At 39.4% G+C, this 140,721-nt stretch overlaps 11 protein-coding genes and 3 long non-coding RNA genes across 28 annotated transcripts; 6 read left to right on the top strand and 8 right to left on the bottom strand.

Annotated features, from left to right (window-relative positions):
* Positions 1-12,678: 12,678 nt before the first annotated feature.
* Positions 12,679-15,989, bottom strand: LOC112165226. 2 transcript variants are annotated; one of them, XM_024301714.2, is made up of 8 exons: positions 15,830-15,989; positions 15,663-15,743; positions 14,933-15,189; positions 14,765-14,852; positions 13,471-13,547; positions 13,301-13,369; positions 13,078-13,154; positions 12,679-12,973 (listed from the first exon to the last, which is right to left on the bottom strand). In XM_024301714.2, exons 1-8 carry the CDS (start codon positions 15,905-15,907, stop codon positions 12,873-12,875), a joined length of 828 nt encoding a protein of 275 aa, XP_024157482.1. In that variant the 5' UTR covers positions 15,908-15,989; the 3' UTR covers positions 12,679-12,872. The 2 variants fall into 2 exon arrangements, with proteins under 2 accessions (XP_024157482.1, XP_024157539.1); XM_024301771.2 differs by having other exon boundaries at positions 12,682-12,973; positions 14,765-14,834.
* Positions 15,990-19,695: 3,706 nt separating this feature from the next.
* Positions 19,696-22,953, top strand: LOC121050005 (probable AMP deaminase). The gene is made up of 8 exons (XM_040508584.1): positions 19,696-19,795; positions 20,051-20,138; positions 20,263-20,354; positions 20,762-20,836; positions 21,303-21,364; positions 21,719-21,832; positions 22,259-22,344; positions 22,612-22,953. Exons 4-8 carry the CDS (start codon positions 20,806-20,808, stop codon positions 22,655-22,657), a joined length of 339 nt encoding a protein of 112 aa, XP_040364518.1. The 5' UTR covers positions 19,696-19,795; positions 20,051-20,138; positions 20,263-20,354; positions 20,762-20,805; the 3' UTR covers positions 22,658-22,953.
* Positions 22,954-53,604: 30,651 nt separating this feature from the next.
* On the bottom strand, positions 53,605-55,678 carry LOC112194118. Of its 2 annotated transcripts, none has more exons than XM_024334375.2 (8): positions 55,453-55,678; positions 55,284-55,364; positions 54,953-55,209; positions 54,783-54,852; positions 54,435-54,520; positions 54,278-54,346; positions 54,028-54,104; positions 53,605-53,933 (listed from the first exon to the last, which is right to left on the bottom strand). In XM_024334375.2, exons 1-8 carry the CDS (start codon positions 55,528-55,530, stop codon positions 53,833-53,835), a joined length of 819 nt encoding a protein of 272 aa, XP_024190143.1. In that variant the 5' UTR covers positions 55,531-55,678; the 3' UTR covers positions 53,605-53,832. The 2 variants fall into 2 exon arrangements, with proteins under 2 accessions (XP_024190143.1, XP_024190149.1); XM_024334381.2 differs by having other exon boundaries at positions 54,435-54,514; positions 55,453-55,671.
* Positions 55,679-56,733: 1,055 nt separating this feature from the next.
* On the top strand, positions 56,734-60,001 carry LOC112181619 (ATG8-interacting protein 2). Its single transcript, XM_024319994.2, has 3 exons — positions 56,734-56,890; positions 57,485-58,344; positions 59,496-60,001. Exons 2-3 carry the CDS (start codon positions 57,505-57,507, stop codon positions 59,598-59,600), a joined length of 945 nt encoding a protein of 314 aa, XP_024175762.1. The 5' UTR covers positions 56,734-56,890; positions 57,485-57,504; the 3' UTR covers positions 59,601-60,001.
* A 2,359-nt stretch (positions 60,002-62,360) lies between these two features.
* On the bottom strand, positions 62,361-65,644 carry LOC112168501 (probable LRR receptor-like serine/threonine-protein kinase At3g47570). Of its 2 annotated transcripts, XM_040512595.1 has the most exons (3): positions 63,358-65,644; positions 62,931-63,273; positions 62,361-62,822 (listed from the first exon to the last, which is right to left on the bottom strand). In XM_040512595.1, exons 1-3 carry the CDS (start codon positions 65,629-65,631, stop codon positions 62,443-62,445), a joined length of 2,997 nt encoding a protein of 998 aa, XP_040368529.1. In that variant the 5' UTR covers positions 65,632-65,644; the 3' UTR covers positions 62,361-62,442. The 2 variants fall into 2 exon arrangements, with proteins under 2 accessions (XP_040368529.1, XP_024161383.2); XM_024305615.2 differs by having other exon boundaries at positions 62,931-65,644.
* A 12,456-nt stretch (positions 65,645-78,100) lies between these two features.
* On the bottom strand, positions 78,101-79,572 carry LOC112187116. Its single transcript, XR_002930991.2, has 3 exons — positions 79,450-79,572; positions 78,262-78,344; positions 78,101-78,161 (listed from the first exon to the last, which is right to left on the bottom strand). It is a non-coding gene; the product is annotated as an uncharacterized LOC112187116 (long non-coding RNA).
* Positions 79,573-85,583: 6,011 nt separating this feature from the next.
* On the top strand, positions 85,584-90,811 carry LOC112188498 (origin of replication complex subunit 5). Of its 6 annotated transcripts, none has more exons than XM_040513071.1 (8): positions 85,584-85,694; positions 85,802-85,963; positions 86,701-86,826; positions 87,181-88,025; positions 88,111-88,527; positions 88,966-89,281; positions 89,391-89,505; positions 90,538-90,811. In XM_040513071.1, the coding sequence occupies exons 3-7, from the start codon at positions 86,710-86,712 to the stop codon at positions 89,439-89,441; spliced, it is 1,746 nt and encodes a 581-aa protein (XP_040369005.1). In that variant the 5' UTR covers positions 85,584-85,694; positions 85,802-85,963; positions 86,701-86,709; the 3' UTR covers positions 89,442-89,505; positions 90,538-90,811. The 6 variants fall into 6 exon arrangements, with proteins under 6 accessions (XP_040369005.1, XP_024183391.1, XP_040369006.1 ...); XM_024327623.2 differs by having other exon boundaries at positions 89,391-89,515; XM_040513072.1 differs by having other exon boundaries at positions 89,391-89,519.
* Positions 90,812-93,779: 2,968 nt separating this feature from the next.
* LOC112181614 (cytochrome P450 86A8) lies at positions 93,780-96,390 on the top strand. Its single transcript, XM_024319990.2, has one exon. It carries the CDS (start codon positions 94,390-94,392, stop codon positions 96,046-96,048), a length of 1,659 nt encoding a protein of 552 aa, XP_024175758.1. The 5' UTR covers positions 93,780-94,389; the 3' UTR covers positions 96,049-96,390.
* Positions 96,391-96,872: 482 nt separating this feature from the next.
* On the bottom strand, positions 96,873-102,271 carry LOC112181613 (ascorbate transporter, chloroplastic). 2 transcript variants are annotated; one of them, XM_024319988.2, is made up of 11 exons: positions 101,933-102,271; positions 100,716-101,287; positions 100,404-100,511; positions 99,979-100,134; positions 99,333-99,548; positions 98,638-98,847; positions 98,235-98,372; positions 98,027-98,128; positions 97,862-97,927; positions 97,465-97,549; positions 96,873-97,314 (listed from the first exon to the last, which is right to left on the bottom strand). In XM_024319988.2, exons 1-11 carry the CDS (start codon positions 101,985-101,987, stop codon positions 97,217-97,219), a joined length of 1,806 nt encoding a protein of 601 aa, XP_024175756.1. In that variant the 5' UTR covers positions 101,988-102,271; the 3' UTR covers positions 96,873-97,216. The 2 variants fall into 2 exon arrangements, with proteins under 2 accessions (XP_024175756.1, XP_040372569.1); XM_040516635.1 differs by lacking the exon at positions 101,933-102,271 and having other exon boundaries at positions 100,718-100,857.
* Positions 102,272-104,424: 2,153 nt separating this feature from the next.
* Positions 104,425-106,561, bottom strand: LOC112196870. 2 transcript variants are annotated; one of them, XM_024337335.2, is made up of 5 exons: positions 106,175-106,553; positions 105,883-106,088; positions 105,676-105,774; positions 105,520-105,593; positions 104,425-104,812 (listed from the first exon to the last, which is right to left on the bottom strand). In XM_024337335.2, the coding sequence occupies exons 1-5, from the start codon at positions 106,467-106,469 to the stop codon at positions 104,587-104,589; spliced, it is 900 nt and encodes a 299-aa protein (XP_024193103.1). In that variant the 5' UTR covers positions 106,470-106,553; the 3' UTR covers positions 104,425-104,586. The 2 variants fall into 2 exon arrangements, with proteins under 2 accessions (XP_024193103.1, XP_024193110.1); XM_024337342.2 differs by lacking the exon at positions 104,425-104,812 and adding an exon at positions 104,850-104,928 and having other exon boundaries at positions 106,175-106,561.
* Positions 106,562-108,505: 1,944 nt separating this feature from the next.
* Positions 108,506-111,899, bottom strand: LOC112180404 (receptor-like protein EIX2). Of its 2 annotated transcripts, none has more exons than XM_024318957.2 (2): positions 108,915-111,899; positions 108,506-108,830 (listed from the first exon to the last, which is right to left on the bottom strand). In XM_024318957.2, the coding sequence occupies exon 1, from the start codon at positions 111,839-111,841 to the stop codon at positions 109,310-109,312; it is 2,532 nt and encodes an 843-aa protein (XP_024174725.1). In that variant the 5' UTR covers positions 111,842-111,899; the 3' UTR covers positions 108,506-108,830; positions 108,915-109,309. The 2 variants fall into 2 exon arrangements, with proteins under 2 accessions (XP_024174725.1, XP_024174731.1); XM_024318963.2 differs by having other exon boundaries at positions 108,922-111,899.
* A 2,237-nt stretch (positions 111,900-114,136) lies between these two features.
* On the top strand, positions 114,137-116,196 carry LOC112182165. Of its 4 annotated transcripts, none has more exons than XR_005805402.1 (4): positions 114,137-114,244; positions 114,423-114,511; positions 114,950-115,018; positions 115,867-116,196. It is a non-coding gene; the product is annotated as an uncharacterized LOC112182165 (long non-coding RNA). The 4 variants fall into 4 exon arrangements; XR_002929301.2 differs by having other exon boundaries at positions 114,817-115,018; XR_002929300.2 differs by lacking the exon at positions 114,423-114,511 and having other exon boundaries at positions 114,155-114,244; positions 114,817-115,018.
* Positions 116,197-135,282: 19,086 nt separating this feature from the next.
* LOC121052347 lies at positions 135,283-136,565 on the top strand. Its single transcript, XR_005808775.1, has 2 exons — positions 135,283-135,472; positions 136,306-136,565. It is a non-coding gene; the product is annotated as an uncharacterized LOC121052347 (long non-coding RNA).
* A 184-nt stretch (positions 136,566-136,749) lies between these two features.
* On the bottom strand, positions 136,750-139,414 carry LOC112181609 (probable glycerol-3-phosphate acyltransferase 8). Its single transcript, XM_024319983.2, has 3 exons — positions 139,011-139,414; positions 138,605-138,917; positions 136,750-137,892 (listed from the first exon to the last, which is right to left on the bottom strand). Exons 1-3 carry the CDS (start codon positions 139,328-139,330, stop codon positions 137,017-137,019), a joined length of 1,509 nt encoding a protein of 502 aa, XP_024175751.1. The 5' UTR covers positions 139,331-139,414; the 3' UTR covers positions 136,750-137,016.
* Positions 139,415-140,721: the final 1,307 nt, after the last annotated feature.

Raw genomic sequence — 140,721 nt, 5'->3', positions numbered from 1 at the left:
CAAGTTCAGGATCGTCCTTGTTGGGCACATAGTGAAATGATTTTGTTTTGCTCTTGATATCCCCAAAATAGACGCTCAACTTAACCCTACAAGATGTAGTCGTTAGCAATATAGAGTAAGCAGGGATAGTTCAAGCTGGGGATTGAGGGTAACTATAGTAATCACACAAAAGAAAAGAAAACAAAACAAAACTAACACTAAAGAAATCGTCGCACACTAGAAAAGAAGAAAGAAAGATGGAGGGTCAGAGAGGGGATAGAAGAGGGCACTGCAATCCTAAAAACGAATTGAATTAAGGGTTGTGGTTTTTTTTTTTAAATAAACAGAAAATAAAGAAAAGAAAAACGATTTTGAGTTTAGGTTTGAAAGATATGGATGAAGATGTTAGGAAGTCGGAAATCCACCACCAAAACATGCTTGAGACAAATTTATCATCCTAGTTTCAATTACTAAGTCGTGAAAAAGGTTTCAATCAAGAACAAACCATGAACGCATGCATAAGTTCTTATTACTTCCTTAAATTACTTAAGCAAGATGAACGCACCATTACTAAGCCTTTAGAATAAACAATCAAGGTATAGAACGCTATCCTATCAACAATTTATTCTAAGCATTAATCAACAATTTATTCTAAGCATTAATCACATGTGGAAGTTCGATCGAAACAAGTATGAAAAACTAGTGTGGAACGCCTACCTAGCATGCAATCCTTTTTATTTGGTTTCACCTATTGTCCTATAGGTTTTACTACCATTGAAATAAGCATTATTAACCGTTTAGGAGATTAAAATACCTATTTCTAGCCCCACTTACAAGTTCATAATGTTCTATGCACGCGTTCATGAACAAAAACAAGTAAGAGTTATCCATAAACCAAAACCAAATAAACAATTTCACAACAAAGCAACCACAAAACTAGGAATCAAAATATTGTCAAAAGCTGACAGTTTCTGCCTTATCGGGAAGCCTACTTTGACTTTGATTTCCTCCTGTCTCGTTAACATTTCTGACCAGTTATTTGGCTCTTGTTGAAGTATAACATCATGTATTTAAGGTTCGCTGGCTCTTTCTTCAAAGGTGCAGCTAGAATAATGCAAGAATTACTCCTCAAAACTGTTCCCAGAAAGCTGATTCTAAAACTGTAGTTCTCTGCTTTGCAGCAACTGTTTTGCACAACTTTTTCCGTGGACTTCCCTTGTAATTTCCAGCCAAAAGGTTGATCAATCTTGGTCCTTTGCAACAGCACTTCATGGTTCATGGCTTCCTTACTCCCTTTAAGCTCCTATTTCTCTTGAATCACTCCACGAACTACCTAAAAAGAAAACAAAGTTAAAACCGACTTTTTAAAGAAAATAGCTAAGGAAAGTGTAAAGGTTGCACATTATATTTGTCGCATTTTATGCTCCTATCAGCTCTTATGGTCCTTCCAAAGCAAATTACAATACTGATTTATAACCTTCAGGGACTTCCACCAAGTTTCTCTACAATTAACATAACATTAGTACCATACAGGAAATTCACACATGTAACAAGTATTAGTATTGATTTTCACCTACCTTATCCTCTTCCCAAATTTCTTCCTTCACATCATTACCAACTTTATTCCAGTCAAGAATATTTAGCGGTACCCTATGGCCATTTCGTATTATTTGACCCAATTGTGACTTAAGCTGACCTGCCCTTTCCCCCACCGGCTAGAAATTGATTCCATTAAATTGAACATGTACTTTAACACCTGTATTCCATTCCGGAATGCCTTTGCTATGTCCTCGTGCGGCTTTACTTGTTGGCGTATTGGCTTGCTCTTCTACTACTGAAATATTACATTAATAAAATATAATGTTATGAGGAGGAAGCACATTAATTTTTGGTTAATTTAACAAGAACCTTGGGGTATACTTGCTGGTACTGGAGGAGGCAGCTGTGCTGATTCATTTGCGCTGCGACCTGTGCTTCCAAAACGTGATGAAGTTACTTCCAACAGTTGAGACATGGTACGAGGTTGACCTGCTTGTCTTGTTCTCTTCATGGTAATAACCTGTACTTAGACATGAAACAAACCATGAACATAAAAGTAATATAAACTAGCTACAGAACATAAAGTAGCACCTATCAGTCTGATAATGGCACCAAAAGATGTATAAACAGACCATGTTAATATTAATTAGTGGATATTATATTACATCAAAAGTGGCAAATTGTTTTCCATTCATTTACACAAAAGCAAAGAAAAAAGAAATGATCTAATTCGATCATTTCTGTATCATCCAAAGCTGCTGAATTCTCTTCAACTTCTAGCAACGTATAGGGGTCAGCTTCAGGGTAACTATCAGCATCACATAACTCTATTGCAGGGGATATGACAACACTTAACCAATCTTTCTCCAATGGATCAGGAACATAATAAACTTTATGTGCTTGAGATGCCAAAATGAAAGGTTCATTACCCACTCGATCATGTTTGTACAACAAATGCTTAAAGTTGACCAAAGTGTACTCAAAACAGTCTTGTTTTGTCCCTGATGCAGTATTAATCCAATCACACTTAAACAAGTCAAATTTTAAATCTTCTGAGTAATTGATTTTGACAATATCAATCAATTGCCCATAGTAAGCCAAAGGATCAACATAAGGATACTTGTCATTCCGACTAGCAACACTCATGGTATCTGCCTTCAAAGTTACACCACTATTCTGTGTTTCCTTTTTATCATCAAGCTCTTTAACACGAAAGTTGTATCTGTTCACTTTATATGAATTAAACTTCACTGCTTGATCACTAGGTCCTTTTGCTAAAACACTGATTTCTAAAGGCACAGCTGTAGCACTTATGTTTTCCAAGTTTTTGACCTGTTTCATGAACAATACTATTTAATAAATAAAAATAAGAATGCAAGTCTGAACTCATAAGTATTTAAGAAAATTTTTAACATACATGATCGCCAAGCCATGTATGGAAGTTGTCAAAATGGATACGTTGAATTTGATGGTCATCAGCTTGAGAGTTCTGGCTTCTAAGGACAGCAATATGTTTTCTGTTTAAGTTAGAAACTAGCAAGTTAGAATCAGATGTAAGTAAGAGTAAACAATGTTTCTAAGCAAAGGGATATTTTGTTGTCAAGTGAGTTGGACCACATACCTTAAGTAAGGTGTGACAACATCCGTATGGAACAAGATCCATCTATGAGCCTGTACCCATTCAATGTCTGTAAGCTTGAATTTAATCCCATGTCTCTCCCCATCACCATCTTTGTTCCTCTTTGGTCGATTTGACTTGGTTTCCACATCATTTAGATAAAGAGAACAGAAATGCATACACTCTGCCATCAAGTAGCCTTCGGCAATTGAAGCTTCTGGATGAGCTCGGTTACGCACATATTCTTTCAAAGTAAAGAGGTACCTTTCAATAGGGTACATCCACCGAAACTGAACAGCACCACCAATAAGTGCTTCCTCCGCCAAATGGATAGGTAAATGCTCCATTATATCAAAGAACGAGGGTGGAAATATCTTTTCCAGCTTACAAATTGTTAACACAATTCCCTCTTGTGCTTTTTCTAAGTCTGCTGCACAGTTTGTTTTTTAGTACAATTGTTTAAAATATCTGCCCAAATCAATCAATACTTCAACCACATTTTTGGGCAAGGATTTTCTTATAGCTAATGGGATCAACTCTTGAACAAGAATGTGACAATCATGGCTGTTTAAACCTCCCAAGGTTCTATCTTGCAAACGCACACGACGCGAAATGTTAGAGACACGCCCATCTGGTGCTCTATACTCATGAATTACATTTAGGAATAAGTCTTTGCCATTGTTTTTCATCTCAAACTCTGCATCAGGTGCCTTGGGTTTACCAGATTCATCAATCTTCAAGTGCAAATGATTTTTAATATTCATTTCTTCAAGATCTCGTCGAGAATTCAAGCTGTCCTTACTTTTTGCATCTCCTAATATGGTCCACAAAACATTGTCACAAACATTCTTCTCTATATGCATTACATCAAGATTGTGACGTATCAAATTGTGCTTCCAATAAGGCAACTCAAAGAAGATGCTTTTTTTTCTTCCAATTATGTGGTTTTCGTTTTTTTTTTTTCCATGAGCATCTACTTCTACAGTTGCTGGTTTTCTTTTCCTTGTTAGGAGATCCTCCCTTTTGTATTTGGTGACAATACCTTCAGACTCTATTTGTCTCAACAAATCAACTCCAGAAAATGTGTTAGGCTTTGCTCTAAATTCAAGTTTAGCATTAAAATTCTTCCCATCCTTTGAAACCTATGGCCATTCGGCAGCCACCGACGATGACCCCTATAAGAATGCTTCTTACAATTACTTAACCAACAAGAGTCATTTTCTGAGTTGCAACATGGACAAGCATACTGACCCTTCGTACTCCACCGGGACAGATTTGTATAAGCCGGGAAATCATTAATAGTCCACAATAAGGAAGCATGCAATGTAAACATTTCATTGCTTGATGCATCCCATGTTTCTACACCTTTCTCCCATAATTCCAGCAACTCTTCTATCAATGGTTGCATATAAACATCAGTCTTGTCACCTGGTCCTTTAGGACCATCAATCAGCAGTGACAAAAAAAGAAATGGCTGCTTCATGCATAATGAAGGAGGTAAGTTATAGGGAAACACAATCATCGGCCAAGTGCTATGGACTATATTCATTGTCCTAAATGGGTTGAACCTATCAGATGCTAACCCAAGCCTCACATTTCGAATCTCATCAGAAAAGTTAGAATTCTTAACATCAAAGTCTTTCCAAGCCATAGAGTAGGCAGGATGCCTAAAAACACCATCATTTTTTCTCTCTTCTGCATGCCATTTCATCAGTTTTGCTGTTTTTGATGACATAAACAGTCTTTTCAACCTTGGTTTCAAAGGAAAGTATCTAACTTGTTTGACTGCTTTTTTTTTTTTTTTAATTTGCTAGATCCAACATCAGCTGTAGAGTCTTTTTTGTCTTCCCATCTATACTTCTTGCATACTTTACATTCATCAAGGTTTATGTCATCATTTCAGAACAACATGCAGTTGTTCCTACACGCATCCCAAGTTTCGTACGTGAAACCTAAATCTTTTGTTATTTTTCTAGCCTCATAGTAGGACTTGGGAAGTAACACGTCCTCCGGGAAAGCACTAGCCAAGTCCTTGAGTAACCTCGTGAATGATTTATCTGACCACCCATGTAAAACTTTATTATGCATCATTCGAACAATGAATGATAATGTAGTAAAGCGTTTACAGCCCGGATATAGTGGAAGTTGTGCACCTTCCAACAGCTTTAAAAAGTGAGAAGTAGTTTGGTTTGGCCCAACTTGGGGATCATCTGATAGAGGATCATCAGTTTCACCCATATTTGGAATGCCCATAGCTTCATGCAGCATTTCAAACATATCATCTTGGACATTTAAATCAACTTCAATTTCAATTTCAGAGTTGGCATGGTTAGTAGCAACTGGAGGTTCTCCATGGTAAATCCAATTCCTATATTTTCTCAAGAACCCATTATCTTTGAGATGTTTTTGCACAGTTTCTTTGGGCAAATAAATGGGCCGATTGCAGCATTTTCTACAGGACAGCTTATTAGTTCACTTTCATTCTTATTGTTGTATGCAAACTTCAAAAAGTCTTCATAACCATCAATAACCCTCTTTGACCATCTGTTGCCTAAGTTTATCCAACTCTTATCCATTGTGAGATGCAAGTTTTCTAGATCAATCAAACAAACATTGAGTCAAGATTATGTATGTCAAAGGCTAAAGGTTTATCAAAGCTACATGTTTGTGTTAATTGAGTTTTCCATTAGTTAGAAGTTTGTCTTGGTTTCATTAAGCTACATCAGAATATGTATGTCTTGTGCAAGTTATATTTTACGTAAATTATATAATGTTATTTTATTTAAAATAAACAAGTGGAGACTCTAAAAGACTAATGTACATCAAAAATAAAAAAAAATAAAAAATCACAGCCATAACATTGCCACAGACAAACTTAGTACTTCTTCCATAATAAATGAAAACAACATAAATATAAAAATGGGGAAGAAGTACTAACCCGGTAATATCAAGCTCTTGGCTTTGGATTTCCAAAATTAACTCCAAATCCGTCACTGCTGACTTGAAGATGAGCGACCTTTTCAAATAATGGATGGTGTTCTCTGCAGCAAAAACTAAAATATGCGTGTTTCTTGTGATTAGAGAAGCACAATGAACAAAAAGCTACTACCCATACGGTTAAACTTGACCTATTGATTAAAATCCAATAATGTAAAAATGTATCTATGAGATTGTTGAGGCAAACATAACAAAGAAGGAGAGTCACAGTAGTATTACAATGATATAACCTACCGAATAGAAAACTTGAAAGGGTCCAGGTATTGAAGTTAGAGATGGGAAGCGATTCCCAGTAATGGAAAAAGAAACTGATTTCAAACTAGAAACGCTGCTGCTGCGTGCCTATCAACATTGAACCATAAGAACTAAATGTCAGGTACAACATAAGACTATTGAAACAAATAACTAATATATGAACAGAATGTCAGAACAACAAAAATGCATCTTAGATTGAATGTATAAATGAAGTTGCGAATGCAACGAAATCTATGATCTCATCAATATATATCTAGTTTGGTCAGAGAAGGTATCTCTATAACAATTACATTCATATTAGCTTTCATCATGCACCCAAACTAAGATACAAGTCCAACCCCAGCTTTGTCACCTTGCATAAAGGCTGCTAGAGCTTCACAGAACAATACCCAGTAAGAGAAAAAAGTAGTAAAGCTCAAATCTTTGAAACTGAAATCATTCCAAGAATCACTTGACTCGAATATTTGACTCGAACAAAACCCAGGAGTTGCTGGAAATTAATTCAGTTTCAGCAACTCCTGCTCCAATCATTTGACTCGAACAAAACCCAAGAATATATAGAAACAATAAAACTTCATACTCTAAGCTAACAATCAGCCAAGTATCCCCAACCTAACGAAATCGAGCAATCATCAGAACCAAATCGAGCCATAAACCCCATCCTAACTCCAATAAAATCTATAATTAATAGCAAAATAAAATGATGAAATCAAGTTAAACTACCTTGGATATTACTCAATAGGAGGAGTAGCCCAATTGTTCTGTTCCAGTTCGAGGAGCTGCAAAGCATACACAATCAAAAACCAAGATCCACAACCCGACCAGCTACCTCCTCAAGCTACTGTAATTTGCAATCAAAAAAAAAAAACCTTAGGGTTTAGTTGTTGTTGTATCGCAATCAACACACTAGATCTTCTTCCCAATCAAGTTTTTGAATTGAAATTCAACCTTCAAATTTGCTTCATCAAAGTAAAACACAGAAACAATGTTGACTGAAACTGAAGCTGTGGCCGAGTCTAGTATGCACTTGCTTCCCTAAAAATCCAAAAAGCACAGTCAGTCACTCGTGTATCACAAATTTCAGCAGCAAAAATGCATAAGATCTTATTCGAATATAGTGAAAGATCATGTGTATTCAAGTATCTAACCAAACCCCTCGTGCAAAAAAAAAAAAACTTAATTACCTTTTACATTTAACAGAGGATGAGAAATAACGATTTCCGAGTTGTAGATACACGAAGAAAACTCAAAGTCTGAAACTTTATAGGTTTTGGGAGTCCTCCGATTTCAAAGTTAGAATCTGTGGGGGTTTTTATTCGAATTCGTTTTAGGAGCTCCTCCCTCCTCAAGCTACCTCCTCAAGTTTTTGTTCTATCCCATACAGACCCAAAATCAGAACATGAATACAACCAAGACCCAAATTACATAGAAAGCTGAAAATCAAAGAGTCACCTGTAAGCTGATGGCGAGAAGAAGATTCGGCCATCGAAATGTTCATAACGGCGGGAACGGTGAGGTTCCAAAGCTGAGAAATTTCCAGTTTGGGACTTTGGGCAAAAGAGAGAATGGTGAGGTACTGGGAAAGAGAGAGAAAGAGAGAGAGCGGTTGTGTTTGGGACTTTGGGAAAAAGAATTAAGGCTATTTGGTTAGGGCGATTTTACAATCAGCAATCACTATTTGGAAAAAGAGGGAAATTTTGCCCAAAAAAACATGGGGAAGATTATTTGGATTAGCGCCAAGAGTAATACGACGTTTATGTGTTGCCAAGTCTTCTTTCCTCTTTTTTTTTTTTTTGGTAAAGTAAACATACAAATGTATTTTACGACAGCAAGATAAAAATCCGTCGCAATTGATTACAAAGTTATTAAGGCAAATATTTTCCGTCGCAAATAACTAGGCTTAATCGCGACGGAACATTTTCCGTAGCAATATGGTCTCTATTGCGACGGCAATTGTTGCCCAAGTAAAAAACCGAAGCAATTGCAATTCTTTTTAGTAGTGATAGGAATGTGTTTAGTCCTTGAACAAAAAGAAGGGTTCTTTGCAAAGTGAATTGCACTTTGACTATCACTGTGCAATGCACAATTCTCTTGCTTTTTACCCAATTCCTCTAACAGACCCTTTAGCCACACCATCTCCTTACCAGCCTTTGAGACTGCTACATACTCGAACTCCTTTGTAGACAGGGCCACTTGCCCTTGCAAATTTGAGACCCAAGATATGGCAGCACCTCCCACAGTATACACATAACTAGTAGTACTCTGACAAGTATCATGATCTCTTGCCAAGTCTGCATCAACATATCCTTGTAGTTCAGCACTACCTCTTTTGAAACAAAGAGACATATCAGTAGTACCCCGAAGATACCTCATGATCCACTTCACAGCCTCCCGATGTTGCTTTCCTGGATTACTCGTGTACCTAGTCACAACTCCAACTGCATGAGCAATATCGGGTCTAGTACACACCATAGAATACATTAACTATCCAACTGCCGATGCATAAGGTACATTCTTCATATGTTCTTTCTTTTTTTGCTCTTGGGTGACTGTTCCTTGGACAATGTAAAGTGAGCCGCCAACAGTGTTCCCACAGTCTTCGATTCATCTATATTGAATCGGTTAGGCACCTTCTCAACATAGTCTGCTTGTGAAAGCTTAAGCGTACCAGCCACTTTATCACGGATAATCGTTATACCTAAGATTTTCTTTGCTTCACCCAAATCCTTCATCGCGAACTGGTTTGACATCTCTCTCTTCAACTTCTCAATCTCATTGAAGTCTTCCCCAACTATCAACATATCATCCACATATAGAAAAAGAATGATATAAGATTTGTCAAACCTCTTGAAGTAACAACAGTGATCTGATTGACATCTTGTGTAGCAACTCCCACACATGAAAGCATCAAACTTCTTACACCATAATCTTGGGGCTTGTTTCAAGCCATAAATGGTCTTTTGCAGTTTGCATACCAAGTCCTTCTTACCAGGTGCTATAAAACCTTGTGGTTGCTTCATGTATATGACCTCCTTCAAATCACCATAAAGAAAAGTAGTCTTGACGTCTAGCTGCTCCAAATATAGACCTTCAGCTTCCACTAAACCAAGCACCAGCCGAATTGTGTATGTTTCACAACCGGCGAAAATATCTCATCAAAATCAATTCCCTCCCTTTGCTGAAAACCTTTCATAACCAACCTTGCCTTGTAATGTTTGCTGCCATCAACTTCTTGCTTAATCTTGTAAATCCATTTGTTAAGCAATGCTTTCTTGCCTGTTGGTAACATAGCTAACTCCCAAGTACTGTTGGACATGAGAGAGTCCATCTCATCTTGCATGGCACCCTTCCACTTAGCAGAATCTTTGTGTTGCATTGCCTCATCATAACTCACGGGTTCACCACAGTCAGTTAACAGCCAATAGTTAGCACAAGGCGAGTATTTATCAGCTAGTATTCCTTTAGTACTTATTGACAATACTCTTGGCACAAAAGGAGGTGTCACTGGCTCATAACTAGGAACTTGTTCTTCAGGTTGTGCGACCTCAGGAGCTTCTTGTTGTTGTCATTCCTCCCCATGATTTCCCTTAGACACATCTTCATTAGACAATTCTTCCAACCTTGCAAACTGCCGATCTTTTCTTGCAGGACTTTTAGGCTCTGCTGCTTGCCTATTCTTGTACATCACCTCTTCATTAAAGATGACATTCCTGCTCCTTACAACTTTCTTATTCTGCATATCCCAAAACCTATAGCCAAGCTCGTCACCGCCATAGCCTATGAATATGCACTTTTGAGACTTGGGATCCAACTTGCTTCTCGCATCGAACTCAATGTCAACATATGCCACGCAATCAAACACTCTTAAATGCAATAGGCCTATGTCTTTTCCACTCAATTTTTCCTCAGGTAGGAGATGATTCAATGGTACTGATGGTCCACGGTTAATTAAATAAGCAGCAGTATTAACCGCATCAGCCCAAAACATGTCTGGTAATCCTGCGTGTATCCTCATACTCCTTGTGTGCATCATTCAGAGTCCTATTCATGCATTCAACCACTCCATTCTGCTGTGGAGTTCCGGGAATTGTCTTTTCCATCCTAATCCCATTCTCTACACAATACTCTTTGAAATCACTACCACAGTATTCACCTCCATTATCCGACCTCAGACATTTGATCTTCAACTCGGTCTCATTCTCTACAATCCCCTTCCACTTCTCGAAAGTATCAAATACTTCCCATTTATTTTTCAAGAAATAAACCCATACTTTCCTTGTGGAGTCATCAATATAAGTCACATAGTACTTTGAGCCACCTAACGAAAGCTTCGGTGCAAGTCCCCACACGTCAGTATGAACCAACTTTAGTTTTGTATCTTTTGGTGCCTTGCCACCCTTTGAGAAACTAACAAACTTTTGCTTCCCAAATATGCAGTCTTCACAAAGCCCAATCTTCACGGAGTCCACACCATGTAGTTTACCCTTCGACTGAAGTATGCCCATACCTTTCTCAATAATATGCCCAAGTCTACGACGCCATAAGTATGCATCTTCATTTTTCTCAATGATCACAGTGCCTTCATTGTTCTCAACAATAGCAACAATATTCAAGGTCGTATAAAGTGTCCCTATCTTGATTCCACGAGCTAACACCATAGCTCATTTGCACACCTTCCACGTACCTTTCTCAAAGGTAGTGCGACATCCTTCATCATCCAACTGACCCACAGAGATCATTCTTCTTCAACCGCGGTATGTGTCTAACATTGGTCAAGGTCCATGTTCCACCATTTGTCAGCGAAATCTTCACATCACCCTTCCCACAATCTCGAAGGCTCCACCATCAGCAAGAAACACTTTGCCAAAATTACCACGTCGGTAATTCACCATGAGCTCTTGTTGTGAAGTTGAGTGAAATGACGCTCCAGAGTCTATGATCCAAGGCTCCAATGGTGCTTCAGTAACGCTTAGTACAAGTGCATCCGAATCAAACTCAGTTGTGTTTGCCATCTTCATTGTCTTCTTCCACTGGTTACAGTCTCTCTTAACATGTCCAGATTTCCCACAATGCCAACACTCATCGGACCACTTTCCTGACTTAGACATGCTTTGGCTTTTCCAGGTGCCCCAGACTTGGACCTTCCACGATTGTTGTTTGAGTTCTTGTTTAACGTTCTACCTCTATTTTCTATAGAGAGCGCAGAACTTGAAGGATCTTCAAGGTTATTTTGTCTTCGCTTCTCTTCATTCAGAAGAATGTCATGCACATCATTAAACTTCAGCTTCTTCGTAGTCCCAGCTCCACTACAAATCGAGTTCACAGTCACATCCAAATCCGAAGGCATGGAGGTCAACAACACCAAAGCTTTGATGTGTTCGTCGAATTTAACATCCACCGATGCTAGTTGCTCGATAATATCACCAACTATCCCAACTTGCTGGCGAACAGATATACGCTTACCCATCTTCAAAGTGAACAGCCGCCTCATCAAGTACAACTATTGAACGGCATTTGGATTCTCATACATGTTGGACAAACTATCCATCATCCCCTTCAACGTAGTCTCCGTGATAACAAATCGCCTTACATTATTTGAAAGCGATAGTCGAATGGCTCCAAGGGCCATCCTATCCATCTCAACAAATTCTTCCTCCTTCATATCTTTTGGGAGCTTGCCCTCTAAAATCTTAGCAAGCTTCTTCATATTCAAGTAGTCCTCGATTTGTGACCTCCATAGGCTAAAGTCATTATCGTCGAACTTATCGACCCTCTTCTCAATGTCTTCTATGCTCATTGTTTCCACTCTAGAACCTAAGCTCTGATACCACTTTGTTAGGAATTTGACCTAAAATTCCTCTTGTGGAAGCAGACAAGTGCAAAACAATATTGATAAACGATCGAGAAAACAAATACAAACTTGTTAACGAGGTTCAGCAAAGAACTTTGCCTACGTCCCCGGGCTGCTTGGGTTTCACTATAGAAGAAGAAGAATACACGAACAAGAATACAAGAAGTTCTCACCAACTCTCAAGACCTCACTTGCTCTCTCTGTTTAATGCTTCAAAGACTTGATCTACTACTACAACCTATGCCCCTATTTATAGATATCTAACTAGACCCTATAAGACATTGGAAACCTATTCCCAATAGACATAGAAACCAGTACCAAGTAGGATTATGTAAGCAGGTAGGAAACAATCAAAATTCCTCTTTGATCAAGGATTAACAAATCCTTATCCTATGAGGAATCGGATCCACACCCAACAAGGTGGACATACCTTTAAACATCAGTATTAATCAAGCTCTTTTATCATATGAACTGAAATTTATTTTTTTCAACAGTTTTAAATAGATATAATACATATAATTCTGAATTTAACATTCAAAAAGATACAAATATACTGTAATTTGCAATAATCATGAATCACAACATCCCTCAAATGAAGAGTAAACTTGAGTGATTTGAATGTACGAACAGGAGCTACTTCAGCTTGGTATTGAAGTCAGAAAGTTGAAGAATCTGAATCCTAGGAATTGTAGCAGCTTCGTCTTTCTCTTTCTGTGTATTGTACCCCCAACCACCTAATCAAAAGTCGAATTAGTAACAAAATCCATTGAGTACCACTACAAAGCACATACGGCAATGATAACAAAGCAAGCTTAAGATTGTTTAAGAGGAATTTTACTTAGATACAAATTCCATCCATCCAATTCAGGTTCTGTGATAGCTTCCTTCAGAGTTGCGAGTCTATCCTCCACAAAGCTGGTCAGAGTTGCATTAATAATGTCAATCGATCAGAGAAACCAGGTCAGAGTATTAAACAGAAGGATGTCTAGCATAGAAATGCAAAAGTTTGTCAAAATCATCACATTAGAACATGTCAAATACTGAGCAGAGAAATATCTTACTGCAGCTTCAGCCCTTGATGTTCTGCTTTCTCTTGAAGCTGCTTCAGTATTTCTATCTTGTGGCTGCACCTGGAATTATAAGTGAGCAAAATTAACATATTATGGAAAGTAATCCATAGATTTTAGTTAAATATACCAAACACAAGCTAGCATCAAGTTAATGCACTAACCTAGCAACACCAAATATTCTTTCAGGCGGTATTGTATCTTTTGCAAATTCTTGTAGTATTACCTCAGCAAATGGGCTCTGCATGTAAAAGTAGAGAAAGTGAGGTTGCCGAACAATGACAATGTTGAAATAAGCTGTCAATATTACCTAATTAATTAGGATTATCAATATTTTGTAATCTATTAGGATATATTCTGTTTCTTATTATAATTAGATGTCATGTAGGTATGTATTTGTACCGAATTCATTACTTTCCTTCTTGTACAAAAGATGTATCTCTATATATACCTCCACAAGGAGAAGAATAAAACATGACAGTAATAATGTGATAGTTTTGTCAGACAAAGGGAAAAACTATAATCTAAAAAGAGACTCAAACAACTGCTCCTTCATTATGAATAAGTGAATGACAGAATACAGAACAAACAAAAATTTCTTTCCACAATCTCCACCTTTCAAAGTCTCAAGTTAAAACATATCAAAATCATTTTTACCTCTTTTGTTATCCTCTTTTATGAGGAAAAGTAAAACCACTAAAACAAAAAGCTTAATTGTTAAAATACCACTAAATTGTCAATTTATACTTTGAAATTGCAATTGCGAAAGTTAGCCTCCTAAATTTAATGAAAATTATCAATTTACACTCTGTTAATTCTAACGTTTTCCATCCAAATGTGAGGGATGTGCCCTGCACATGAGAGGTAATATGGTCATTTCATAATTGTTTTTTTTTTTTTAATTAAGAGCAATACATAAAAATGAAAAGTAATTTTTTTAGAGTGGAAATTTATGGCTTCCACCTTTTAATTAATTAAATTACATTATATGATTCCATTAAGAATAAAAAAATAAAAATTATCGAATTGATGTTGTCATTCACCAAGAAGATACTAATTTAATTAAAAAAGGGAGTTGAGATAATTTCAACATCAATCCAATTAAGTGCTAATTTTTAATATAACTATTTTATTAGGATAATATAATGTAATTTCATTGCAAATAAATTGCAAAGTGTGTGGGTTAATAATAGGTGGAAGGCCATAAATCTCCACATTAAATTTTTTCCATGTATATTTAATATCAATTAAAATAAATGTGTTGGGGCTCATCCCTCATATTTGAATGGAATATGTTAGAATTAACAAAGGGGGTGTAAATTGATAGTTTTCGCCAAGTTCAAGAGGTTAATTTTTGCAATTAGACGTTTGAAGTGTAGATTGACAATTATAATCAAGTTTCGGAAATATTTTGGAAATTATGCCAAAACAAAATGAATGCTTGTGTAAGATCCACACCTGTTTCCCAGTGACAATGTAAATGATTGAGGTTGCCGATTTAAGAGCATCAGCAACACCTGGATACAATCTGCAACCAAAGCCACTCCTACTCGATTATGCATGACAATAAACCAAAAGTATGCTAACCAAAAACCAATCCAACAAGACTTTGAATTTCCCTCTCACCTATTTGTACCAATCCAAGTTTTCAAGTCCTGAACCTTCCACTCATCCCTGACCTGGAAATATAATTTTACAAGAGCATCCTTATCCTCACCCCATTCCTTCAAAATCAGATTGCTCAACCCTGACCAATTCTCCACTATCCCTTCCACCGTGAGCCCTTCTGCAACTGATGACTTCCTTATAGAAGGAAGCCTCATTTCCAAAAGTAACCTCACAAGTAGAAGATTGTCATACCAGTTTTGCAGCACAGGTCGCACCTAATTCATCATTCATTGTTCCACATCAGATTCGTTAATAACATAGCAACATGGGTTTTTGTGTGACCAACATATCGAAAGTCATGAAAATATCGATAATTCGGGAAAAAAAATTTCGATAAAATATAAGATATTTTACCAAAATTGTGGATATACTTTTTGTTTTTCTAATCAAAGGACGTCAAATTTCAATGATGAAGACTAGGTATTACAAAAGAATTCATCAAATATTGGAGGGACATGCCCACTCCATGATACTTGCAACCGTGAAACTACTTATGAGCTATTGGAATCCCTATAAGGCTATAAACATGGGAAAAGAAAGAACTTGACACATAAGAAATTGTCATAGAGATGTCATCAATAAAAGTTGTATAATCAACTAAAAATCAAAAGATGTGATAAGTAATATTGGTGTTCGTCAAAAACAGAAATGTCAAGAAATTAAGGAGAATATTTTAGTCCTTGCTTACGATGCGGATTTGATCAACAACCCAATCCTCTAAACTTGAATCCACATCGTTGAATAGCGTTGGCCATATCACTTTAGCAGCCTACACATGCATTACCGTTCAATCAAATTAACCATCTTTCAAGTAAAAAACTTCGAACATTGGAATAATATAAACAGCAACACTACCTTGGCAGCAGTGGCATAGCTCTCTCCGCAGCTATCGCACAGAACTCCGTCGAAATCCAAAGCGTACAAATCCCCCATTTCTGCTCTGGTCTCTAGTCTCTGCTCTCTCTAATTAACTTCTATTTTCGACGTAGGCCTTTCAGTCAAGTCTAGGCACTTATTTATTCATGTGGAGGCCCCAATTGGATTTCGAGGAAGTTTAGTTGCAACTCGCAAGGACGCGTTTTGTGGAAAACATCACCTAGACGAGGACAAAGAAGAGGGTCAAGTGTAACAGTGACTGCCACTAGAGTGATCGAGAGTATAGTGGGGGGTTTGATCAGTGAAGTAAAATGCCACAATTTTTTGGATCGATGAATTTACTGGCAATAGTTTAAATATATTTAACGATCAGTAGATCACATTAAACTTTCTACATTTTGATTTTGCAAATTGCAAGCAGATTTCTTTGGTTTTATTTTTGTGCGCAACTTTTGGTGAAAGTTGTGGGGGGTTTGGTCAATGAAGTAAAATGCCAGAATTTTTTGGATGAATTTACTGGAAATAGTTTTAATATATTTAACGATCAGTAGATCACATTAAACTTTCTACATTTTGATTTTGCAAATTGCAAGCAGATTTCTTTGGTTTTATTTTTGTGCGCAACTTCTTGTGAAAATTGTGGGGGGTTTGGTCAATGAAGTAAAATGCCAGAATTTTTTGGATAAATTTACTGGCAATAGTTTTAATATATTCAACGATCAGAAGATCACATTAAATTTCTACATTTTGATTTTGCAAACTGGAAGAAGATTTTTATTTTATTTTATTTTATTTTTGTGCTTAATTTCTGGTGTAAATTGTTCTTCAAATCTTAATTGTTTCGGTATCATTTCAAACTTTATTCATGATAGAGTTTACATGAGTAAAACTTTATCTCGATTCATCAAGATGTTTATCATTAAATGTACTCATCATTGAAAAAACTTCAAGGCTACGTTTGGTTCACGGAAAGTAAGCATCAGGAAATGAAACCGTTCTTTTCTTGCGTTTGAGATACAAAAGCAAATGAAATACTTTTCTTAAGGAAGAGAAGATTAGGGGGAAAGTGGTTCCTTCCAAACACCAAAGGAATCACTTTTCCTCATTTTTTCCTTATATTTATTACTCACAACATATTATTTTATTCCATTAGTTACTAAATTTTCAACAACTTTCCTGATAGCTTTCTTAATATTACCAAACATCGGAATAGAAACTTCTTGGAAAATTTCATTTTCCTTCCGTTAGGAAAGATAAAAGAATGAGTTTTTTTTTTCGGTGAACAGGAAAAACTTTCTATCGTACGATCGAACCATGTCAGCTTGCCACATGGTCTGACGCCCCAATAAAAAATTGCCAAGTAGAAGTTTTTTTCACTACAAAAAAGAATTCAATTAGCTTCATCAGTTAGCGTCGGCATTAGAATGTCGTCGCCATTGATCAAAAATTTGCTACGGCAAAAGTGGCGTCGCAAAGAGAAAAATGATTTGCCACGGCATAGCGTCGCCGTCGCATAAATGTGCCTTAAATTGCTACGGCATATTCTTTCCGTCGCTAAATTTTTCTACTTTTAACTACGGTAGAACATGCCGTCGCGTAGTTTCATTTTATACTTTTTTTTTTTTGACTTTTGGGTGGGATATAGGCGGGATCTTGGTGCCAAAATTGAACATGTCGGGAAAGCTTTTTAGGTTTTTAGGGTCATAAACATGGTTCTCGTTCCCGCTTCCGCCATCTGCTATTTCCCGCTCACTCCATCCAATCCGGACAACGAAGTCAACCATAGCAATCTGCGAAGTCGACATCTACTAGTTCAGCTCCACCTCCTTCCTATTTTTATTCCTCTTTCTGCACATTTAATCCGTCGCTCAGACCCTAAACTCTAATGCCCAGAAATCAATCAGATCTGTCCCTCTCTCGCTTTGTGGACTGCATCTTGTCGATCTCCACTCTCAAAACAGGTCAGAAGCTCAAAGCTCACTTCTTTTCATGTTTTGGGAGCTAATCAAAACCAAGATTCGATTTGGCTTGGGTTTACTCCAGGGAATTGGTCTTTTATTTCAACAAATCAAATGGGATATTTGCTTTTCTGGGCTTTGCGCACTAACACAAATAGCGTATATGTATCTTTGGTTTGCATTGGAATATTTGGATATATAATCTAGATGATGCTGATATTTGCAGAGATTGTTCACTGTTGAAGAATTGGCTTTGTACAATGGGACTGATCAAAGTTTGCCCTCTTGTTAGGAATTCTGGGGTACCCTTTTGCTTTCTCTCTGTTCAGATGTGTATATGATTACTAATTGTCTGTGAACTTAGACTTGGTGATTCCTAGAAACTAATTCATGTTTTTTTATCAGAGTTGAAACATTGAGGTACAAAAGAGGGGACGGCGAATCAATCTGTGTTTGTTTTGGAAAAGGTATATAAAAGATTCTTGATCGATTTATAGCACCGATTAGAACGAGCTGAATCTCTTTACCTGGATAATGATTGATTGCTGAAATTTGAAATTGGTCAAAACGGAAGCTTCTGTTGTTTCTCTCTTTTGTTAATTCCTTATTCCCCCAAATTAATTCGATGAGTTTTCTCCTTTCTTTATGTTTCTCGTTCAACACATTCACAAAGAAAGGAAAAAAAAAAGGATTAAATTTCAGAGCCAATTTGGTGTCTCACCACATGTACACACACTTGATGGATATTGGCTTCTGTTCTTGGATAGTACAAAGCTTTGAATACTGATAAACTTGGCCTTTGTTGAGATTGTGATTTGTAAATGCGTGTGCTCTCATGTACTCACTTTGATTTCTATGGCTATTACATCTCTAATGCTAATCTGTTTATCACCAAAAAAACATGGAACATTTGAATTCTTTTTGGGCTTGGTTCCATAAAGAAGACATTTAAATTTTATCACATGGATTTTATCCATGATGAAAACTGTGGAGTTTATCAATTGTGTCTGGTTTGTAATTGAAACTATAGTACAGGAGGAGTGCATAGTTATTTCCATTATCAAAATTCTTTTAATTGCTGAAGTTTTCTTATTTAATGTCATGTGGTTGATAGAATTCCTTTTCCTCACAGGGCTTCTGCTATATTTGTTGGTGTATATGAACCTACAAAGCAGAAATTGTTGGTGTCACTCCCAGAAAATTTCAGTGCTTTAGTTCATTTGGTATGTTACCTAATTTTCCATATATGATTTTGTGTCATCATATTTGAGGAAGGTTTATTAGATAGCTACAATATCCATCAGACACGTATTATTAATTTTTTGTTTGTATAGTAATAATAGTAATAATAATTGCTTAAGTAGACTGATGGTTTGGTAGTAGAACTATCTTGCGTCACTTTACATCCACTTCTGATTGTAATAGTGATGGGTAATAGTAGGGAATAGTATAACTTTCAGTGTACAAGATCAGGCCATTGTTATTTTAACAGGTATTCAGACATCAATCAGACTGCAGGTGCTATTGGAGGTGCTGCTTCTTCTATTGTACGAGTGCCAACAGAGGTAGTTAATCTGACTTCTTTTTTTATTTTTATTTTTTATTTTAATATCGTCTGTTATTTATTTTTGGTGATTATTCAATATTTGGAGGTCTAACAGATCCATGTTATATTACTGATTTAGAGATCAATTTTCCATCTGGTAGAGAGGTCAAATTGCTATCTTTAAATTCTATTTGACAGTTGATTAATTCATAGCCAATTGAGAAACTGGACTGATTGCTTTGGGATAGAACCTCTTACTTCAACAAATATTTAGTATTTACTGAATGAAGTAACAGAGGAGAAGCATTAGTTTGTTGGATTTTTATCTGGTTGATAAAGATTAATTTTTGACAGTCCAACATGAGAATCTTGGTTACTGGAGGAGCTGGATTCATTGGTTCTCACCTGGTTGACAGATTAATGGAAAATGAAAAGAATGAGGTCAGTATTTGGTTTTTTTTTTCTTTCTTGTTTTTTTCTAAAATGCTTAGTATTAGTTTTCAGCTGATAGTGTTGAAGACCTTTTTGCAATTGTATATATATACTAGGGCAACTTCTTATAACAATAAGTACATAGATAAATTAAAATGGCTAGACCCCTCTTAACAATCAAAAATAAACTGACACTTGGTATGAAGCATGCATAGGATAAGTTTCTGAAGTCATGATATAACATTGTCTCCAATTTCTACTCAGGTTATTGTTGTTGATAACTACTTCACTGGCTCCAAGGACAATCTTAAAAAATGGATTGGTCATCCCAGATTTGAGCTTATTCGTCATGGTACATACACTTTGGTTTATTCATAATGTTCTTTCAAGTAGTTTTAGTTTACTTGTCAAGAGTCTTTGCAAAAGCATGTCTTGATTGGAATCATGATGTTGAATGCTTATTTTCCTTGTTATAGATGTCACTGAAACATTGTTGGTTGAGGTTGATCGGATATACCATCTTGCATGCCCAGCTTCTCCAATTTTCTACAAAAATAATCCTGTAAAGGTATGTATGTAGATGATTTAGATCATTAAACATCAAGATCTTACTATTAAAATAGACCAGCCATGTATCATCTTCCTGTCAAAGGTGATTCATATTGCCTATACCAAATACAGTTTGACGTTTTCATGAGTAAGATACATTTTTCCTTTAATCAGCAGTAATATTCAATTAACCGTGGCTTTTGTCAGTCATGTGATTGGAAATTTGCCATCCTTATCCCTGCAAAAGCTGTTTGATCATTTCACAATCTATTATATATGGTTTTCATGTATAAATATGTCATTGTTACTCTCCTTTTTCTCTTTTTCCTGTGCAATCATGTAAGTTCTTTCTTTACCTCCAACATAAAACTATCTGAAGTTTATGGTAAATCTCCAGACATCTAACATTTGCACTTTTTCCAACAGACAATAAAAACAAATGTGAGGGCAAGCGTGTTGCTGAGACCTTGATGTTTGACTATCATCGGCAACATGGGATAGGTATAATCTCATTTCTCTTTTCCTATTTCCTCCGACTAACTTTTGGTGTTTTTCTTTTCAATGGTGAAGTCGGTAAATGTTTTTCTCTTTATTGCTTGATGGATTTAATTGACTTTCTCTTTGACTTCCATTAATTGACTTTCTCTTTGACTTCCATTCACTGTGTGCTGTTTTTCTACAAAATGCATTATATAACTATGTTCATTCAAGTAACTATGTTGCATTTTTGCAATTGCTTTTTGCTTTAGCTTCTGGGCACAGTTTTTACTGCCTATGCTTTCTGTTTTCAAAAAAGGCTCAGGGAGATTTTCCTTAAGCAGGATAATCTTATCCAAGGTATAATTGTTTATTGGCTTACTTGCTCTTTTCATAGTTAAGTATTGGATTCTCAAGCCATGGCTTTTGAGATGTTATTTCTGTCAAGTCTTAGAGGCATTAATTTTCATGATTATCTTTTGTTGAATAGGCCGTTTCCTTGCTGAGCTGACAAAGCAAGTGTTTTCTGATCTTTCTGCCAGTAAATATCAGGTGCTTTCATGCTCTGCTACTTTTGTATAGGTTTTAGTGGTTTTATTTCCCTTTTTTTTAATCATCAATTATGAAGACTGATAGACTGCTAGTGTGGATTAACGCTCCAACTATTAATTAATTCATACATACTTTAATTTCCCAATCTGTTGGATGTAAATACTAGTGTTTATAATAATTTAGATATCTGGATCAAGTTTAGGTTTCTGAATGATCCTTCCTTGCCTCTCTGAATGTTCATTGATATGGAACAAATGACCACTCCCTCTCCATTCCTTCTTGTTTGTTTGTCTTTCGTATTTCTCTGCATGTCCAGATTGGCTCCTTGCCTGATGCTCTGTTTTTATACTGCAGATGGCTGAGCAAAGAATAACAAAATATGGCAAGAAGCAAAGTGAGTGGGACCAAATGGCTAGTTGGATAGTGAACAATGAATTGTACAGTGAGAATGTTGTATGGTTGATACAGGTAAATGCAAGATTACCTTTCAGAAATAGGTCATATGAATTTGGGGGTTCTAGTAACAATGTTAGATTCACGTCACTGTATTTGAACTGTGGTTATTATAGTACAACTGCTGTATGTACGATGCCTTTTATATTTCTCAATTGTACTTGTGTAATCTCTTATGTTAGACATCTTACCTGTCAGATTGTCAAACTAGCTAGTTAATTAAGTGCTCAATCTAAAGATTGTCTACTTATGTATATTCCAAGTTCGAAAACATATCTTTTTTCTTGTCTGGACATTATTCCGCCATTTTAAAAGAAAAACCTTAGTTATGACTCTTCATCACATCTTGGTGTTTTTGATTTTGATGAAGATACTTAACCAATTTGGTTTTTCCATACATATGACTTTGCCTAAATTATTTTTTATTGTTTTTGGTTACAGGTTCTTTGCATTATAATCTCTGTGTTCGATCTGTGGCATTTGTCTTCCTCTTACCATAAGCTCTATCTACTGTGTTTTGATTCCAGGTAAGGCTCCTTTTTTCATTATATTGTTGTCAATGACAATATTTGGTTGTAAATGTAGTGGAAAGTTATGCCCTTGATCTTTCTCTGTTGATATAAAATCTATGACAGGAATTCTATAATTCTTATTATTATTTTTATTACTCAATGTCTTCTCCAAAGTAATGAGGCTCCCTTATTGTGCATGTGTTTTATGAATTTGCATATACCTGTGCACATTGGATTAATTAGATGTTAATCTAATATACATACTGTATCATTATGTGATAGGTTCAAGATGCATCCAGTGGCCATGAAATTAGAAGGGAGTCCATAGGAGGAGGAGTTCATCCAGATTCAACTAGTGATCAAGAAATTGAGCACGCTCCAGTACTCACCAAGCCCTCTAGTTAATGATAAATAGTATTGTGGTCAAGTCTGCTTTTGAACAATATTAAGCTTGGGAATGTTTCTTCCAGAGTTTCAGTTATCTAGTATGGTAGATTCTTAGTAGATTCTTATAATTATGAAAGACTCTGGTTTGTTTGGTTAATTTCAATTTGTACTTGGTAATGAAATATAACTTGGCACTTATCAGTTGTGAGATAGCTATGAATGAAAGGATTATTTTGGTGCTTTATATTGTTTTACTATATCTTTTGATTGTGTGTAAAATGGCAGAAAAAATTGGGTGTTCAATTGGTTGTCGCTAAAGCTTCATATGGACAATATTTGAGGTGGCGACGGCAATGACGCCGTCGCAATTAATTTCACTTGGGGTGGAGGGAAAATTTCATTAAAAAAAAAAATTAGTTTATTGCAAGCGATGGCATCTGCTGTAGCAAATAGGTTACTTGCGACGGCGTTTTCAGTCGCTACATGCCGTTGCCAAATAAGCGACCAAATCATTGCTACGCTTGTTGCCGTCGCTAAATACGGTTGCGACGGCATTTTGCCGTAGCCATGAGCAATGGCGACGCCACCAACGACAACGGCGTAATTGCCGTCGCCTAGCCGTCGCCATTGGTCTTTTGCGACGGCAAACATACTTTCCACGACGGCACAAAGCCGTGGCCAAATGAATTTTTTTTTGTAGTGTTTACAGCTCAAACTATCTATTTCTATTGCAGTTAACCGATGCAAACCTTAGGTGGTGTTCGGCAACATTTTCATGTCTGTGTTTTCATTTTTGAAAATGTAAATATGGTGAAAATGCGTTCGGCGACCTATTTCTCAAAACATGAAAAATATAATTTTTTTTTTCAACTTTTGCTCGGAGAAACTAAAAAAAAAAACACACAATTCTGCATTTTCACTTTTTTCTTCACCTAGTAGAAAATATGGACAATTTTTTTTTTTTTTGCAATAAACTACCAAACACATTTTCAAATTTGAAAAATACAATCTTGTTTATTTCATTTTGTTTTTAAAAATCATTTTTAGAAATTATTTTTGAAAACGTTACTGAACATGCCCTTAAAGTTTTCAACTTTCTTCAAGTTTCGGTGTCTTTTTACCCTAAACACGTGAAAGTTCCAAACTTTTGTTGAAATTTTTTTTTCCTTTGTACTTAATCACTGTAAGTGTACTTTTCCATCATTTGTTCAAATTTTTGTTTCCTTTTTCCTTGAAGACTTAGCTTTGTTCAAAGTCTTTCCTTGCAGACTTAGCTTTGTTCAAAGTCTTATTTCCTTGATCTGCCTTTATATTTTGGCTAATTTGTTGTTGCCATTTGTTATTTTCAATAGCCAGATCAAGTGGGATCCTACTGTGCAACCAGTATTCTACTTAATCAATCAAGTAAAGAAAAAGGTAAATCTTTGTTAACCTCTACATACATGTTTAGAATTCAGATGCTGCATGTCAAATAAAGATGCTAATAGTTATGAGCTTACCTAAATGTATCGATCGAATCACGCTTAGTGTCCTCTTAAATATAACTTAGATCCTTATCAACATCTCCATCATCATCAAAAATAGTCTGCTGCCAATAAATATAACACGAACAATTCTTAGGTTCACCCTTAGGGTGAATGAGCATATTCACCCTCATTGTCGATTAATGCATAATAACTTTATAATTTTCTAATCCAATCATTCATGTTGTATAACGTAATACAAAGATTAGCTTTGTAAAAAATCAATCAAATTGAAGACCTTTCAGTTATTCATTTCTATGAAATACATGGATGGTTCATCATAATAGTAGTAGGTGTTGTTAGAACCATCCATTTGTTTGATTCAGTCAGATAATTAAACGATTTCTGATTCGATTGATTTTTTACAGAGATGATCTTTAAAGGCTAATTTAAGATATGGACCATTGGATTATAAATTTATTAAATAAAAATATGTTAACCGACAATAAGGGTGAATATGCTCATTCACCCTAGGGCTGAACCTAAGAATTGTTCATATAACACTACTCCATATAGCTAGTAACTTTTTTTAATTTCTTTAGCCGGAGATGTTTTGCTGAGACTATTGCTATTTTGGATGCTCTTTTTTATCATCACCTTTCTTCATCTCCTTTGTGTTTGTTCTTCTAAGGTGAAAACCAGTGGCGGAGCCAGAAATTTAAATTTACTAGGGCACGAAAAGAAAGTAATAATTTAAAAATAAAAAATCCTTTAAAATAACTCTAATGAGCTGTTTATACTAGATGATTTCACAACATGATTAATTTTCTCTTCAAGTATTTTAACATTTTTGTTAAAAAAAAAAAATTTAAAATTGACAAAAGAATTAGCTGGGAATTGTTATTGATGTTAATAAAATATATATTTTTTAATAATTTTGGTATTGGACATAACAATTTATATGTAAAAAGAAAAATTAATATATGTTTGATGTCAAGAGTGTTTATAATATTATTAGATTATCAAAAGTTCAAAACTTGGGTCCAAAAGGGACAACTGGTCTGCACTTCTTTCTTTCGTTTGAAAGAAAAAGAAGAAACCCATGAACCATGGGAATGGAACCCACAACCACAAATTTCAGAGCTTTCTGCTCTACCAACTGAACTGTACCTTTATTCATTTGCTTATCTAGTTAATATATAACATGTACGTTTTGAAAATCAAAACTGGGGCACGTGACCCAGTGTGCCCCTATCTCCCTCCGCCTTTGGTGAATACAATTGAGCATTTATTGTTTACATGTCCGTAGGTTGTTTGTGCTTGTTTTGCACATCCGATGAGTTATAGGGTGACTTTACAATCCATTGCTACTTTTTTATCATCACATTTCTTCATCTCCTTCATTTCTCCTCCGTTTTAAAAAATTATATAAAAAAAAGGCGTATTTTTTGCGTACGAATACTATCGGTGTAATTGCTTGTTTACTGTAATAAAGCAGTATTTCCGAGTCTTGATTAGCTCTCTCCTACTCCTAAATCCTAAATGAGGTGTTGGAACTTGGAACTAAACTGTATGTTAAAAATGTAGTCGAAGCTTGCTGTGGTTTATGTGATCCAATAACATTTTTAAGCTATAAACTAACTATGAAGCTCTAGCTTCTAGCAGATTTCTTAATTAAGCTTAGTATAGTATTAATTTGAAGATGAAATTATTGTAGAGTTTCAAACATTTTGAATGGTTTTCTCCAGATACAATGCAAAACAAGACTCAATTTGAAAGAGGGAGGCCTAGCTAGCTCAAAGGATACTAGCACCTTGGTAATCGATCTTAATTCGAGTCTGGACTCTAGACGTATGTACTTCTGGTACGGTTAAAACAAGATGAAATTTCACATGTGAACACGAAAATCCTGCAACGAATGAAAAAATGACCAAGTGTACAAAATAAATTTTTTTTTTTTAATGAATTTGAGGCTTACAATTTCTGTCAGTATTCTTCTACAAGAGTTTCCTTTGATTCAATCTCCGACATTGTTTTGATCCAAGGGTGGTAAGAACTTGATCTTGCATCGAACGGTTGTAATTTGAACCACTACACCAAAAACCTTATCACACGACACTTTTTGCACAACGAAAAAAAAAAAAGTGTTGTGTGATGAAGGAAAGTGAATCACACAACGCGTTTACAAAACTTGCATTGTATAAGGCGGTTAAAATTTTGAACCTTTTAGGTAGAAGGTCATCACACAACAGTTACAAGAATATTCTGTTGTCTGAATGAAACAAAAAATAGCGGCAGATTTCCCTCCTAGCCTGACTCAAATTTGTCTCCAAATTGATACTCTAAAGTACAACATAATAGTTATATCTATTGTATGAGTGTAGCTTGCAAAATATCATACAATTGTTTTTTTTACTTTCTGTTGTCTGATAAAGAGAGATATATTGGGAAAGTTTGGATGTGTGTAGATTTGCCTCAAAATGGCACTTATTCCCTCCAACATTTCCCTGCATTCTCTCCTCCAAAATTCGATTCCCTCTCAGCAGGCAACAAGAGGAGGCAAAACTGAAAATTTTTATGTGGCATTCAGACAGCAGATATGTGGAAAACCATGGTCTGATGCCTGCATGATGAAATTAATGTCTTATGTGGCCATGTGTCCTAGCGCTAGACAACTACACAATAGCATCGATCTATTCAGACCAAATTATTAGAACACTTTAGAAAAAATCCATTCAGACCAAACTAATGCCCACAGCTAAACCCGACACGGCATTCACTCCACAAAATCCCACAGCTGACCCCGACTCTCTCTCTGACTCACTTTGACTCCCTTGCTGTCCGACTCTCCCTCTGACTCACTCCACAGCTGGCCAACTCACTCCACAATCCTAAATCCTAAATCCACCGCCTCCGAAGCGAAGCCTTCGAAGCCCTAAATGGGTGATTTCTCTTAGAATCCGGTAAGCCCTAAAATTTGGGGTTTCTTGTTTCTCGTCCTCTCATCATTTTGATTTCACAAATAACGCTCTTGATTTCGGGTTCTTTACTTTTGATTAACTGGAGGATTTCGGGTTCTTCAGAAATCACACTTTTGATTTGGTTTTTTTTTTTTTTTTTCCGGCTTTTGATTCCTTGAATATTGAAACTTTGAGCCATCCCTTGACTGTGTAACTTTGAAGCGTAGAGGTTTATACTTTCTGTTTGTCAAGGTGAAGTTGCTTGTAATATGGATTCAGTTCTTTTAATCTGTGGTTATGTAGATTGGGATCTTATTTTGACGTGGATTCACATCGGAGCATCCTTAGACTTGGATTCACACCAGAGCCCTACACAATTTCGTCATCTCGAACTTCGATTCACGCCTTTGATTCGATTTGTCTCGAACTTGGTAAGTTCTCGTCGTCTCCTTTACTGTTTTGATTCAATTTTGATTTGGATTTGTCAGCTTTCGCTCTTCGTTACTATTTCAATTCATTGAGATGCAAAATTTACGGTTCTGATATTCATAAGCAGATCTTAAAATTGTGCACTCTAGTCACCGGAGTTTAACAGAGACTCGGATCTCCATCTCCGACCATGGATTCCGAGCCTTTTGAGAGAGAAAAGAACGTGACTTTTCTGGGGATGATGTACCAGCTCCTCCCACACCAATACCAGATGCAAGAGATCAACCGCGTCACTCTCGCCTACTTCATCATCTCAGGCCATGACCTCCTCCATGCTCTCCACCGCGTACGTCATCCCTCCTCAATATGTTGTCGTTTAAGGAGTTCAGTTTTTTCATTCACTAATTAGAAGTTTGGATTTTCATATTAACAAGGACACAGTTGAGGATTGGGTTTTGTCACTACAAGCTCACCTCGGAGACAGCGACCAAGTCAACAATGGTATTAATTGAATTCAGGTTTTAATTCTCTTTTAGCTTAAATTTTGTAAATTCTATGGAAAAGAACGAGCCCTTGATTTGTTGCACGGCAATTCTATAAGTTTTATGGTTCCAGTTGATGAATGTGAAATGGGGCTTGTGGGATTGGAAACCTGTTACTGTTTTGATTGAGTTCTTTTTGTTAATGAAGTTCCTTTTTGAATTGAATTTGTAATTGGGTTTTGTGGAATTGAAAATATGAAAATGTTTTGGTTACTATTTACTTTGTTTTTTTAGCATTAACTATGTGATTGAGACCTGATTGTGGTGGTAGTAGTGTAATTAGGCTAGATCGATTCAATGTGCTGTTTTTCATTTTAATGTTCTGTGATAAAATCTAGAATCGGCGTGGTCCTCTTTATTCTCCTTCTTCCTAAGCCACTGGCAGCCTAGTAAGTTTTTTGTGCTTTAGTTTCTGAAATTTGTCTGATACAAGTCTGATTAAGTTTTGGTGTTTGGTATGTGATTACTTGGTTAGTATTCAAATCTGTATTGAATTTTAGATATAAAATGTTGGTTACAAGATATATTGTGATTCGTCAATAACTTGATACAAGGTAAGATTTCTTATTAATGAAGTATTAAAGTTTGTACTAAACTTTTCAGTGGCTTAATTGTTTTTGTACTTGACTCTAGCTCAACAAGTTACGGGACTCTCAAGGCTTTTGTTTTCCGGGCCCTACTTTTTCATCTATGATATTTCATGATGGTTACTCTCTTTCTTGTTTACTTTGATTTTTTTATACTTACGTACTCTTTCTAATTTCTAATGTAGGGTGTTGATATTCAACTTGGAATGGCAATTGATAGTATAAAAGAAGTAACTCTAGAAGGCTATTCTTTTTGCGGTTGACAATACTCTTGTTTGTGACGAACTTGATGAGGCTAAGCACCTAAGCTGGAGTGGTGAGAGGTTCAAAGGTAATGAGTTCTACTTTATTATGGATAAGTATTCTGTGTCGGACTTGTTTATGTTTAGCTAGATATCTAACTTTTTTTGTCTATCCCTCTTAAATTAGTTGTAACTATTGATGGAATTATGCTGTGAAAATCTGGCACAATGACTAGAGGTACCAGTGGAGGAATGGAAGCTAGCTCAAAATAATGGGATAATAAAAAAGTTGAAGGTTGGTTTTGACTTTGTTTTTTGCCTTATTTTCATTCGAATTTTTGTCGGGTTATTTTGGATGTGGTTTAACTGTTTGTTGTTTAGGACTGAAGAAGAAAAAACAGTTTGAGTTGGAGCTAGAAGAGCTTTGGTCAATTAAAGAGATGCAGCTAAAAGAGTCTGAAACAGCTGGCAGATTTAATGGAGAGCTGCATTTTTGTTTTGCTCACCAGGTGTTTGTGAAAATGCCTCAGAGAAGCTACTAGACTTTAGTCTTTGTGAACCATATGTTTATGTTTATCATTCTCTCAGACTCTCAGCGTTATTGCTGCTGCTGGAATAACGTCATAAAATGCACTCTGTGTCTGCTTCAAATCATTTTGCTTGATATTCTTTCCTCGTGATTTCAGGTTCATGCCATATTGAAGCAGTATCCCACTTTAAGAGTGGTAGATGGGAATGCGGCCTTTGAATCGCTGGATAGGATGAAAGAAGAGAGCAAGAAAGCACAAGTGAGGTAATTTAATCTAAGAATCATTTCTCTTTGTTTTAATGCTAGGAACCTAGGAGAAATTGGTTATTTAGCCTATACTTTCTGTTTGCTATTTTTAAATGCGCTTTTACATAAATAATGGTCTCTCTTGCTAGAATAAGTGTTCATGTTTATGCCTAAAGTTTGGTTGAACAAACTCACCATCTTTGCTGGGAAGCCTATAACATTTGTCATGTGTTTGTAGTCTAAAGAAAATGAAATCAAAAGAAGGGAAAAATGAAATCAAATAAACTGATGTTAAGAGTGTATAACATGCTACTTGTCAAAAGGGCTACTTCATCGTCATGTGTGTTCATCCTCTAACTTCAGGATTTAATTTATAATATGTGTTCCAGAAATATTAATATGGTTTTGAATTTAACATAACTTTCCTGGAGATTTACATTTGTTGATTTCTTTTACATTCATACATGATATTCCAGCCATCTGCATTCATCTACCTTTTCATTTGGGCTTTTACTAAAATCTTTTCTTGTTTGTGCTAGTATCTTATGTGCATGTAGGTCTATGTATTCAGGTCTGATCCTACAGAAAAGATGGTGTAGAGGGTCTGAAACCAAATGCAAGAGGGCCTGGTCTTGTCACTTTTGGGGTAAGCACAATTTTGTAATCCTTTTCTTCTGTTGTATTTCTACACATAGCTTTCACATATATTTCCCCCCAATCTTGTACCTCAGTTATGATTGGCAGCATGATTTTCATTGGTTTTCTGTTCATTTCATTTTTCACAAATGGTGTATGTGTCTCCGTACCCATAAAATTTCGTGAATTGGAAGTTCAGCTGGCATCAATTCATAATATGCTGTATAAACTTGATTAAATATGTTGCTATAATATTTATAGTCTTTGTCGCCTCGAGTTATATTGTTGGTATATAATGTTCTAGCAATTGAAAAGCTTGGTAAGTCTTTGATATCAGGTGCTCTACTGGACTTGAAAGAATGTATAATTCACAGAATAGAAACTATGGTGGCAAGGTATGCAATTTTTCCAGCAAATGTCTATATTTTTTTTGTTTCAATTTTTGTTTTTGCATTTTTGTTACATCGGAGACTATGTGCTTTACAATTTATATTTTTTTCTATCTACATAATTTTTTTTTCTTCTTTTTCATATGTGGTGGCAAGGTAAGGAATACTTCCCCAGATGAGCAAAACCGCCTCAAAATTCAAGTCTTCAACAACCCATGTACTCCATTTTCAAAAAGCAAGCTTCTTTACTGCAACAGTTGCAGATCGTGAAGAAGAATCACAAAACCCAAAGAGACCCAAGTAGATGATACATTTTCATGCATCATATTTGTGCCATGTTTTGGAAAACATAAATACACACTTTTGATGTCCCAAGTAGATGGGCATGTACTAGAATACTTTTATAGTTTAAATGTTGGCTGGGATGATTGGGAAATGCAGCCCTTTCGCTTTTGAAGTTTAAAACATTGGTTAGATTACTCATTTGATGGTTTGCAATGTTTACATCTGATGAACTACTGTTCATTTGGTAAATGGACCAAATGAATGCACAATTTAATTCAGGAATGGGATGTTCAAATGATCAAACAACAGAATAGATATAATGGCGACTGCATGAATGGCCAAAATTGGGACAAATATACTGCAATCATTCATATCACACATCGGTTTTTAACAAATTAGTGTCTTCTAATTTATACTCACACAATAGAAGCAATTGAACTTTGTTGTCCCAAAAGTTAATCAGACAACAGATATAGTCCAAGAACTGAAGTATGAAGATCAATCAGATAACACACAAAATAAAAATATGTTGTCTGACAAGCTTAACAAACAACAGCTTGAAAACAAACATTGTTGTCTGAAGGCAGCGCCGCAACTGCCGCGCAGCTGCGCTTGGCATCTGCCGAGCTATCAGACAATACTTTTAACACATACCCATTGTCTGTGTGTTTGTCAGAAAACTGTGTTCCACCGTTGTCTGAATTTTCATCAGACAACGGCTCAGTCTACAACGGTGGCTCTTCATATCACACAACGGTTTTCTTCCGTTGTCTGATAAGGTTTTTGGTGTAGTGAACTTCTTATCGTGTTGGAGATTTGTAGATGACGGTTGATCAAAAGCCGTAGAGGCTTGACCTTGATCAAATTTGGGCCAGGAGTGGTGTCACGCGGTGGGTGTTCTTCAACTTTGGTAATGGATGAATCGGCACGTGTGTAGGTATGCTTGTTGATTCTCCACGAGCTTGATGAAGAACCTTGCGGATGATTTGCTTTGTTGACGACTTGACGACAACAGTTGATCAAGGGCTGTAGAGACTTGATCTTGATCAGATTTGGGCCATGAGTGGTGTCACGTGGTGAGTGTTCTTTGGGCCATGAGCTTAATGAAGAACTTTGTATAGAGTTCGCTTTGTTGAGGACTTGAAGACGACAGTTGATCAAGGGTTGCAGAGGCTTGAACTTGATCATTAATCTAAGCAAGTTTCTATTAGCTGAACCTAAGACCTGATTTTTCTTTCGGTTAAATCCATAGTGAAGATTGCATTAATAGACAGCTAAAATCATTTCTTTTGGGTCATTTGAACAAGAGCTCCTGAGAGAAGCAACTTTGGACCCATGGAGAACTACAAGGTGAGCTTAAAAGAAACTCCTTCAATGGTTCTATGATTGTGAAAAATTTCATTTCAATCTTTAACAATTTCTCCATTGATTGTTAGGATAAGGTGAAGACACTGACGAAGGAGGAATATATACCGGTTGATGGAAGGTCCTCAGCTTTGGTGGAGTTTCTCCGGCAAGATATTGTCAATGGAAATTTGGACAGAGTGAAAGAATTTGTGGCCATAGCCGAGAATATTGGAGTAGAAGACGGCAGAGTTTCACTCATCAACGCTATTGGCCGGGAAGAAAACACACCTCTTTTCACTGCTCTAGAGTACTACATGCAAGAAGGCCAAGGAATGCTTCCATTACTTGATGGATAATGGTGTTTCTATCGTAAACTCGAGCAAAGAAGGTGACGAGTTAGCCATGGACTGTGCTTTGGATTTCAAGCGGTATATTTTCCAAACAAGATGAAATTTTGGCCATTTCTTTTGTAAATTTTCCAACTTTTGTTCAAATTTCGGTTTCCTTGGTGCTTACTCACTAAGATGGTGTTGGGTAACGTTTTCATCTCTGTGGTTTCATTTTTAGAAATATAAATATGGTGAAAATGTGTTCAACAACCTATTTCTCAAAACATGAAAAATGAAAAATAGAATTTTTTTTTTCAACTTTTACTCTGAGAAACTGAAAACAACAATTTGGCTTTTTCACCTTTTTCTTTACCTAGTAGAAAATATGGAGACTATATATATCAATATATATATATATATATTGCAATAAACTACCCAACACATTTTCAAATTTGAAAAATACAATCTCGTTTATTTCATTTTGTTTTTAAAAATCATTTTTAGAAAATTATTTTTGAAAACATTACAGAACATGCCCTTAGAGTGTGTTTGGATGAGGAAAAACATGATGGAATTTAATTGAAAGTCAGGATTTCATAATTCCTAAAAGCTAATTCCCTCGTTTGGCATTATTAGACTGTAAATTTTAAATTTCTCTATGGAAAAAAATGAAGGAATACATTATTTAAATTCTCTACTTTAATTTCCACCAAAATAAGTGTCATTTACGAATTTCTTTGCAGTATTTAATTTTCATTTCCAAAACAAGACTTTTTTTGTTTTTTTTTTTAGGGAAGAGAAATATGGGCAAACTCCTCGCCCTTATTCGAAATTTTATTAATAGAAAAAGAAGGTAAAGAAGGAAGGAGGGGACTAGGCCAAAACCCCTTCCAAGAGAACAATACAAGGAAAACTAACAAAGAACAAAATTGACAATCTTTGAGCCAAAAAGAAGGAACTAAAATCAAGAGGCACAAACTAAATCTAATAACAAAATCAAGAGAACCGATAATTAACTGATGAATTAAGATCCTGTTTGACACGAAAATCCAGTATGGGTGCAAACTGTCTTTTTTACTGATGTGATTGCGCAGGCGTGCCAGCACCGTGGGGTGCAGTCGTCGGAGAATCCCTTGACCTGACTTCTTGATCAAACGATGTGGATGATGAGAGCACCAACCTCGTCACAAGGTTCTTTTCTTGCCTTTCGGAAAAGGACTTTTCGCCTTACTGGTAAGGACTTTGGTTGTGATCTCTTGCGTTCACCGAATCGATACTTAGTGTTGTAGACTAAGCAGAGCAATCACTGGGAAGTTGGAGAAAGCACGGGTTTTGCTAAAGCGTGACTTTAGCTTCGCTGGGTTGCGAGGGCGTTACCCTTACTTCGCTGGTCGAGATAGTCTCGGTGGCAGTGGTACTAGCAGTCGGCTCCTGGGGAGACTAGGGCTGGAAGTACGGTCGCCGGGTTGGTTTGGTGGCACTGACAGTCGGCTCTTGAAGAGGCTGGGACTGGAGTGTGGTCACCGGTAAGAGAGGTTGCTCCGGGGAGACTTGGGTAATCGTAGAGATTAATTGGAGAGTTGGCTGTCTGTTCTTGTGACGTCCCGAACCCGAATTCACCGGGTTACTAGTCATTTGGACGGTAAACAACTTTTACTTTCACTTTTACTGTCGTTTCAATGCTTTTAGGGGGCCCTAAAAGTTGACTTTTTGTTCGGGTCAAAATTTGAGAAAATTTCCTTCATGAAAGTTGTAGAGGACGTTAAACCGAGCACGTGCATATGTGGTACGTAAAAATCGGAGTTCGTATGCAAAAGTTATAAGCGAAATGGTAAAGTTACTGTTCATGGTAAGTTTCTATAAATAGGACGAGTTACTGTGGTAAGTTTCCATTTTCGGAAACTTACCGAGCCCTCTCCTTTCTCTCTCCCCGACTCTCTCTTCCTCTCCGACCTCGTCACCTTCTTCCGGCCATAACTCCTCCATCCGGCGACGGATTTTGACGTGTAAGATGTCGTTGGAAAGCTCTCTTCCTTCTCTTGATTTCTGGGTTCGTTTCGTAGCTTAATATGAACTGTGGAAGGTGCAGCAACGAGAAGAAGATGACGGTCACTGTAGCATTTTTGAGGCAGCGTCGATATTTTCCGATTCCGGCCACCAACCGGCGTGCCACCGGTCACCAGAGGAGCGCCTCCTCCCTCCGAGCACCCTAGCAACCTTGGTTTTCCACGATTTGGCCGGAAAACCACGGATCGAAGGAAAAACTCCTCCGGCTGCAGTTTGAAGCTTTTGCCGATTTCCGGCGATTCCGACCACCTCCGGTCCCCATCTCGCCGTCGAAGGTTCGGTTTTCATCACTGATCATTTCCCCTATGGCCTTGTATCACGATTTGTTGTGTAGATGCCGAATCGACGAATTGAAATTCTAGGGTTCTTGAGGATTTCTGGGTTTTTGTTCATTGAATCGATTTCGGCCATTTTTAATTGTTATTTGGGAATGTTGTAGTTGAGAAGTTGAATCAGTGTGTTGAGAAGGTGCTACTACCAAATTTTGGTGGCCATCGGAGATGGTGGCGGCGGCGCCGCCACTGTGGGCGGCGGTAGCGGCGGCTAGGGTAGTTTATAAATTTCAATTTTTAGCTAGTTAAATTCTATAATTATCATAGAGCTTATATATGAAGTTTGGTGAATTTTGGAGGAGTTTGGAATTGTTTGTGAATTTTCGAAGTTTGGAGTTTTGTGGTGGAATTATGGGAAATCCGGCCGTCGGATTTCTCTCGTTTTCATTATGGAATATGTAAATTGAGGAATTAGAATTGTGGAAGAGATTTGGGTTGAATTTGAGAAGTATTGGAGATAGGGATTTTCGGATTTCGTTTAAGTTCGTAATTATTTTATCGGATTGCCGTTTACGGAAATATAATTGTGTACAGGGCAATGTCGCGAGCTACGGTTAGATGAAGGAACTCGTTTGCGTGGTTGCCAATAGTACTGTGAGTGGACATTTGTTTTTAAATTAATTCCGCATGCAGTATTATTATTATTTTCTTCCAATTGAGATTTAATTATGTTTTGAATATTTGAGATTTAGTTTATCGAGATTTATTTATGGATTACGAGATTAGTATTGAAATTCCTTCCCGAGGGCTTTTAGTAGATTTTTGAGATAGTCATTCATGAGTTATTGAGTTGGGAAATGATTTTCGGGAAGTGACTGATTCGGAAAAATATTATGAGAATTATTGTTTTCGAATATCAGTTTTTATGAAGATATACGAGTGCGAGGGATTTAGCAAATATTTGAGCATGATTGATTTATCGAGATTTATTGGGTTTTGAATTCCGCACTTATCAGACTTGGGTTAGATGGAACTTTCTTTCCGAAAGCAATTATTGAATTATAGAGTATGTGATTATGCTTTCGAGGATTTATTGAGATATCGAGGATTGAGTTAGTGAGTTATTACTGAGTTATGCTTTCGGTGAATTATTATTGATTTATTGAGGTAATATCGAGTTTCTTTCCGAAAGCAAGTGATTGAAAGAGGTTATGTTCAGTTCTTGAGGAGGCTATTCAGTTTATTAAGGAGGCCAGTTTTGGCGCATGCGTATCTTACCTAGTTGGCAGTCCCTTCTAGGTAATAGTCTGGTTGGCAGTCCCTTCCAGACTACAGCTCGGTTGGCAGTCCCATCCGATGCGTCACCTGGTTGGCAGTCCCTTCCAGATGACATGAGGTAGCTAGTCGGCAGTCCCGTCTACTACCTGTGGTTAGTCGGCAGTTCCGTCTACTACATGTGGTTAGTCGGCAGTCCCGTCTATCCACCGCCTCCTATCCCGGTTGGCAGTCCCTTCCGATGCGTCATCTGGGTGGCAGTCCCTCCTAGATGGCATGAGATGACTAGACAGCAGTCCTTTCTAGTCATCAAACGAGCCTCATGAAAAGGATGTTTTTATAAGGATTGAGGATGAGATTTTAAGAGGTTTCAAGATGTTCTTGTTATGTGATTGAGATTTCAGTAAAGAGGATGATTAAGAGTGTTTTCAAGATTGTTACTGCATGCGAGGTTTTAGAGAATAACTTGGGAAAGCATTAAGTTTTACTTATTCATTTGAAATTACTTATTTTTCGTCCACTCACTCTAACGGATTTTAAATGTTTTCCCCTGGGCCCTTCGGTTTTAAATGCCCAGTTTGCAGGCCAGTTTAGCTTGAGGTCGAGCGTACTTGGGGTTGAGGCATAGCTGTCATAGCTTCCGCATTATAAACGTATTGGTCGTTTATCTTGTATTCTACTTTCTTGTACGCCTGAGAAATAGATTGCTCTGATATTTCTTGAGATTAATATTCTTAAGTTTCAGAATTGTTTTGTGATATGAGAGATGTTGTGATATAAGGAGCAGGGTGGCTCCAGGAGAATAAGGATGGATGATTTAGAAGTGTAATTGTTTTTCTACAGGTTTTGGGTTGTCCATTTTTAGGGGAAGTTCTGTCAAATTTTTGGTAGAATTTCTTCTAAGGTGGGCCCCGCAAGGCCTCTTCGGATTTCAGGGTGAAATCCGGGGCGGGTCCTGTCAGTTCTATATCGTCTTTAGCCTCTATATATAGGCTGCTCGTAGATTTTCCGTCCTAATAGGAATGAAATACTATATTTTAGCCCACAGTTATTGGCCTTTGAATCGAATCAAAACACTTAATACTTTTGATAACTAATCCTACAATAATTAATAATTATCCTCTGTCGCCGCTAGAATATAGGCAAAGGTTAATTGCCTCTTAGGATGTAAACTCTTGGAGCGAACTGTAGGATATGCATGTATCTTAGTATATCTCCGCGAAGACTCCGTAGCATAGTGGCATGCAAGAATATATACCCCTTGTTTATTGCAATTAAGCATGATTGTAACTTACTCAAACTGCTCCACGTTCATGAAACCTTAATTGCATGGAAGACTTGCTCGCTTGCACACCATTGGTAGTGAATGATGGCCCACCATAGATAGTACTTAATTGCATGAGTACCCTTGAATATAGGTAGAGAAGCACAGCACGTTGCCATGTTTGATTGCATGGGAAACCATAATCCCTTACAGGGCCACGGATATTGTTCTCTTTTGCATAATCTTGGTAATCAAGCATACAAATCACCATTAATTATCAAATATTTGATAATTAAATAGTAAATCGAGGAATATTCAAATTTGCTTCGATATTGCTTGATCTCCAAGTAGGCCTTATTTGGCCTCTAAACAATATTTTCCGAACTTGTCGAAAATAAATAGGTTGGGCCACGGATATTGGCCTGGTTTTCTTCGAGTCCCCCTTGTCGGGAAAAAATGTTAATTTTGGATTCAAACATTGCCCCCCAGACCTTGAAGTCAAAGTTCCCCGTCTTGACTGAAGAGGTCTTGAGTCAGCATTCGTCTTGCAATAACGTCGCATTAAAGCCACTTGCATTGGCTTAAATGAAAATTGATAATTTGAAATCACTTGACTGATTAAGATAAGCCTCTGAATAGGCCATGAAGCTTGATTGTCATAAAGTCATGTTAATCTCAATAGACAAAGACTTGTGGATGATGTACTCGCCATAAGTTTTTGAATTGCTCCATTCAACTTGGATGAAAAAATTTTATTTTTAGGCTACTAGAATTGGCCTTAAAGAGCTTAAAACACATAAGTCTGGAGCAAGAATATTGGCAAAATAAATTCACCACTTGACAAAATAAAATTTTGGTAAAAACTTAAAAGCCCCAAGTGTAGGCCTTGACAATGATATCTTCTTCAAAACTTTTTTGAAGAGAAATCTCAGTAAGGAGGAAATCCCCTCAAGGAAGATCCCAATAAGGAGAAATCTCCTCGAGGAAGATAGAAATCTCCTCGAGGAAGATAGAAATCTTCTCAAGGAAGATCTAAGTGAGGAGCAAATGTCAGTAAGCTTGATTTAAATGTGCTTCGCGAACACACATTCCTCACGAAGGTTTCTCTGATATTTGCCTTGAGCTCGCGAACAAATGCAAGACCTCGCGAAGATTTGGAAGACCTCGCGAACATTGTAAGACCTCGCGAACATTTGGAAGACTATCAGCTTGCGAAAATCTCCTTAAGCTCTCCTTAAGCTTGCGAAAATCTCATTAAGGAGGATCCTAGTAAGGAGCAAATCCCCTCGAGGAAGATCTTGGTGAGGACGAAATCTAAGTGAGCCTGATGAAAGTTCTTCGCGAAATACTGTTCCTCGCGATGGTTTTTGCATATCAAAAGGTCAAACTCCTGCCTTTGCATTTGAACTCCTGTAAAGCCACGAATTGGCCTTCACGAACACTTGTTATATATCATGATTAATTGCAAGGCCATGTAATATAATAGCCACTTCAACCCTTGTTGCGAACAGCGAACACTTGAGAAATCTTCTCCAGAAATTCTTTGTGGAGAAATCTTCTTGAGGAAGATCCTTGTGAGGAGAAATCTCCTCGAGGTTGAGCGCTTTTTCCATTGAGCCAATCCTAGCATCATTTTATACTTATTTATGCCAAAGCAAAGGAACACGTATGGCTCCACCAACTAAGCAACCCAAGAATGATCATGCATGCACCTATAATGCTGCATGTACCCATGTTGGAACAATTAAGCCAATTAAACCAATGCTATCAAAGCCACCACTTCGCTGGCCCTACATCTGTAGGAACTTTGCCATCATTCAATTAAAGAGCAGGAGGTTCTGTTGAACAATCTGATGATCACGTGCATGCCTGTCCCATATGTTGCTTCCCCACGCGAAAGGAGCCTTCGTGCCATCTTAACTGAATGTCTATTTGCTTCCCTTCGCTGCCTCTTGGAATGACATGTACCGTCAAAAATCATGGCCCATGCATACTTTTGCTGCAAGTACATCTGTTGGATGGCCTCTCCACCTCTTAATTACATATATGTGAATAATGAGCACACATATATTAATCACCAGCTTTCCTTCGCGAACCATTCTTCGCGAGGCCATGTAATTAAAGCCACTTCGCTGGCTTTTATTGGCAGAAATATTGACTCGATCTGTTCCATTGCTGATACCATATTAGGCATATTAAATGCCTCTTGTATATGTGCCCAGGCCAAAACCAATGGCCTTTAAGTATATCAGAAAGTTCAAGCCACTGTTAGGCAATTATTACACGCATTTCTATGCATGTAATTGTATCTAAAACACTATAAATAAGTTAATCCTCAAGTCAATTATTATGCAATTAATCTACTTTTATTTTTTGTGTAGGAAATAAGCGGAATTAAGGAAATCAAGAGAAATTGTGGAAAATTAAGCGAAATTGGAGTTTCTGAGAAAAAGACAAAATAGTGACTCCGGTCAACCGTGGTCAATGTCAGCGAGAGAAGTGAAACCCGACTACTTCCTTGATGATTGGTGTGAAAATATATTGTGATCGTGGGGATGATCATATATATATATATATATATATATATATATATATGAGAGAAAATGAAGAAATAGAAAAAATAAAAATAAAAAGAAAGAAAGAAGGCTTGGAACACGTGTGCAACATTGGCCTATTAATTAAGCAATTGGACATTTGCTTAATTATGCTCTGCTCTGACCAATTTCAAACCATGCTCTTCCCTACGCGTTGTGCCACGTGCCCTCTTTCTTATCTCTTTTTTCTTCAGACCAGGGAAACCACCTAGGGCATTCTATCATCTCTCCCTCTCTTTCGTGAACGACCCCATTTCCTATCGGGGAGATATTCTCTCTCTAACCCCAATAGGCGCACACCTCCATTACTTCTTCTCTCTTCTTCTGCCGCAGACCACAGCTCACACCACCATCAAAACCCCAGCTCCATTACCCTCACTCTCACCCTACACCCAAAATCACCTCTCCACACCATTTCTTTCTGCTTACCAAGATTCATTCTCCTCCTCACCAAGATCCACTCCACCTTACCAAGATCCATTTTCCTCCTCACCAAGAATCTCCTCACCAAGATCCACCTTACCTCACCAAGATCCATTTTCCTCCTCACTAAGATTATTTTCCTCCTCACCAAAATTCCATCAAATCCTCATCAATTTCTTAAAGGGATTTCAAGGAGTTTCAAGGGATCTCATCTACATCAAGACTTGAGATTAGGTATAGTGGGAAGCCATAACTCAAGGCTTGTCATAATTGCTCCATAGCAATTTGTGACTCGTTCTTGTTACTTTTCTCTCTTCTTCACCTTTACCTCTTTCATTGATGAATATTGTTGTTGATTTGTGGATGGGTTGTGAGTAGTTTATTTAGGAAGCTAGGGTTTGAGCCCTAGCATGAATTTAATGTAATAAATATGTTTTGATTTAATGGTTTTCAATTTCGTGTTTGGCATATGTTCTATTCTATAATATTTGGCTTAGATGCATGCTTAGGAGCTTGATTAACTCTTGAATGTGTAGATGAACATGTCTAGAACGAATTAGGGGACCTAATCACTTCTCTAATTTATGGCTAGGACACTTGTTTGGAACATGGTTAGTTACAATACCAATTTCGATTGCCTTATTGGCTAGCTTGAGAACCTTGATTCTAGGACTCTTCACATTTTGGTGCAACTAGAGGCCCTAACAAGGCTCTAGATTGTCCCAATTGAGTTTCTACGACCCTTGATCCGGAGTAGGAATACCCTTTAAGGAATCTAATGACCCATGATCCTTGAAAAGCCTTGGGTACGGTTCTTAATACCACTATGAATTGAATGACCATTGTCGGAATATATTTGTGCATTAAATTTTCTTAGGAGGATACCCTAGTGACCTAATTTCCATTTCTTGATTAGTTTTAAATTATCTTTATTTTTTATTTTTTATTTTAATTTTCAATTGTTAATTTTATTTTCTTCACAGTTAAAAAAATCAAATTTCACAAACCGCTTTCATTGTCCATACCATTTGGTTGTGAGTTTCCGCATTTTTTGTGGTTCTCTTGACCAATTTTAGGCTTGATTGTTCCGAGCTGAGCATGTAAAGAGCTTGGTGCTATTTTTCTAGGTTTTGTTTGTTAAATTGTTGGTGACTTAGTAATCGGCATAACCAAGGATTAAAATTAACTTTTCAATCCCCGTGGTACGATAATTTCGGGTTCAAATATTTCTCATTTCTTTGATGACCGTGCATTTATTGCGCGTAAGTTGCATTCAAACACAAATCAGGCAAGAACACAATTTTTTGCATCCTCCGCGATGCACAAACTTGGAACTCTTTTTGTATTTTTTTTTTTTTTTAACTATGATAAAAGAAAGAAAGATGCAAACTAAAAATTAACAGAAAATTAAAAGCAAAGAAAGAAGCTAGCAGCAGTGCGTTTGGCTAACCTCTAGAAGGCCACGGGGGAGGCCACCTATGCTTCACTCCAAGCTCCGATGCATCAAAATTTATAGCATGAAAACCCCTCTTGTGAGGCCTTGCAGGAAAGAAACAAAGATACTTCGCGTCAAAAACTTGGAAGAAATTTGGCTCGTAGAAGGAGTAATATTGCCCCCCAAGTATCTTTGTTGGTTGACAAAGCATGATCTTCAATTGCAATTTTGGAGATGATGGTGTCCCAAGATCGGCTTTGTCGCCAACTACCATGTCATAGAACATGGTGTCTTCAGAATAAGCCACGAATTGGCTTTTATATTTGACCACTTGCTGGTCTGAATTCTTCATATCAAGAGCTTCAAAGGACTTGAACTCCTGCATATGATTTTCGGAACCAATAATTAAATTATAATCATCATCATATTCATCATATATTGGCTCCATGTTGAGATCATATTTAAAATCACTGAAAGCGCTCCATTTTCTTTCCAGGCATCATATTGAGACGCCTCTATGGACTGTTTAGTATCATAAACAAACTTCTCTTGCAAGAAATTTGAAGTTAAATAATTGTAAACAAGAGTTAACTTGTATTGATGATACTCAAACTTACAGTTGCGAAGGACAAATTGGCCACTAGAATAATTATTCTGGCCATTCTTGCAAGGTGGGTTGTAGATGTATCTCCCGTATATATCAAGGCCACTGCTTGGTCTTGAAGCATATATGAAGAAATTGAAGTAGAATTGATTAATAAAGCCACAGATTGGCTTTTCAAGATCATAACTTAATTGATAATTAAGTTGGCCATGATTGTGGCCACCTTCATCATGACGTCCAGTAGCAAGGCAAAGGCTTAATTGATGATTATAAGGTGGGCCATGCCTTAATTGATAATTAAGTGGATCATGCTCTTGACCCTTTGCATGGCCATGACGTCCAGTAGCTGAGTCATAATTAAATTGATTATGCACCTGCTGTTGGTTATCAAGGGGGTGAATCTGGGCAATATCTTGTCCCCCATGCATCTGATCAGGAGCCACATATTTGGCCTGATCAATGGAGAAATCCCATATTTGCCCTGAGATAATTATACTGTCAGAAGAACAATCTCGTGGATCATCTTCTCCATGCACAGCCTCTGTGTAAGGCTGTGACTCACCAGTGAGACCCTTGGATTGATTGCCACCTACAGGCAATTCAGTCTCAGAAATAACCTCCTCGCGTGCCGATTCTTGATTGCGCAAAGTCGTGAACTCCGATGAGGTCTGCTTGTTTTGGTTCGGGATGGCCTCCATGGCTTGCTTTTGTCGCAAACTCTGCTCATCAACGATACCTCTTGCATGAGCTCCTACCACATTCTCTGACTGTGCAATTTGTCGCTTAGTATCCTCAGCACGCTGGGCGATGCGCTGGTCTAGTTCGCGTATGAGCTGGTCTGTTTTCGCGGTTTCCCTGTTTTAAAGTCAGCAGCTACCTTCTTACGATAGTTCTCGATATTCTACATGATGATCGCGAGCTTTTTCTCTAAGGTCGCTTCCTCTGGAATAGGCTTCGGAACGAAAGCCTCTCTTGTCGTAGTGTCGCCAATGATGGCAACATTGGTCATCATTTCACTTTAGGAGTTCCTTCGGTAAAGATATTCCCCTGGCATTCCAATGATGGTGAACATAAAAGACTCTAGTGTGGTCCCACTAGACGTGCCAAAATGTTTGACACAAAAATCCAGTATGGGTGCAAACTGTCTCTTTTGCTGATGTGATTGCGCAAGCGTGCCAGCACCGTGGGGTGCAATCGTCGGAGAATCCCTTGACCTGACTTCTTGATCAAACGATATGGACGAGGAGAGCACCAACCTCGTCATAAGGTTCTTTTCTTGCCTTTCGGAAAAGGACTTTTCGCCTTACTGGTAAGGACTTTGGTTGTGATCTCTTGTGTTCACCGAATCGATACTTAGTGTTGTAGACTAAGCAGAGCAATCACTGGGAAGTTGGAGAAAGCACGGGTTTTGCTAAAGCGTGACTTTAGCTTCGCTGGGTTGCAAGGGCATTACTCTTACTTCGCTGGTCGAGATAGTCTCGGTGGCAGTGGTACTGGCAGTCGGCTCCTGGGGAGACTAGGGCTGGAAGTACGGTCGCCGGGTTGGTTTGGTGGCACTGACAGTCGGCTCTTGAAGAGGCTGGGACTGGAGTGTGGTCACCGGTAAGAGAGGTTGCTCCGGGGAGACTTGGGTAATCGTAGAGATTAATTGGAGAGTTGGTTGTCTGTTCTATATCGTCTTTAGCCTCTATATATAGGCTGCTCGTAGATTTTCCCTCCTAATAGGAATGAAATACTATATTTTAGCCCACAGTTATTGGCCTTTGAATCGAATCAAAACACTTAATACTTTTGATAACTAATCCTACAATAATTAATAATTATCCTCTGTCGCCGCTAGAATATAGGCAAAGGTTAATTGCCTCTTAGGATGTAAACTCTTGGATGCGAACTGTAGGATATGCACGTATCTTAGTATATCTCCGCGTAGACTCCGTAGCATAGTGGCATGCACGAATATATACCCCTTGTTTATTGCAATTAAGCATGATTGTAACTTACTCAAACTACTCCACCTTCATGAAACCTTAATTGCATCGAAGACTTGCTCGCTTGCACACCATTGGTAGTGAATGATGGCCCACCATAGATAGTACTTAATTGCATGAGTACCCTTGAATATAGGTAGAGAAGCACAGCACGTAGCCATGTTTGATTGCATGGGAAACCATAATCCCTTACAGGGCCACAGATATTGTTCTCTTTTGCATAATCTTGGTAATCAAGCATATAAATCACCATTAATTATCAAATATTTGATAATTAAATAGTAAATCGAGGAATATTCAGATTTGCTTCGATATTGCTTGATCTCCAAGTAGGCCTTATTTAGCCTCTAAACAATATTTTCCGAACTTGTCGAAAATAAATAGGTTGGGCCACGTATATTAGCCCGGTTTTCTTCAAGTCCCCCTTGTCGGGAAAAAATGTTAATTTTGGGTTCAAACAGATCCCTCCCATACTCTGCAGAAAAAGAACTAGGCAGTGTTCTCCACCAAACTGCTCCCTCATGCATTGCACCATATCTGGCAAGCTTGTCAGCTAAAGCATTCCCTTCCTAATAGATGTGTGAGATCCGGAAATTTAATTGAGTAATTAGATTCAGACAGTTTAACCATTGTACACGCAATCTCCATGGAATTAGACTAGGTGATCCGAAGTAAGCAAGCACTAAAACAGAGTCTGTTTCTAACCAAATATGAGTCCAACGACGGACCAAAGCAACCTGGACAGCTTCAATGACTGCTAGGACCTCTGTATCAATAGCGCTTGGAACCACAACTTTATTAGCAAAACCACCCAAAAATAAGCCCTCAGAATCTCTAAATACACCTCTAAAACCAGCTCTAGAAGGATCATTAAATGACCCATCAGTGTTCACCTTGATCCAACCTGTTGCGGGGGGATCCCAAATGACAAGTATAATGGAGCACAAGCCCGCAATGGGGAAACACGCAGCAGAGAGAAGATCGGCGCTACATTAGAAGGTCTTGAACAAGGAGTGAAATAGCAAGCAGCCGATTCTTTGAAAGTGAGAAAAAAGAATTGCTTGAATCTCAAAGAGTTAAACACCAACCCCTCAAATCTAATTTTGTTACGTTCGAACCAAATGCACCAAATTAAATTACATACCGCTAACCTCCAAAGAAGTTTGAGGCCACTGGAAGACGATCTAGAGAAAGTGGAGTGAATGGAATCCAGGTGAGTCTGCTGCAACTTGAAAGATTCAAAGAGCCAAGTCCACATCTCTAGAAGAGCAGTACACCCAATGAAGAGATGATGAATCAATTCAATCGCCGCATGACAGAAAGAACATTGAGAGCAAAGCTGGACTCCACGCTTTTGAAGAACCTCATCAACAAGTAATCTAAGGTTAAAGACCTTCCAACAAACAATACTCTTATGGGGTTGAATTGCCATATGCCAAATAACCTTGCTCCACGGTGTTGAAGCATGAGGACAAGAGAGAAATTCAAAAGCTTCCCGTGTCGTTAGTTGACCCGAAGGAGTAGATTGCCAAATAGCAGAGTCCTCCATCACCGTTTTGGGAATCGAAATTTTTAAAACCTCTCTAGTAGCCTCAGGAAAATTCATGCAGAAGCTATCTGGTAAAGCCCACTATTGATGCTCAATGAAATCGCAAACCCACTCACGTAGACACTAAAGATGCATGGATCAAGTTGCAGCAACGTAGCTATGGGGGAGCCAAACCAATTATCTAACCAAAAATTAATCTTTGTCCCATTGCCAACAAGCCACCTCATGTTGTCAATGATGGAAGGCCAAAGCTTACGTAAACATAGCCACACTGAGGAACGTTGGTGATAGGAGAACAAACTAAAGTCATCTTTTAGAAATCTGGTTTTGAGAAAAACAACTGAAGCAGAGACACCCCTGACCATCTCCCAGCAACGTTTTAAGAGGAGAGCTCTATTTAAAGTGAAAATATCCCTTAAACCCAAACGGTCACATTCTTTAGGCGTACAACAGCGCTTCCAGGAAATCAAAGTAGCACCTTTTTTCAACGGATCCCCAGACCAGAAAAAAATTCCTCATCCAGCCTTGAACCTTGGTTAGAAGAGCCCGAGGCCAAAGGTAGACCTGAAAGCTATAAATGAGCTGGCTCTAAATAACTGACGAGATAAGTTACAGACGAGCAGCCTGAGACAGTTGCAAACCTTTCCAAGCGCTTAGTTTACAACGAACCTTGTCAGCAATGGACCTAAAATGAGTTGCCTTGGGTCTTCCAAGAAAGATAGGAACACCTAAGTAATTGAATGGTAAACTCCCTTCCCTGATGCCCAAAATATGTTGAATTGTAGTGGCTCATGGTCTAGCAAATATGCCTAAATAAACTGCTGATTTAGCTTTATTTACCACTTGTCCAGAGTTTTTAGCTTACTCACCAAGAAATCTATTGAGAGCACACAGCCCTCTTGAATCACCTTGCATGAATATCATCATGTCATCAGCATAAAGAACATTAGATGGAGGATGTAGCTTCTTTGGGGCTGCAACGCATTTTATTTTGCCCCGATTAACAAGTCTTGAAATCTCGCGGCTTAAAACCTCTTTTGCCAAGCAAAAAAGAAGCGGTGACAACGGGTCTCCTTGGCGAACCCCCCGAATGCAATCGAAGAAGCCACGTGAAGTGCCATTGACCAAGACTGATATGTGAGCAGAATGGAGAACACTATGAATCCAAGTGACAAAAGTAGAGCAAAAGCCAAAAGACCGCAAAACCTGTAGCAAGAAATCCCAGTCTAATGTGTCAATATCAATCTTAATGGCAATATTACCGCCAGCACACTTTCCATCCAACAAATTCATGCATTTGAGGTAAGAATGATGGGATCAGCAATAGAACGACCCTTCATAAACCCACTTTGATTTGTTGACACAATCCTTGGAGCAATCAACCCCAAACGATTTGCCAAAATTTTAGTAATAACCTTGAAGATAAAGTTGGCCAGAGCTAGAGGCCTAAAATCAACTAAACCATCAGCTTCCTCCTTCTTTGGGATGAGGATGAGCAGATTTGAATTAAAATGAGGAGGCACAAACCCTGACATAAAGAAGCTCTGAACTGCCGCAATTACCTCCATAGAAACCACCCCCCAACTCTTTTGAAAAAAACAACCCCCAAATCCATCAGGTCCAGGGGCGCTAAAGCCATCCATGGCCATGACAGTTGTCGTGATCTCCTCTGAAGAAGGAACAGCAGTAAGCATAATATTCTTTTCCATAGTAACAAGCCTTAAGATCACCCTCTCCACCAAACCCGTGTCCCTGATGTTCTGATCTTTGGTAAAAGAGGCCTTAAAGTACTGAATAACTTGGTCGGCAATCTGCTCTTGATCTTGAATTATCTCAGCCCCAACCTTCAAAGATAGCAATGGCTTATGAAGTTTACGAGCTTTGATCATATTATGGAGAAAAGACGTATTCCGGTCCCCATCAACTAACCAACGAACTCTAGATTTGTGTAAAAGAAAAGTGTCCTGCATCGAAAGAGCCAGTAAATAAGATGTATTTGCTGCATCCTCGCGTTGAAACCTGTCTTCAGAAGGACCCAAAGAGGAAATCTCGCTCTGAATGATATCCAAATCAACTCTAGCTTCTTCCACGTGCCTGTTAATGTCCCCAAAAGAGTCCTTATTCCAGTTCTTGAGGTGTGCTTTCAGAGCTCGAAGTTTAGCTGACAGAACATACATTGGACTACCTGAAAACTGTGTTTGGCCGCAGCACTCCCGAACAAGACTGAAGAAGTCAGGATGTTGTAACCACATGCTCTGAAACCTAAAAGGCGGCTTGGGCGGCTGCAACAACTTGGAAAAGGAAATCAAAAGAGGACAATGGTCAGATGTGGCCTTAGTTAGAGTGCGACATTCAAAAAGAGGCCAAGAGTCAATCCAATGTAAATTTCCCAAGGCACGGTCTAAGCGAATATAAGTTCTCTGATTCGTCCACGTATAGGAAAGACCTATTGTTTCAATGTCAATAAGTCCACAAGCCGCACATGCTCGCTGAAAATCTGAACATGAGGTGATATTTGGCACATTCCCACCTCGTTTTTCATGTGCACCAAGAACACAATTAAAATCACCAAACACAATCCAAGGCCCCTGAATTGAATGTTCATGAATGTCAACTAGTTCAGACCAAAGCAATCGGCGGCTTGAAATTGTTGTTTTAGCATAGACTGCAGTAAGTGTGCAGTTGACCCCTTCAATAAAACCAAAGACAGTAATTTGTTGAGCTGAAGTGGAAATAATTTGAAGCCTGAAATCTGTGTGACAGAGGAACCAAATATTGGGGTCTTGTGATCCCCTATTGTTAGTAGTAAAAGGGAATAAACCCAGTGATCTCCAAAAGGTAATAGGAATGGAAGTAATAAGACAAATGGTTTTGACAGACAAACAATGGAAGGCCTGTGAGAACGTACCATTCGGCTGAATGCCCGTCTTGTGTCTTCATTTGCGAAGCCGCGGGCGTTCCAGTATAGAATTTTCATCAGAAAAATTTATGTTTTGCTCCCTTGTTCAAGAGAGCATGACCCAGAACTGATTTGCGCTGCTCAACTTTATTCGTAGGTTTACCAGATTTTTTGGACAGCTTCTTGTTCTTTTAGAAACACAGGGGTAAATTCACCCTCTTCTAAATCCTTCATAGGTTCCAAATTTGGATCCAGGGACAATGGTGTATTAGACTTAGGCTCAAATGAAATAGCGTTGGTGCTAGAAGAAGGTTCAGTAGACTCCATTTCACGCCTCTAGAAGCCAGGAGGCACACTATCAGAGGAAGAAGCCGCAGCCACCAACTGATGGCTACTACCAACCAAGTCTAACGCATTGCTAGCGTCGGTAGTGGGTTCCTTTTGGATGTCAATCCCCACATCCGTAGCACCTTCCAACTGAGGTTTCCCAACATTAGAAGTGTTGGGCATTTGTAGCCGAGGACGACGATTAGAAGTAGTACGTCTTCGCCTAGCATGCTTGGAATGCTCAGTCTTTCTGCCTCTTATGTTATCACCATGCAAACCTGGCTCAACCTAGGTCAAGTTAGGGTTTGATTTGCACGTGGAAGCAGCATGGCCAATTATACCACAACAAGAACAAAGATCAGGAATGGATTCATTTTCCACTCCTACCAGAACTTTTTCACCTCCAACTCTGTTCACACTAATGTGTGTCTGTAATGGTTTAGAAAAGTCAACATCGATTAATATGTTAGCATATAGCCCCACCGTACGGTTTCTTGTATGGGGATCAATCTTCAATGGAGTACCTACCCCATTAGTGATTTCAAAGAGAGTCTGGTCCTCCCAAAAATCAAACCCTAAATCCCAAAACTTGACCCAGACTTGAGCGAACGTGTTTTTGTACCGAGATGGGGAAAAGTTAGGCGTCCATTTGATTAGCCTAAGTAGCCCCTGTTGCAATTTCAGCGAACCCAAAGCCCAAACGCGTTGCATATCAATTAGAGTTTGGAACTGCAACATGAAAAATCCCTTCCCAAGAGGAGCCACTGTCCAGTTATTAAGAGGAGGAAGAATCCCCTTGAGCTGATGTACCAGATCATGGGCCTTCAGCGGTTTTGAGTTAGGGTAGACAAAAACACAACCAATGAGATTATTCTTACAGCGTTGAAGTCCACGAAGGTAGGACTCCTCTGAGATCTGAACTGAAACATCACCGTTTTCCACAAACGGTATTGGGAGATCATCAATTGCAAACTTAACTAGGGAATCCTCCATAAGAGCAGAGGCAAATGAGGGTTTTGGATTTGGCTGAGGAGGCGGAGACGTCTTCATCCCTAGCCCTCCCATGTAAATAGGTAAACGGTTAATTTTTTTTTTTTTTTACCTAATGACGAAGTCATGGGTTCGAGTCACCATGGGGTAGGAGTGAAATCCTTTGATCCTCTTTTATAAAAGAAGAAAAGAAGAAAGAAAAAAAATATTTGTTTTAAACTTTCTTAATTTATTACACATTTCAAATCCTAAACAGATACAACCAAACAATAGAAATTGCAATTAATGAAATTTTAGATTGATGGAGTTAAAGATTCAATTATTTATAAATTCTGGATTTCATAATTTTCTCATCCAAACGCACCCTTATAAAAAAATATATTAAAAAAATCCTGAAACTAATTTCATCCTCTCCTAAATTGTTCTTTCGTTCTACAATCATATTTGGGTGAAGACAAAGCCTAAACTGAAGTAGTCTCCAAGCTTCCTACTCCTTCTTCCTCCTTTTCTCCATTGTTGGGCTTCTTTCCCAAATCATTGTCTTCATATCTTTAACAAAGTAGCAATCATTTTCACTAATTCCATTAGCACGGTAAATCTCGCAATTAAAAGGCATGTTTCTCATCGGAGACATGGATCTCGTTCTTTGGTGCAGAGACTTGTCCCAAAGCCTCATATCTCTGCCTCAGTGTGGCCCCAACTCGAATTGGTCATCTACATCTTCCTCGTGGAAAGCTGCAAGATCTAGTAATGGCGCCTGTGGCTTTTCCAGGTGGGTGGATAGCCATGGGCGGGATCTTCCTGTTCAAGAACAGATTGTCGGTTGAACTCATCGGCCCGATTGCAATAGATCCGTTCGATTGGAATTGAGATTTTATTTGAGAATTTTTCAAGTGATTGTAGAAGGGAAAAAAAAAAAGACTAATACTTCAATTGGAATTGAGATGAATGATTATGTATAAGAATCTAACTACATGCATGTTCGATATAATCATATGTGAAGATCTTTATTAAAATATTTATGTTTTATTTACCTTGATCATGATTTTTGGTTCCATCTCTATTCATTGTTGGAGAGAGAAACTGCAATCTCTGCAGAATAATGAGAAGATGAATTAGCAGATAACAGAAAAGGATGAGTAGCTAAAGAGACATAACATGAGCTGTTCAAACTTTCACGTGGCAATTTTTTATTGGGGCGTTAGACCATGTGGCAAGCCGACATGGTTCTACCGTAAGATAGAAAAATTTCTCCCAGAGGAGCCCCAAATATGTCTTGTTTTAAAGTACTAAAGATCATATTATGGTCTTCTGTTTGCACTGCATGTGGGATTTCTCAACATCAAAGTGGAAGGTGATGCGCTCTCAGTGATTAATAGTTTTAATGATAGTTTTGATGATTTAAGTTTTGAGGGACATATTATTAATGAAGTCAAGTCTTTAGTTCAGTCTTTTATTTCCTGTATTGCACACTTTGTAAAATGGGAAGGCAATGGTATTGCTCACCGTTTAGCAAAGGAAGCCTTAAAAATTAGTCAACCTTTTCTTTGTTTGGAGTTGGGGCCTGAGAGGCTCCATCAGTGTGTCAATAGGGATTTTCAGTATGAAGTCTAGTTGGGAAGCTGTTTTGCAATCTCTACCGTCCGGTGATTAATTGCTAACGTGTTTTCCACAAATCGTTGTAATCGGTTCATTTTCAGTGATGTTCTTCTTTAGGACATGATAAATACCTTGACCCGACATAGGAACCCATCCAAAAAAAAAAAGTCTCTCTCTAGAGAAAACCCTAGAGGACGTTGTTGTGTGTGATTGTGCCTGTCCGACTACGCCTCCGAGCCAGCGACGGCCTCTGGCCTAGCCGGTGGCTGTTTGGGTGGCCAGACGGGTGTTTTGTTTCAAGGTTGTGGCTAAGTTTCGAAGGATTGGATCGGAAGGTGTAAGGTTTCTCTTATATTAGTCGAAGGGTGTGGTTGTGTTGGGGAAATGGGCGGTAATCGGAGAAAGGAAGGGAGTTTGCTGGGCTAGAACGGCGTCTTCTGGCGGTTGTTGGGCTGCTGGGATTGATGGCTGGTTCTGGCGTTCGATCTGGTTTCTGCAGATTTCCTAGATGCCGGTTTGTGGTGGGTGGACTGAGGCGCTCGATGTGGTCTTCCGATGGTTGGATTGAGACAGTTGCCTGACGCCGGTGGTGGGTGGGCGGTTGTGGTGGCGGGGCGGCGAAGATACTCCTTTGGGCCGGGCGGGCTGAATACTTTGCTAGTTTGGTCCTTTGGGCTTGGATGCAACTGATAGGCACGATCTGGGCTGGCGATGGAGCTTGGGCTTGGGCTTAGTTTTTAGGCACTGCCCTAGGTCTAAGTTTATTTTATGTTTTGTTTATTTTTGTTGGTTAGTTACTTGTCACTTTATAGTACCTCCTCTTGTGAGCGAGGGTTTGGGTGTTTCTAGGTAGGGACATTGTCGTTGGTTGGTGTCTTGGCTGTTTTGGTGTTTCTGGTCGTTTGTCGGTGCTTTCTGGTTATCAGCGTGATGGTGAATCACCCTTACACGTGGTCTAGTTGTTTTGGGACGCGGTGTCCGAACGGGTGGAAACAGTTCATTTTAATGCTGGTGGCGGGCTGTATCGTTATACATAGGTCCGGTTTTAGGTTAGATTGGGTTGGGGTTGAGCTTTTTTAGCTCATGTTTGTTCCTCTCGTTGATGGTCTGGAACATGTAACCTGTTTGGTTATTAATAGATGGTTTATTTTCTCAAAAAAAAAAATAATAATAATGTTCTTCTTTAATAAAAAATAAAAAAAAAAGATATTATGCATTACATTTTTATTCTTTAAAATAGATCATAACTTATAATTTTGATCGTGTCAGATATAAGACATCACAATGTTGCCGTTTGCTAATTGCTCGCCCTTATATGCCGTGGTGAACCATTATAATTTGAGGGTTTATAAGCATGCTTAATACAATCTCTCCAAAGTGAACAAACCAAGATGATCACAACCCGTCGAGCAAAACATTACCCACACGTCAATCACTTTAAAAATGATTATTTTCACAATTGGATTTATATCCAAAGGTAATTAAGCATAGTTTATTTAGTCAATCACTGACCAGGTGAACACCAGTGATTGAGCGTAACTTACAATTTTGATGATATTGAGAGATAAAGTAAACATTGAATTTTAGCTAAAATGGGAGCAACCCTTGTGGGTTGAAATCGTTTAATGCACAGTGTGCACATACCTTTACACTTCAGTAATAATGAAGCTCTTTTATTTACATGGACTGAAATTTATCTCTTCAACAGTTTCAAACAGATGTAATAAATATAATTCTGAATCTAAAATTCAAAAACGATACAAATATACTGTAATTTGCACTAGACATGAATCACAGCATCCCTCAAATGAAGAGTAAACTTGAGTGGTATAAAGTTATACAGAAGCTACTTCAGCTTGTTACTTAAGTCCGAAAGCTGAAGAATCTGAATCCTGGGAATTGTAGCAGCTTCGTCTCTCTCTTTCTGTGTATTGTACCCCCAACCGCCTAATCAAAAGTCCGAAGTAGCAACAAATGCCAATGAGTACCACAACAAAGCACAAACAGCAATGATAACAAGCAAGTTTAAGAGGAATTTTACCCAGATACAAATTCCAACCATCCAATTCGGGTACTTCAATAACTTTCTTCAGGGTTGCTAGTCTATCCTCCACAAAGCTGGTCAAAGTTGCATTATTGATGTCAATCAGAGAAACCAGGTCAGAGTATTAACCAGGAGGATGTCCAGCACAAAGTGCAGAAGTTTGTCAAAGCCACCAATATTGCAGTCAAGATCATCATATTAGAACATGTCCTACTATGTCAAATACTGAGCAAAGAAAATATCTTACTGCAGCTTCAGCCCTTGATGTTCTGGTTTCTCTTGAAGCTGCTTCAGTACTTCTATCTTGCGGCTGGAACTGGAATTATAAGTGAGCAAAGTTAACATATTCCAGATGCACAACTGAATATACCAAACACAGGCTAGTATCAAGTTAATGCACTAACCGAGATCCATCTCCAATTATTCTTCCAGGTGGTAGTGTAACTTCTGCAAGTTTTTCCAGTATTACCTCGGCAAATCGGCTCTGCATGTAAAACAAGAGAAACCAAGGTTTTCGGACAATGACAAAGGGAAAAACTCTAATTGAAAAGAGACTCAGACAACTGCTCCTTCATTATGAATGAGTGAACGACAGAATGCAAAGCAAACACAAATTTCTTTCCGCAATCTCAACCTTTAAAAATCTCAACTTAAAATATATTAGAATCATCTTTCCCTCTTTTGTTCTCCTCTTTTATAGGAAGAAGTAAAACCCCTAAACCAAAACGAATGCTTGTATAAGGTCAACACACCTGTTTCCCAGTGACAATGTAAATGGTAGAGGCTGCCAATGTAAGAGCATCAGCAACACCTGGATACAATCTGCAACCAAAGCCTCTCCCATAATAAACCAAAATAATGCTAACCAAAAACCAATTTAACAAGACTTTGAATTTCGGTCTCAATTGCTGATCAAGCTCACCTATTTGCAGCAGTCCAAGTTTCCAGGTCCTGGTCCTTCCACTCATCCCTGACCTTTCCAAACACCTTTATAAGAGCATCCTTATCCTCACCCCATTCCTTCAGAACCAGACTCTTCAACTCTGACCAATTCTCCACTATCCCCTCCACTGTGAGCCCTTCCGCAACTGATGACTCCCTTATAGAAGGATCCCTCATCTCCAGAAGTAGCCTCAAAAGTATCAGATTCTCATATCGAGATTGCAGCACAGGTCTCACCTAATTCATCATTCATTGTTCCACAATCAGACATATATAGCAACATGGGTTTTGTGTGATCAGGAGGGACTTACCATGCCGATCTGATCAACCATCCAATCCTTCAAGCTTGGATCCACATCACTGAATAGCTTTGGCCATCTCTCTTTAGCAGCCTACACATTGCCAATCAATGAATCAAATTAACCATCTTTGACGTAAAAAGATTCAAAACTTTGGAAGAATATAAAACACAAACAATACCTTGGCAGCAGAGGCGTAGCTCTCTCCGCAGCTATCGCACAGAACCCCATCGAAATCCAAAGCGTACAAATCCCCCATTTCTGCTCTCTCCAACTTCTACTTTCGACAGGGTTCTTTCAGTCAACTCTTAATTGGCGCTTATTTATTTTTGTAGAGACTAGAGAGGCCCCAAATGGATTTGGAGGAAGTTTGGTTGCAACGACGACGTTGCGTGGACGGTACCAGAAAGATAGAGAGTATGGTGGGCGTTTGGTCACAGTGAAGTAAAAAATGCCAGAATCTTTTTGGATGTATGCACTAGCTGTACAAAAATGACCAGCACAATTAAATTTCAAAATAGATTTTGCAAATTGGAAGCAGATTTTTTTTAATTTTATTTTTTGTGTATATTGTTCACTAAATTCTATTTTTTATCGGTATTATCTTGAATTTCAATAATTAAAATTTACAATACTGAAACTTTATTTCAATTCAATAATCTCTTTTATCTCGTGTTAGAAATCTCAACTCTATTGATAAAGTTCCAATCATATTTTATCATCATCTATTGCTGGATACACTCATGCTAAAAAATACCTAAAGCATGTCTTGTTTTAACTTACTGTAGATATTAAACTTCATATTTTTATGCTTCAAATTTTTATGCCTCAAAATGAACCATAACTTATAATTTTGATCATGTTACATACAGAGACGTCATATTTGTAGTCTGCTAGGTGCTCACCCTTATAAGATAAGTGACCATTCTAATTTGAGGGTTTATAAGTCTGCTTAATACAATGTCATCAAAGTGTACAAAATCAAAATATTTGTAGTTTCTTAAATGCTCTCCTTTATAAGGTGAGTAATCATTCTAATTTCAGGATCCATAAATTTGTTAATACAATTTCATCAAAATAAACAAAATCATGATAATCGTAGTCCATCATGGAAAACATCAACCACTCTAATGTTTTTCTTAGTTATAATTTACAAACTTTCTATACGGTTTTGCCACATCGGCATAATTCTTTTTTTTTTTATATATATATATTAAAAATATTGAATTTGGGTCGAGGTGTAAGCAACCTTGTAGATAAGCGTGGGATGACAATAAAGGCACTCGTTAAAAAACGAAACAGCCGTGTCCGCTGTAAAATTCCTCTCTCCCCCCACACGCAACCGCAACTCCCAACCCCATTACCCGGTAAACCTGGCCCCACTCTCACTGCCGTCAAAGCTTAATCCAACCCACTACTCCCGGTCACCTCACTCATCCATTCTCATCTTTACCGATACCGCCGGTTTCTTCCTTCCCTCTCTTATTGCACCAGAAGCTTCACGATATAAAACCCCACTTCTCGCTTCCCGAGACAGTTTTCGTCTTCAACCCAACACCCCCCTTATCGGAACGACGTCGTCGCGATCCCCGATCCGATCTTATCCGGTCACGCTCTCTGTGAGTACCTTCATCGCTAAATTTGTTGTGATTCGTTTTCTTAGGAAATAGTCTGATCAATTTAGGTTTTGTGTACGACTTTTTGATTCAGCTGCTTTGGATTTGGATTGTTCTTGTGGTTTTGGTTAATTTTGTTGAAAAAAACACATGGAAATGGTTTTCTTCGCTGTTCGAGGTGAAATTTGTGATTAGGTTAAGTTGTTATTTGTTGATATGGTGATTATTGTTTAATTTTGTGTTCTATGTTTGTTTTGGATTGAGGAAATAGTATGTGTCATTTTGATATTGTATCTGTGAATGATTATCTGAACTGTAAAATTTAGAGCCGTGGTGGTATTTGGTGGTTAACAGGAGATTTTGGTGTGATGTTTTAGCTGTTGCTGATCTAAAATATAATTGCTTTATCAGCTTCGAAATGAATTTTTTTTTATATATATTTTTTTGAAATGATGTTTTTAGTGCGTTTTACCGCAAGAGTCCGGTTGTTGATACTTTATTTAGAGATAGAAGATCAGAATTGGAGTTGACTTCTTCTTCTTTTACTGCATTCTGATTTCTTTTGGTTGGTTATTTTGTGTGTGAAATGTGACATAGGCAACAGTAAGTCCTTCAAGATGGCAGATAATGTGGAGGGAGAGGAGAGTAATGGTCGTGGGAATGGATGGGAAGTTGTATCACTTACTGCGTCGGCATACGCTGCTGCTCCCGGTCCGAGAGAAGTGGAATTGAGCAGTGATGATAAGAGTGGAACTTATGGAGAGCAAGCTGAAACATCTCGTGCTTTGTTCATGTCTGGTCACTTTGTTTTTCCACCCAATCAGCATGAGAATTTACCTGTGGAGCCTGACAGCAGTGAAGTTGATGATGAAAAGGTGCAGAAGGACGCAGTAGATGAGATAAGCACTGAGGAAGGGGGTAGGTCTAGGGGAAAGGAGGAAGAAAATTTGACATTAAAAGGGTTGGATGTTTCAGATGAGTTTGCAGGAATACAGTTCTTAAATGAGAAGGATAACAGGCTACCCATTGGCGGTACAGAATTTGGAGAAGGCACGGCCTTAGAAGGATTAAATTTTGATGACAAAGAGCAGGATGTATATGGTGCTGCGAAATTTGGTTTTGATGGTGAAACAGTTCTTCATGGTTCATCCACATATGGTGAGAACACAGATATTCCTGGACTTACAGAACCTTCAGAGCCAGATTTAGATTTTTCTGGGGACATCTCTCAATCCCCAAGGTCAATGAAAGATGATAAATTTGATGTTTCGGACCTCCCTTGTGGAGCTTGGTGGAAAAGAAGAGCTTCCTCCTTGTATTCTCATGCAAAGGAAGCAAATGCATATTGGTCTATTTTCGTAGCAGCAGCTGTGATGGGCCTTGTGATACTTGGGCAGCGATGGCAGAACGAAAGGTGGCTGGCTCTACAACAGAAGTGGCAATTCAGTGTTGATCAGGTTGGTTTATCGCTACTGTTTTCTGTTATGAGTCTCTTATTTTTTGTATTTTGTTTGGTTTGGTTTTCTGTTGGGGGTGTCCTGGAATCAATTCTTATACTCGGTTTGTTTTGGCCTAATCTCATGTTTGTTGGTTAAACCTATGGGATTGATTTTGCCCTTTTTAGTACATGCAAGCATCTGAATAGAGATGTGTGTTAAAGCGTATTTTTAAAAACGTTTTTCTTACTGGGTAGCTAATTACAATTTACTGTCTCTTCCATCCAAGACTTTAAATTTCAAGTACACACTGACTTGGAATTTTTTATGACTTTATCTACTTAATTCCAATTGTTAGAAGTTTGTAATTTCAGTACTTTTTTATGTCAATAATAATTTACTTCACCATTGACCAAAAGTAAGATATTATGTGACTTTTGTTAAGATCTCAAAAATGAATGTTGATTTGTTTATATAATTGAATATTTTGTTGTCTCTACCTTGTCTCTCTTCCTTTGTACACAATTTACAATTAGTTCTTGAGTGCACTGTGTAAACCCAACCCACCCCCCGGCGCTCTCTTCTCTTCTCTCTCTCCCCTCCTCCCCCTCTCCTTATTTTGAGGATCTGAGAGTTAGATTATGTATCTTGTTGTTTTGTTGTTAAGTGTTAACATATCAGCAGATTCCTGATGGAGAATTTGTACGTGTGCTATGTTGGTTGTAAGGTCTCCAATCCTTTCATGATTGCTTTCTGCTTTGATGGAAAGGAAACTGAAGTTGCTACTTACAAGTGTAACTTCTGAGATTTTTTTTGTTCTATTGTATGATCATACTATTGCATTCACAACAGTAGGATTGAATATAGTGCATACCTGATTGTAGTGTGCATGTAAATCAAACATCAAATGTGCATGGTTGGAGAATTTGTACATGTCCTAGTTGGTTGTAATGTCCCCTTCCATGATTGATTTCTGCTTTGATGGAAGGGAAACTCTAGTTGCTACTTGTAACCATAATTTCTGAGTTTCAGTTTGTTCTATTGTATGATCGTACTATTGCATTTACGAGAGTAGGATTGTATATAGTGCATATCTGCGCTAGTTGGGACCAATTTTCCCCATCTAAACCTTCTGTTTTAATGACACTGACATTATTGTTTTTTACTGACAGAAAGGAGGAAGGGTTTTAGGTCCAATATCTCGACTTAAAGATGTAATAGTTGGTGGCCAGCGACGTGGATCCTTTATTGGAGGCAGCGCCTCAAGTGAACTTTAAGATGATGACGAAAAATTCCAGACAGAAAGATGGTCGGCGGCCAGTGGCGTGGATCCAGAGGTACTGCCTCAAGTGAGTTTTCAAGATGATGGCAAAAATACTGCACAGATGATCTCTTAGTTTGTTTCCGGCTATGGTTCAGATATATAATTCTTATGGAAAGCTACTTGTTACATGCTAAAGTTTGATATTGCAGTCGTTGCTTATTGCCTTGTACAGAATTCAGGGATGTGGCATTAACTCGCGGCTCTTTTAATCTTCTTATTACTTGTTAGTTATGTTTGTTTTTGGTTAAAAGTTGTGTTTGATGATTGCTATTAGTTTTTGATTAAATTCGAATACAGTACCAAATATTGTGGAACTTCCGAAATTTGTAAATGGGGCATTAAGATTACAAATCATGTAAAGTTTTTTTTGCAGTATGCTATCACATCTTTCTGTCAAAACTTTTGTGCTGTGCATAAAACTGGTTTACGTAGAAAGTTGACTACTTGAATTCATAATCTAACTAAATAACTCGAGTCTCAGTCTCAGTGAACAGAGATACAGGGAGAAAGTTCAGACAGAAACTGAAAATCCCTGCAGAAGTTACTTTTATCAAGTTCTTGGTTCGAGTTTACAGATCGCCCACAAAACTTCCTCGTCTTGTTGCAAGTGGAAAAGCTTCCTAGAAGACGCTCTCTAATGGAATGCAAGTCTGATGTAGTTCAGGTCATCACCGATAACCCATCCGGTCTTTTGTGTCTCAGCAGAGCACACTGCCGATTTCGATGTCATACCCAAGAACTCCACTTTAGTATAGACGGTGCCTCCTGTTAACAAAATCATGCAGTTGAACTGATAAAATTGACGACAGCTCCAACTTCTGGTTTCTATAGGTGTACTTTTTTCGTTATTTTTGTTACATTAGAGGCTGGAGGCCTCAAACACACAGCTACACACTGAATACAAGATGTAGAACTAACAAGAAGACTTCAGAGGTAGCGTACGACAATTAAAAGAGATCAAAATCACTAACAAGCACACAACATTACATAAAAAGCCTCCACAAATCACTAACAATTTGATAGATTCTAGCCAAGAAGACTGTCCCGAATGCAGTGCAATTCAGATGCAACATCACTCATGTCCTTTTGGTTTGCTGGGGATTCAGCCGAACAAGCGATGCCAATTCCAAATATCAAAGTCAAGCACTCTTCTTTGTGTGCTCTCACGCCAGATTGATTGGGAGCTTCATCGACAATGTTGATGATGCCTTCTTGAAGAAGTAGTGAATCTGTAAAGTTGACATTGAATATCGAGTCGGTGGGTCTCTTCTCAATAAAACATTTCTAACAGGAGAATGCCAAATCTGTAGACATCCACATGTGAGGCACTTCCTATACAGTGGCCATACCATACTTTGCCAATCAAACAATATCAAAGGTATTAGTCACTCGACTGAACATAAAGTAAAATAAAAGAGAGAATTGTGAAGCATTTTCCTGTTTTTACCTGGACAGCAATGTAACCAACCGATCCTCTGATTCCAAGGGTGTTGGATTGATTTTCAGAAACATTTAAGAGAAACCTTTCCGGCGCAAAGTCAGAAACATGTCCAGTGAACTCATTGTCCAAAAGAATGTTATTTGGCTTGAGATCACAATGGACTATTGGTGTTTCACGACGACTGTGAAGATTTTTTTTATCGAAATTACATGGAATCCTTAAAAACTTCCTAAGCTTAGAGATTAATCCGTGCGCGAAGGCAGAAGCAATATCAATGACAATTTCGAGCTTCTGAACAACACCCAAAATCTTGGGTGCATTTATTACCTCTTCAAGTCAAGTGGATGGATGCAACCACTCCTCTAAGCTCCCATTTGTTCAATGATATATACAGATTTTCTTCTAGAATTGTATTTTCTAATTTGCATCTCAGTAATTACTAGACGAGACACAGTTCATAATCTAATATTTATTCCAAACATCTCATACCACATTAACATGGTGTGTTTTAATTTCCACGAAATTAAAATATGACAAGCAAATCAATTTGATGTCTTTTAATACATCCTATTTTAGCTGATTTTGATATATTTGATCAATTAATCTTAATCGCATGATTAATTCTATAAGCGAGACAGTTTTGAAGGAAGATGCTTGAAATTGTTCGACAAAAAGTTGTCCGGATCAGTAGACTGATTTCAGAGTTTTTTTTTTCTTTCGATGACACTGATTTCAGAGTCATGCATGGCGGTTTTATAAAACAGAGACGGGAGGAAATATGAACTCTATGTCCCATTAAAAAGTCAACAACCCAAACACGCAGTCAAACTGCTTTATTATGCTGCAAGTTGTTAAACTGATCAAGCTGACAGCTTTAACTTAATTCCCCTCTTCATTGATCGTAATGGGATATCATGTCTAAATTTAGGATAAGAGATTTATACTTTTAAGTCACGCTCTGTCATGTCTAAAGGGATCAAAATACAAGAAGGGCAAGAATTTCAAAGAATCAAAAGGGAACACAATATAGTAATAATCATATTCATTGCATTAGACTAATAACACTGTTCGTTTTTAATTATTTCCTCAGCAACAGTAGCAGAAACACTAAAATCGCACACAGCTCAATATCAATTTCATGCTCACTTGGTAAAATACAAAATCACAACACCACCCAATGAACGTCAGGTTGATGCATTACAACTGATCAAGCTGATGACAGCTCTAACTTGATTCATTGATTCAATTTAGGATTATTAAATCCAGAGACAATTCAAAAACAAAACAGATTATAGCACAAGAACCTTACAACAATTTATTAAAGCCATCATAAAACATTAATAATTTGAAAGTTCTAGCCGAGAAGATTGCGCCTAATGGATTGCAATTCAGATGCAACATCACCTATATTCTTTCTGTTTGTGGGGGATTCAACAGAACATGCAATTCCTATACCAAGTATCAAAGTCAAGCACTCTTCAATTTTTCGTGCTCTCACACTGAATTGGTTGTGCATGTTAGCTTCAGCGACACTGGTGGTGCCTTCTTGAAGAACTAGTGATTCTAAAATATCATAAACAAGTTCAGGGAGAGCTGTCTTCACATAATTATGAAGATTCAAGTTGTCACTGAACATCTGATCAGTAGATCTCTTCCCTGTAAACATTTCTAACAAGAGAATGCCAAAGCTGTAGACATCACCGTATGTGGACACCTCACTTCCCATACCATACTCTACAGTTAAACAATCACATATATTTGTCACTACATCTGTGCATAAGGCAAATAGCTCTGATGATTTTTGAAATATTTTATAGCAAAACAGGGTAAGAGAAAAATTACCTGGTGCAGCATAACCAACCGATCCTCTAAGTCCGATGGAGCTTGATTGATTTCCAGAAACACTCCTGGTTGGTTCTGAGAGAAACCTCGATAGCCCAAAATCGGAAACATGTCCAGTCAGGTCACTATCCAAAAGAATATTACTTGGCTTGAGATCACAATGAACGATTGGTGTTTCACAATGGTTATGAAGATAATCCAATGCACTAGCAACATCTATGGCAATGTCAAGCCTCTGAATAAGACTTAAAATCTTGGGAGCTTCTATTACCTCTCTAGTTCCAGTGGATGGATGCAACCACTCCTCCAAGCTCCCGTTGTCCATGAACTCGCAAACAAGAGCCTTGAAATCATTGCCGCCAAAATCAATACTTGAACATGCAGTTAAGATCTTGACCAAATTTCGAAGTCTAATATTTCGCAGTACCTCACATTCGGCCATGAAACTCTTAGATGCACCCCGATGTAACATGTTAAGCACCTTCACAGCGACAACAACTCTATCATCAGTAAGGATTCCTTTGTACACAGACCCAAAAGCACCCACACCGATCAAATTAGCTGAAGAAAAACCATCAGTAGCTCTGAGGAGTGTAGCATATGAAACTTGCAAAATAGAGTTCCCCAAAGTGCTTAAATTAGTTTCTTTCCTTTTCGTACCAAGAAGAAAAAGAGACAGCATAACAACCAGTCCCAAAAGACTGAACCCGGAGACTAAAGAGATCATTAGTTTCATTCTACGAGACAACCCTTCTCCTTTGGACTTATTAGGCTTACACAGAGGAAGTCGAAGACTAGTCATACCTCCGCAGAGTCTAGCATTTCCAGCGACTGAAGTCGCACTTGCATTCTTAAAGACACCGCCAGTTGGTACTACTCCCCAAAACTGGTTGAAGGAGAGGTTCAGGTACTCCAATTTCAGATTCTCAAGAAATTGTGGAATATCTCCTGAAAAATTGTTGCGTGAAAGGTCCAAATCGCGAATCCCTCTCAATTCCTTCATAGAGGAAGGAATAGGTCCCAAGAAGAAGTTGCCTTGCAAGAGCAAGACTTCTAAGCTTTGGCAACTACCGAGGCTACTAGGAAGTTCTCCTGATAACAAGTTGTTAGAGACGTCCAATCCACCTAAATTCGTCAATTTTCCAATCTCCATAGGAAGGGAACCAGTGAATTGGTTTCTACCCAAGTTCAAAACTGTTGATAAAGATGAGAGGCCAAAGACTTGAGGAGGTATTGTGCCATTTAGATTGTTTCCAGAAAGACCCAATTCTAGTAACCAATTGTATTTCCCTAGGCTGGAAGGGATGCTACCCTCTAGATTATTTTCTTGCAATTGGAGTAGTACTAACCATGTTAAATTTCCGAGAGAAGACGGAATGCTCTCTGATAATTCGTTGTTGTTAAGAAACAACTTTACAAGCCTCGAAAGCTTCCCAATGTCAGTGGGGATGCTACCTGTGAAGGAGTTTCCTCCCATAAAGAGTACTTGCAAGTTGATAAGATTCCCTAATCCAGCTGGGATGCTTCCATGTATTTGGTTTCTTCCAATTGCAAGAATTTGGAGATTGGTTGAGAGATTGGATATTGATGTGGGCAACGTCCCTCCAAAATTGTTAGTGTCGAACTGCAAATGTCTTAACTCTGTAGCATTGATCAGTTCTGAAACAAAACTTAAGTCACCATGTTTACCACTTCCAAGATAATTATCAGCTAAATGGAGTGTCACAAGGTTATGAAGATTTCGTAAATTTGGCACATGTCCAGTGAGTTTGTTTGATGGACATTGAAACAGCACAAGATTTGTTGCATTGGATATTGACCAAGGGATGGCCCCGGTAAATTGATTTATGAAAACGGAAAAGAATTGAAGGTTGGGAAAAGCACTAATGCCCAAGTTTAAGGGAAGACTTCCTTGAATTTGGTTCGCTGATAGCTCGAAGACAACTATATTAGAGAGGTTATAAATGCAAGGAGGGATGATACCCGATAACCTATTTGTGGTTAAAGAGAAAACTGTTATTTTTTTCAACTGGCATAGAGAATTAGGGATGCTTCCTTCTAAGTTATTATCACCTATAGAAAAGAACTCAAGAGACGATAAGTTCCCCAAAGAAAGAGGGATTTCTCTTGTTAAATTGTTAAATTTTAATTCAAGCTTTGACAAGGAACCGAGTTGTGGAGGAATTTGCCCCACTAGATTGTTTCTACCAAGGTTGAGAGTGATGAGTTTCAAGCAATTGGATATGTTGGGAGGAATGGTGCCAATAAATGAGTTATTGTTTAGAAGCAATACCTGCAATCTATGCAAATGTCCAATTTGAGGAGGGATTTGATGAGTGAAGCTATTGTTTTCGAGAACTAGCTCTCTTAAGAAGCTTAGATTTCCCATGTGTGGAGATATGGATCCCCCCAAAGCTAGAGACCTCAGCTGCAGCTTTGCCACCCTTTGGAGATGTCGTCGACTGCAGGTGACGCCGTGCCAGAGGCAAAAATGAAGGGATTCATTCCATGAGCTTGTGACCCGGTTGGGATCGTGTTGTATTTGAGCTTTAATTGCTAGCAGTGCCTGCCTATCGCTTTCATTTCCTTTCAACCCAGTGATTAAGGGTCGGCTCAAATCTTGCATGGAGAAGGAAATAATGAACTCGGCATTAGAAAGGGAGCATAGCACTAAGATCAATTTCATAACCAAAACCCCCATTTTGTGTAACAAAGAGCTAGGATGGGCATTTGTTTATTTTTAAGGATCATATAGGGGATCATATAGAGGAGCACACATGGTGACTTATTTTTCCAAAGACAGACTGACTTGGCTTATTACTAATTAATTAAGAATCGCCAAGACTAAGTTCATAAATTCATAATACATGTTGATAACATATATTAACTATGGTGTTTCTTTAATTCTTAGTTTTTTTTCTTTTTTTTGAAAAAACTTTGCTGTTTCTTAGTTTCTTGGAAGAGGGAAAACAGAATGACTCTGAAACTCGCCATTTCCTTCTTTTTTGATGAAAAAAAAATTGAAGACTTTCGAACGACCAAGATGTCAGTGCTAATTAGTTGATTTTATATTCAATGTTTTAAAAATTACTAGACAGTAGGCGGGTGGTTGGGAGGGACCTAGGCACCTAACCCTAGGTGAATGCTTATTTTATTTTAATTTATTATATAACATATAACTAAGTGCAATTAAAATTAGGGCTGCATACGGATTGGGTTAGATTATCAGTTTTGACTCTAAACCATCTCTATACTAAAGTGAGCGGTTTAAGCATTTTGGACGACCAGTTATTAAAAAGGGTTATTATCACAAATGGTACCTGAACTATACATCAATCTTATCGATGGTACCTAAACTTCAATTTTGATCACAACCAATACCCGAACTTTTCGATTTCATTTTAAATGGTACCTAGAGCCACCTCCGATCACTATTCCTTCTAAAAACTGCATGGGAGGCAATCATAGTGATGATTTCAAGGGTTACAATCATATACATGGATGATTTTTTGGTAATAGACTTACTTTGAACTTGTTTTTTTTTTTTTTTAGATTTGGCTTTTTTAGCCGGAATAGTGACCGAAGGTGGCCTTAGGTACCATTTAAAATGAAATCGAAAAGTTCGGGTACTGGTTGTGATCAAAATTGAAGTTTAGGTACCATCGATAAAATAGAAGATAAGTTCAGGTACCATTTATAATAATAACCCTATTGAAAAAAAAAAAAACTTAACCAGATCCAATCCAATCTAATTCAATCTAAATAATAAAAATTATATTAACTAAGCATAATCTAAATTTAAAATACAGTAATCAAATCCAAAACCAATATTCAAAAACCAAAATTAGAATAGATTCAAAGTGATTGACTTTTTTGATGGCTTAGCTATAAATACTAGCTTAATATGGTAGTATTAAAGGTTAGAGAATGAAAGATTGAGATATGTGATATGAGAGGATCAAATTAATCGTAGCGATTACATATTAGACTTTTAGGCCTTTGGGCATTAGATTCGATATGGTAGTATATTATTTGAGAATAAAGTTATAATTGGATATTCAGAACTTACTTATAATAATTGGACAAATGAATATATTTATATATATATATATATTTAAAACTTTTTCTAATTATATTTCAAACATATCGGTTGGTTTGGGTTCCGCGGTTTAAGCAAAAGAGAAACCAAAGCAACTCAACTCATAAATGGTTTGGTTCGGTATTGAACCAGTTTTCAATTTTTAAAGTTAAAAAATTTTAACCAAATCATATTTACCAGTCGGTTTTGACCGGTTTGTACCGTGTTTTGCACATTCCTAGTTAAAATTATATTTAGTAGTATAATTGATCAAAAATAGGGAGAATTCCACAAATAATCACTCAACTATGACTCATTCGACACTTTAGTCACTCAAGTTTCAAATATATCACTTTGGTCACTGAACTATTACACTGTCAATCACTTTAGTCACTCAAGGAGTATTTTTTCTCACTTTAATCACTTCTCCCAATCATTTTAATATATATTTCTCAATTTTTTACAATTAGTTGGATGAAAATATCATTAATATTGTGGCAAATAATTTTTTTTTAATGAAAAAAATTAACAAAATGACTAAAGTGATTGACAATGTAATAGTTGAGTAACCAAAGTGATATATTTGAAACTTCAGTTACCAAAGTGTCGAATAAGTTATAGTTGAGTGACTATTTGTGAAAATTTCTCTTAAAAATATAGAAAAAGATTAAACATGTAGTGAGATTTTCAAATATTTGACAAAAATAATATATATTTCTAACCCAACCCACTGAGGCGCTGTTTTATTTTTAACTAATCCAGCTGACTTGCCATTGCCAAACGTTTAGGGGCCGGCAAGTGGATTTTTAGAACACGATTTATACTTTAATCTCTATTGTCTTCCACTAATGTTGCTTTTTAATTATACTGGAAAGACTGAATGGAAGTCAATTAAGGTGAAGGTGAAATGTGAAGGACGTGTTTGATTTCTCAACTGCACTTTCTGCATTTATTGACCACGAATCAAAATGTTGCCAAATTTATTATTGGAAAATAATAAAAACACGAGGGAGAAGAGTCGTGGCTAGCTTTTTAAAAGACGACTATTAACTTGGCTAATATATATATATATATATATATATATATATATATATATTTTGGAAATGGAGCTAGTGTGGCTGCTCTGAACGGCTATATTATTATTAATAGAAGAGGTGTTGTTAGCCAAATGTAGATTTTCTTAAAGAGAAATAAATTTTAAAAAATCTCATAACTGTTAAAGTAAAATGACAATTGAAATTGGTCTACTCATTTCATTTCATAGTCCCTTTATATAGGGAGAGAATCACAACGGAAATATCAATTACAATGATGACATTAACTACTGATTGGTCCTTGATCCATGCTGATTGATGATGATTGCTAATTACTTGATTCCCTCTCCGTCAATCACTTTGACGAGGGCACATAATGTGTTTTTCCTTTAACACTCCCCCTTGTGCCAAGTCAAAGATGAAATGGTGCATGAGTTGTTGCCTCATTAAAAACCTTGCCAAGTAACAATAAAAACTCTGTGGGACAAAAATACACCTTGGTCGAAGGAAAAGAGCACAACGCACCTTTTACATTTGAGGATGACATGTGTTTGTTAGACTCCCCCTAACGTCTACACCTCTCCCTGATCCTTACATTAATCAAGGGAGCTTGGAAAGTCTTCACATTCCTATGCTTTTCACATGTTTCTCAAATATGGCCTTAGGCAATGATTTGGTGAACAAATCGGCCATATTCTCCTCAGACCTTACTTGATTCACTTGAATCTTGAAGAGGGCATGTTGTTGCTGATTGTAGAAAACTTTAGTGATATGTGTTTTATATTATCGCCCTTGATATGCCCTAGCTTCATCTGTTCGATGCAAGCTGCATTATCTTTATTAATGCAAGTAGGCTCTTCAGTGGTAGAACTCAAACCACTAGTCCCTCGAATATGTGTGATGATAGCTCTTAACCGTACACACTCACGAAACGCCTCATGTAGAGTAATGATCTCTGAGTGGTTCAAGGAGGTAGCCACATGGGTTTGCTTGGTTGATCTCCAAGATATCGTCGTGTTCCCACTGGTAAATACATAACCAGTTTGGGAACGTTTGGGAACGACCTTTATGTGGGTCAGAGAGATACCCAGTATCAGCAAAACCAAACAAAACGTCATTTATCGTTTCGGTGTAGGGAGTGGCGCTTTCGCCATCAACATTTCCTTTAGGGATTGCAGTTCCATCTGCGGTCCCTCTTGTCTCTCTGTAGGGAAAGAACAGTCCCAAGTCAATGGTTCCTTTTAGGTATCGGAAAATGTTCTTCATACCATTCCAATGACGCTGCGTTGGCGCTGAGCTAAATCTAGCTAACAAGTTCACTGAGAATGCAATGTCTGGTACAATAATGCGCCTATTGAACTTAGATAGGGAATTTCAGCTCCTAGCACCTCTTCGTCATCTTCCTTTGGAAGAAATGGATCTTTCCTTGTATCCAAACTTTGACCAATCATGAGAGTGCTAGCAGGATGCGCTTTGTCTATGTTAAATCACCTGACTTTTGGACATACGCAGACTGGTGGATTAGTATTCCACAAACTCGGTGTTCTAGTTCAAGGCCTAAACAGAATCGAGTTTTCCCAAGATCCATCATCTCAAATTCGGATTTCAAGTAGCTCGCGGTTTCTCTTATTTCATCAAGAGTACCTATTATGTTCATATCATCGACATATATAGCTACAGTTGCAAATTTGGAACTTGTTTTCTTTATGAATACGCAGGGGCATAATTCATCGTTCTTATATCTCTTCCCAATCAAATAGTCACTTAGACGGGTATACCACATCCACCCGGATTGTTTCAATCCGTAAAGTGAGCGTTTCAACTTAATTGCAAACGCAGTTTAGAGTCACTTGACTTAGGTAATGTAAGGCCATCAGGCACTTTCATATATATATATATATATATATATATATATATATATATATATATCTCTAAATCTAGATCCCCATAGTGAGATGTAGTAACCACATCCATGAGCTGCATTTCCAGTCCTTTGGAAATTACTAAGCTAACTAAGTAGCGGAATGTTATAACGTCCATTACTGGAGAGTATGTCACCTCGTAGTCAATTCCAGGGCGTTCTGAGAAACCTTGCGCCGCAAGGCGAGCCTTGTACCTCAGGACTTCATTCTTCTCATTACGCTTTCTGACAAAGATCCATTTATGTCCTATAGGCTTTACACTTGGTGTGGTTAGCACTACCGGACCAAATACCTGTCTCTTTGTCAGAGAATCTAATTCTGCCTGGATTGTTTCTTTCCATTTAGGCCAATCTGCTATTTATTGACATTTTGCAACAGAGCGTGGTTCGATATCGTCGTGCTCTATGATTCATTGAGCAACAGTATATATCATCAATGTGTATGGAAGATCTTTCTATCAACTCATACGCACTCTCATAATCCTCTGAGATTTCTTTATTCTCTGTAATCATTTTTAACATCGGAGCGTCCTACAGTGTTAATTCATGGACATAACTATAATCAGAGACAATCTCATGAGAGGGATTCTATACATTGATGATTGGTTTGTGCCTTACTCACGCTCTTCTTCCTTGGGTGAGTGTCCATCGAACCAAGTGGTCTCCCCCTCTTCCTTGGGGAGCCACGGCCTCAACCACACCTCCACTAAGTGCGGTTGCAGTGCCTCTACTGCGGCACCGTGTCCCTTGTTAGGGACTTCTAACCTTGCAAGCACATTTGTAGCTGGTATATGTGATCTCGTCACTTTTGCGATATCAGTAAACGCATCAGGCATCGAATCTGCTACGTTCTGAAGATCGATTATTCTTTTCACTTCACTTTCACTTTGTGAAATGTGGGGATCAAAATGAGACAGAGTGGGGACAAACCATGACAATTCCTGTCGTTCCCTTGGAAAATCCTTTTTCCTATCTTCCCCTAATGACGGGAAGACTGTCTCATCAAAGTGACAGTCCTCAAATTTAGCGGTAAAGAGATCGCCTGTCAAGGGTTCCAAATAGCGGATAATAGCAATAATATAAAGGCATGCTTAGGAATAACTATATAAAGCGTAAATAAAATTCACAAAACATGCTCAGAATTGCATAAATAATATATAACAAAATATATATGGCATGTTCAAAATAAAGTATAAACTACAGCATAATTAAAACATGCTTAAACATAATTATTTAAAACATAAATAACAAGACATGCTGTAAGAGGATCAATATTATTTAACGAAACATGCTCAATAACAAAATATAATAAAAGCATAAACAATAAAGTATAAAGCATGCTTAAAAATAGAAAAGATAAATAAAATTCACATGCTTAATTAAAATCATAAAAACAAAATAAAGAAAACATACTTGATGTCTAGAAAATAAAACGATCCTAGCGCACGCGCGTGTTGATGTTGGCGTACGTAGCGATGTTTGGACTTGAGAAAACTGGGCCACTTCCTCTTTTTCCAGCAGCGGGCCTTGGTTTTCTTTTTCGTTTCTTTGTTTTATTTATTTTTTGTTGTTTACTGGGCCGGGTCTTTTCTTTGGGCCTTATATTATTATTTTTTTTTCTTTTTTTTTTCTGGGCCGCAGGGCCTTTTTATTCTTTGGGCCGGGTCACCCTTTTTTTTTTTTTTTCTTTCTCTCTTCTTCGCGTCTACTTCTGGTTTGCAGATGGGTCGAGTTGTGCGCAGATTGGCTGGCAGCGTGCTGGGCATGCGCAAGCGGGGTGGCCAGTTTGGATCGGTGCTACAGGTGAGGCCGGTTTGGATCGGTGCAGCGATAGAATTTGGTGCAGGTGCGGGGGCCAGGGAGTAGCACCGGTGGGACTGGTGGCCGAGCTGAGTGAGGAGCGGAGTTGGAGGCCCGTGGATGGGGAAGAAGAAATCGTTTTTTTTTTTTTTTTTTTGAGTGGCGGCAGAAAAGAAGAAACAATTCTTTTTCGTCTAGGGTTTTTTTTTTTGGCTATTGGCTCTGAGCGTGCTGATAACGTGTTAAAGTAAAATGACAATTGGAATTGGTCTACTCATTTCATTTCATAGTCCCTTTATATAGGGAGAGAATTACAACGGAAATATCAATTACAATGATGATATTAACTACTGATTGGTCCTTGATCCATGCTGATTGATGGTGATTGCTAATTACTTGATTCCATCTCCGTCAATCACTTTGACGAAGGCACATAATGTGTTTTTCCTTTAACAATAACCTAATTTTCTCTATTTATTATATTTTCTCTACAATAATTCATCTCTTCCACTATCTTCTCTCCAATAACTGTGTTCTCCTACTATCTTCTCTGCAATAACTATTTTCTTCTATTATATATTCTTTTTTATTATTTCAAAAACAAAAATTTATCTTAACACGTACAAAGTATGTATAGAAAAATACTAGCTATTAATTAAGACTTGCAAATACTAAATCTCCTTCCCTGTTCTCCTATAGAAAAGTTGATTGCGTGCATTAGCTTTGGTGTTGCTTAATTTCTGGAAATTAAGATGGAAAACAAAACTAAATTTGAAGTCACCATTGTCTTCTTTTGCATGTGATGAAAAGAAAATAACCTTTGAAGGTTTTCGACTTTTACGACCAAGTTGTTAGTACTAATTGCCTAATTGGTTACGTTTATTCTTTGTGGTTTGTATTCCACTAATATTGCTTTTTCATATATACTTTACTAGTTCACTTAAGCCTTGTTTTCACTAATAATGTCGCTTTTTACTTGAAGTATACTTGTGAAGTACGTGTACGTGTACGTGTACGTGTGATAAAAATTAGTAGGTGCTTCTTTTTCTCACTGTGACCCATCATAAATCAGAACGCTGCCTTTCATATCCTGTACTTCTGTAGGCTGTAGCTGTAAGAATCGTTGACTGACTTCAGTGGATACCAAACTACGAACCACTTTAGTGATTTTTTTAATTTTTTTTATTAGGAAATGAATGGAATGACTTGTATACATATGAAAATTAACCGAAAGGTTTAAATGTTTAATTAAATAATCTTTTTTATTATTATTATTTTTTTTTTGGCAGAATTTGCTCTATCTTTTGATACATCTCTGTTAATGGCGAAATTGATCAATTACTCTTCATCGTTGAGATTTATTTAACTACTAAAAATAGTTTTGAAAGAAGAAGCTTGAAATTGTTTGAGGTATAAATTGTCTATAGGTTATTAAAGACGTTATTTCAGAGTAGAGGCTTAGATGCTGAAATAGTTTAGGGCAGTGCCTCAAGTGACCCTTCAAGATGATGGTGATACATACGCACATTGATATACTGACATAGGGTCGCTTATGGTTCAGTTGTTATTATTGTTTGATTTTTTTTTTTAACTCACAAAAACAAGTTATTAAGTAAAAAAGAGAAGAACAAAATGAGAATAGGTGGTTCTAGTTGGACATTCAACCTTACTATTTGGACCTCTTATACTTAGTACACATTTAACTTGATAACAACTTAACCACTCAGTGAGAATATAAAGCCAAAACTCATTTGAGATAGAAAAAAAAACAAAAATTTACAAAAGGCAATACCAAAACGCCTCCCTGGTACTAATATTTCCTTACCTATGGTACTAAGAACATCTTTAACAAACTCTATTTTTGCTCCTTAGCTATCTGAGAGAGTATGTTTAACTTTTTATATATTTTAGCTGCTGTCCATTATAATTTTTAGCTATCTTGCTCCTAAATATAGAGAGCGAGATGAGGCTCTCTATAATTTAAAACATTCTTTTTGAGTTATTTTAAGTAATTTATAAATATATTTAAACTATTTAATCTTCATATAAAAACTAATATAAATTCGAAACTAGATTAAATAGAGAACACTAATGCATGAAGGAGTTCTATGAAAAATGAAGAAAAGCAGAAGAATAGAGACGAAGCTGGAAAACGAAAAGGAATACAGAGGCTTCAATTGTATTGATGGATTGTCATGCAAGTATAGGTATTTATACTCAAACACACACACACACACACATATATATACAGGCCTTCTCCACTGCGGACGTCCGTAGTTTTTCATTGGTGCGGATTTCCAGTTTTGACCCACTTTCCGATCATATTTTCACATCTTAACCATTCAGTTTTTAGGTCCTAATGTATAGATCACCTCTGCAAAATTTCAGCCAAATTAGTGATCGTTAAGGCATCCAAAACTGCAATTTACAACAATGTACACGAACGGTTCCGGTTCGGCAGATTCGGTCCGTTCATGTAAATTGCAGTTTTGGATGCCTTAACGATCACCAATTTGGCTGAAATTTTGTAGAGATGATCTATACATTAGGACCTAAAAACTGAACGGCTAAAATGTGAAAATGTGATCGGAAAGTGGGGAAAAAATGGAAATCCGCACCTGAGAATGATTATATATATATATATATATATATATATATATATATATCTAACTTGAATTGGAAAATTACAGTTTTACCTTTAACACCCTCCCTCAAGCTGATGGCAGAGAAGCTACCATCATATTGTATTAGAAAAAGGCTAAAGACTTAAGCAGTACAGGAACTTGTAATATTGGTTTCAACCAGGATCAATGAGCGGCAGTGATTGACATAGCTTCAGAGGATAAGAGGCCTGCCTACAGTGTAGTTTAGTTTTATATAAAGGAGTAGATAAGAGCTGCCAAGTGCCTTTGAACAAGACTTAATATTTTTGGAGCTTCCAACACTACTTCATTCCCAATGGATGGATGCAACCACTCCTCTAAGCTTCCATTTTCCATGAGCTCATAAACAAGTGCCTTGAAATCATTTCCATGAAAATCAATACTAGAACATGCAGTTAGGACTTTAATCAGATTTCGATGCCTGATGTTTCTCAATGCCTCACATTTGGCGATGAAGCTCTTTGAAGATCCCTTGTGTAACATGTTAAATATCTTCACAGCAACAACTCTATCATCATCAAGACTTCCTTTGTACACAGACCCAAAAGCACCTAAACCAATCAAATTAATTGTAGAGAACCCATTAGTAGCTTCCAGAAGTGTAGCATATGAAACTTGCAAAAGAGAGTTGCCTCATGAAGTGCTGAATTCAGTTGCTTTCCTTTTCTTATGAAGAAGCACAATAGTCAGCACCATAGAAATTCCCAAAACAGTATACCCAGATAGTAAAGAGATCATTATTTTCATTGTACAAGACAATCCACCATTAGAGCACACTGGAAGTTGAAAATTAGCAATACCGCTGCAGAGCCTAGTGTTTCCAACAATTGAAGTCATACTTGCATTCCTAAAAATACCTTCAACTGATACTTCTCCCCAAAACTCATTGAAAGAATGGTTCAGATTCTCCAAGTTTTTAAAGCCTTTGAAAAACTGGGAAATATCTCTTGACAAGTTGTTTCGAGAAAGGTCTAAATCTCGAAGGCCTCGTAAGCGCTTCATTGATGAGGGAATGAGCCCCTCGAAAAAGTTGCCTTGCAAATGTAGGACTTCTAAACTCTCACAACCACCGAGGCTACTTGGAAGATTTACCGATAGCATGTTATCATAAATGTCAAGTACACGTAGAGTCCTCAACTTTCCTATCTCCACAGGAAGGAAACCAACGAAGTGGTTTTTCAATAAGTGGAGAGAAATTGACAAGGAGATGAGGCCAATAAGTAGTTGTTGAGGTATTCTACCATCTAGGGGAAATTATTAGGTGGTCCCGGATCATAGTACACATGGTGCTTGATGTTATTGGCTCATACGATTTGTGTTATGGGCTTGGCTCGGACCACCACATGGCAGTGCCATGTGTGGTATTCCAGGACCACATAATAATTCTCTATTTTGAGAAAGATCCAATCTCAACAACCTGTAGCAATTCCCTAGGCTTGAAGAAATGCTCCCATTAAGATTATTTGCTTGCAAATAAAGAATGGTTAACATTTAAATTTCCAAGAGAAGATGGAATGCTCCCTGATAATTCATTGTTTTCAAGATACAGTCCCTCCAGCCTTGAAAGCTTCCCAATGTCAGTGGGGATGGTACCTGTGAAGGAGTTATCTGAGATATTGAGTAATTGCAAGTTGACAAGATTGCCTAAACCAGATGGGATGCTTCCATGTAGTTGGTTTTTTTGAACATGAAGTTTTTCAAGATTGGTTGAGAAATTGGACGTTGATGTTGGCAATGTCCCTCCAAAATTGTTGTGAGCTAAACACAACCACCACTATGCCAATAACATCATCAGACGACAGACCATGACTGTCGTCTGATATGTAAAAAATCTATCATCTAGTAAGCTGATATCTGATTGACGTTCAGACGACAGGTAAAGTCCGACGTCAGAAATTCACTCAGACGACAGACACCTAGAAAAAATCTGTCATCTGAATGTGCTTAAATATGCACAAATTGTAAGTATATGTGGTTAGATATGAAATAGAACGACAGTCAAATGTTGTTGTTGTCAAACTCTAGCAACAGACTTTACAAAAAATCTATTGTCTGTTTTAATGTGAGACGACAATAAAATGTCGTCTGAATGTGTAGAATTTTAAAATTTCTTTGTTACATCTGTCGTGTGAAATGATTTTACACAACAATAATTTGTGGATTCTGGTTGTTTCAAACAACAAAATTTTGCTTGAATTCTGTTGTTGGATGTTCAGTTGTTTTCCTTTTTATGTTGTGTGATTTAGTTTACAATCACAGAATTTGGCTTCAATGTGCTGTTCTTTTCTTAATAAAGCAACATACATTCTAAAACCAGGAAACCACAGTAATGTAGCATACATTCATCAGAACCTGAAAATATAAACCAAAATATACCATTCATATAGAAAGTGGAAATCGCTTTGTACCATATATTCATAAAAAATCTGGAAACCACTAACAACATATCCATTGATAAACACTGCAAAAACTGTACTACCACTTCAAGCAGCCACCAAACTACATCAATTGTTTCAAATATTCAACAAAGTAAAATCGATCTAGCCTGAAGTAGCCTCTTTAACGAATCCATGAAGTGAATGGTTTCTTCATCCAGATTCACAACAGCCAACGTCCAATGACCACTGTTCACAATAGAAATAAGTCTAGCTCTCATTCAACTGGTTGACACAGAACATAATGATATGTCTTATGTCTTCTTCTCTGAACTTTATCATCAACACTCTGCCTTTTGAACACATGCAACAGTTCAATATGTTTATAGCTACTATAAGATTGTATAGCTACTATAAGATTGCAAGGTGAAGATACTAATAATTGCCTACTAATAATCATATATTCTAAACTTAAAAGTACTGTTAAAAGATAAAATGACCTTTTCACAATTCATCTTCCCTCAGTCCATATGAATGAGTAGAGGCAAGCCAGTAATAGGTAATTTATTACCTTCACTGCAAGCAAACAAGTGGAGAACCTTCACTGCAATAAGTACCATTGCATTAGGCATGCCAAGGTAATTTATATCAAGTTGTTTCCAAAATAAGTCTTCGATCCAATTCTGTATGCTGTAGACACAAAATCAATTATTAATCAACAAACAACATGGGACACCTAAAGCCTAAGAAAAAAATAATTGACCTTTCTGGAAGTATGAAAGGAGAAGGAGAGGCTCTTGCCTCAAATGGTCTTCTGTCCAAGATTTCAGAAACATGCTTTCAAAATCTTCAATAAATCCAATCTACAAAACCCACAAACACAATTGAATTGAAGAAAACATGACAAAACTAAATTGACCCATCAATGAGATGCTAGCAAAACCAATGAAAAATGGCCTTTCCTTTGCTACTCTTATCAACTGGAGCAGCAACCTTTCATTTTCCAACTCTCCTGAAAATAGTAGATCTCCAGGATCAGATTTTCTTATTCATAAGAAGCTCTTTGTTGTTTTTCATTTTCATCAGGAATGCATCCACAAAGGCACCATCATAAAAATGAGATGTGCACAAAATCCACCCAGTGAAAATCACAAGGTTTCCTTTTCTATTTGATCTCTCATAGCAAAAGTTAAGTGACAAAATACCCAAAAAAAACACACAAACCAAGGTGACAATATCTTCACAAATAGGAGAAAATAGAGAAACAGTGTAAAGAAACATACTCTTGCTTGACTTGGGTACTGTAACCTGCTGTACTCTGTCCACCCAGTCCCACAGTAACAGCCTTTCCTGAGTTCAGCTATATACCACATTGACCAACCAAGATTACACCGATACTGTTAGACCCATGAAGAATGTATCAAATACATAGACTAAATACATATGTACAAGATGATAACCTTAGTGGAGGATGTTGGGAGGAGTTTTTGAGCCCAACCACGGCTGAAGATTGAAATCAGACGCTTTGCCATGTCTTCTTCCTCTGTTTCATGACAATTAAAATAAAAAAAAATTCCACCATGAGAAATACATATATATGTTATAAGAGAAGAGGACTGGCAGGGGTATCAATTGATTTAAATCTGGTTTAGGCTAAATCAGACCAATGTATTGCTGGTCTCTAAGACTAAAATGTACAGTTTGATGAAACAATCCAAACAAACAAAAGAATGTAAACAGATCCAATGTTATTCAAGGATTGCACATTACCATAAATTGGCATATTCAATAATCAAATTGGGTTTTGTGGGATTTTAGCACTGTGTTAACGTCAAACAGGACCCAAATAAGGGGTTTTAACTGATCTTGGAACCCTTTTTTTCTGGACCCAAAATGAAAATCTAGAGTATCAATCTACTCAAGTAATATAACACTAATTTATTACTCGTAAAAACACCCGAAACACTTATAAGATGCACAGAAGTCACCCAAAGAAACTAAGAGAACTATATGCTTTAGTAGGCTTTTGACATATATAACAAGTGCTGCAGCTTGGTTTCAAAACCTAACAAAATGGTGCTACTTTATGCATCTTCCCCTCAATCAATACTTCTTTGTAATTGTTTCAAGACTCTTTAACTTTCTTAACCAAAATGAATACAAAGTCCCGAGACAGTGAGAACGATTAATTCACAAATAATGGAGATATACAACTTGGCAAAATCAAAAGCATCCAGTCAAATCTCATGAACCAGCAATTGCAACCACATTCAAAATATCAGAACAACTCAAAACTATAAAGCAATCAAAACAAAAGTTATACACATGCCTAGAGGACTAAAGCAGTCCATGGTTTGTGCTAGTATAACTGAATCAATTAAATTAGATTTGCAACAGTGAAACTTGCTTCAATCTTTTCAACTCCCAACTTTCAATCTTGAATTTCTCGGGTACCAACCAGAAAGACCCAGAGAAACTCCATCAACGACTAAATCACGAAGTGGGATGTAATGGGTAGTATAAAAGAGGAGTCTTTAATGCTTTTAAGTTCATGGGTTCAGCCAAAAATTCCATCTTCCACCGCACCCAAACAGAAACAAGAGCCGAAGATCAAGAAAACGTAAGCGAGAGAATTAAAAAGCTCAAACCTTGAGGTGTGCTTCTGAAAGGTGAGACTTCCCGAAATGACTGCAACTCTGAAATGGGATTTTGGTATTTAAAGTATAGATTTTCTGGCGGGTTTCTCAGCAACAACGCTTGAAACCCAGCAAAGAGGTGAGTGAAACACCAAATTGAGTGAAACCCAGCAAATGTGCACCACAAAGTTTAGATAGGTTATGACCCGAAAAGTGCAAATGCAAATGGAAATAAAATGCTAACTAACCTATCATCTCCTTCTCCGATTCACGAACACCCCCCAATTCGAATCCAGGAGGTTGGTTAAGCTCCTTCACCGATTTCAGAGACAAATCGCACCTTCGAAAAGGAAATTTGAACATAACCCAGACAAAAGATAACCTTGTATCCCCAATTCGAATATAACCGAGCAAACACAAATCAAATTTGAATAGAAATTTTCAATTAAAACCCTAAAACCCAATCCAAAAGAAACTCTAAATAAATTGATTAACAGTGAATCGAAGGGCTTACCCAACAATAGTGAAACAATAAGGATTGAAAGTGTTGAAATCTTCTTAACACCAACAAGAACTCGTGAGAGGGATTGAGATGGTTTGGCTGTATGGTTTGAAAAAGTGATTGAGATGGCCGGGTTCTGTGTTTGTTGAAGAGAGATGGGGGAGATTGAGTTTTCAGTTTTGATTAGAGGAGAGTTTAATGGGGGAGATCTGCCAAGAAATTTGTGTTGAGTTGGGGCTGCTGGGTTCTTCTGTGCCTAAGGGAGAGCGACATAGATAGGGTTTCTCAGATGTGGAATAGAAAATTTTTCAAAGGGTTAAATTTGTCGGGGAGAGAGAAATAGCTTTAAAATTTGGCATATATCCCTTCATGCTGTGCCAAAAAAACAAACAGCTATGAAAAAAAAATTATCTCCTTTTACGAGACAACAGTTATCTGTTGTCTGAACAGAACAAAAAAAAACCGGTACAACACGAACCGAAATCAAATTTATCTCCTTTGATTAGACGACAGATAAATGTTGTGTGAAGACAAACCTAATTCTCAAAGCTAACTTACCATGGTATGTTGCTATATTCAGACGACAGTTTTTACACTGTCTGTCGTTAAAATATATCAGACTACAGAAACCAACATGTCTGTCGTCTGATGAGGTTATTGGCATAGTGCACGTTAATCGTGTGGCGTTGATCAATTCTGAGACAAAACTTAAGTCACCCTGCTTACCGCTTCCGAGATTATTAGATCCCACGGAGAAATGCATGAGGTTATGAATCTTTTGCAAATTAGGCACTTGTCCTGTTAGACTGTTCTCTGCAACATAAAATGTCTCAAGGCTTGTTGCATTAGATATTGACAAAGGAATGCCCCCAGTAATTGCATTCCCATCAAGGTAAAATATCTTGATGTGAGGAAAAGCATTGTTGAAGTCTAAGGGAATACTCCCTTGGAATCTGTTCATTCCTAGATCAAAAGTAACCATAGCAGATAGGTTATAAATGGAGAGGGGTATGGTACCAGACAACATGTTTAAACCCAATGTAAAATACTTTATTCTTTTCAATTGGCCTAGAGAAGAAGGAACGCTTCCTACCAAGTTGTTACACAATGCACCTTTGGGGGGATTTGGCCCTAAACCCTAAGAGACGAGAGGTTCCCAAAGGAAGGGGGGATTTGGCCCGTCAGATTTTTACCTTGAAATTCAATTTCTTGAAGCTTAGACAAGAAACCGAGTTCGGAAGGAATATCACCGACTAGCTTGTTCTTTTCTAATGAGAGAATGGTGAGATTGAAGCAATGGAATATGTTGGTAGGAATAGGGCCTGTAAATGAGTTGTAGTCTCGATATAATACCTGCAACCTACTAAAATGCCCAATTTCTAAAGGAATTTCATGAGTGAAGCTATTGCTGAAGAGGTCTATTTCCCTTAGGAAGCTCAAATTTCCTATGTGTGGGGATATGGAGCTAGCCAAGCGTTGAGAGTAGAAGACCAGCATGGTGACTCTCTGATGATGCCTTCGACTGCAGGTGACACCGCTCCACATGCAAAAGTGAATAGAGTCATTCCATGAGCTCATGACCTGATGATTGGGATCATGTATTTGAGCTTTGATGGCTAGTAGTGCCAACCTATCGGTCTCATTTCCTTTGAACTGGGTGGTTATGGGTTGGTTCAAATGCATGGAGGAGGAGGTTAAACAGCAGAGGAATATTGCATTAGAAAGGGAGCACACTGTTATGAAGATCAGTTTCATAAGCGAAATCCCCATTTTGTATAAACTTGGTCAACAAAGAAAGATGGGTTTTTGGTTGTGAAATCTGTGAGTTCCACTTGAGACATTATAAAGCAATTTTAAGATCAAATCATGTGGGGGTGAAAAATTTGAGACTAAGATTAAGGGAGGAGTAAGAACACGTATCTCACCGAGAGAAGAAACATCTAGTCAAGGAAGGACTAGCTCCAGGAGAGATTCAGCAAGGGCGGATTCCCTCAAGGAAGGATCAACTCAAGGAGTGATTCGGTAAGGGCGGATTCCCTCAAAGGATGATTAGCCCAAGGAGAGATTCAGTAAGGGCGGATTCCCTCAAGGAAGGATCAACTCAAGGAGAGATTCAGTACGTAAGGGCGGATTCCCTCACTGGAGGATCAGCCCAAGGAGAGATTTGGTACGTAAGGACGGATTCCCTCAATGAAGGATCAACTCAAGGAGAGATTCGGTACGTAAGGGCGGATTCCCTCAAGGGAGGATCAACTCAAGGAGAGATTCGGTACTTAAGGACGGATTCCCTCAAGGAAGGATCAGCCCAAGGAGAGATTCGGTAAGAGCATCAGCAATGGGGACCTAAATTTGGGTCCAAACAAAAAATTTTAGTCCAAAGTGTAGGAACTGAGCTGCAGTGGGTCGGAAAAAATTGGACATAATACTGCCGGAGACCCAAATGTGATAGCAAATCTGATCCAATCTTGGACCCAAAAAAAATTGGACCCAAATTTGTGGGACCCGCCACTTTTTGTAGCTGATGCATGCAAGGACATGCAAGTGGGAGTGGCAAGTGGGAATGGATCAGAAAAGGAGTGGGTCCCGCAATTTAAAAAAACCAACGGCTCTTTGGTTTTGAAATCAAAGGTCATGATTGAATTATTAATTCAATCTGATGATCAGAAAATAATTGAATAAAAATTTGACCCAAATTTGAGTCTAAAAATATGGGTCCAAAAATAAGTCCTGCACCACTGCAGCACCTAATAAAAGTAAGTCCTGTTGTACACTATTCAGATGGACCCAAATCACTATTCCAGCTTATTTGGACCCAAATTTGAGTCTAAAAAATGAGTCTCCACTGCTGATGCTCTAAGGGCGGATTCCCTCAAGGGAGGATCAGCCCAAGGAGAGATTCGGTAAGGGCGGATTCCCTCAAGGAAAGATTAGCTTGAGGAGGGATTCAGTCGAGGAGAAACTTGTTCAAGGATGAGCTCAAACGAGATACGGCCTTCTCGAGGAGAATCCGTAAGGGGCTCAGTTATCTCATAGAAATCTGAGATATGTGGAGTCACTTTCCCACAATATCCCAGTAGTGACGTCGTGGATCCATGCATGCGTTACTTGCCGGGCAAGAGTGCCGTTATGCGCACCAGCTGAAGTATCTGTTGAGAATTGGTCAATATGTGAAGTCGAAAACACAAACAAACACAGCACACCAAGAGAAACAACCACAAAGATACGAGCACAAGAACACAGATTTAAGGTGGTTCAGCAAAATTTTTGCCTACGTCCACCGGGCAGAAAAACGATCTTCCACTATATTTATAATGGGTACAACCAGAAAGAATAAGAAAACAAGGACTCTCTCTTCTCTTCCTATCTCTCCCTTCTTTGCCTCTCTCACTCTCTAACTCCGAGAATGGAATACACTTTGCTCTCTGTTTTTGTGATGAAAAATCTAGAGCAGAACCCCTCCTTATATAGCCATAAGGATATCAGCTTTCTTCACCGATTAGGAAACCTATTCCTATTGATGGTAGGCAATTATGCCTTCTCCTTCTCTATAATCAACAAGGATTACAGGTAATCCTATATCAATAAGGATTTTCATTCCTCATTGGAACTCCATTCATCAGTAGGAATCTGAAATCTACTAGGTAAACAATTCTCATACTCTAAGACAATTGTCTTAGGAAAGACTCATGGGCTGGAAACCCAACAGTATCCACTCGAGGCCGCCTATAAATACCTGAATTAAAGCAAGTATTGGACAAGGAAGGAACGACATATACACCTAAGACATCGTAATCACTGCCATCCCAAAACATCAAATAGTCATCCATAGATTTTTCCCTCCAACTTTCATTTGAAGATCAAACTTGCTCCATTTCATATTCCGGTTCCGGAAGTTGGACATCAATTCCCCATAAGTGAAACTTTCGCTCCCGCCCCAGTCAAAGAAAGTAGGTGAGGAATGAATTTTTCCGCACCAACAGATCATAAGATCAGACACGAGTTGTTATTCCAAAGATGACCGACAGTGGAAGATGCTTTGTATTCCACATTTCCACTAATATTGCTCTTTTCATATATACTTTTTTGGTACAGACTCTTGTTTTCTACTAATAATGTTGATTTTTAATGATAGCACAAGGGAATGAGATCTATGATCATATCCCGCTTATAGTTTGGAAAACAACATTATTAGTTTTCTTCACACAAGTTTATATATATATATATATATATATATATATATATATATATATATATAGACACACACACACACACACACATATATAGGAGCCGTTTCAAAGAGGATGTAGACGGCGCTGCAGCAGCTCGGCTTAGGGCTCGACAGAGAGGCGGGGCTTGCCGGACGGAAGCCAGGGGTCGGACGGACCGATCTGCAGTTGGTGGAGTCGTCGGCGATGTGGTTGTAGCGCTGCCCAGAAACCTGTAGCCTCAACCTCCTCCGACCTCGATTGCTGCCCAGAAATTGTCTGGATGCCTTTAGCCTCCATCTGGCAAGCCCTGCCGCCCCGTCACGGCCTAAAAGCTGTTGCAGCAGCGCTGTCCGCACTTTAGCGAAAGTGCGGACGTCCTCTTTGGAACTTGCCTGTGTGGGTATGTGTGTGTGTGTGTATATATCAAATGACCAAAGTGATTTGCTGCAATGTATGAAAGGCAGCGTTGTGGTTCATGATGGGTCACAGTGAGCCAGAAAAGCACTAATTCTTATCACACACGTACTTCCCTTGTTTTCCACTAATAATGTTATTTTCCAAACTATAAGCGGGATATGATCTTGGATCAACCTATAAGTTTCGCTGCAAGAATGAGATCGAAAAATTATTTTGGTCACAAAACGTGTTAAAGTTTCAGTGTATAAAGCGCATGCTCAAAATTTTTATTATCAGACAATAACTAATAGACCGCTAGGAGACATAATTGTCGATTTGCTACCATAGATTTTATTGTAGCCAATTTGCTATCCTAAATTATATGATATCCAATTTGCTACCCTTTCATCAAATTTACTACTCTATGTTATTAAGATTGCCAATTTGCTTCCATAAATTTTCAAAATTAACTATTTGCTAACACCCTATATTTGAAATTCATCAATCTTTGGACGAATGAATGGACGAATTGATATGATGAAAGGATACTAAATTGGCTAATTTTGAAAACATAAGGTAGCAAATTAATAGAAATAATACATAAGGTAGCAAATTGACTAATTGTGAAAACCTAGGGTAGCAAAGTAACACTAAACTTAGGATAGCAAATTAGCTATTAGGCATTTTTTTTTTTTTTAGAGTTTCTATTCATACTTTCAAAATTGACATTTAGACCTCCCAACCTAATAGAGTTGATCAACCTCAGATTCAAAAGTTGTGTCCTGATTGATAATTTGACATGAACTGACAAAATCAGCTATTAGTTATCACTTAGAAAAATGGAGATGTTCAAATGCTAATTTTAAAAGTATTTATAAAAGGTTTATTTCTTTATTTATTTTCCCGAATCTGTCCTTCTGTCCTTTGGGCCTTTGTTCATATCGACGAGGCCAATTAACAATCGTTGGGGTACCTTTAACGCTTGTGATAAAGATCCCGCGCTCCACATAAATGGCGGGAAACTTGTATCTCTTTTTTCCTTTTTCATTTTTAACTCCCAACTGACCTTGTCTATCTACCACACGCACCCAAAAAAAAACACCGCCGCTTTGCTTTCGTTTCTTTGATCCTCCGGCGGACTCGCCGATCAGGTAATCCTCAACCTCTCTGTTTTCCCAATTACCCCATTTCAAACTAATCATTGCTTCTAATTAAAGAGGCAATCTTTTCTCAACTGGGTTTTCATGTTTCGGAATAGGTAGATGTAGAGGGGAGAGACGCGATTGAAAGAAGAAAAAAAAAGTTTGGGAATTTGTGGGTTTTTCCTGCTCTTGAAACAGAATTGTGGGAAGGCAAGGAGTTCAGAAGTGACGGGCTTTGTTTTGGTTGTTTAGAGTGTCTTTGGTTGCCTTGTCTTAAGGTGAGTGACTCCTTTAATTTACAATTTGACTTTGATTTGTTTGTTTCTCTGTTTGTTATGCTTGGTTTAAAATCATGGCTCTTTTGGTTTTGGTGTTCTGTCGTTTGGTTCTCTATGTTGTATTAATTGATGAAAAGGCCTTCAGTGAGATTGTGGTTATTAAGCTGAGTGGTGGGAAAGTGTAAATGATTCCTGTGACTCTTTCTATTTGTTTCTGGAAATTGGTTTTTATTTGACTTTCGATCAGAGAACATTAATTGGATGCTCAAACCAGTTGTTCATAGTTGAGATTGGTTGGGTTATACTTCGGTTTCTAAATGTTCTTATATCCTTCGGGATTTGACTTATGTTTGAATCAATGTGTTTTTGTGTTTACATTTCTATTTTAGTTTTTAGTAGAAGGTTCAAAATATGTTTTACCTTTTTCTGATTATTTTCTAATTAGAATCCTTTTCGACTTTCATGCTTCTTCATTATCTTCTGATTTTGCTTTTCTCCTTCTGTTATGGATGTCGTTTCCTTTATTTCTATTATTGTTGCAAGTTCTCGCGTGCAATGTCCTTGCAACATTGTTTTCGATAAGTTGATTGTCATTGAGTTTTAATGCTTTTTGGTGATGTATCCACTTTTCAGTGTTGCATTGTTGGTTTCCATTGTGATTTTTAAGGTATTAATCTCATCTTGAAAGTTTCAGTCAGCTTATTCTCATTTATTAGTTTACTGTTTCTTTTGGCCAGAATTTAGACATGGTTAAGGAAGAAAGGCCACAAATTACAAGGAGAGCAACTAGATCCTCCGCTTTGGCTAAAAGTGTAGTTGAAGAAACAGATACAAGCAGTCAACACCCAAATGATACTACTTTGGTATTCTAATGCTTCATTTCCTTGTCTAATTATTTTTCTTTTCCAGAAATTTGATTTCTATTTGATCAGAGATAAGTGATTTCCTTTTCTTTATATGATGCTCACTGAGGGGGCTTCAACTTTTATTTTGGTTCACGTTCTTTTGCATATTGTTTCCATATTTTCTATCATGTTTGCAAGTTTTTGTATGCAATATGATTGCAACTTTGTCTTTTATAAGTTGATTTTCTTTGAGGTTCAATGGTTCTTGGTCTTGTTTGTGCTTTTATTGTTGTCGTGCTGGCTTGCATTGTGATTCCTAGTTGTTGTCTTAAGATTATTCTCATTTATGATCTTAATGTTTCTTTTGGCTAGAGTTCAGACATGGTTGAAGAAGAAAGCCCACAAATCACAAGGAGAACAACCCGATCCTCTGCTTTGGCCAAATGTTCAAACAATGTAGTTGAAGAAACAAAAGCAAATAGTCAGCAGCAACTGACTTTAGATGACCTTGTGATTGGAGAAGAAGGAGAGTCCTTTAGCTTCACTGATCTGGTGTCTAGTTTTCCTGGTAGAGATAGTCAGATCAAAGAGCTTGTGCACCTTTTGGGTCCGCAGAACTCTCCCATGCTTCCTATATTTATATATGGAGGCTCTTCCACTGGAAAAACTAGTATTGTTCTACAAACATTTAGGCATCTTAAACGACCTATTGTTTACCTAAGCTGCCTTACCTGTTATAATCCTCGAATATTGTTTGAATCCATATTGAATCAATTGTTCCTTCACCAAAAGAATGCAGAAAATGGTTATTCTAGTGCAAAGCGCTGTGAAAAACCATCTGATTTTGTGAATTTTCTTCACGAAGCCTTGGTTAGCATTATTGGTAATCCTCAGGGACAAAAGTCAGGATTGAGTAGCAAAAGGTCAGGAAAGGCTAGTGGAAATATGATCTACTTGATTTTTGACAATTTGGAGCGTGTCAAAGGGTGGGACAAAGGTTCTACTGTGTTACCTTTGTTGTTTAATCTCTATGATACTCTGAAAAAGCCCGAGGTCGGTCTTATCTTCATCAGCAATAACTCACCGGATACATATGACTCAAATATGGGTTATGTTGAGCCTAACCCTCTATATCTTCCTGATTATACGGATGATGATCTTGGTCAAATCTTAATGAGAAACCAAGCAAACAAAAAGCTTTATACCTCTTTTCTCAGGTAAGATTATTAGCTTTTTTCTTTTTCGCTACTCTCATCTTTTGCTTTATGTATTATCTAATATTGAATCTGTTTTTCTCAATAGTGTTGTACTAAGGCCTTTCAGTAGAATTACCAGACGAGTGGATGAATTGTCTAGTGCCTTTTCACTATTATTCAGAAAATATTGTGAACCTGTTACTGATCTTGGGGTTGTTCCCAATGAAGAAATGAAGAGAAAGTTGTTTAGTCAATTTCAGCCCCATATTGCTCCTGCACTGAATGAGATATTTAAGGTGTCAACTCAGCCTTCCACTGAAGTTGAAGCTAGGGAGAGAAAGCCAAAGGGTAGCACAAGGAAATCCGGAGGTTATGAAGTTGTTGACCAGTTGGATTTTCACATGTCTACTTCTGCCAAGTATCTTCTTATTTCAGCATTCCTTGCTTCAAGAAATCCAGCTACCCTTGATGCATCATTGTTTGATTCTACTGGAGGTTCTAATAATCGAAAACGAAAGAGGAAGTAAGTGTTTTTCCAAAGTACCAGTATTAATATAGTTTATCTGGCTGTAGTTGTAAACTTTCAGGTTGTGACCTGCTACTGAGGTAGGATACCAAAATCTAGCTATCGTTACAATATTTACCCCTGTAATCTTTTCAATACAAGTCTGACTACTAAGCTAAAATATGTGCTTTTAAGAATGAAAATTAAGCATATCCACCTGCCTTCTACTGTTATAATGTATACCACAGTGTAAAGTTAACAGATGCTTTAGTTTTTCTTTCCATTAGGTTGTGTGCAAGAATCTTTTATAAAAATTTCTGGCATGAGTTACCATGAGTAAAAATGCTTAAGATTCTCTTTGCCATTCTGATTAAGCCAATACCTGTTTAATATCGTTATGATTTTCTTTGACCTGTAGGCGCTGATTTCTTTTGAATAATGCTTCTTCACTATCAGGGTCTCTGAGAAGTCAATGGAACAGAAGGAAACTGCAGAACAGGAATTACTCATGAAGGGCCCCGGAACATTCGCAATGGAGAGGTTACTAGCCATATTCCAGTGTATTACATCTGTGGCGGAAGATCCACTTGATGATGAGGAACAAGCGCAGGATGGGTTAGGCATTCAAGATGGGCATTGTGGGCTCATGTCTGATGTCCTCTTACAATTGACTAGTCTCTGTGGTGCAAATTTTATTGTCAAAGGAGGAAGCTGCCCACTGGAGGGCTCAACTCGCTATCGTTCTACAGTTAGTGAAGATATGGCCCTGCAGGTACCTTCTGTGCCTCTCATACAGAAGTTAAACGTTTGTATGGTATAAGATTGTGAGATAATGAACTCCTTTTGATTTGTCCGACATCTTGCATATACTTGGATTGCAGGTAGCAAGGAGCATTAAGTTTCCTCTCTCAAAGTACTTGTACAGAAGATGATTGCTTAAGGGCAATGGTATCTGCAACATTGTCGTCAACTTATTTTCAAGGATGAATTAGAAGGGTCAGATTGTGTAAGTGATACATCATTTTAAGCTTAATACTTTTATTTTCCATTATAAATTTAAAAACAGAACAAGGATATTTATATGAGACTGCCACTTTACTACTTTGAATAATGAACCTAGAGCATTACTTAAGGATGTGATCATAACCCAAAGACTGCTTAGGTTTTCAGGTCAGTTTTGCTACTGCCAGGAAATAGCTGAGGAAGCAACAATAATATGAAAGATGTGATGGGGAAATTGGGGGTAGATACCACAACTTCAATGTGGGAGGACTTTTCAATTTCTGGGGGCCTTAAATTCCATCTTAAATGCCATCTTTAGAGAAATGCCGCGTCGATGCTTTATTTCAATGAGTCCAATTGGAAGTGTTGACAAACTAGAAACAGTTGGAATGAGAGAGATCGAGAGGTTGACTCTAATAACTTTCTAGGGTCCAGAGTCCTATCCTTAGTGGTCCTTCATGGGAGGCGGATCTACAAATTTTCTTTGGCCATCAATCTCTAGTGGGAGACCTAATCTTCTTTGAAATGTGGTTTATGAACACTCTACAACAACTATGGGAGCTGTCGACAAGAATCTCAAGTACTTGGAATTTGTTATCAGAAACACAAAGATATATTGATTTTGATGCTTGAACAGCATTATTAGTTTCCTACCTTGACTTTCCCTTGTAGCTTTCTAAGCGACCATATCTAATATGATGCTGGACCTAATTAATTTCTTCTCTTGTTCAACTACTTAATTTATTTCATTACGAGTGTCTGTAGCTATCTAATTTATTAACAAATGGGGAAGTTTTGGTTTCATCTGGGATGTCTCAATCCAAGCCATTCATTTGGAAATTACAATAGGTTACTTTACGTCTTTACCTGTTTGGATAGAAAACACAGAAGCATGCAATTAGTTCACCCAGAAAAAGAAGTTCGTCAGAAGCAAATGGGTTTTGACTGAGATGATTCTTTAGATGATTTTGTATTATGAGTATTCTAATAGAAAGCACAAACTTATTTGCAGTGTTTATTTTTTAGGGAAAGCCTTGAAGGAGCTTAATTATATGATTCAGCACCAAATTACTCTATTTTACTGGAGCTCAGGGCAGAAAAGAGAAGGGACTGTTTTGACCAGAGAACTATTAAATGTGTTCTTGCAATTTTAGAGACCAGATTATGGAATGGGAAAAACATCAGTCAATTATTTTTCTCATGCAATGTGCTCAATGAGAAGATGAGAAAAAAACTAAAATAAGATGTAATTTAATTCCTTCAGCACAAACTGTCGGTGTGTATAAATTTTGGAACTATGGGCAAGCATAGTCAAAGGTTAGCTTGATTTCTTTATTACAAATTCATTCTCTCTGTCTTCTTCTGTGTCTTATAGCAAAGTGAGTGTTCATCTACCTTCATTGACCCTACACAGAAATTTTGTTTTAAAATAGTTCAAGGGTAGGATATGTTAAACATTAAGTTCTCGAAACACTATGTACAAGATAAAAATGCAGTATACATACCAAGGAAGTGACAAAGTCAACAATTTTTTTAGCACCAAAATCGAATTGGTGACTTAATCTATTATTGTGGAGAAAAATATCATTAAACTAATAGCTAGTTGGACAAAATTCAAGTACACATTAACAAGTTTAAATGTTCCTAGATGGAGTAGTAGAGCGACCCATAGTATGTCTTGCTAGATTTGTTGTTCATGATGGTAGTATCTCCTTTTGTATTGATGTAGGACTTCGATCGCTTATGTCAAATCTTGCTCAAAATATGTTCATCTCTAAAACAAGCCTAAATGAGTTCTGGTTATTGCTATACGAATAAGTCGGTCTTAACGTGATAAACGTATTGTGATTGTTTTTCTCAAGTACATCTCTAAGTTATTTCTGTTTGTTGATAGGGTATTTTATGCATTTTCTTCTCCAATTAAAATGGTCCTTTCTTGAATATAGTAGCATCTAGAAATGAACGAGTAGGTATAACCAGAGGTTGTATGATGCTTCATGTTTGGACCATTTTAGTACCATTTTAGTACTTAGTTAAGTTCAAGTCCCTCATTCAACATCTTACAAGTTTACACATATGTAGACTATGTAGTAAGGCATCTCCTTTGATACATTAATCAACCAATATATTGGTTGTAGACTACCCGATGTTATAATAAACCAATTTCTCATAGTGGTTATGCAATATTGGTTTACTAGTATAAAAAGTTGATCTACTACCGTAATGGTCTTGTCTACCATCTATACACGTACGGGAGACTTTTCCATCTAGCAGACTATAGATTCAAGATTAAGACCTCCAAGTGATAAATCTAGCTGAGATGATCAATGCAACGAAAGCTTTGATTGTACGTGATAATTCCAGTTATGATGTAAACAGAAATTACAAAGTGCCAACCTAATAAGTGAAACTTGTCAGAAGGCACATGTAGTGAAAATGTGATGGAGATGGTGCTCCCTGCTTAGCCAAGCACAGACCTAAACTGACGGTGGTGGAAAACTTCAGCGACCATGATATATGATTATATGCACTTACTTGTTCTTCATCACCACCTCAAATTTCGGTGCTGCATTTCCTCTAGAAACCTAAAGAGACTATCTAGCTTTTCCAGAATTGATATTTTGTGTTGAATTAGGTCGATGAACTAATCATATGGGTTGATATAGTCAATTGGGTCTCAATCATGTGGTTTGCTTCTTTGAAAACTTAGGAAATTTATGTGAACTATCATTAATGCTATGAAAGAACAATGAAAAGAAAAAAAAAACCGAAGTTTAGCCACTGCACTCACTTTTGATGAGTCTTCTATTGTGTTCATTTAACTAAAAAATTAGCTTATTAGATATTCTCAGAAGTTTCAATTTTTTTTTCACTATCACTTTGCATCACTAGCCTATGAGTTCTTATCTTTTCATGTTACTATCATCTAGTATCGACCCAAATTTACCCACTTTCATGTAGTCAATCGTTACTATAGTGGTCTTAAATTTTGCTAATCTGACCATCGAAGTTGAAGAGTCACAATAATGATAACCAACGAGATAGCTTATATATGTACTTGATAGTAGAGTGACATTGTAGAACCCGGAACACAGATTCAAGCTAAATGTTTAGTTAAAGAGGCACAATAGAAAATCAGTTTTTTTCACCGTCACTTTGTATCATTTGTTATGAGTTTTTATCTTTTCATGTTACTATCACCCAATATTACCCACTTTCACGTAGTGGGTCATCAGTATAGTAATCTTAACATTTGTTGCTCTGAACACCGAAGCTGAATACTCACAATAATGACAATCGACAAGATAGCTTATGTATGTACTTGATGGTAGAGTGACATTGTAAAGATTTGAACTCAAGAGGGAATTCAAGCTAAATGTTTAGTTAAAGAGACACAATAGACAATTGGGAAAGTTTAGGGGACCCGTAAACTTTAGCGAGGAAAAAAAAAAATGTACGAGGGATATGCCAAGTTTCATACATGTATTAATGTATACCCTGAATTGGGCAGTAGACTATGAATTTGTTCAAAAATTTAGGGGCATTACCTGCATTCAGGTGAGCAGTTGTGACTCGTGAGGGAGCACTATTTTATATGCATCTGTCTCTTGCACTTTGACTTTTGCTTATGCCTACTTACTGCAGACATAAGCGCGCATTTTTTGAAATCATAACAGCATTAAAAGTGAGAAGGTCAAGCCTGTGAAGAAGGAAGCAAGGAATCCCAGAATTGTTTTTACTCTAGGCCAGAAGAATTAGATACATACATAGGTCTCTGCAGAATTGAGGATAGAGATAAGAAAATTTTTGAAAAAGAAAAGAAGGGTTCAAAATTGAAGTCACACAAGCAATAAGGGTAATAAATTGTGGGTGGGTTGCTCACCCAACCCTAACCAAAAAGACACGCACATGAACCCCATTTTCATTACTTTCTTCAAGCTCTCTCTATCGATACAAAAAAAGCTAGGCTTAACTAGGGCTAAGCTACTCTTAGCCCAATTCTGTTCAACAAAACCATCAAATGATTAATCAAAACAACCCATGATCTACTTATCTGTGTGTAGTGAAATATGTGGGTGCATGTGACCCATTTTCTTCTGCCTCCCTTTTTAATTCTGTGCTCTCTTCCTAGTCTCTCTCTCTCTCTCTCTCCCCCCTTTTCTCACTTTCTCTGTCTTAGTTTCTCAACTAATCTCATTTACTTCTTCCACCATTCAATGCTCCAAAAATTAAAAGCGCTTCTTCCATTTCCAGTAAATTTAGGTGCCACAAGTGGTATTTTTATTCGCTTTTGTATGATATACAGTGTATTTGAGAGTCCACACAAGAGAAAAGAAGCCAGTGGTTTTCTATGCTTTTGATGAAAGCCATGGTTGTTTTGCGCGTTCTCAACGACCTCTGATGGCATTTATGAGCCTGTGCTGTGCTGTATGTGAAGCTTAATGTCAGTGTGGGAGAGAAAGAGAGCGCAATGTCAGGACCAGTCTGGCCTAAGTAATTGCTTCTCACCTATAAAAGACTCTCTCTATAACACTCCACTTTGTACTATATCTATCCACAACCCACCAAAACTTCTCCTTCGTCTCCACCACTCCTCCCTGCTTCCTTCTCCTCCTTCTTCTTCTCCATTCTTCTATATCTTAGATCCATCACACACCCTCTTTTCTCCTCAAAAACTACTTGTGTTTCCTAGCTTCTTTTAGTCCAGCACTTTCCTTGCTCCTAATTCCTCGAGCTTTCCCCGAAAATCGACATTTGTTTCGGGGAAATCTTTCCGAAGATAACCCAAAAGATTCTGCTCTTGTCACATTGCATGCATTGACATTTTCCATCGTTGGTTGTTTCGTGTTAGGTCGAGACTTGGTGTATAAGTTAACCATGGAGATTGGCTCTGCCTTGCTCTTATTCACGGCCATCACGGCTTATCTACTTTGGTTCACCTTCATCTCACGGTCCCTGAAGGGTCCACGTGTTTGGCCCTTACTGGGTAGCCTCCCCGGCCTGATCGAAAATTGCGACCGTTTGCATGACTGGATCTGCGATAACCTACGCGCCTGCGGCGGCACGTACCAAACCTGCATCTGCGCGGTTCCTTTTCTCGCCCAAAAGCAAGGCCTCGTGACCGTCACGTGTGACCCGAAGAATGTGGAGCACATCCTGAAGGCCCGGTTCGACAACTACCCGAAGGGCCCCACCTGGCAATCGGTGTTTCACGATCTTCTCGGCGAGGGGATATTTAACTCCGACGGCGACACGTGGCGGTTCCAGAGGAAAACTGCCGCCGTGGAGTTTACTACCAGGACGTTGCGCCAAGCCATGGCTCGGTGGGTGAGCCGAGCCATTAAGCTGAGGTTCTGCCCGATTCTCAAGGAAGCTGAGCTGAAAGGCGAGCCGGTAGATCTTCAGGACTTGCTGCTTCGGCTCACTTTTGATAATATTTGTGGCTTGGCTTTCGGGAAAGACCCGGAGACTTGCTCTGCGGGGTATCCCGACAACAGCTTCGCCTCGGCTTTCGACCGGGCCACCGAGGCGTCGCTGCAGAGGTTCATTTTGCCTGAGGTGTTGTGGAAGGTGAAGAAATGGCTGGGGCTTGGAATGGAAGTCACGCTGAGCCGGAGCCTTGTGCATATTGATGAGTATTTATCCAAAGTGATCGCTTCACGTAAGCTCGAGTTGCTGAGTCAGCAGAAGGATGGGAGCCCACATGATGATCTGCTGTCAAGGTTCATGAAGAAAAAGGAGTCCTACTCGGACACCTTCCTCCAACACGTGGCGCTCAATTTCATCCTAGCCGGACGTGACACGTCATCGGTGGCGCTCAGCTGGTTCTTTTGGTTAGTGACACTAAACCCAATTATTGAGGAGAAAATCTTGCGAGAAATCTGCACCGTTCTGATTGAGACACGTGGCGAGGATGTTGCAGCATGGTTAGAAGAGTCGTTGCATTTTGAGGAACTTGACCGATTGATATACCTCAAGGCAGCATTGTCCGAAAGTCTTAGGTTGTACCCTTCCGTACCCCAAGACTCGAAGCATGTTGTGCGGGATGATGTTTTGCCCGACGGGACATTTGTGCCGGCCGGATCATCGGTCACGTACTCAATATACGCGACGGGGAGGATGAAGTCCTCGTGGGGCGACGATTGCCTAGAGTTTCGTCCTGAGAGGTGGTTGTCTTCGGATGGTAAGAGATTCATAATGCATGACTCTAGCAAATATGTAGCATTCAATGCTGGTCCGAGAATCTGTCTAGGGAAGGACCTGGCGTACCTGCAAATGAAGTCGGTAGCTGCATCGGTACTGCTCCGCCACCGTCTCACGGTGGTGCCGGGCCACAAGGTGGAGCAAAAGATGTCACTGACATTGTTCATGAAGTATGGTCTGATGATGAATGTGCATCAAAGGGATTTAGAGGGTGTTTTGGGAAGGGCAAAGAGAGACAGGGAAGTACAGCTGAATGGACAAGACTCTGTTGCCGTCAAATGTAACGGTGTTGGTGAGAACGGTGGCGGTGAAGTGGTGGTTGGGGCTGATTAAGAGGGTGAAGAACTGGCGGTATTGAATTAGGGTTGTGGAAGATGTGTATTTATGTGGTGGAACCCCATGACAGATGAAAACACAGCACAATAGAGAGGAAATTGAGGAAGCTAAGCTCATGTGGTTCAATTAAATGTTTGCAAATGTTTTGGGCCACAGCAATTTATCTCTTCCATTGAGCTACACACGGAGGTAGTGGATTTCTCATAATTTAATTGAACATTATAGGGTATCATCTATCTTTCCCTTGTAAGCAAATTAAGCTTGCAAAATTTTATTACAATATTCTTTATGTTCATGCTTGTTCAGATTTTATAAATGACCTTTTATCAATATTATTATTCATTTGCAAGACATAGTAATTTTGTGCTTCTTACATCATGTATGTATGGTCTTTCTCAGCTGAAATGTACTTAATATTGTTATGTAGAATATGTTCAATAAAAATTTCTAAAAGTATATGAAATGCAAAAGCTGGAGAGAATTTATATGACCAGACAAGCCAACTGCTATAATATACCATCAAGCTGATGTATTGAAATGTCTGGTCCTTCTTGTAAGGCATATTCTTCAAGAGAATGTGTACAATTTGAAAATAGGAGGCCTGCAAGTAATTGTTACTATTTTCTATGAGAAAACTTCAAACTAGTTGGAAAACAATTTGCTAGAATCTAAATCACTTGCCAATCCTTAGCATTTCTCCCTAATACATCAAGGATTGAAGAGATTCTGATCCCAAACAAGTCCCATATTCGGCACAATCAATGCATGGATTCGAATGTGCAAAGTTAATGCATATGGAATCAAACTGCTGGGAAATCCAGTAAGAAAGAGCTAAGGGAAGCATGTACTATTAGCATTGTATGGGCAAAGCAAAAGGTTCACGGGTGCAACTTACCCAAAAGTTCTCTACATTAGAAGCATGTACTAAAATGAAAGAAAAGGCATTAACCTGTGAAAAAGTGGGGTCACAAGCCAACCCAGAAAGGGCCTCAGAAGTTTGTTACAAAAAGATTGATACAGGTGGTGTCGAAAAACTCTAGTTCACTAGACAGGATTTGCCCTTTCATGTGTTTAAATTTCTTCCATCTCTTTATAGTTTCATCTCTACAGTTATGTAGACTGCAGGCTCCTCCATTCCTCTGATTCTTGCATTTCTCACGTTTCTTTAGTCGAGAACTTTCTCTCCGGTGGAAAATAAGTTCCAAACTACTGTGCCTATGAGGTACAATAAAACAGCCACCTTGAATACATCATCCCAAGAACCTGCAGATATGAAAGTGTGAGAACTGAGAAGTCAATGTGGAATTGAAACCTGAATATTGAAGTTCGATAACTCACTACAGAACTGGAAACTAGAAGCTGAGTGGAAAAGAAAATGTCGAAAACAGTTATATCTGAAGCATTAAACTGTACCTCGCTGGAGTATGTACCCGGTTGCTGCTGTACCAAAGACACCAGCAAGAACTCCTGCTGTGTTAGACAGCCCCAGCAATACTCCCTGTAATTAATACTAATAAGTTTAATTCCACAGGTTCAGATAATACTACTTCAGTTCTTTGGTAAGGACCTCTTTTCTCTTTCTTATTTTTCTTTTATCTTGGGGGGCAATGTTCAAATCTTCAGTAAAGAATTCAAATATAAATTTGATCCCAGAAAATTATTCCCAAAACAAAGAGGATAAACTGTTATCTGTTTAGAATTTATGAAATATATCAAAAACAAGCAATAAGGACGATACTATTTGAGAAAGAAAAATAGCAAATGAATATCATTAACACATGAGCCATATCATAAGAAGATAGCAACTCACACTATAGCGAGGTCCAATGTCTTGGTGATTTGAATAGAGGCCAGATTGTGAGAATGCATCAGCTCCCTATCAGTAGTACAGAAAGTGAGAATAGATACGCTACCTCATCATAATCATATTTGGGAAATTTCAAGCCCAACCGTATCTGATAACATGTGCTTCTACCTGACTGCATGCCATGCATAATACTGCCATAGCAGGTGTCTTGACACGGCTCAGCTGAGTAAGGAAAAAGGCTGGTCCCAGAAACCCAATTGATTGCATGATCTGCAACATTAAATGGATTTGGAGAAGCTTATCTTCAGAAAAGAAAAACAGGAGAGAATCGGCACCTAAACCACATTTTTATATTTCAATCAGTATTAGTCCTTGCCTTACGAACTGTCGTGACAGAATAACCTCTGCTGACAAGTGTATCTGCAATCCAACCCCCTATATTTGCAAATACAGCCATGGTCAACCATGGCAAGACACAGAGGAGCCCGGATTCAGTGAGGTTGAACTTCAAAACCTAAAAAGGCAATTAAGATTAAAAGAGAATTCAAACTTTGACAGACTGTCATGAATTATAGTTAAAATTTATCGGATGCACAGACCATTGTACACCATGCGCAGGAAGGTAATAATGAGAAAAAGATTTGTGTTTTCATATTTAAATGATTTGAGTCTCACTTTCATACAAATACTACATATTAGCAGATAGGACATGCTGATAAGTTGCTAAAATCTGTGTTGTGTGCATGTCTATGCAAAACAGTTTTGGAGAAGTTCCTTACCTGATTGTAGTATGTAGGCATCCACGTCAACAGAATAAAGGTTCCCCAATTATGGCAAAAGTGGGAGACTATAAGAGCCCATACGGCTGGCTTTGATAAAATTAGTTTCCAAGGAATGACAGTAACATGTTCCTTAGATACATTGCCACCTAGGATGAGCTCTTTTTCCTCTGCACTAAGCTCTGGATCTTCTTTTGGTGTGCTATATGCCTGGTGATCCAATAAACAAGAAAGTACTTTCAAAGCTAAATATTATGGAGTAAAATAAAGTGAGCTGAGATCTGTTTATGCATTTTTTTTCTAATATCTACTAATATTTTTTTTTTTTTAGGGAATATGGGAATATGTACTATGTCTAGGACAATATAGATTTTTATGGTCCCTGAAGATCACCCAACACCAGTCAAAGCACTTGAAACAAGTCAAACCAACAAACTTTAATCACATACTATCATGATTCTGAATTACATTGTGACCTAGAATCAAATATTACCGGTCTTTTTCCTTCTTCTTTTTTTGTGTCTTTGTCAAGTGAGTGTTTCTATTAAATATTGCACGACTAAACATGAAAGCATGTTCATGCCAGTCTCTATATCTGAAAAGATTAATGTTCATCTAACTGTCTACTAACAGCAGTCAATACGGTAAATTTGAAGATTTCCAATGAACAGTAGTTGAGGGAAGCAAGACCATACTTTACTCAGCCATAATGCAAACCAGATGCTGCCAAGAGAGCCAAATGAGTAAAACACAGAGGGCCATTTAAATTTCTGGATTAGAATGGGAGAAACGGCCAACCCAGTGACAGAACCAAGATACATGCCAGTATATACTAGTGAAAGTGCTCTGCTTCTCTCTGACACTGGAATCCACTTAGAGAGTATATTATTCATAGCAGGCATAGCAACACCCTGTAAAAATAAAAAGGGAAACAAAAAATCTGTTAAGCAATGAAAGCTCTTAGTTGGACAAGCCGAAGAAAATTACTGTGTGGCAGTTAGCTAAGACACGATAAGTATCAAATGACAAAAATAAACCAATCTTAATATCTTTCCGAATAGCCAAAATAAAAGTTTCTGATGCTAAGCTACAAATTTTGTTTTTTTGACTCAGCTAGTGTCCATAGTAACTAGCCAAATGCAAATATTCCTCAGCTTTTTCAAGTATATGGAGCACTCCAACTATAATGTCTTACTTTAGGTAGTTTATCTGCTTCTATTTCATTTGTAAAGCTAGATAAGCAAATTTCAAAACAAACCGGTAAATCAGATTCATACTTATTATCTAATGGAGAGTAGTTAAGGACTGGAGATCCAAGGCTAAGCACAGGAAAAGACGAACCTCACCAATCCCCATAAAAGCACGCATAACAAGCAAGAAAGGAAGACTGATTTTTGCAGCAATAGGTGTCAAAACTGTCGCCACTGACCACCAGATCACTCCAAAACCCAATACACGCTTCCCGCCAATTTTATCTGCCCATATGCCTCCAAGAATCTATATTCAAAGAAATGATAAATTAATACAATATAAGCAGAATCTCTACGCCTTTGTGTATGAGAAAATCAAACGCATGCATATATCATATATGTAGCTTGAACACAAAAATATATGCCAGAGCCAACTGATATGAATTACCAATCTTCTAAACCATACAATGACAGGAGCAGTACTAGATTCCTATTAATGTACTCATAAGGCATTGACCATGGATAAGTAGTTTCTTTCTGAGTAATGCTAAATACTTTAGCCAGACTGAAGCAAACCTGAGTAAGTAGGTAGCCCCAGAAAAAAGAGGACTGAATCAAGCCAACTGTTGCACTATTCCAGTTAAATTCCTTGGACATCGGAAGTATTGCAATGCTCATATTCACCTATAACACGTATTTGATACTGTTAGCACAGTAAAATATATCATTTTCTTTAAATTCAATATATAAGCAGCATACTTTGTAGACATGATATAGCATCTTGAATAGGAAATTGCCATAGCAACTTGAAGCACCTTGTAACTATGTACACACAACTAACAGATGTTAAATATTAAAGACTCTATCTTAACTCAGAGAAAGACTCACACGATCCATGTTGCACAATAGAAATGCTGCAAAACAAAGGAGCACAATCACCCAACGTTTAGGAATCTCCCACCAAGCGGATACTTTAGGCACCTTTCCATCTGCCAAAACAGCTTCACCTGATCCTGTCAATGAGTCCACCTCTGTTTCGGTTATGTCAATATCCTCCGGCTTGTAATCAGCACGGATCCTGTTAACTTTAACATTCTCAGACTTCTGGTATTGCCAGTTATCAAGCTTATCCAGCTTCCTTGATTGATTGAAACTTTTGAAAGAGTGATTTGAAGAAAGAAAGCCTTCACATCTTCCTATAGTTCTTTGCTTGGTAACGATGCCCTGGCACCTTATACCAGATTGTAGAGACATTACATAACGCCGGTTGCCTTCATCATGCAACAACCGTGTGTATGCATCTGAAGAAAAACTGGCACCCAGGTAAGGGTTATATGAGTTTCTAGATATAGAACCATTGGCCCTTGGAGTACATAAAGTGTGGTAGAACATTTTCCCCTGAAGTTGTAGACTGTCTCTTTTATTATGAACAACAGCATGGTTGGTTTGAAATACTCTTCCTGCCAATATAAAAAACATGACACAAACTTTAAAAAGGGGAATCACCTCCGAACAATCAAAATTGAAGCTATCATCTTTTTTTTTTTTTTTTTGAAAAGAAAGCTATCATCTTTACACTCATGAAATTATCTAGACCCATCCTAATACATTCTGTAAGCATAGAGAACAAGAAGGCGATTATCTACTGGACATGCATAAAGCCATAGTTCACAATCAATGTGGTAACAAGAACAAATGACGCAAAGCTACACATCAAATTCATCTTGAAGTGGGAAAACCGAAAGTAATGAATGATGCAAAGCTACATACCGCTTGGTGAACTTGTTGATTTCAATATTAAACACAGAACGATTTACTCAGAAGTAAAACTGAAAAATCTCTACGGAAATTCCAACAACATAACCAGTTTATCTAAAAAAAAAAAAAAAAATAGCAAATCAAAAGCAGTAGCAGCATGCAACCAAACTAAAACTCTACATCACCTCACAAAAACAATCCAGAATATATAATAATCAAATCAAACAACATGCATGCAAATAATTTCACTGACAACATAGAATTCACAAAATGCAGCCAAAACTTAAAACAATAAATTCGTAAGAAAAAAAAAATACATACATCAGGATAAGGTCGGTAAGGTTTACCTGAGCCGATAAAAGAACCGAAATTCCGGTTCGATATGACACTGCCGATAGCCATTTCGATACAAACCAAAACAAAATAAGCACAATTGAAATATCACAGAGCTCAACGGAGCTATGAAGGCTATCACTCCATTTCAGAATTCCGAGTCCAACGAAAACCGAGAGTGTTACGACGCCGTTTCGGAGCTTTAACTATGTAACTGTGGACGTTCTTGCTCCTCCGTCGTTTTCACTCCTCTCGAGCTTAAGAGGATAACCAGAGAGAGAGAGAGAGCCTTTTCCTCACACAAACATCACTCCCAGATTTTTCTTCTCATTTTCTTTCTTCCTTTCTTTCTTTTTTCTTTTTTATTATTTAAACTCGCGGGAAAAAAAAATCCCAGTGGGCGTTATACCCGAAGAAGGACGGGTACAGAGACTGACACGTGGCCTATCATCCTCGTGAATGGAGGCGAGAAGACGGAGTTGTCCAAAACGCCCCTGCATGCGAGGGGATATTTGGCGGCTTTGGAAGGGTCAAATTAACAGATGGAGTGTGGGTGTTTTGGGGATTTTAGCAACCGAACACCCCCTCACAACCGCAAAAGTTGCTATTTGATTTTTAGAGAAAAATAAAGAATTGGAAATTTTAGAGAGTACCATTTTTTGTTTAATTTCTTGCCGCATAATTCTGGCCAACGTGGGATATTCGAATACGTAGTGATGGACTACGTGGAGGGACTATAAATCGAGTCGTATTAAACGGGACAAACTGTACTTTCAGGTTATGTGACCAATAAATCGAGTAAATCGAAGGTCAAAACAGTACTAACATTTTATAAAAATATTTAAAAAGCATTGAATTTCGATGAAAACGTCAAAATACATTGCATTTAGTATTATTTCTTATAAAAATGTATTACTTCATGATGTGGAAGTACTTAATATGTTTTTTTTTATTTTTTTTTTATCGAAATCACACGGTATTCTTAAAAGTTTTCTAGGTCAGAAGACTAATCTGTACCGAAAAGTCATGTTAAAATGTTTTCTCCTCTGATCACAAATAATATATTGAGAATTTAGACTAAATATAAATTACTTTTAATCGAAAAGAAGACTCAGGAGTCTTATCCTAAGGAAAACCCTAAGGCCGCGTACTCCGTTGTTGCAAAGTTGGTCTCATCCGGCGTCGTCCGGACGTCCGAGTGGGCTCCGGCCTTGCAGCAGTCTTGGGGTTTGCTGCCGGACGAGAGATCCATATCTACTACTCATAGGGCTCTATTGGAGAGGGTTCTCCTGGTTTTTGTCAGTTTGGTTTGGCTGGGCTGGTGGCGAAGGCAATGGTTGTGTTGTTATAGGCCCGTAATTGGTCCCTGTGAATGGTTTCTTGGACCGGCGACGCCGACATGGGTTTCGATCGATGGCAGTGCAGGGTTGTGAAGATTCGGATTGAGGATGGTGTTGTTTGGTGATGACGCAGGTCGGCGGCGTGGCTCGGGACAATTGGATCGCTGCCATGGTGATGTGGATCGCGACAAGGTGGGTTGGTGGCATGGGTCAAACCGAACTCGGCCGAAATGTGACGTACGACGAGTGTTGGGAGAAGATGGTGGACCAGGCCCGAACCAGAATGATGGGCCTGGGGGATCTTCTTGGCTTACTACCCTACTAGGCTTCAGGTTGTTGGGCTGAGGTTTCTACCGCAGTCCATTAGCTTCTAAATCTGGGCTAGGGTTTAGGCCCTTGGCCTAACCCTATGTTTTTAGTTTTTTTGTCTAATTACAATAAGTTTCCTTATATTAGGAATCTAGATCTCTAGCGCCTCTTGCGTGGTACTAAAGGAGGATCTCCGCTATCTCTACAGTTTGAAATGTATAATGAATAGGAGTAGCTCCAGATGTGGAGGTTCTTACCAACACAAAAATACTTATTATTTAGTAAAATGAAAGTATATGTAACGAAGTAGTTATCACGGACAACGCTGGACAAAGTGCTAGATTTGAATCACTTTATGTAATATGTGAAAAATCTGTTCACAATGCACTTTGGTATAATTTTCAACTTTGATATGTATAGTTTTTTTTTTTTTTTTTGCTAATAATTTCAAATGTATTGTAAAACTTTTAAAATTCTAAGAGTATGGTTGATATTTTCTACATGAGAAATGAATAATGGATAGATGACACTAAGACAATCAAACTTTGGTTAGACAATAAACTGATATTTGTGAACAACCTAATCACACTGAACATATAGCCAAGGACTAAATAAGAAGGAATGGTATATATCGGGGTCGTCTGGAAAGCAACTGTTTCTGCTAGAACCTTATTAATGTTCTAAAATGCAGAATTCAAATATGAGGTCTGGTGTATGCAGTTTCAAATGCAGTTGGATCGAAGACGGTGAATAAATTTGTGCATCATGCTAGTAAAAGAATCCATAAGAGAACATTATACTATTATTATTAACATAAAAAGTTTACAACTAGATTATACAACACGTTGCTCTATGTTGTAAGAAATAGGTTAACACGGTTTCTTCAAGTCAATTTCTCAAACATTTTCAAAAATCAGCCATTGCAGAGAAACACACAAAGCAATGGAGGAAATACGGTTACAGATGGTGATTTTCTTAAAAACAATGAGTAAGACCTATGGTGGTTTCTATGTTCAGATTCAGTACAGGTCCAATGACTCCAGTACACGACGAGCTTGGATGTGAAGGGCAGTTAGTCTTTGCTCCGGATCAAGAGTTGAGCCAAATTGACTGGCTGCCCAGATAAGGGAAGCAGATTTCTCACCCAAAAGTCGCTTTATGTCTTCATGTACAGTTGCCAAGGGTGGCCTGTCCCTCCCATTTACATGCCCTATGAGTAGCAGCAGGAACTCTCCACATTTCAACCTAATCAGAAGCAATAGGCGTTCTTCAGTGTGCTTGAATAAGATGTAAGGGCCTAGCTTAGCCAGATGGCCTCATTACTCATTACTAATCCAACTACGCGGCCTACGCCTACCTGCCTAGATTAAAGGACATGATTTTCTCAAGAGATTCATGATTTCTAGACTTAATTCATCACAAGCCAAAAGATAGCAGTACTAACAACAGTTGCATAGGGATTAGGAATAGAACACACAGAAATCATGTGGCTACCATAAAGCTATATTGGGAAAAGAAAAAAAAATTTCACAAAATATCTATCGAGCAATATTTTCATCTCAAAGAATTCACCCTTCATAAACAACAATTAGCATATAGAAGCTTCACATGATGACCAAGGACGGTGACAAAAACTCTCAACATCAAATTGCCAACAAACATCTGTACTGATGATAGATATGTGGGGATTATGAAGAGGCAAGAAGCACACACAGAAATCATGTGGTTACCATAAAGCTATTGTTGAAAAACCTCTTCACATTTTTCCCAGTATAGTCAAGAAAGAAATATCATTTTCATAGACTTTGGCCTCCCAAAACCAGTTATACGTGGATAAAGCTTCAAATCATAACTCAATTCAGTGAACCATCATCTTAGCATTAAATGCTAGATATTGTACAATGGAAGTTCGCATAAGAAAACAATCCATTAACATATAATGAACAACTAACCTGAGATTCTCATCAACTTGCTTATCTCTTATAAGCTCTGCAACTTCCTCGATACCATTAAGTGCCTCAAAGTCCTGAACATTACACCCATTAAAATCAAAGAGCAAACCACCCATCATCGTTCACACAACCAAGTAACAACGAAACTGCGCATACCATTTGATTAGCTGACGAATCCAACATAATGGCAGTCAAAGCATCCAAGCACACACCCTGCTCAGCCACTCCTCTAGTAGGCAATATATTCATCAACACCTAAACAAAACCCCAATCACAAAAACCTACTTCATCACTCAAATTCATCACCAACATAACACCAATCAATCAATTGTTCATTTCGGTATCAGCTTCCGAAATTGGTACCTGAATAGCCTTGTGCTGGTGAGCCAAGACGGCACTTTCCCGATGAAGCAAACAGCACCCTTCCAAAACCCGAAGCGCAAGCGAAATCTCCGAGTCAGTCGAAGGAGTGGTGATTTTCAGAGGCTCCACGCCGAAAATGTGATCCAAATTCCTCACGATCTCGTCCTCCGCCTCTTTCAGCGAGTGTTGAAACAGAACCGGCACCACTGGAACCCAAAGAAATGAAATCCCAACCATCAGAAAATCACGGAATTATAAAGATGTGAAATTCGAAGTGCGAAAATCGCCGGACCTTGAAGCTCCGGAATCGATTGGGTCTGGGAGAAGAGGTTGATGGTGGAGTCGGACTCGGCGACGGATCGGAGGAACTTGAGGAGCGAGCGGAGGCCGCGGACTCGGAGGAACGAGAACTCGGCGCGGACCTCCCTCAGGCCGCTTCGGAGCGCGAGGGTTACCTCACGGTAGACTCTCTGGGTGGTCAAGGAGTTGACCAGATCGCCGACGGCGGTGGTCGGTGAGTCTGATTCGGATTCCGGCGTGGGCTTGGGGGTGATTCCCTCGGTCCATTGGGGCTTCTTCAAGTACATAGCTCAGTCTCAGTGGTCACCTCAGAGAAAATTTTAGAACGAATTTAGAATAAATTCTTAAAGAAGATAGTATCTATATGTAGATTTTAGTATTTTACGTCTACAAATTATTTCTTCATATGAGTTTAGAGTAATTTAAAACCATCGAACAAATAAATATTTTTGACAATGGTTGATATTTTCATAGCCTACCGTTCATGTATTAATTTGATATGGTTAAATAATTTAACAATCTCAAAGATTGAATTAAATACAAATGATTTTTAGATGATGAATAATATGAGTGGTTTCGATCATTATATTACACTATGTACATTTTTTTCTTTAGAATGAAAAAACCTTTATTCCTTTTTTTGTTTTTTGAGAAGAGAAAAAACTTTTATTCCAAGATACTAAGATTATATAAAACGGGACTGACCAGTGATGGACATAAGTTCCCCACTCTCCTCCCTAAGAACAACCTCAGTTACGGGTTCGTCAACAACCATGACATCCATGAGCCAAATGGGCCCAACCCCTAACCAAACTAATCGCCCATTTCCTCGGGCTATATAACAATACCAATCCCGAGAGTCACGATAAAATCTCGCCGCCAATACTAAGAACAGCCATGTCATCCTCCTCCATACCGTGTCCCAAAGTATCCAGACCACGTACAAGGATAAATTGCCGCCATATTGACCACCAGAAACCATCGATAATATCACATATAGTCCTCGGAAGTAACGCCACAACAATAGCTCATCAAATAAACCAACCTAGAAGTCTCTATACCTCCTCATAACCAATCTCAAGAAGAAAAGGACTCCCTTCAACACCGTGGCCCAAAACTGCCAGACCACGTGCAGGAGCTCTTCCCCAATACCTCGACCATAAGATGATACCGAGAATAATTCCAATAGTATCTGAGAATGACACCATAATAACACAACCATACCACTAATAATCCCAAACCCTAGCTCGAGAGAGTAGGGACTCAAAAGACCTAGCCAAAAAACTAAAGACGAAAACCTAAAAAAAAAAAAAACAAGTAAAAGATAATAGGAGTCGATGCCGGCGTCAGCCTTCATCTTCCACAACCAAAGCTCCGACTCTGGCCAAGAAGAACAACACATAGTGAGGTTGGTGCCCATAATCACATAACTACAAAGCCTTGCCTTTAGGCAAGGCCGCCGCCGTAGTACGAAAAACTTTTGCACATCCCCTCCAATAGCAGACCACCACACATCGCCTGAAGATACCAGAGCAAGCCAACAGTTGTAGACCACGACGCTATACACCACCAACCACCGTGCCCACCGCTGCCAATTCCAGTATCGCCTTCGCACATTAATCCAGCCCTTGAAGATTATCCCCAATAATCCAATCCCAGATCCACCCAAAATCGTAGAGATTAACTTGATCTGACTCAGATACTGAAGAACCCTCAACCATGGTCTAGCGATCTGCCATAGAACACCAACCCACCACCACGATCTCCTTGAAGCCGCCATCGATTTCGCCTGAGAAGACAAGAAACAGAGGCGCCGTATCTTTCACCAAGAACTACGAACCAAAATCACCATAGCCCGTCCGGCTACACCCCTCTCACTCTGACTAGGCAAGGAGCCGTCGTCGTCGTGAGGGTGCCGCCGGACAAGCGCGACGAGAGACTCTGTTTTACCCAAACCCTAAACGCTCCGACTTGTGCGGATAGGAAAAAAACCCAAGATAAACCAATACGACTTCATTTTGCCAATTAATACACTATGTACATTGTACTTATAAATTTTTGGATGGATTTGTCCAAACTCATTTTGGCAAGAGTATGAATTATTATATTTTTGTCATTGATTTTCTATCACGTTAAATTTGTCTTTTGTAATTTTATCTCATTAGCACAAGTTCAAACTTCAAACAATAAATTCATCATATTTAAGCTAATTTTGATCTACTAAACCTTTTTTCTTTTTTCAGAAGCGAATAAAAGCTAACTCTTCGCTTTTATTTGAAATTTTATTGATAGAAAAAAAAGTACAAAAAGAAGGGGGGACTAGGCCAAGACCTCTTCGACGGGACATAAATAAAACAAAACCTAAATACATAATATATAGGAGTTGCAAAGTATTGATTCTAGGATATATTATACTATGGTCACGAGGCACAGGCAAATCAAATTGGGAGGAAAGCGAATATAGTTGCCAAAAAGACAAAAGCTAGAGTAAAGAAACCGCTACAATGATGCTGAAGCAGCGTATATGGTTGCCATATGCATTATTACTCCGAAACATAAGCTTGTATTGCTTCATTATTGTCGCCCGCAACTATGAACTCTTCGAGTCAAGGGAAGTATGCATCTGCTTCTAGCGCAAGCTGCAGGGCCTAAACATACACAAATCATAATTGCGATGAGTACCATAAAACAAAGCTGCTACTTTGTATTTGTATATGAGAGAGAGAGATTACCGCTTACTTATGATGATGAACTAAGCTAGTCTATTCTTTAGTTGCCTCCTGATTAAAGTTATTCTCACATAAAGCCAGTCGTTCAGAAGATTAAAGAATTTGTAGTATCCGTATCTCCATGACTTGTTGAAAATCAAACTGCCACAAACTCCCCAAAATCCAGCAAAAAATCCAAGCCCTACACTGATATAAAATCCTTGTGTGATGAGCCCGTCATCGTCTTCTTGATTCCCATGTGGACTATTTTCCTTATTTGGATAACAAGACCTCTCAAGTGGAAGTCCACAAAGCTGAGAATTTCCAACGAAAGAAGAGGGACCGTAGTTTTGGAGTTGAGAACCGATTGGAATCTTTCCGGAAAGGTTGTTGTGGGACAAGTCCAAATAACCAAGACCTTATATTTGAAAAACACTTGTTGGAATTGTGCCATGTAATAGGTTTCTTGATAAATCAAGGGACTGTAATGACTGCAACTTTCCCATCTCTCGATTTATTTGACCGGTTAAATGGTTGCTCGACAAGTTCAGAGAAACTAACCCAACGAGATGAATGATGTCACTGGGAATCTCCCCTGTCAACTTGTTGCTTGACAGATCAACGCTTTTTACAAGTCCCAAAGTACTTTTGTATCTGGACAGTGTTCCTTTCCATGAGATGGTTATTTCATCTTCATAAATATCGCCAAAAGGCGAAGTAGTGTATTCAATCTCCACACCATGGAAGTAAGGAAATGGTCCAAAAGTAGTTGTGTAAAAATGACTGATGGTTAGATCTTCTGGATTTCCTTCTCGAGCTAAAGTAGTCAAATTGTTGAGACATTTGGGTATACTTCCGAAGATGTTATTAATTGAAAAATCCAAAATACGAATACTTGTGAGATTACATAATTGTGACGGCATGCTACCATTGAAGAGATTGGATCGAAGGATAAGGATAGCCAAATTTGGAAATAGAACCCCTACCCACATAGGTATAGGTCCTGAAAATTTGTTGTCTTCCAGATCAAAAGCTTTTAAGTTTCTGCAATTCTTCAAGGAAGGAAATTCTCCCACAAATTTGTTGTTGTCTAGTTTCAGTGACTCAATGGAAATTAACTTTCCCATTGTGGCAGGAACCTTTCCGGAAAATGAATTGTTACTCAAATCAAGAAAGATTAAACTTTTGAAATGAGTCCAGCAATTAGGAAGTTCTCCAGAAAGATTGTTGCTTGAGAGATCCAGATAGGTCAAGTCACTAACCTTCGCAGCACACAAGAAAGAAGCTGGCCCTGAAAATTTGTTATTGGAGAGGTCGACATATGATGCATTTGAGAGTACTGATGAGTGGATAGGACCTTCCAATAAGTTCCAACTCAAATTAAGCCCAGGGTTAAATACAAACTCGAAACTCATATTTTCCAATGTTCCTCTAATTTGATTGCAAGAAAGGTCGATCTGTGTTGCCTTATGAGACCAATCCCAAAACCAACTTGGAAGGATATCAGAAATTCTAGCATTGAACATATAAATGTTTAAAAGTTTCTTTTGCCATTGTAGCCACCGAGGTAAAGAGGGACCCATCGTGCACCCGCTCAATACCATGCGCTCCAAGTGAAAAGGAGGAACCCAATCAGCACTGAAGTTAAAAGCTAGCGAGTTATATGATAAATCCAAAACCAATAATCTGGACAGTTGTGAGAAATGAGTTTCAGAAATGGTCCCTTCCAAAGAAGTATTAGCCATTTCGATCCCCTCCAACTTGGACATTTGCCCTATACATTCGGGTACTCTTCCAGACAATCCGGTGCTTGAGAGAGATAAATACTTGAGGGACGAAAAATTTATAAGATTAGGCAATGACCCAGAAATGTGGTGATTCCGAGAGAAGTCTAGATATTTCAATGAGTTTGGAGCACAGTTCGACAATATTTGCAGAAAATCAGAATATTGTCCACTGAGATTGTTGTACGAAAGCGACAACCATCGCAAACTAGATAAATTAGCAAAGGAATGCGGGATTCCACCTTCAAGATTGTTCCCCCAGAGATTAAGATATACAAGAGACCTCATGTTTCCAAAAACATCAGGAAGTGAACCATTTAAATTTGTGGATTCGAGGGAAAGATAAACAAGGCTGGTATTGTAGTTGCCCAACCACTTGAACATTGAAGTAGTGGCAGCGGCATTTGGATTGTTACGAAGCTCAACACTAGCAAGAGATTTGGAAGAATTTATGTGAGAAAGAGTGGAAAAGATTGGAGGAGGAAGATCACATTGTTGTAATGTTAAGTTTCTTAGATTGGGGAGCTTGTTTACTATTTCTAGCCAATCAAATACATTGCCGAGATAATTGAAACTGAGGTCCAAGTATTTTAAAGAAGAGAGATAAGGAAGCCAATTGAGGTTATTTTCTAGTTCAACACCCCAGTAGTAATTACCAGTGAGGCTGAGATATTGCAAGTGCGTAAGGTTTCCAAGCTGATATGGAAATTTGCCATCATCAAGTGGATCAAGATGAAGGTACCTTAAATTGGTAAGGGAACCAATGAACTTTGGAACTTGACTCTCATTAATGAATTGGAGGTGCAAAAATTCCAAATGCTTCAACTCAGAGAGTTTAGAACTAATCGTACCTCTCAAATACTGGTCTCCAAGATGAAGTCGTGTAACGTGGCTTGTTCCTTTGTCACAGTAGACTCCTCGCCATCTGCAGCAGTCTTGCTTTTGTGCCTCTCTCCCTCCCCATGATGACAGTAGTTCTTCGTCGCCGCCATGCCCACTGAAGCCTTTTTTAAAAGCAAGAAGTGCTTGCCTTTCGCTCTCTATGCACCTCCCATAAGTACCATCTGAATTATTGTATTCAAGGGACAGGGATGGGCTAATATAGATATGTAGCAGTAGCAAAAGTACCATAAATGCATAAACAAACTGTTTGAGCCACCCCTCCATCTCTCAATAATAAGTATTGATCAAGGTGATTGAACAAAGATTAATTGATGATCAGAATGCAAGCATGCATTCAGTACCTATATGTCTCTGCGAAACTACTTCCTAATAAAGGAAAAGGGAAGGCCAAATTTGCCACCCACTCAAATGTGCCTTGGGCCATGCGTAAGCGCGTAAGCAAATACATCTTTCAATACATGCTCTGCGTGGAGCACGTGTAAGGACATTTTCATTACTATTGTCATAGTCATATATAGTCGTGAATTACTCGGTTTTCAAAAGTGCTGCCGAATTGTGAATAGGAGGGAAGAAACAGACCGGCCATGCCAAGACCTTATTCACACATACAAGCTTATTCACACACATGCAAAGTATCGGAAAAAGTGTGAGTTGTGTGAGAGTGAAAGGAAAAAAAGTGCGCTAAGAAGAAATTTTCTTATGTGAAGTATTTAGTCTTGGGTATTCTACTAATGAAGGTGTACAAGCATTTTAAGATTTGGATTATGTGACTTAAGTGAGATATATTAGATTTACATCCAAGGGTGGAAAACAAAACACCTCAACTTAATAATAATTTTCTCTGCCTTTGGATGTAAATTTGGATGTAAATCCAAGAGTGGTTGAACATTATTTTCTTGATCAATAACTGACCAGGTAAACATTTTCGTATCTCGCATAGTTGTATTCTCATAGCAAAAAAAAAAGTCATCGCAGATATAGGCAAAAAATTACTAATAACAACATTAATAAAAAGATTAGAAAGCAAGAAAAGTAGAGATTATTAAAAAAATTTGATATTCCAACAAGAAATAGTTTTGATATCGTGCTGATCGAATCAATCACAAAAACAAATTTTTGAAATTCACATCGAATTCATCTTATAATGAAGAACAAATATCTTTTGTTGACGTAGACATGAAATTTCTAGAATATGTATAAATAAATAAAAAGAGAAAAAAGTTTAATTGTTACAAATCTTGATATTGCAACAACAAATAGTGTTGATATCGTGTTGAATCACTTTAAACAAAGTCCGAAGTTCGCACCGAATTCATCTACAGTTAGACCAACATACCGATGAGGCCATGGCCCATCTGAGCCCCTGAGAAATACCGAGGGCTTACTAAAACTCAGTAGAGCTTTCACGGTTTCACCATAGTAAAACACCCAATTGACCAAAACTTCCTCTACCTGACTCCATCAAATGATCATAACGCCCTCACATTGACGTCCATTGTGCACGGACTTCACCTTCCCGTCATTTCCTCCTAGCAGCATGTGTTTTTCGTTCTTTTGCTGAAGCTGCATGGGGGCAGTTGTAAGGGCATTTTCATATATTTTCCTCCCAGCAACATGTGTTTTTCATTCTTTTGCTGAAGCTGCATGGGGGCAGTTGTAAGGGCATTTTCATATATGCCGCTATAGTTGTCATTACTTGGTTTTCAAAGGTGCTGCCGAATTGTGAATAGGAGCTGAGGGAAGAAAAAAGGCAAGACCTTGGTCTTCAGAGGATCAAAATGTGATCCAAAGTTCTCACGATATCATCCTCTGCCTTTTTGAGCGAGTGTTGAAACAGAACCGGCACCACTGAAACAATGAAACAAAGAAATTAAATTCCAGCCTTCAGAAATCACAAAATATAAAATGAGAAATTTCAAGTGCGAAAATTGCCCGACCTTGAAGCTCCGGAATCAATTGGGTCTGGGAGAAGAGGTTGATGGTGGCACTACTAGAAATATGGCCTATAGCCACAGCCCCAATAGGGACGAGCACCCATCTGCGGCTGTATAGTTACAATTTGTCCTAATTTGGGATGGTCAACTCTTAACTGTAGCTTTAATTGATTTAGGCACACCATCCGTCGCAGGGGATGATTTTTTAAGAAAGCCAGTGACAAAACCCACCTCGTCCGTCGCAAGGCAGGACACAATTGCAGATTTTCTCACTCGCGGGTCCCATAGTTAATGAACAAAAAACATAAACATAATTAAAATTATATATTTTTCAATTTTTTGTTTAATTAAATATGTTATCTGTCCGTGGCCAATTGTTTAGTCATATATAATATAATTAAATTGTTATCTGTCCGTCGCAAGGCAGTAGTGCAGTAAATTTTCTCACTCGCAGGTCCCATAATTAATTAATAAACAAAAAACAGAAACATAATTTTTTTTGGGTTTTAATTAAATATGTTATCTGTTCGTGGCCATTTAGTTACATCCTCTTTCTCTCTCTTCCATCCATCCTATATTCAGTCTTCTCCTCCCCTCACTGCAATCGACGGGATCGCTGGCAATAGCAATCGCTGATCAACATCTTCCGATGTACGCCGCTCCACATCGCTACTTCAACTGACGATTTATTCATGTCCCAAGTTTCTGATCCAGATGACGCCGTGAAATAGAGGTAGATCTCTCTACTCGATCTATTGAAGCTTTTGTTGAATCTGTGCATATGGGGCGATCCCAAGAGACTCTAGTTTTTGTTTTTCTTTGTATCTACTTTGTTATGCTTTCTGATTATCTTAAATTTTGAATTTGGATTTGGATTTGGATTTGATTTGCTTGCATAATCACTGGTGCAGAATGAAAAACCTTTTAATTAGCTGTCAGTGTTCTATACTCGTCTACTCTACTCATCTTCATCGCTCAGTCTCAGACTCTCTATACGACTGTAAGTTCACTTTGTAGAGCTTATTATTTTCAATTGTGTGCATCTTTCTTACTTTGTAACTTATAGGAAATATGATCGATGATGGTATTAGCTATGTATTGATTCATTACTGTGTTTTACAGCAAAGAGAAGCAGAAAAACGAACTCCTGATGTCGCTCTATTTGCTTTCCCTAACTTTCTTTTGTTTGCTCTGCAGTCGGTGTCTATTTGATTTGGAAACCTAATTTATTTTCGTTAGTGCTTTCATTTTGTTTCTGGTTTCAATGGCATTTTGCTCAAAAAATATTTTGTTATATATTTGCAGCTAACAACAGTAAGATAAGAAGTTTATAAGTTGATTTTCGCTAATGAAGAAGTCAACAAGTTCGCATCGCCTAGTATGAATACTTACATCTCCGTATTTTTTATAAATTCTTTCCCTCCTTACTTTTTGCTAGCTGTTGGAGGAGGCTGAGGAGGGAATGGATCATTCTACTCTAATGTCCAAGCCTGAGATTCTTGTGCAGGTTATAATTTCCACAACTCAATTTATAAATTTTTTACAAGCAATGATAGGTTGGATATTCTGTTAAATGCTTTGGAGGGTTGAGAGCTGAATGCACTTTCTTCCTTTGGCATATGTGTATAAGTTCAGAAAAGTGTCAATAACTAATGTTGGAGGCAGTTATGAATCTGCAAGTCACCGGAACAGCGAACTTTTGAAATTTCTTGATACATTTGAACTGATTACGAGAGTTTGTATAGGATAACAGAGGAGACTCCTACTGCAATACATTTTGATATAATCAATATCTATCATGTAATAATTTTATCTCTAGCATAACTAATGTTATATATATATATATATATATATATATATATATATATATATATATATATATATAGGAACGCGTTCGAAAGAGGACGTCCGCACTTTCGTTAAAGTGCGGACGGCGCTGCTGCAGCTCGGCTCGGGGTGCGACGGAGCGGCGGAGCTTGCCGAACGGACGCCACGGGTCAGACGGACGGGTCTGCAGTCGGTGGAGTCGCCGGCGACGTGGTTGCAGCCTTGGCTAGAAACCTGCAGTTGCAGGTGAGCTCGCTGCCCAGAAACCTGCAACTCCGACCTCCTCCAACCTCGAACGCTGCCCAGAACCGTCCACCAAGCCTCAGGCCTCCGTCCGCCAAGCCCCGAGCCGCCGTCGCAGCCTGGAACGCCGCCACTGCGTCGGACGTCCGCTTCAGAACCCGCCCCTATATATATATATGTATATAAAGCTTTCATCCTCTATTGATGTCATTGTTGTATTTGGGCAAGACCAAATTTTATGGCAGACATATCCTATTAATTTGTGTTTCTTGGGTTTTTCTGTAGGATATTATTTGGGCAGAAGCACATCAGAAGAGTTTGTGTGACATTGGGCGTCTTCAGTAGAGCTGCAGGGAAAATTATTGTACTTAAATTTTTAATTTCCATTTGAGGATACTTTTACGCTTTTAAGTATAGGTATGGACTGCTAGTATTGGATTTGGTCAGCTGTACATACATTTTGGCAATGGTATAAAAACAAGTATATTTTTGCTTCAATACAAGAACTGTCGTAGAATGGGACCCACGAATAACAAACCAGAGTGGCAGATTTCTTCAAAACCAGATTCCAGAATTGGGTGGTAATCTGGCATTTAATGGTAACATTTAATAATATAAATAAAGCATAAGTCACTGTTCATTGTCAGAGAGTGCAGAGTCTAGCGCTTTTAGCAATGTACCCCGAATTGGCACGGACAGAGTTTGAGGTGGCTAATTGGTACAATTCCAAATGGAGTCTGTACAAATAGCGTCGGACACCATATTTGTAGCTAAAGACCAATAGCCACAGCTATCTGTCCTCAGTAGACTCTGTTTGACGCGAAAATCCTGTAGGGGTGCAAACTGTCTCTTTTGAGCGAGTGATTGCGCAGGCGTGCCAGCACCGCGGGGTGCAATCGTCGGGGTAGTCGCTTTACCTAACTTCTTCTTCAAGCGCTGTGGACGAGAAGAGCACCAACCTCGTCACAGGGTTCTTCTCTAGCCTTTCGGGAAAGGACTTCTGCCTTACGGATAAGAACTTTGAGTGTGATCTCTTCGCGTTCACCGTATCGATACTTAGTATTGTAGACTAAGCAGAGCAATCACTGGGAAGTTGTGAGAAAGCACGGGTTTTGCTAAAGCGTGACTTTAGCTTTGCTGGGTTGCGAGGGCGTTACCCCTGCTTCGCTGGTTGTGTCGGTGGTAGTAGTACTGACAGTCGGCTCGCGAGGAGACTAGGACTGGAAGCACAGTCGCCGGGTTTCAACGAGGTTGAAGGTTTGCTCCGGGGAGGCTTTGTAATCGCTGGGATTAGTTGATTTGAGAGAGATCCTTGTTATGTCCTCGAACCCTAGTATTTATACCTAGGTCTTCGACTGTTCCTTGCTACAGAAGGATTATTGATTGAAGTTTCCTATTCAATCTCTGCTACTTGACTCCAATAAGGTTTCGTTTTCCTTATGGATTACGGAATGGACGAAGCTGTAACCCAAACCCAAGTAGGCTTATTTTGGGCCGCAGGTATCGGCCCGCTATGCTAAATCCACCAAAGGATCTTGCCAAGATTACTTTTGGGCTCAAACATTGCCCCCCAGGCCCCGAAAGCAGGCCCACGAAGATGTAACTGCTTGAAGGGGACTAAAACGACGCGTCGGTCGCTCGAAACGATGTCATTAATGAAGGTTGCGTCCTTTCATCCGCAAAATGCCTTTCTGTCGTATCGTTTCCCTCACAAAAATCCTTATTTAAACCCACGGCCGCGAGACCTGTCACATCAGAAACCATTCTAGTCTCTTAAACCCAGAAAAATCCATTTCTTCGATATCTCTTTGCTTCCCAGAAATGGCTCCCCCGAAGAAAATAATCATCGATCAAGAAGAAGAACTGAACGAAAAGGTTGCCCATACTTGGGGAACCAATATCGGTACCCGCATTCATCTCCACACATCTATCCATCGACCCCTGCTCCTTCGATTCTCCGACCATCAAACCGGACTGGGTCCAGCACCACGAGACGCTATTCCAGACGACGCTATCGCTCTCTATGGCCTACCAGTCCGTCGACCCATTCCAGTCCTCCGAAGGACCCCTGGAGATTTCAGTAGCTGGGGCGCCCAGAACCATAGGGCATTGGCCGTCCTCCATTAGTGCAGCAGAGACTTCTTGGTATCGCGCATCACGAGCGCGGGATCTGGCTCGCTGGAACGCAGCAGGTATCACGCATACTATCGACCTATGTTTCAAACTTCCTCGCGGTGGCAATCGCTCGCCACTCGCTGCTTTCCTTTGTTTCTGGAATACCGCCACCAACACATTTGACTTCAGATTTGGTCAAATGATTACTTTGTTGGATATTCTCGCCATCACTGGCCTACCCATCGATGGCGAGCCCTATCTACATGGTCAATTTGATTCTGTCAACTTCACTTCGACCATGGCCCAACACGGTTGAAGCGCCCACAGCAGCTCCTACCCGCGATGGTTAGCGTATTACAGCCGGGAACATAATGCGACCGGCGGAATCGCTTTTCTGGAGTATTGGCTCTGCAAGTTTATATTCTGCACCTCTTCCTGCAAACCCACTGGTACTTGGACTCTTCTGGCGACGGCCCTCTACAACGGCCGCAACATCGGGCTTGGGCAACCAGTATTAGGAGCCCTCTACCGCATGTTATACCAGGCCACCATGCACCCATTTGAGACTAGCATGTCTGGCCCCTTTTGGATTTTGGATTTCTAGATCCAAACTTACTTTCCATTCTTCCGTCGCGATGACATCCCGCTACTTCCACCGGCAGACCAACTCTTGGGTCAGTGGTTCAGCCGCGAGGGAAGGTACTCATCCCCCCTTACTCCGAGTGTTTTTCTTACCTGTACCTTTTAAGCGAGATGCCATACTGCGACATAATTTTGGGTAGAAGATTCCCCTCTTTACTTGAATATGGCTTTCTTCCTGGCGATCCTCGCTACACTGATCACACACGCTTGGCTTTTCGTCGCACGATCTCCTGCTCAGACATCAGGATCGCTGCCGAGGAACTCAGCTACTAGCTTTACGCTCCTAATCATTTTGCTCGCCAATTCGGCCTTGTCCAATTGGTGCCATTCCCTCTATACGACGCTTGGAACTACAACACTTCATAGCATAGATTCGGGTCCCCTCTCAGACCTGTACCGGCGCAAAGTATGCTCGCGCTGGTTGACCTTCCTGATTGGGCTCAGAATATCGACGCCGTGGACGGGACTGAAGAAGGATACGAGACATGGTGGGAATAGGTCTCCGTCAATTGCTGGACTCAGCAGGACGACGAACTTTTTGCAGCACTCTTTGGAGAACTGAAAAACCCCTACCCTGTCGATGTTGAAGTGCTCGCTCGCTTCCCTGAGGGTGCGACATGATCCCAGCCTCTTCCCGGTGACATAACAGACGCGAGCTCCTCGCCCGGCCCAGGCTGGTATTGTAATCCGCGAACCCCCTCCGGAGGTAAGTATCTGAGCTTTATCCTCTATATTTTTCCTTTTACTTTCTTTCTACTCACCCTTCGCTGTGTCAGGGAACTGCGCCACCTTCTGGCGCTCCCACAATACGTGCTTCCCCGGCCGCTGGTCAGCCTGGAAAGCAGAAAGCGGTGCTCGCAGAGCCTGAAGTTGAAGATTCTTCCTCTGACGACGATAGTCCACAAACTGTAAGGACCTTTTATTCTTAGGATTATGCCTCTCTGCGAGTTCAGTCTAACTTTGTGATTTTGGCAGGTCGCCGCTACTTTGGCTCGCAAGCGCAATCGCTCAGACCCTCGCACTGACCCATGGGAAGAAGATGAACCACTCACTGATCGATTGGTAAGAGATAAGAAAATCACACCTACAAATATCCGTCTTTTCGCCCAATTCCTATAACTGTTTCGCTCGTAGGTTCGTCGCCGGTCCTCTAGACGTGTTGGGGAAGGTTCTTCGGCTGCTGGTGAAGGTTCAAATGCCCTGCAGGCTCAAACGCCTACGGTTTCTACTAATCTCCCATCTCCCGCCAGCACCGCGAGCGATGTGCATTTGACTTTGATTCCGGTGCAGATCATAGACGACAGTTCGCCCAAGCTAGACGAAAGAATAGCCCCTTCAGACCCGCCGCCTGAGGAACCGATCGCTACACGACCCCTAATGCAGGCAGCGCTTGATCCCATCCCTGAAGAAGCAACTCAAGAGCCCTCGCCGATAGCAATTCTGCATGAGCCCCTGGCTGCAGAGGTACACTTTGAACCGAAGGCCTTAGTTTGTTTTATTTTCTGTGCACTCTAATAAGTCCTTCTTAACCATAGAGTCCTGATCCTGTCGGGGAAACAACAACTGCTGCAGAGGTGCCTGTCGCTGATCCAACAAACACAATCGGTGCAGACGTGGTGACCCAGGATCCTGCCCCCCATGTCCCTGAAGTGGGAGAAGGAGCAAATGTCGACCCGGAGCCAGAAGCGGTCCCTGTTATAGAGCCTCAGGAGGCCCCTACTGCTGCTGCTGATGCTCCACCGCCCGAGCCTCCTTCCAGGCTGGAGAGACTTGTTCGCGTACTCGAAGTGACCCCTCCAGGAGTCATAGATGAAGCGAGGGATGGGTTACAGCGACTTCTGGGTCCTGACATCTTATTGACAGGTGCGTCCGCCAGAGCTCAAGAATACTTGATGGTTCTTAGCTGCGAGCGAACTATCACTGAGGCTGAGTTCACCGAGATATATGAACTGTTACAAAGCCTTCCTGAGCAGATCAATGAATGAACGAACGCGGCTGCACAAGCGAGGCAAGCTCAGGCCTATTATCGGGGCCTTTCACACCAGACAGAGACATCTCGCGATTTCTTAGGCAATAGAGCTGTCCTCGTCAAAGACTTGCGCATCACACAGAATCATCTTCGGGTACAAATCTGGGACTTGCAAGCCCAACTGACTGCGGTGACAGCCCAGCTTGAGCATGAAGAGCCTCTGTTAGAACAACCGCTAGGAGCCTTCGAGGCGATGTCTCAAAATTTAGCTCAGGCTCGCGAAGCAGCCAGACAAGCGGAGCGAGCTGCTGCGGACTCCAGTTTTCGTCTGGATGAACACTTACTTCGCTTGACCCATGCGAGCCGAAAACTTTAGGCCCCTTATGTCTAGGCCCTTTTTGTTTTATATGAACAACATTATAATTAATATTTATATTTTGGCCCACTTTGCTTGGCCCAACTATTACTTTAACTCCAGTAGTTACTGACCTCGAAACTGCTGAAAAGATAACCCCAATGTGGGCGGTTGTTTCCTTGAAGACTGCTCCGCTTCCCACGCGTTTTCAAATCCTTTCATTTCCGAGATTCTGGCATTCAATTCCATTGATTCTCTCATTGATGGCGTTGAAAGCACTTCAACTGCCCATTGCGCGGTTGGGATTACTACGACTGGCATTATAAATACCTGTACTCAGGGAGAATAAGCAACCAAGCCATCATGTCTTTTCCAGAGATAACCTCGCGAGCCTTGCTGCTCTTTCTTCAGTTTCTAAAATCCTCTTCCCATGATCTCACCCTTAGCCACATATTCATAGGCTTCATGGCTTAATCTCAAGACCTAGGTAGGCCTCATGGCCTAATCTCAGGTCCAGTGGCATGTCTTTGGTTTCTGAAAATCTGGATGAACTTGCCAGTCTCAGTCAAACCGAAGAACACGTCACGCTCCTAACGCGGCAGAACCTGATTCTGAGGGGTCCCTCTTCTCAGACTGCCCGCCTGGAGCATGGGGAAGAAGGGCGGAAGGCCACGTTGAGGCCGACTGTTCTTCTTTCGCGGTCTACCTCCAGGGCCCGACTACAAGGCTTCTGTTTTTCCCCTGGAGGTAGATGTGGTTGTGGGTCGCGCTCGCTCTGGATACCAACTCCATCCCGAAGGATACTCAACTAGAAGGGTTGGGATGGATTATTTCCTTCCCTCTTCCTCCGGTACAAATGAGAGCAGCTGCGACTCAGATCAGAGGAGGATGTGGGTGAAGAGAGGAAGAGTGCTAGCGGTACTGCCCATGTCCTCCTTGCCACCGCAAGATCCAGAAACTCTTAGAAGATCTGAAATCTTTATGATTCTTTAAGCCACTTTTGGCCTTGTAATTGTAAATGTAACTGTTTCTATCTGTACTGCTTTTGGCCACAAAGCCACTTTATGAATGAATGTTTTTATAGTTAAAGGTTACTGTTGTAAAATAAGGCCTCTTGTATAGGCCCCCATGTATATTCTTAACACACGTTGTCAAGGAAAAAGTACAATCAAAGTTGGAAATTGCACGCTCAAGAAATTATTCCAAAGCAAAGCCTCGAGAGCAGGCCTGGAAATTAATCAAGAAATTAATGAAATTAAGCAAAAATAAGGCCTCAAAAGAAGGCCTGGAAATATATAGTGTTGCCCCCCTAGTGTTCGTCGGCGGAGCAAACACATGAGATGAAGGCCTAAATGTAAAGGTGGTGCGAGCCGAGGAAAACTATGATTGTCCCCCGGTTTGGGACGAAGGTTGGTCCGGGGAATCGTCGAACTCCCAGACACTAGGATAATATTTCTTCAGGAATCGTCCGTTGATGGGGTTGCGATGGATGTCGCCATCGATGTCCCTGAGGTGAAAAGCCCCGCGCTCCAAAATGCGGTGAATAACAAAGGGTCCTTCCCAGCGAGGAGTCCACTTACCGCGACCGGTCAATTTTTCGCCAAAAGGAAAAACGGCTTTCCAAACGAGCTCTCCTTCTTTATAACTACGACCATGTGTCCGCTTATCACAAGTGCGAGCGATATATTGCTTTTCCATGACCAGATTATCCAAAGCCGCTAACCGCTGCTCGCTTAAATCTTCGTGCTCCTGCCACATTGCCTAGACATAGTCCTTGCCGATCAAATGATGTTGCTCTTGGACGCGTAAGGAATGAACGTTAATCTCCAAAGGTAACACAGCGTCGTGACCAAACATAAGTGCATACGGTGTCGTCGCGGTGGGACTCCTCTTAGAAGTGCGATAAGCCCAAAGTGTCTCGTACAAAGTATCGTGCCATTGTCGAGGGTTCTTTGCCAGCATCTTCTTTAGTAGGGTAATAATTATCTTGTTGCTAGCTTCCGCTTGGCCGTTGGACTGAGCGTAATACGGGGTACTGTGGACGAATTGGATGCCAAAATCAGTGATTAGTTGCTCGACGGGACCTCCCATGAACGCTGCCCCCCGGTCTGAAACGAGCACCTCAGGGATGCCAAACCTGCAGAGAATGTTATGAAAGATAAACTGGCGAATGGTGGCGCCGGAGGCCTCCTTTAATGGCTCCGCTTCAACCCATTTGGTGAAGAAGTCAGTAGCGACAATGATAAACTTATGTTGGAGAGAAAAGTGGGGATGGATCATCCCAATCAAGTCCAATGCCCAGCCTCGCGCAGGCCAAGGCTTGATGATAGGCTGCATGGGAATGTTAGGAACATGCTGGACTGGACCATGTGCTTGACAATCTTGGCATCCTTTGGCGAATGCAATACAATCCTTTAGAATGCTAGGCCAGTAATAACCAAGTCGCCTAATAAGCCATCGCATCTTGGGTCCCGCCTGATGAGCCCCACAAATCCCTGTGTGCACTTCACGCATTAATCGTTTAGCTTCGCGACCATAGACACACCGAAAGTCCATGCCATCTTCCCCACGGCGTCGCAACTCGTCACCCCTGAGGAAATAGTTTAGAGCAAGAAAACGAATCTTCCTGTCAGCTATGGGGTTTGGGCGCTTGAGGTAAGTAACCAGTGGGATGCGCCAATCCACATCTATAGGTTCTAGCACCGCGACCACTGGATCATCTGGTGGATCAGGTCGTGCGAGCCATGAAGGCAGTGTGCGACGCTCAACTTTCAAAAGACGCTCGCGAACACCATACTTCAATGTAATGCCGGTGGCCAGTTGAGCGAGCTCATTGACAGCGAAATTGCGCTCGCGGGGAATATGCTCCAAACCGACATCGTCAAACTGATCCAAAAGCTCAATGGCACGATTCAAATACGGCATGAGTAGCCAACTTGCACATCGATATACGTTTTGAAGCTGGTTTATAACGAGCTGAGAATCGCTGCGGATCTGAACGTCCCTTACGCCCATTTCCAGTAAGACTTCTAGCCCAATAATAAGAGCTTCATACTCTGCCTGGTTGTTCGTGCATTTGAACTCTAATTGGAAGGAGTAAGAGAAACGATTGCCAGTTGGATTTTCCAGAACAATCCCTTCTCCGGCCAATGTTTCGGTTCTGGAGCCATCGAAGAACAATAACCAGGGCTGCAAGGAGACTGTTGCTTGGTACCAAACCGCGTATTCCGGGATGCGCGCCAAATCTGGCCGCGTCATAGTGACTGATGCTATTTCCAACTCCTTCAACGTGGGTATCTCCAACGTAGTATGATGTGCCAGAAAATCCGTGATAGCCTGCCCCTTAACAGCTTTCTGAGGTACGGATTGTAGCGAAAATTCTGAAAGGGCCAGTACCCACTTGCCAATGCGGCCTCTCAAAATAGGCCGCGACAACATGTATTTGACTAGATCAGTTTGAGCGATGATGCAGGTAGTGAAGGATAACATGTAGTGTCGCAACTTGCACGCTGAGAAGTACAAAGTCAGACACAGTTTCTCCATAGGGGTGTACCTTGTCTCACAATCTGTTAAAGTCCGGTTGAGGTAAAATATAGCATGCTCGATACCTCCTTCATCATCCTGAGCGAGCAGGCTGCCAATGGAAGCCTCAGCCGCTGAAATGTATAACTTCAGCGGAATTCCAGCCCTAGGTGGAACTAGCACAGGCGGACTTGCGAGGTAGGTCTTGATTCTGTCGAAAGCCTCCTGATGTTTAGGCTCCCACACGAACTCAGCCTGTCCCTGTAATTTCAGCAATGGGGAGAAGGGCTGGATTTTACCTGCAGAGTTAGAGATGTAACGTCTCAGAAAGTTGATCTTACCCAGCAAGCGCTGCAACTCCTTCTTTGTTCGTGGGGCGGTAGCATTGATGACCGCGCTCGCTTTGTCTTCAGGGACTTCGATTCCTCTCTGGTGAACAATGAATCCGAGAAAATCGCCTGCTCGAACCCCAAAAACGCATTTGGCTGGATTCATCCTGAGCTTGTGTTGTCACATGCGCTCAAACACCTTCCTGAGATTGGTGATGTGGTCACCCTTCCTCTGTGACTTCACCACCATGTCATCGATGTAGACCTCTAAAATCTTCCCCAGTATGTCGTGGAAGATTAGGTTCATGGCTCTCTGATACGTTGCTCCGGCATTCTTCAGTCCAAAAGGCATAACCACATATTCAAAAACACCCACGAAGCCTGGACAACGGAATGCGGTCTTATGTCTGTCTTCTTCTGCGACTGGAATCTGGTGATACCCCGCGGTGCCGTCCATGAAAGATAATAATTCATGTCCTGCTACAGAGTCTACTAACATATCCGCGACCGGCATAGGGTAGACATCTTTAGGTGTAGCGACATTAAGGTCTCTGTAGTCAACGCAGACCCTTATCTTGCCATTCTTCTTGCGAACTGGCACGATATTAGATAGCCACTGATTGTATTTGGCTACCCTGATAACGCCGGACTTGTGCATTTTCTCGACTTCCTCTTTGACGAGGATTTGGGTTTCAGAGTTCATTCGTCGTGGCTCTTGTTTCACAGGCCTCCTGTCAGGGAGTGTTGGTAATTGATGGCACACCAAATCTGGTGACAGGCCTGGCATATCCTCGTACTTCGCCGCGAAGCAGTCTTTGAATTCATGTAATAACTCAATGAGCCTCTGTTTCTCGCTAGGCTCCAAGTAAGAGCTGATGGCCACTTCCATAGGCTCATCTGCTGTTCCAAGATTGATTTTCTCGGTAGGATCTCTGACCTTAGGGGGTGTGTCATCCAGCGCTGCTGGAGCGAGCTGGATATCGACCTCAGCATCTTGTTCCTGGTCAGAGAGCTCTTCATGGACGACCTCTAAGGTCGCGATCCGATCATATGCCTCTCTTTCCACTAAGTACGATGATAGTCTTTCGTACAGTGAGTGGAAGGCCTCTATCCCTCCTTCTGGAAGGTCGTAATCCATTAATCATCTAAGGGTTTGGGCACAGCGTGGCCAGGCCTCTCCAAGCCTTCTTTTGCGAGCGTAAGCCCCCACTGTGCCAATTCAGAGGCCGTCACCCCTGTGGGGCGGCCCTTATCATCGATGCCACCAACCTGCAATGGAGTGATAGGCTCCAAATAGTATCTGGCATCTACATAGTTTGCGGAAACGGGAAATGGACGAGGATCCGCTTTAATCACCTCCGCTTTATCTGTCTTCCGGTTCCACATTACAAGCTCCTGATGAAGAGTCGACCGAACACAATAGCTCCTATGGATCCAGTCTCGGCCCAGAATAGCACTGTAGGCCGCATAATAGTCTGTCACAAAGAAAGCATAAACTCCCTCAGCTGGGCCAACCTTGATGCGCAGGAAAAGAAGTCCCAAGGTTTTTGTTACAGTCCCTGCGAAGTTCTTAAGTGTAAGAGATGTAGACTGGATCTTCTCTCTCTTGATTCCGAGCAAGTGCATGGTTCTGGTGGTGATGACGTTCACAGCCGCGCCGGTGTCAACCATGATCTTGCTAACTTTGGTGCCGCTCACATCTGCTGTGATATACAGTGGTCTCATGTGTTGGACCATAGCAGGTGTTGGCTTAGTGAAAGTCATGAAGAACTCTGTGTTATGAGCCTCCCCTGTCTCAAGGAGCACGACTTCCTCCACAGGTGTCGTGACTGCCGATGTGATCTGCAACGGCTGCAAACTATTTTCTCCTTCTTCAACGCAGTCCTGAGCTGCAACCGGTAATGCATACCGCGCGGGTAGTACGAAAACCATGTTGCAGGATATATCAGTCATATCCGTCTCCTCCGCGTCAGTTTCCAGATCAAGCTTGGGTTCGTTGACAGGGACGGCAGTGTTGAATTGCTTAGCCAAGCGATCGACTAATGACTCCTCCGTAAGGCCTTTTACCTCACACTGCTCGCGCTCTTGTACTACAGGTGTCTACTCGAGTGAGTCTGGCTTTGGTTCTCCTTCAGTGCTGACCTTGGGGGATGAGACCACTACACTCTGGACCCTTTTTGGCCTCCACTGTAAAGTCTCGGCAGTCCTTTCCTTGCCCCCCAGTCTCTGAAAAACCGAAGGTTTAGCCTCTGCTTCTTCGCGAAATAACCTGCGCCTGACATGAGGTCGCCTTGCCGGTGAAGTTTCAGTTCGAGGCATCGGAGGTATCCTTTCTTCAGTGATCCTGCAAAAAACACTGGGCTTGTCTGCCCCTGTTGCTTGTTTCCAGAGGCTGCGGGGGGCCATTAATGGCTTGGCCGCGAGTGCCTCCATTTCCTTTTGATACTGCTCAGGTGATTTGACCAGTTGTGAAGGCTTGATCAAGCCCTGGTCAAGGGCCTTTAGTGCGCGCTTGGCTTCTCCAAACCTGCGCTGCAGCTTCCTTTTCTTGGAAGAGCTTATCTCCACTGCCTTCCCCTTTTCCCTGGTGTACCATTTGCCTTCCTTGATTGTATTAGCTGAGGCAGGAGGGATGTAGGGCTTGGTCAGAATATTCTTGCACGCGGTCCTGGCCTTCTCCTCTTGTTTCTGATTGCTCGCGGCTGCTCTCAGCTTCTTGAACAAGTTGGAATCCTTTGGGGATGGTGATGACTCCATTTTCTCTCTTTCTCTTGGGCTGGAAGGCTGATAGTTCCGAGAAGATGAAGCCCACTTGACCGGTGGGAGAGAACCAAAGTGAAATGCCTGCTCGACCTCTTCATGCGACACCTGAATGCCGCACTCTTCCTTGCATCGCGAGCATAAGACCACTGGCGAGGCCTGGCTTTTTGTTTCAGCCTTGCCCCTTACCGGTGTCCAGCCTGCGGCGGACTTCTCCCCTTGCTCATTTGAGCCCAAATCGAGAGTGGGTTTCCGTTGCTGCTGTTTGGTCCAGTTTACATCGACCATGTTAATCCCAGTATCAGGAAAGGGATCCAAGTCTACTAGCGCTGCCGCCGTGACTGGAGCTTCCACCTGCAAACTACCATTGTTAAGCCATACCTGAATCTGGTCTTTGAGTTTCACGCAATCTGCAGTGTTATGATTCCACAAATTATGGAACTTGCAATACTTCTTCCCCCTCAGCTGCTCCGGTCGAGGAAAAGGTCCAAAATCAGTCTTCACCATCTTCGCAGCAATCATTTCGTCGAGGATCTCATGGGCCTTGTTGGCATCATATGTATATGTTGCGAACTCAGGTTTGGTGAAGGCCATTGATTTGAGCTTAACGGGCGCCTTGGAAATTTTGAGCTGCTTCAATGATGGACTCTTTTTCCCGGTTAACTCGTAGGCCGCTATATCATTTTCCTCTTCCTCTTTATCATCTTGGATCACTTCTTCAGTGCTATGATGGTAATAAGGGTCATAGGTCGACGGCTGGTAGCTCAGGGCTGATACGGTACGATGTTTCCCTTGCACATATGTCCCTCTAGAAGCGTTTTTCCTTGCATCCGTCTCTCTAAGGAGATGCTCGAAGCTTCCCACCTCTGTGATGAGTTCTCCCATCGACTGAATCATGCTGCCGTGCTGCTTCTTCCGTTGACGTGGTTCCAAACCTTTCACCGCCAACTTGACTAACTCCTTTTCGGGCAGGATGACGTTTAGCTTAGCTTTCTGGATCTGGAAGCGTTGAAGGTAGGCCACCGCTGATTCTGTAGGCTGCTGGGCCATCTGGGTGAGAGAGGCCAGGTCTACTTCGGGCTCGATAGTTCCGAAAGTTTCGCGGAAGAGCAGTTCCATTGTAGGCCAATCAGCCATTGTTCCTGGCCGAAGCTTGGAAAACCATCTGAAGGCAGCGCCTGATAGAGAAGTGCCAAAAATCCTGCATTTAAGGATATCATCATTCTGGTACTGGCCGCACTGTACCCTAAACCTGGCCAGATGCGTCGCCGCGTCCTCAGTATCTTCCCCTGAAAAAGTAGAAAATATTATGTTCTTATAGCCTCGGGGAAAGGGTGCGAGCATGATATGTGGCGGGAAAGGTCCCTCATAGACCCCATCTGGCTGGGCCCTAGGGTTAGCCAATCTGATCATCTCCTCTACTTCATCGCGTCTTACATATTCTGGACCCGGAGGGGGGGTGGTACTGCCATAGTTTGGCGAGCAGCTTGCATAGGTGTTGCCTGGTTCACCGTTGTCGATCCCCCTTCGACGTGTGCCACACGGGTAGTAGCCTGCTGCTGAAGAGTCATCGCTGGCTTAATCTCTTCCTTCGACAAGGCCGTTATCTTGATCGGGGTACCGGTCTGGTCGAGCCCGTAATAACTCCCTGGCAGCTCTTGATATACCATTTCTGTTCCGTCGCTGTCGTATTAGACGAACGTGGCGGGCTCAGATGAAGTTCCTGCACCTTTCGAAGCCTGATGCTTTGGTCTGGTGGCCTGTCCGCCCGACGAAGTAGGCTTTTCCTTGCAGCCACCGATGACCAACGCTTGCTCTTTATCCCTCAGTGGCGTAGCAGTAACTGTAGCTGAGGCAGAAGCGGTATTATTAGCCTTCTCGCACTGATTTGGTGGCACGTACTTTCCTGAACCGGATGGCTGGCCAAGAGAGCCAAGGATAGCATTAGAATCCCCTAAAGTTTTGTTCAACACTTCTCTCGCTTGGTTCAATTCAGCTCTCTGCATGGCCACTTCAGTTGCCAGGTTGGCACCGTCCTTGCGAAGACCTGCCATGTCTGACGCGGTCTGTTTGGTTTGGTCGGCGATAGCCTCCAAAATCTCTTTTTGACGCCGGTTCTGCTCGCTAGCGACGCTCGCAGCATGTGCCTTCACCGCACTCTCTGACTGTGCGATCTGCTGCCTAGTTTCCTCAGCATGGCGGATAATTCGCTGATCTATTTCTTGTATAAGCTTCTCCGTTTTTGCGGTCTCTCTGGCGAAGTCAGTGTCCATCTTCTTGCGATGGCTTTCGATATTCTCTATGATGATTACGAACCTGACTTCGGAGGTCGCTCCCTCTTTAATAGGCTTTGGAACGAAAGCCTCTCCGTCCCCACTTCCCACTGTGGTAGTAGCGGTAGTGGGGATAACAGGTTCGCTGACCTGATTGGTATTGACATTCTGGCCCTCAGTAGTGGCCGGATGATCCTTTCCTTGTTCAGTTGACATGTTGGATGAACAGGTGGGGTAAGCCAATCGCTGAGCCACTTGTTCTTCGGAAAGACCACGACAGTCCGCGCGAGAGTGCGGTCTGTAACTGGAGGTCTTATGTCTTGAGCAGTTAGCGTAAACCTTTTGGTAAGGGTTTTCGCTAGACTTCCCAATGGCTACGTTCACGAAAAGACACTACTGCAGAGTCCCACTGGGCGTGCCAAAATGTTTGACGCGAAAATCCTGTAGGGGTGCAAACTGTCTCTTTTGAGAGAGTGATTGCGCAGGCGTGCCAGCACCGCGGGGTGCAGTCGTCGGGGTAGTCCCTTGACCTGACTTCTTTTTCAAGCGCTGTGGACGAGGAGAGCACCAACCTCGTCACAGGGTTCTTCTCTAGCCTTTCGGGAAAGGACTTTTGCCTTACGGATAAGGACTTTGGGTGTGATCTCTTCGCGTTCACCGTATCGATACTTAGTATTGTAGACTAAGCAGAGCAATCACTGGGAAGTTGTGAGAAAGCACGGGTTTTGCTAAAGCGTGACTTTAGCTTCGCTGGGTTGCGAGGGCGTTACCCCTGCTTCGCTGGTTGTGTCGGTGGCAGTAGTACTGACAGTTGGCTCGCGAGGAGACTAGGACTGGAAGCACAGTCACCGGGTTTCAACGAGGTTGAAGGTTTGCTCCGGGGAGGCTTTGTAATCGCTGGGATTAGTTGATTTGAGAGAGATCCTTGTTATGTCCTCGAACCCTAGTATTTATACCTAGGTCTTCGACTGTTCCTTGCTACAGAAGGATTATTGATTGAAGTTTCCTATTCAATCTCTGCTACTTGACTCCAATAAGGTTTCGTTTTCCTTATGGATTACGGAATGGGCGAAGATGTAACCCAAACCCAAGTAGGCTTATTTTTGGGCCGCAGGTATCGGCCCACTATGCTAAATCCACCAAAGGATCTTGCCAAGATTACTTTTGGGCTCAAACAGACTCAATAGCCACAGATTAATGGTTATGGCCATAGGCCTGTTTTCTAGTAGTGTGGAGTCGGACTTAGCGACGAAGAGGACTTTAAGGAGTGAGCGGAGTCCATGAACTCGAAGGAACGTTATAGTTGTGAGGGTCAAAAACGACGTGCCACTGACATTTTCTTTTTCAAAATAAATTATATTTATTTTATAAAAAATTCAAAATAAATTATATTTATTTTATAAAAAATTCAAAATAAATTGTCCAATACTACAATATATTCTTGTCCAAAATCAGTTGAGAAGCTTTACGAATAGCGAAAGTGGTGAGTTAAGGTTAGATTAGATCAAGGGTTTGATTTCCTTATAATGTAACTCTTTTATTTTTTAGCAAATCACACATAAGCCCTTGATAAAAGATGAATTCAAAAATATATTCCTACAAGTTTATTCAGAGCTTATAAAGACAAAATTTTACAGATAAGGACAAGTTGTTATAATCAATAAGATATTTACAATTCTAACATTTACATGGATAACTAAATATTTATTATTTCTTTAATTCAAACTCTTTTTTGTTCAAATGAAGAGAGAGAAACAACATCAAACAAGAAAAAAAACAAAACAGAGAAACCATATTAGACAATCGTCCAATCCTGCTACTGCAGTCATACTCGTCTAGTTCTGCTATTGCACTCGTACTGATCTAGTTCTGCTATTGCATTCGTACTCGTCTAGTTCTACTATTGCACTCGTACTAATCTAGTTCTGCTATTGCATTCGTACTTATCCAGTTCTGCTATTGTACTCGTACTCGTCCAGTTCTGCTACTGCACTCATACTCCTCTAGTTCTGCTACTACATTCGTACTTGTCCAGTTCTGCTACTGCACTCATACTCCTCTAGTTCTGCTACTACATTCATACTCGTCCAGTTCTGCTAATGCCTCATACTCCTCTAGTTCTGCTACTACATTGGTACTCGTCCAGTTCTGCTAATGCACTCATACTCGTCAATTTCTACTACTACACTCCTGCTCCTCTAGTTCTGCTACCACATTCATACTCGTCCAGTTCGGCTACCACATTCGTACTCGTCCAGTTCTGCTACCGCACTCGTACTCATCCAGTTCTGCTACCGCATTCGTACTCCTCCAGTTCTGCTACTGCACTCGTACTCCTCCAGTTCTCCTATTACTTGAAGATTAAGACTATATTGAAGGTTAGTTCTGCTATTGCACTCATACTCCTTCAGTTCTGCTACTGCTTGAAGATTAAGACAATATTGATGGTTAGCTCCGCTACTGTTTTAAGGATGGAGAAAAAATGCCTTTCAAATTGCCGGTTAACATTGGATAGTGAAATTGCTTGATTAAATCAAGGAAAACCAAAAGTTAATGTCTTTCAAATGACTAATTAAACACTTGAAATTCAAGAACATTACATTGTTTAATGTGTTTCAAATCCAACATCGCTAGTGTTTTATATCTTTTAAGAACTAGTCTGATTCTATTTCATTCCCAATCCCTTCTTAATCATTATATTCAATAGGAACAATTTCAAGGTAAGTTGATAACAAGGTAAAATTCCACAACAGAAAACGAACCTCGGCTTTGATAGAAGAAGCGCTGCCAAGATGTGAATCTCACTACCTTCTGTGTTCATCATAGTGGCGATGGCATAGCCCTTGTCCTCGTTGAGCTTCCTTACGCGCTCAAACAAGGTGCGGTGTTAATCGAGCGTGTTGTGGCACATGTTGAGCCACGCCATGTTCATGTCGCCAACGGCGAGAGCCTCAATCACGGTGGTGTTGACCGAAAACCGGCGATTAGGAGTGGAGAATTGCTTGAGGAGTAAGGAGGAGGAATGGGCTTTGGGGTGAAGAGTGAACAAACTTAGAGATTGTGACCTGAAATGGTTGAGAGAGAGAGAGAGAGAGAGAGAGAGAGAGAGAGAGAGAGAGAGAGAGAGAGAGGTTTATGTCTCCGTCAATGAACGGAGGGAGCTGAGAAAAAAGTCATAATCTTTTGACAACGACATCGCAGTAATTTTAACAAAACATTGTATTCATTCGTAATTATGCATGAAATCTCAGAGAGTATGTCTACTTCATTCTCCTTGGGCCTGGGCATTGTGTTCTTATTTGTATAAATCTACTGCAAGATGGGTTTTCTGTTTTTTTTTTTTTTTTTGTTTAATTTGGTCTATTACTTGTATGAAATTTTCTATTTATTTTTTGTGTGTCTTAGTTCTTCACAAATAAAACTATGCGTATTTTTCATACGCGATCGATGGTCTGAAAGTATACAACTAGATTATCTCCGCAATAAGCTAATCAAATTGGGAATCATTTGATCATAAAACCAATCGAGCAAATCCATCATTTATTTATTAATTGGCTAATTAAAGAATCTCTAAGATTGATTTCTCTACATATGATTTTAGATAATATAATGATTTTAGGTCCTGAAAATTTGTTGTTTTCAAGATCAAAAGCTTTTAAATCTTGGCAATTCTTCAAGGAAGGAAAATCTCCCACAAATTTATTGTTATCTAGTTTCAATGACTCAATGGAAATTAACTTTCCCATTGTGGTAGGAATTTTTCCGGAAAATGCATTGTTACTCAAATCAAGAAAGATTAAACCTTTAAAATGCATCCAGCAATTCGGAAGTTCTCCAGATAGTTTGGGCTCCTAGAATATGGCGCCCTTGGGAATTTCTATTTGATTGTACAAAAGGTCAACACTAGCAATAGATTTGGAAGAATTTATGTGAGAAATAGTTAAAAGATTGGAGGAAGGAAATCTGCTGTCCCAAAAACCCTCTCCCAACACTATCCCCATGTTTTGATTGGCTTAGATTGATTAAAAAAATCATTATCTTAATCTTTCTTTCATTTTTTAATCATAATGGACCAATCAAAATATGGAGACAGGCTTGGCACATGGTTTTTGGGGACAGCAGATTTCATCCCAAGATTGGACGAGGAAGAAAATTATTGTACTGTAATGTTAAGTTTCTTAGGGAGCTTGTTATTATTGTTTCCGAATATGTTGCCGAGATGCGCAGAAGCATGGAGGTGGTGGGGTTTAGTTGTTCTCCAGAGTCAACGTCACACGTTGCTAGTAGTATTGAGATCAATTAGTTCTCATCTTCATGCAAATGCTTAATTTCAACATATGGCTTAGTTTTTTTTTTTTTTTTTTATCAAATAAGAACTTCATTAATAAAAACGAAGATTACAATGAGAATGAGAATTAAAAGCTTCAACCGAAACTTTCCCACTTGAGACGTCACGGTGGACATCTATACTGACACACGGTTGAAGCCAAACTAGGCCCCGACTCCAAAACACACTAGAGAAAAGACTTAACTAAAAAGACTAAACTAGCACCAGAAAAAATGGCAAAAACAACAAGATGTGTTGGAGTAGAGAAACCATAACATTTCACCTCTCGTCAGCCAAGAACACTAACTCCCACCCAGAATCCACCTGGCCAACACTTGTCGTTGCTTCGAACCTGACCAAAAGGATTGTTGGACAGTCAGACCTAGGACTAAAGGAAATCCAACACCGTCACCGTCCTATCATTAGCACCGTCAACTCATTAATGCTCCAACACGCAATCGCCTCCGACCCAAAACTAGATAGGAAACGCCCCACTAGAAGGCCATTAATGCTCGTCTATGCCACAGGCAGACTTTTTGCTGACCCAAAACTAGAACCAGAGCAATGATCGGAGTAATATTTTCTATGTTTTTAGTATCATTTTCCCTACATTTTACTTAGTTATCCCTTTAACAATGTCATTTCTAACTTACTTTGTTGTATTTAGGTAGAAATGAACTTCAAACGTAGGAAATGAGCTAAAAAGATGCAGAAATGAGGAAATGGAGTTTTCCTAGTCCAACTAGGAATCCCAGTCAACGCAGAAATCCTGATGAGGCTAGGAAACCTGAAGGCATTAGGAGACCACATGGCAAAAAGATGACATTGGAGATATTTTTGGGAATTAAATCTGATTTTGCCATGGGAAATTGTGGAGTTAATGTCAAAAATCAAGCGAGGATCAAGGATAATGATGCCATGGAGAGATTTAAGGGAGAAAAGGTCCAAAACAAGTCCAGATTCATTCCTATTTTCACTCAAGATTATTTTGGCCGAAAATTAAGAGATAAAATCAGATTAAATCTTGGGAAAATTAGCAATAATATATTTGGAAAGATTATGGAGTTATTTTGGAGCTTCCTGATTGGTTGAGTGACATGGCAGAGCTGACGTGGCATTAATTTATTGGTTGGAGCTATGTGGTGCAACTAGATACATTCCTTGATGTCCACATTCATTCTTAGCTGAAATTGAGGAGATAAATCAGAAAATAATTATGCAATTAATTCAAAAATAATCTCCCTAAATCAAGGTGCTAAATTGGAGGTTTCTTATTGGTTGGATGTATTAGTAGAGCTGACATGGCGTTATCTGATTGACTAATGCTGTGTGGATCATTTTTGAAGACTTGGAGACTAAGTTGCCATCCTCCTATAAATAGGAGCATCAATAACGACCACTGAACACATTCTCTCATTCAAAATATCAACAAACCCTGAATCAAATACGCAATCCTCCCCTTTTCTCTCTCAAAATTTCATCATCCTCTCTTCAAGTCAAGAAGTCGTGATCAAGCTCCATCAACATCTCCTTGCCGTGGTCCTCATCTTGCCTCCACCACATTTGAAGCTTTCTTGCGTTCTTGAGATCTTCAAAAGTGTAACCATGTCCTTTTCTAGTTTAATTTCGGTTTTCTTTTCTTGTAATTCAAAACAGATTTTTGTTTTGTTATTTTGGATGTTTCGAATTCTTGTTAGGTTAAAGTTTGGATGTTAAAGATTGATTTCCAATAACCATGAAGCATGTTTTGTTTTAGGTTTTTTAGATTATAATTTTCAGTTTCATATATGTCATGATTGTTTGTTGATTTTGTGCTTCAATCCCACCTTTTATGTGATTATGTTCTTTGGTGCGCAACTTAGAATTATAAGCATGTAATTGCATCCAAATTAAGATATGCTAGCATTCTAGATCTTAATTGCTAAGTGGAAAACCTATAATTCCTTAGGTAAATCAACAATGAGCTTTGCATGATAAGATTAGCGTTCTAACTTGTCGTCTTTGCTTAAATCAATCAAACTTCCACATGTTCTTAATGCGTTAATTGTGTTTTGTTGGGGAATTGATCACTCACTAGCTTTGCATGATTAATAGGATTAATTATGGTGCGTTCATCTAGTTAATCTAATTAAGGGAAGTAATAAGAACTTATGCATGCGTTCATGGTTTGTTCTTGACTGATTTCTTTCTATGATATGTTTGATTCGAAATTATCTTTGATAATCTGCTTAATGTGTTAATGGTTGTTAATTATATCTCTACTTCCTCCATTCATCTACTTCTACTTTGATTCAAATTTGTTTGATGACTTGTATAATATTTAGTAGTTAGATTTAGACACAAACTTTCGAAATCCCCTCTTAATTCTTTGTAATTTTCGTAGATATTGTATTTCTATAATTAATATTCTTTTCTTGACGTATAAATGACAGGAGCACCCTCAATCCCCGGATAGAACGATCTCTACTTGCTATATACTAACAACTGTCAACAGGGTTAATTTTGAGAACTCATTTCGAGCTCATCAAGCAACCCACTAGAAGGCCGAAGAGAAAGATTGTCTATGCCAAACCCTGTAGTACCCACTATAACATATGGCTTAGTTAATATTGTGATATAATTGTGAAATATAGGCAAGTCATAACTTGGTCTTCAAAGCATGAGAATGAGCTTAATTGTGGGTTGCGCACGAGAGTGGAAGGAAAAAGTAGTGTTAAGAGGAAAAATCTCCTCGGTGATTATTGTGTTCTTGGGTATTATATGAGTGAGGCCGTGAGGAGTTTATAAGGATTTTAGAATTTATTTTCATGGTGAGAACCAAATATTTTTCGTTACATAGGCCGGCATAAAACTATTAGTATTTGCAAAAGAGGGAAGATAAGAACGCTAGAAAAGTAGAAAATATTATTACAAATTTTCCATATTCCAACAAGAAACAGTTTTGATATCATGCTGATCAAATCAATCTCATTAAGCAACTTCTGAACATTGAATTCATCTACACTTATACCAATATACCCACCTGGAACCCTTCAGCAATGCCAACAGAGAGCTTCACTAAATCTCAGTAGAGCTTTCACCTAGCGATTAGTAAAACACCCCAATTCCTTCTACCAATTCAAATGATCATTACGCCCTCGCATTCACTTCTTCCCGTTGTACATGGACTCCACCTTTCCGTCATTTCCCCCCAGCAACAAGTACTTGTCCTTTCTAGTTAACCCAGTGCGCTCAAACCCCAGCACATCACCCAGCACCTTCTGCACGTAGTTCGCCACCTCGATTGCCGACTTCCCCGCCTTGCACGACATGTCGTCCGGCAGCCGGTCGAGAAACGTCGCCTCGTAAGTCGGCCTTGGGTTCATGAAGAAGAAGTACGGGTCCCAAAACTTAACACCTCTCACGGTGGTGCCGTAGAACATGCTCTGCTTACAGTCCATCGCCACCGGGACGATCCTATCGCTCATTTCTGCGAATAAAGCACTGAAACGAAGCAGGAACGGCTCCCGGCACGTGGTGCCTTCCGGACACACGACGAGGTCGCCCTTTTGGAGAAGGGCGGTGAGGCGAGCAGCGTCAGCCTCACGGTCGCGGGAGAGAGCGATGGTGGGGATGGGGGAGAGGAACCGAGAGAGGCGGCTGACGCTGTAGGAGACACACGAGACTTTGCGGCCTAGGGCAATGGCAATGATGATGGGGTCGAGGGCGGTGCGGTGGTTGCAGACGTAGAGGTTTCCTGGTGTGCCTGGGGAAGGTGGTGGGGGGCGGTTGCCGCGGATTTTGAGCTTGATTCCGAGCATGGCGTAGGTGTAGGGAACGATGCTTTCGGGGAGGGGGAGGTTGATGTAGACGCGCATAATGCAAAGGACGAAGGCGAATGGGAGCCAGAGATAGGTAATGATGGCGTTGAGTGGGTCGGGGCGCTGGACGAGGCGGCCGTCGTGGAAGATGAGCCGGTTTTTTAGGCGGTCCGACGGGACTGGGCGTGCTGATTTGCTTGGGGGAACCATGTAGCCTTCCTGCTCAACATTGAAACCATAATGAGCAAAAACTAAACCATAATATAATACAGCTAGCTATAGAAAGTGAAGCACAATTTGTAATCAAAGTGATCCATAGATATATATGTATATCAACATGATCAATAAATAGGTAACTAGAACTAATTAAACACAAATTTCACGAAAATCAGCACAATTTGTAATCCGAGTGACGCACAGTATGAAGGACATGATTAACATATTTGTTCAGGGTCACAATCGCATTACAGTGACGGGTTAGATGAGAAGTTTGATTTAATCAGTTTATCTCTAAATGAATTCTAAAATTCAAATCGAATAGCGGTAATATAATAACATATTTCTTATCGATTAAGTTCTATCTCACACGAAATATGTGACGATTTTGACATAATATTGTGGAGAGACTCAGAAAAATGCCTCCAAATGTAATAGTAGATAAGCGATCACTTCATTTTACTAGAGAACAATGGGTCTTTCATGAAGTACATATCAATGATTGGATTCCATGTGATTCATGTGAGATGTATGAATGAACTTCATAACTAAGGTAGTTATTTCCTTGACTCTCATTTATAACTTTGCTAGACCACTTGCCATTTGAGCTGGCAAAGTAGTTGGAAATGGTTATCACAATGGGTCCCAATGATTTGACTACTTAATTAAAAAATAAATAAATAAAAAGAGCAAACTTGCGGGAAAGGAAACGAACCTTGCAAATAGCCATGAAATCGTGATCGGAGCTCCGGTCTCCGATCCCAAGTTCCGGCACTTCATTTCCGAACTCCTTCTCAATAGCCGCACGCTTCAACTTCCCTACCAAAACCCCCGGCTTCTTCACAAAACCAGTCGCCTTCTTCGTCTTCGGATTCACCTCGATCTCAGTGCCGAGCACCTTATCTCCGCCGAGAAAATCCTTCACGAACGGCTCCACCATCAGCGTCGGATTCGCCGTGACCACCACCTTCCTCTTGCACTTGTCGAACACCTCGAAGCTCTCCGCCCTCACATCCGCCGCGTAAAACCTAACAAATCAATCACATAACAACTCAGAATACACACAACAACTACTCGTAACGAAGCAATTAGTTATGCATCCCTATCCTAAGCGCGTGTACCTGGGGAGGACGGCGCGTGAGGCTAGCTCGATGTCGCGGACTTTAAGGCCGGCGAAGGAGATGAAGATGAGGATCTGGATGCCGAGGGCTTCGGAGACGAAGAGGTACGAGACGATGACGAGCGGAAGAGAGAGAAGAAGCACGAAGCCGCGGAGGAGGCTGCCGGCTTCGATTGCGACGAGCATGAAGTAAGGGAAGGAGCTGCGGGAGATGAGGAGAGTGCCGTCGAGATCGGCCGCGATGGACTCGTACGACGCCGTTTCGCTGGTGTCGCACCGCGTGATCGACGGGAAGCTCCGCCCTTGCTTCCTCGACGCCATAGCTGAAAGCTCTCTCTCTCTCTGTGAAACTGAAAATGAGGGTTTTGAGGGTTTGGTGCTTACTTGTCTGAGAGAGGGGAAAAGCGCGCAGGGGTTTTAAATGAGGGAGTTGGGGGTGGAAATTAGAGTTGGTTGGGTATGGAAATTAGAGAAATTATTAGGTGGGGTCCTGGATAGATGTTGAGGTGGAAATTAATATGGTTGGGGTTAGGGTTTGAATATTTGATCTTGGTGCTATGAATGGTTGGCTACTATAACATGTATTCACAAGGTAGGCATGTCCAGGGCAACATGGAATGCAAGTGACTGAGGATAGTTACAGCTCTTTACAGTGAAAAAGGATAAAGTAGGTTAAAAGCACAATGTGTAGAAAAAGTTGCAAGTTAGCTAGGACGATGTGGATCGACGGGAGACCGACTGTCTGCATTGTAGACGGCAAGTTTTGTCGATCACCTAATAATGCGGTTTGATGATAGAAAATTATTCACTTATTTAGTTTAGATTTTTTTGATAAAGACCATGATTAACAGGAAAACAGAATTAACAAAATTAGAGTTCTTTTGGTCGTATAAAATGTGTGGATGTACGTAACATGTTTTGGTAAGTGAATTGCATTTGAGTGTGGGAGTCTATTTTTTTCAATTTTTGGAAGGATCCATTATGTTAACAAAATAATCTTCGGCTATTAGAATTGAATTGATAGTTTGTAGATTTGATCATATCCTAGGATAGTAGAGATTTGACTTACGGTGTAGTACTTCAGGTAATATTTGCTATATTCATGAGGTTAACTTTGCTGGGGAATAAAGCTACTAGCTATTTATGAATATTTCAACCTCATATATTCAATTCAAGTGAGGCTTAAATAGCCTCCCTGTGGGAAAATGAGTTTAAGATAGATATGTTGATGTTGAAGCATTAAAGATCGATGATAACACACAAGAGTCTGGGACCATTTGGTTGAGGGCAATGGAAGACTTATCCATTGATGAAAATTATATGACCTCTCTCGATCAAGCTTGAAGGGTCCAATGACCCCTCATATTACAAATCGATGCTCAGATGAAAATTACTAAAATCCAAAGAAAAGAAGTTATAAAATAATAATAATAATAATAATAAAATTAAAAAAAAAAAAAAAAAAAACTGAAGTCCAAAAGGAAAATGAGGAAAATGCAGAAAATAAAACTCTACTCCTAGGTAACCCTAAGATGAACCATGCACTGCCTTGATTGTCTTGTCACCTAAGATCATCCCGGTGTACATCGCAACAACCAACGCAGCCCCAACACAGGTTAGAGCATGTAGGGGTACTACTCCTAGCCAGCCTGGGAAAGGGTACCCTACCTCGAGACCCCCACAGATGGAGCCTCAGAGCCTCCCTCAGAATA

The sequence above is a fragment of the Rosa chinensis genome, chromosome 1 (assembly GCF_002994745.2).
Source record: "Rosa chinensis cultivar Old Blush chromosome 1, RchiOBHm-V2, whole genome shotgun sequence".
In the NCBI taxonomy this organism is placed as follows: Eukaryota; Viridiplantae; Streptophyta; class Magnoliopsida; order Rosales; family Rosaceae; genus Rosa; species Rosa chinensis.
This window is presented reverse-complemented; position numbering and strand designations above follow the sequence as displayed.

Excerpts from the sequence above, each read along its gene's own strand:
- LOC112168501 (XM_024305615.2), bottom strand. The coding sequence starts at position 65,631 with ATGGGGGTTTTGGTTATGAAATTGATCTTAGTGCTATGCTCCCTTTCT. Across the intron at positions 62,823-62,930 it reads GGTTGGTTATGCTGCACCAG|AGTATGGTATGGGAAGTGAG; the intron begins GTAATTTTTCTC and ends GTTTAACTGTAG.
- LOC112181609 (XM_024319983.2), bottom strand. The coding sequence starts at position 139,330 with ATGGCGTCGAGGAAGCAAGGGCGGAGCTTCCCGTCGATCACGCGGTGC. Across the intron at positions 138,918-139,010 it reads TCACGCGCCGTCCTCCCCAG|GTTTTACGCGGCGGATGTGA; the intron begins GTACACGCGCTT and ends TTGATTTGTTAG. Across the intron at positions 137,893-138,604 it reads ATTTCATGGCTATTTGCAAG|GAAGGCTACATGGTTCCCCC; the intron begins GTTCGTTTCCTT and ends AATGTTGAGCAG.
- LOC112181619 (XM_024319994.2), top strand. The coding sequence starts at position 57,505 with ATGGCAGATAATGTGGAGGGAGAGGAGAGTAATGGTCGTGGGAATGGA. Across the intron at positions 58,345-59,495 it reads GGCAATTCAGTGTTGATCAG|AAAGGAGGAAGGGTTTTAGG; the intron begins GTTGGTTTATCG and ends TTTTACTGACAG.
- LOC112196870 (XM_024337335.2), bottom strand. The coding sequence starts at position 106,469 with ATGTACTTGAAGAAGCCCCAATGGACCGAGGGAATCACCCCCAAGCCC. Across the intron at positions 105,775-105,882 it reads ACCAGCACAAGGCTATTCAG|GTGTTGATGAATATATTGCC; the intron begins GTACCAATTTCG and ends GGTTTTGTTTAG. Across the intron at positions 104,813-105,519 it reads CAAGTTGATGAGAATCTCAG|GTTGAAATGTGGAGAGTTCC; the intron begins GTTAGTTGTTCA and ends GCTTCTGATTAG.
- LOC112181613 (XM_024319988.2), bottom strand. The coding sequence starts at position 101,987 with ATGGCTATCGGCAGTGTCATATCGAACCGGAATTTCGGTTCTTTTATC. Across the intron at positions 100,135-100,403 it reads GGGGCTACCTACTTACTCAG|ATTCTTGGAGGCATATGGGC; the intron begins GTTTGCTTCAGT and ends CTTTGAATATAG. Across the intron at positions 97,928-98,026 it reads TATGCATGGCATGCAGTCAG|GGAGCTGATGCATTCTCACA; the intron begins GTAGAAGCACAT and ends TACTACTGATAG.
- LOC121050005 (XM_040508584.1), top strand. The coding sequence starts at position 20,806 with ATGTTTGACTATCATCGGCAACATGGGATAG. Across the intron at positions 20,837-21,302 it reads TCATCGGCAACATGGGATAG|GCCGTTTCCTTGCTGAGCTG; the intron begins GTATAATCTCAT and ends TTTGTTGAATAG. Across the intron at positions 21,365-21,718 it reads TTTCTGCCAGTAAATATCAG|ATGGCTGAGCAAAGAATAAC; the intron begins GTGCTTTCATGC and ends TTTATACTGCAG.
- LOC112194118 (XM_024334375.2), bottom strand. The coding sequence starts at position 55,530 with ATGGGGGATTTGTACGCTTTGGATTTCGATGGGGTTCTGTGCGATAGC. Across the intron at positions 54,105-54,277 it reads CATCAAGGGCTGAAGCTGCA|CTTTGTGGAGGATAGACTAG; the intron begins GTAAGATATTTT and ends AACTTTGACCAG. Across the intron at positions 53,934-54,027 it reads TGGTTGGAATTTGTATCTGG|GCGGTTGGGGGTACAATACA; the intron begins GTAAAATTCCTC and ends ACTTTTGATTAG.
- LOC112180404 (XM_024318957.2), bottom strand. The coding sequence starts at position 111,841 with ATGGAGGGGTGGCTCAAACAGTTTGTTTATGCATTTATGGTACTTTTG.
- LOC112181614 (XM_024319990.2), top strand. The coding sequence starts at position 94,390 with ATGGAGATTGGCTCTGCCTTGCTCTTATTCACGGCCATCACGGCTTAT.
- LOC112165226 (XM_024301714.2), bottom strand. The coding sequence starts at position 15,907 with ATGGGGGATTTGTACGCTTTGGATTTCGACGGAGTTCTGTGCGATAGC. Across the intron at positions 15,744-15,829 it reads GCTATGCCACTGCTGCCAAG|GCTGCTAAAGTGATATGGCC; the intron begins GTAGTGTTGCTG and ends ATGCATGTGTAG. Across the intron at positions 12,974-13,077 it reads TGGATGGAATTTGTATCTAA|GTGGTTGGGGGTACAATACA; the intron begins GTAAAATTCCTC and ends ACTTTTGATTAG.
- LOC112188498 (XM_040513071.1), top strand. The coding sequence starts at position 86,710 with ATGGTTAAGGAAGAAAGGCCACAAATTACAAGGAGAGCAACTAGATCC. Across the intron at positions 88,026-88,110 it reads CTTTATACCTCTTTTCTCAG|TGTTGTACTAAGGCCTTTCA; the intron begins GTAAGATTATTA and ends TTTTCTCAATAG. Across the intron at positions 88,528-88,965 it reads AATCGAAAACGAAAGAGGAA|GGTCTCTGAGAAGTCAATGG; the intron begins GTAAGTGTTTTT and ends CTTCACTATCAG.